Source organism: Beta vulgaris, chromosome 1 (assembly GCF_026745355.1).
Source record: "Beta vulgaris subsp. vulgaris cultivar EL10 chromosome 1, EL10.2, whole genome shotgun sequence".
Classification (NCBI taxonomy): Eukaryota; Viridiplantae; Streptophyta; class Magnoliopsida; order Caryophyllales; family Amaranthaceae; genus Beta; species Beta vulgaris.
Window position 1 is genome coordinate 40,688,868 of NC_079202.1, and position 144,179 is coordinate 40,833,046.

Consider the following 144,179-nt stretch of genomic DNA (forward strand, 5'->3'; position numbering starts at 1 on the left):
AGCATCAGATGAATGTTGGTTGCCTCTAAAATCATGTTTTTAGCATCACATGAATATTGGTTGTCTCTAAATCCATATTTTTAGCATCACATGAATTTAGTTGTCTCTAAAGCCATTTTTTTTAGCATCAACTGTAGTTAGTTGTCTCTAAAGCCATGTATTTAGCGTCACATGACTTTAGTTGTCTCTAAAGCCATTTCTTTTCAGCATCAACTGTAGTTAGTTGTCTCTAAAGCCATGTATTTAGCGTCACATGACTTTAGTTGTCTCTAAAGCCATTTCTTTTCAGCATCAACTGTAGTTAGTTGTCTTTAAAGCCATGTATTTAGTATCACATGATTTAGTTGTCTCTAAAGCCATTTTTTTCAGCATAACTGTAGTTAGTTGTCTTTAAAGCCATGTATTTAACGGTCACATGAATTTAGTTGTCTCTAAAGCAATTCTTTTAGCATCAAATTTAGTTTGTTGTCTCTAAAGCCATGTATTTAGTGTCATATAATATTTCATAGCGACACACTCACAAGTTCCACAAATAAACAATAGTGTATTCTAGATATTAAAATTCCAATAATAATCTACTGTTTTTTTTATTAAAAATTTAATAATGTAAGGTTAAAAAAAATATGTTAAATTCACCCATTTATATTGACGGATCTTATTGTATAGACGATTGTTACGGGTTGATATTATTTTGATTTCAGATAGTCTTTTTTGGCAACTCGGATTTCGGGTCTTTCAATATCGGATTGTGGCGGATTCGGATTATATCAGATGTCGGGTGTAGGTACTATTCGAATTATATCAAGTTGAATCAGATTGGTTTTAGATTAAAATATCTGAACTGAATTAAATTGAACTGAACTAAATTGAGTTGAAAATAATTGTTTATGAGAACGGAAAATTGAGAACTGATAAACTGAATTTTCATAAAAGACAATTTTCACAATTTCACTACTATAAAAGTCAGAGAAAAGAAATTGAAGAAAGTTGAATCTTCCATAAAAATTCAAGGTTAGGTAATGACTAATTTCACTACTATATGTTTATAAATTACAATTTTGTAGCTTACACATACTTTAATTTGAGTTCGAATATAATTTTTTCAAACATTTGATGAACTACTTAAGTTTTTTTTTTTGAAATTTAAATATTACAGTAATTCTCAACAAAAATTACAACACAAAAATAACTCCAATAAACTATCCATTAAATTCATATATTCAATAAACATCATAGTCTTACAATAATTACCAAAAAATACAACAAACTTACAAGAAATGACAAATAACAATCTGAAACAACTCCTAACAAATCTGAATACCAAAAACAAAACAATCTGAAAACCAAAACAAAAAATTCTGAAAGAACTCCTAAAAAAACAAAAATCCCGACCTCCTAAAAATTTTTTTGAAAAACAAAATAATGGAAAATTCTGAAAACCAATACAACAATAGGTGCAAGCAAAACAAAAAAACCAAAAAATCTGAAGAACAAAACAGTCTGAACTTCTGAAAATCTGACCGCCGACCTCACCAGCGTACAAAATCGAACTGTCGACTTGACCAACAAAATCGAACCCCCGACCTCACCATGGAAATCCTCGAAAATCCTTCTCAAAATCAAGCATATTCATCATGTGGTAAACTATAGTTACAAACAGCTAACAAAAATCAATCAAAGAAGTGAAAGTTTCCATCACACATTGACCTATCCAGATGCTCCTCAAGCTTAAATATTTTCCCTTTATAGATACGTAGTCCTTCCCAAACAGAATCACCTCCTTGTACTACTGAGTCCAGAACTGAAACCTTAACAAGGTGACAAAAAAATAAGAACAAGATTGTTAGCACACAAACAGCAGAGGATGAATTTATATTAAATCGAGAAACATTCCAAAACCTCCAACTGTTTCCAAATAAAATAAAATAAAATATAGATACACCTTTGAACTATCACGAGGTAGAATCTCATCACCAACCCATGCAAGGAGCTTTTCGTTTGCTGAAACAGGAAGACTAGGAGGGGGCACGAGTGAACTTAGAAGAGCAGATTATCGCTTAAGACGGCACTTGAGGAAATTGTAAAAAGGTAGGCAGTGTTCCAGTATGTCATAGAGAGAAGATGGAAATGTCTGATACATAAAACCAAAATTAAAGTTGTAAAAAGGGAAGCGAAAATATATATAAAACAATCAACTACAAAAACAAAATCCATTTAGCAACCATTATCTTACATGTTCAGTAACCAGTATGTCAAGGTAGGCAGTGCTAAACTTTATTCTCCGACAATCTTAACCTAAATTTTATCCAATGAAAGAAGAAATTCACTAAGAATATACTTACAACTCAAAACATCAAGCAGATAATATCAGCAGTTAATTAAACCAAACTGAACTTATCAATATAAGTTCATCTCCAAACCAGAAACCGATCATAGAAATTGATATGGAGACATGAGTTATAAAAACATAATAGCCTTTGTCATGTTATTCTTGAAACAAACATTTGAGACCATAAGCAGAGACCTTAGTACAAGGACTGCAAAGATACATCTCAGGAGTTCATAAATTATACTCCTAAACTGTATGACAGATTAGGAAGTGACCGCCCACCGTCGTCCACCGAATTCCGCGCAATTCTGCTGCTGCAGGTAGGCTGTAGGTGAGGCAGTGAGCCTTGTAAGCTGGCAAGATTAGTCTTACTACCTTAACCCAACATTGAGAAAAGAACCAAATTCAGATTATTTAGACAAAACAAGAATTTCTAGCCAAACTTTTTATCACGTACACTAACATAAAAATGACTAAATTTGTATTGGTGAAGTTTGCTTGATATTTCTGCAGTAAAAATGACTAAATTCGTTGAGGCATTTCATCAAACAGTAAGTGTGCATGCTTCTGTCTAACTAATTTCCAGCAAATCTTGTGCATTGTTTAAAATTTTATCTTTCAGAGTTAGAATGTCTCTGATTTTTTAAAATTGTAACTAACTTTATAGTTTAAGTCTTTGTTTAAAAATAAAATGAAGAACTGCAGTTGACATAAGGTAGAAAAAAATAGGAGGGGAAAAGAGGACCAATTTCAAAACTACAGTAGATGAAAAAAGAAGAATAGAGGAAACGTATCTGTAACAATTATACAAGTCCAAATGCAGCTAAGCAGCAAAAAACACCAACCAATAATAAACACAAAATTAAGTATTACAACCAGTTCACAAACTTGAAACATTCGAGTTTTCACTATACTACTATTCAATCAAACAAGAAAAAAAACCCCCACCAAATTATCCTATTACCATGGAACAAAACCATAACCATAAAATTGAAAAATTCGTCATCAGTTTAACTCTCATAACAATTGAAATTGAAGAACGTACCTGACTACCTGTTGAAGCTTGACAGGTAGTTCAAAATTTCGCTATTTACTAGGTTTTCTTGAGAAGGAATTTCGCCTACCTATAACTGCATTGAGGATAAATTTCGCATATATTCGTGAATTCTGGAAGAATTTCGAAATAACATCGAAAGAAATCTTGAACCAATTCTTCCTATTAGCAGATAATCACAATTCGCACAGTTGAGAGATTTGGAAGATCGAAATTGTGTTTGGCAAATATTCGTAGGGTTTTCCAATTAGTTATCTGTCAGTCAAAACCTTTTCTATTTTCCTTGTTTTATGAAAAATTAGGTTTTTTTTTAAGTTTCAAAATTTTCGTGGAAAAGATAAGGAGGAAAGAATAATTGCGCCAATTTTGATCTATACATAATTGCCCCTAAAAAAAATACTAGAGGTCCGTTGCCATAGATAATGTCTACTGTGTCGATCGTATATCACAACATTGTTACAATTCCATATAATGCAACGACATCACCAAGTCGTTGTTGTAGATGTACCTAATGCAACAATCATTTTAAAGTCGTTGCAATAGCTCAATCCATGAACCTAGATTGACGTAGGTCGTTGCAATAGATGTTCCTACTGCAACGGTATAAAAATGACCGTCGCATTAGCTAATTTTAGCCATTGTCTTTGATTAAAAATGTTTGTAGTGAGCATATGGATGAAAAAATATTTTTAAAAAGGATATAAAATCAAAATCACCATTTAATAGAAATAAGTGTTTTCTTTAATATTACCTTCTGAAACGTCGTTGAAGGTCATCTTTTAATTCAATTATGGCGTCGTTGTTCGACCACCATCATCATCACTGAAGAAACGTCGGGCCTACGTGGTGGTGCCTAAAATCCGACGGTGGCAGTGGCAGGGAAGCAGCGAGAGAAGACTGGCGGTGAGAGGACTAATTCATAATCTTTGATATTATTTTTTGACCAAGGAGAATTGAGAGTGGTCAATTACATGGATTGCTAACTTAATCAATGGTTGGATATTCATCTTTCTAAAATTAATGGTCTTTTCCTAAAAAAAAAAAATATACATAGCCTAAACTACTAATAAACTATTATTATGGTTTGAGTATTCTAATTTCTAGTTCTAATATTATTAGTTTAGTAACTTTAAAAGTTAGTTGTATTACTATAAATTAATAAAGATTAGAAACTTTCGAAATTAAATTAGTATTATTGATTTTTAAGAAATTATTATTCTAAATTTATAAAATTAAAAATATGTGAACATGTTACACGCGGTGATTATGGATTAATCTAATGCTAACACGTAACACGTAACACAGTAACAGTTAGTCGATTATTGTCGATGGCCCGATATTATGATTTAGGACTTATTGTCTTAATAATTACATTTACAATTTGACTTATGTCTTATTGTTGACACTTGTTAACCCAAAAAAAATAGAAGATTTACTTATATAGCAAATAATCGAATCATTTACGTGAAATATAGTATAACAGTATACTTATATTGATGTATTATTGTATCAATGAGGTTTAAGCCATAGGTTTTCTTGTCGATACTTATAGGCTTCATATCAGGATCTTGTTAAATGGAGCATTGTTATGTTGAACTAATCTATTGAGTTACAATGTTCTACATCTGTTGCAACTGAATTAGATGTTTTTAGTTCCATGATGAATTTAACTTAAAGTGATTAACTTAAGTATGGTATTGTTATTATCTTGAATTAAACTTAGGGTACTGTCAAAGTAGTTGTTTTGAGTTATAATATAAATACAACTTAGAGACGACTAACTTAAACGGAGTATTGTTATATTGAACCGATCTGCTAAGTTACATTGTTCCACATTTGTTGCAATTGAATTAGATGCTTTCGTTCCGAAATGTATGCAACTTAAAGATGATTAACTTAAGTAGAAAGCTGCTGTTATTATCTTGAAATAGTTTATCGCCTTACATGTTGATACATCTAATGTAAGATCAATTTCTTTCAATTTGACTAAGATACATGAGTTTCAAATTGAATATAACTTAACGATTAACGTAAATGGAGTATTGTTGTCTTGATTTAACTTATCGATTCACATAGATATATACCTTGAACCAATCCACTATTAACTTATTTTACGTCGATTATATATTTTCAGTTTTCAAATGCATACAGCTTAATGACCTCAACTTAGATTAATTTAAAGGTGGTCGATGATTAAAAAAAGCTTAAGCAATGCAACAATTGTTTTCCTCTTTCAATTTTTCTTTTTCTTTTTAGAGTTAGACTTGTACCCATATGGCCATATCTACATCAATATAAAAGAGATCTTTACGTTACAGGTTGATCAACGGAGTACTTGGTACAAAGATAGATATGCCTTTTCAACCATTAAAGCAAGTGCTTGTTGGCTATTGCATTTCCTCTTAGGCTCTTATATTCTGGCAGAATCTCTTTCCCCTGACTCCCTGATGATAGTTGTATTGTTGGGCATTAAAAAAAAGATAATTTTGTGTTGTTTTTTTCCCATAATCTAATAACATCTAAATTATCGAGTAATTTCATAATAAAAATATAAATAATTTGAGTTTTGAATAAAATAATTAATTATAGCTCTAATTCCCACCATGATTGTCGATATCGCTAGTCGAGCTGATGATAGTTGTATTATAGTAGTACTTCCTTTGTGCCCTATTACATATTTAAGTTGACTTCTTTGATCAAAGTATAATAATTTTTAAAACTTATTATTTTTAAAGGATTTAATGAGATCTGATTTGATTTTTTGAAGTTATAAAGTTTTCATCAAAAATGTTTAAAGCCCCCGCCCTTCAATGTTTTCAAAATTTTCGGCAAAAGTTAAAAGTCCCGCCCTCATATCATTCTGATTTTTTCATTCGTAGTTTTCATTTCAGTCTCATTTATTCATCTCTCTCTCTACTAGGTTTTCTCTCTCCCCCTCACTTCCATCTCATTTCTTCTTCACTATCTCTCTCTGAAGAACAGTTGCTGCTGCTGCTGCTGCCGCTTTTTACCACCGCGACTGCCGCCTCCTTGACTCTTTTTCTCATCTGCACAGGTATTTTTTCTGTTTTCCTTTTTTTCGATTGAATTGAGATTTTTGCTTAATAAGTTGAAAATCTTGGTTTCAATTTTGGGGTTGTTGTTTCGATCTGAATTTGGGGTGAAAATTTCGAATTTGGGTGGGTTATTCGGGTGGATTAGGGGATTTGGGTTCATAAACTAGTTCGAATTTTGTGGGGGTTTTATACTTTTGTTCAAAATTTTTGGAATAAATCGAATTTGGGGGTTAATTTTGGGGTAAAATTGAAATTAGGGTTAATTTTAGGGTAAAATCGAAATTAGGGTTTTCATATATTAGTTCGAATTTTGGGAGGGTTTTCTATTTTTATTCGAAAATTTGCTAAGTTTGGGTTTGGTTGAGTTCTGATTAATATGTTCTACTGAAATTTCATTTTTCTAGGTTTGTTTTGAGTTTGAATTCTGGTTATTGTGAAATTTCGATTTTGGGTTTCATTTTTGGTATATCAAGGTGTGTGTGATGTTCCTGAGTGGAAAGCTGAAAAGTTCCTAAAAGGATTTAATAATTTGCCGAATGGGTTACCTGGAAGGCTGGAATGCCATAGCAGAATATGGGAAATTAATATGTTATATGCTTTGTTACTCAGATGGATGCCATTTGGAATTAAAAATATATGCAAGAGGAGGGTATCCATGTGCTTCTCTAAGGCATGAACTCTTGAAATATTGTAATTTTGGGTTGCTTTTGGGGAATGCATAATATATGAGTAGTTAAATATGGGTTCCCAGGTGTTTTGCTTTAATCCCCAGTCCCCCACTTTGGCATTAGCGTTGTTTAGCAATACTGGACCTCCAAATTCACTTGAAAAGGGCTCCCTATCATTCAATTTGTTATTTAAAGCATTCACATTTTTTGCATGGCCAAATGCATCAGGTTTCATTCTCCAGTTCATTATCATTTGACATATAGTCAGATCGTGTCAGATTGGACAAATTTAAGATTTTGATCTATCAACTGTAAGTGATATAACCATCTATCCAGTTTAAGATCAATAAAACCCAAACAAATATTTTGGCTTGGCCTTGAAAGAATAAGTTGCAAATAATTCAGGAAGGAAAGAGTAATTAAAGTAGTTTTTGGTTTAGTTTTTAGGTGAGATTGATATGTAATTCTTCACTCTGTTGCTTTTCTCTTTGCATTTGATCTTCCTCCCCACTTTGAATTACGAGAGTGCTTTTTCAGAGAGCTAGAAGCCACCGTATATAGAGCTTCTTGGATTTTGTTTTGTTTTCTTGCTGGTCGAGAACCAATATAGCTTGTCTCAGCTAGTGGGTCAAGGCTCGTGGATTCCTTCGAAGTTTTATGCTAGCTGTATCTTATTGTGTATTTTGTTGTCTTCTAGTCACTTCTATTTGCTGCTAGTGTTTTGGGATTAGCATATGGCATTGTCAACTTGCGCTCAATTGTTTTTTTGGTATGCGTCAGATTTTCTCATTTTCTAATCCCTGCCATTGTAGTTCAATTAAGTGCCAAATAATTCATTGGAGAGAAGGTCACAAGTTTGAATGCAATCCTCAAGGTCGCGGTGCATTTGAGAGAGATCATTTGAGTAGAAATGCAGAAACTACGGAACAATGTGAGACATATGGCAACTGTTCTGCTGATGATTATCCAAGAATGGATGAGAAGAACACAACCGGTCAGCTGGATCACGATGTTTTGGATTCCCCTGTACCCCGTGTATCTACTGTGACTATTGACTCTTTGGACACTGACATTGGATGAAGTTCATCTGGTGAAAATGGGACACCTTTCTCAGACATTAACGCACCTAGTATGGACCAAAGAGAAGATAAAAGTAAAAAATTGGATTCAAAAACTTCAATGGGGTCGGGATCAACAGCGAAAAAATTGAAGAGAGAGAAATCAAGGCAAGGTGAGAGAAGGAAATCCAGGTCTTCCAATTCATACATGCCATCAGGAATTAGAAAAGTAACTTTCTGATGAAACGGTCTCGGTAATATACATAATTTTTCCAAGTCCAAAGAGGTTCCTTACGTGGATATTGAGGGACAGAAGCATTACAGAAAATGAATCATGGAGTGTCAACTCCTTGGCCGATAAGCATTCTGCAATAGTTTATTGCCAAAAGAGCATAGTCAAGCCAGGTACCTATAAAGCTGAAATTAGGGTTAATTTTAGGGTAAATCGAAAAGGGTTCATATATTATCGAATTTTGGGAGGTTTTCTATTTTTATTCGAAAATTTGCTAAGTTTGGTTTGGTTGAGTTCTGATTAATATGTTCTACTGAAATTTCATTTTTCTGGGTTTGTTTTGAGTTTGAATTCTGGTTATTGTGAAATTTCGATTTTGGATTTCATTTTTGGTATAGTTTTGCAATTTCCAGATTTATGTTCTTTTTTCTAAAGTATGAATATGTTTTACTTTCATAATGATTTTTGATATGCACTGCATGACCTTATTTTGACTTAGTAAGTTTCGAGGACGAAACTTTTTCTAAGGGGGTGATGATGTAATATCCCGTACCCAAGTAATATTAATTGTCGGATTGATTATGGATCGAAAAAAAAACAACACAAGAATTATAGATATTAAAATGTATAATAAGCTATTTCAAGTTCCCTTTATTTGATCTAACTAGTGAACAATAGAACAAGTATATACTTAAGCAAAAATAGAAATTTACAAAAATGCCCCTATGAGCCTAAGAACTCTATACCATCTTCTTCCGTCCTCCATTTTCTTTCTCTGGCAATTTTTTTTTGAAGTGTTCACACATGAAATCAAACACTTCAATTCAATACTACAACGCTCATGTCAGAAATCTTCTTCATTAGTCAATAAAGCTTTCTACAATATCTCACAAAAATCTGGAACTTTGAATTCTCCATCTTCCTTCATTAATATAACTTGACCAAAGTTCATAAGCTTTGAATTATAAACTGAACAGCAAGGCAATGGCAACCTCCAACAAGTTCTATAAATACCGGTTGATAATTCCATTGAACCAAAAGCAAAAATCAGAACTTTGTTAGCCAAAAATACCACAAACTAAACCCACTGCTTTGTTTCCTCCTCTGTTTTGGGCGAGCCCCACCGCAACACCACCACCTACTGCGTCTTCGTGTACCACGATAGTCACGCAGAAGCCAGCCTCCTAGCCACCAAACACTTCCGCCGACCACCACCGACCCACCCTCACGCACTCCCCTTCTTCTTTCGCTACACCCACTCGCAGCACCATTTTCTCTCTCCTCGACCCACCTGAACGAACCACCTCTGTCACTCCGACGAACCACCCTCAAACTCACTGCTGCATTCTCCCTCTCCGGCGACACGCAGCTAGCTGTTCCTCCTTTCCCCTGACCTTGCCGCAAGGTATGCTGAACATACCTTTCCTCCCATCTGTTTTTATTTTTCCTTTGTTAAGTTTGTTGTTTCTTTTGGGCCTAAAGTACATGATTTATATTTTTACTGATTATGATGATGGGCTCAAGTAATATACAACTTATTAAGTTTGTTGTTGAAAGTATTACGTACAATTATTACTACAATGTAAGTATAATATATATAATCTAAGTAATATGACTTAGCTTAATTAATGAGCAAGTTGGGTGAAACAAGTTTAGCAAATATAATACTAAGTAGTCTTATCCTTTATAATAAAAGTCTTATCCTTTATTTTATTAAGTTCATATTATTAACCTTAATTTATTAATATTTAAATATGACAAATCTTATTTTATAAAAGCTAATGTAATAATAATTATTATTTAAGTAATAAGACGGTACTTATAAAGTTAGTAAATAAACGAATATACATAGTCCAACTATTAATATGGTTAACGAGTCAACCTTATAACAATAATAGTAACAAATGAGGAATGTTACGATATTAATCGTCTCGTTATCAATTATTGGTTAGATTAAGGAAAAAGGGATATTACAAGCCTCCCGGCTATCAAAGTTACTAAGCAGGATTTGAGGTAACGTCTACTGCTAACACCCGCATTCCCTTTCTAAATATATGTTTTATGTTGATATTTATAATGTTTATGTTAAATGTATGCTTTTATGGATTGCGGGATATGAAATAGTTTTTATGAACATGATATTTCATGACGTTACGTAATTTATGATGAATTGCGAAAGATTAAAGAATATGATTTCCATGATGATTGTGAAGTATAATGTATAAATAAAAAGAAATGAAACATGATAAACAAAAGTGAAAGATGGTTCTTGGCAGTACGATGTTATGTTGGTCGTGCACGTACCGTTCTATTCTATGGCGGAAACGCCACCTTCTGGTTAGGGGCAATTGTCCCTGGTGGCACCGCACTATGCCTGGCTTTATGCCACCTTCTGGTTAGGGACGATGTCCCTGGTGGCTATTGCCCTATGATATGATGATGATGATGATGATGATGATGATGGGAGACGTCCCTGTATGTTATACTCGCCAAGTTACCAATAAGATAATTATGATGATGATTATGATATGAAGATAATAATGAATTTATGTTTACATAAAATGTTTATGAAATGTTTTTACTCTATTCTCTCTCCTCCCTGTTTGCAACTAAAATGAATTGAAATGAATTTACGATGTTAGAGTAGTATGTTACTGGGCCTCGGCTCATGACGTTTTGCTTTTCTGTTTTAGGTAATGACGGGGTGACGGAATGGCGTAGCAGTGAGGAATAATTACTACTTAAATTATGCAAACTCTTATTAATATGTATTCTAAGCTTGAGAACATTAGTTTATGAACCTTAATTATGTTTCACCTAGTTATTTACGCATTTCTAAGTTAGTTATTAAGTTTAATACTTATAAAGTTACGTTCTTAAACGAACTTATGTTGCCTTGTATTTTCCAAAAGGAAAGTACGGCAGTAACGCACCGACTAAGTTAAGTCTTCCGCTGCTAAGTAAGAGCTAATTAATGAATTAACGATGCTTAGGAGTCGGGGCGTTACAGATATGTTTTCAATAGCTATGTACTATAATTTTAAATTTATTCATGATGGAAATTTCATATTACAAAACCACCAATATTCCAGAGTTGTATTACCTACAAGCGGTGGACCATTTTGTGAAAACATGAGTAGAATCATGTTTAATCACATATACTTTTTAGATCATAAATATTGGGTCGAGCCAAAGTCAAAGATCCCACTTTTGTGTACTTTGGTGGTGAAGGCTTTGTAAATCTTGTTGTAAACAACTTGGGAGTAAAATTCACTTTTACTTTTATGTTATAAGTTTCTACATATTTTGTATTTGTTGATAATTATACTTTCCATTGATATTTTTTCCTTTTATCTTCGTTTGAAAGATCACATTCCTTAGATTTTGATGGTGCAAATTCAGATGATCCAAAATGGTTGAAACACCAACGACAAAAAAAAAGATATTAAGGTATTAGCTCTTTGTATCCAAAATAGTGAATTACATAAATGTGTAATATCGAAGGCGATTTCCCCAACTTGATTTCTCTGGATTATTAACCTCCTCGCTATAGCATTGATAATTCAATAATGTTATAGTTGGTTTTTCAAAGCTAAAATATAAATTTTTGATGTGAATATTCTGGATACGTACTATACATAAGTATCTTCATATAAGTTTTTTGATGATGTATGATGATAGGAATGATTTGGAATCAATACATTAATGAATGATTTGATGTTCAATTTATATGGTTGTGCTATATCGTATGATCTTTTTTTTCTTGAAAGGCAAGGTTACCTTTAATTGTATATAAATTATCATAAATTTAGGCAAAGTTACCCTTAATAAGTCTTAGCAATATTTGAAATAATCAAATTTACACTTGCAATATGAAAAGTAACACAGATAAATTCAAGACCACTAAACAAAATAGTGAAAATTGAGGCAGAATTCATCGTATAATATAATACCAATAAACATTGTTGTTAAGATCTCGATCCGGATCTTACAATCCTACGATTCTACGATCCGAAAGGACCTCATCGATCCTGATCCTACGTAGGATCTTAATCTTGTAGGATCTTTCGATCCTACCCAACCTCAAAAAATCACATGGTAGGATCTTAATACGATTCTACAATCCTACTATTCTACGATTCAATTCTATCGTAAAAAAATCAGAAAGTTATTTCACATATTATATTTCTCCTATTAGATTTTGGTTTCATGTTACATCAATCTTATAGTATTGAAAAACTATCACCATTTGTTAATGAAATAAGTCATTATTAATTTGTGTAAATTTTTAACATGAGTTTCTGATCATATTAAAGCATAATTATCTCTATTTTACGGAATTGTAGGATCTTAAGATCCTACGATCCGATCTCATCGATTCAATCCTACTAACCCCTACGATCCAAAGTAGGATTCCGGTCCTGATAACATTTTCCATGAGTTATTATAAGTTATTTTTAAGTTATCCAAAGTTTTGTCATTAAATTGGTTAAAGTCATCTTCATAAGTCACAACAAAATAGTACTTGAGTTGTCTCATAATATAGTGCTTGTTTCTCATTTTCATAGAAATTAATAAAAGCGAAAAATAATATAATTTATATTATTTAATTATATACTTGTATTGGAAAGCTAATTGTCTTTTAAATATCTAAAAAAAATGAACTATTGCTAAAAATAACCAAAACTATATTGAAACTAAAAAGTAGTATTAAATATATACTATAATTAAAACATGCATAACGATTTTTCGAGACATCCTAAAAGGAATACAAGTATTATTTTATGGGATGAATTATATATACAAGTATTATCGTAGCACATACTTGATCAATATAAAATGTATGGCCCTTATTGAGTTAATTGTTGGAGATTTAGAGCATTTGTATGATTAGATTCATGTTATGTTTGTATAACTCGCTTGGTTATAATTTCGTCACTTAATAACGTAGGATATAAAGGATGTCCATGTAGAGGGTCCGCTCCTATAATAGAGCGCTTGCTCAAAGTTGGAAGGGATCAAGGAAACAAAGCAAAAGAGTGATGATGACCATGGAACATGCGCTCCATGTTGAAGTGACCGCTCCATTTAGTCAGTTTACTAATTATCGCGAAATGTTGCTTGTTGCCTTTAACGGTTATTATGCTTTTATTGTAAAGTTTTAGTCATTAAAAGGATCCTCTATATATATGAGACTCTTCTCATATGACTGAATGGTTAGAAACTCTCTCAAAAACACAAGCACAAAAGCAAAGTCATAATCACAAATCAAAATCACACATTTGTTCTTAATTAACATTGTTCTCAGTGTGCAAGAACTATTGTATTCCTGATAAATCATATTTATATATAGTTTTTTAGGTGCATTTAGGTTGCATTTTAGAGTATTTAGTTTCATATTTAGGTTCATAATTGCATTATTTCTTAAGTTATGCTTTTCTACTCCTATTCGGTATGTTTTCTTGTTTTTGATGAATTTCAGGCATTGATGATGTATTTGGAGTATGATTAGCTAAACTTGAGGATTAGGAGCACTTGGAAAGGATTTACAATGCATAAGGATCGTTTGCATACTTCATAGTACGAGTTTGAGCTAAAACTAAGCGGAAAATCATTATAAGAAATGTGAAAAAAGAGTCACGTCTACTCTTATGATCATAACTTCTGATGTGCTCGTTACAATCGAGTAATTCCCGCAGATTTGGAAACTAGACTTTAAGAGCTTTCAAACCATAGGTGGCACGGCCCGAGGAGACTTCTAGTCAAGGAGTTATGCCTTTCGGAAGATTGCACTGTTTCTGCTGGAATCTGTCACGCGTACGCGCGGATAACTAATCTGCCCATTAATGATTAAATTATGACTTTCCTTATCTTGTAAATGACTTTCCTAGTTATTAATTAGGTTATTGAATTTTTACTTTTTTTTGAAAGAAAGGTTATTGAATATTATTTAGGTTAGGTTTTCATTCTTTTTCTCCTCTCTCTCACGTTATTTTTTGGAGGTTTTAGTTTTAGTTTTCTTCTCCTCTTTTTCTCTCTAGTTTCTAGTTGAAAACCCTAGTTTTTATTCTTCTTCATTAATTCATGAGTTTCATTAGTTTCTTTTCTTGACTTTCCTTATCTTGTAAATTTTGGCGCCGTTATTGCTGGGGAGACGATATAGTTTTATTTGGTTTTTATTGTTGGTGAAATTAAACTGTGTATATTTTTTTATCTTTCTCTTTGTAAAAATTTTTTTTTTGTTGTCTTCCTCTCTATTTTAGTGTGTTGTTATGGAGTCGTATAATTATAGTTTAGATGGAGATGTTTTTTCTAATTATCAAGGACAATATGATTATTCTGGGTATTATAATGCGAATGATTATGTTTATGATGCATCATATGATTGTCAAAATTTACAAAATATATGCATGAACCTTTATGAATATTCTCATTACCCTAATGAGTCTTATGTGCCTGATTATACCCAATGTTATCAACCTAAAGAGAATAATTATTTTCAACCTGAAACATCAGAGCGTCAGGAACTTTTTCACATGATGAAAGAGTATATTGTTAAACAACATGAGGATTTAAATGAATTAGCTCATGGTTACCAAAACATAACGAAATCTATTGAATTTCTTCTTGTGCAGCAATCTACTAACCAAGAGGTGATACTTGATGATACTGATATTAGTGTTGAGAATTATAATTTGAAAGAGAAAGGCGTTGATATGACTTACGATAATTTGGTAGAAGGTAAGGGTGTAATTGGTGGAGTTGGTAGTTTGTGTCTCTATGTTGACGAATCCATTGTTGAGACTGAAGTGTCTGACACTTTTTCGATAAACTTTTCGTCTGCATGTGTCTAAAGTTGAGAGTGAAATAGTGCATGAGTCTTTGTCGGTTCCATCTGATACTGTTTTTGATTCATGTTCCATTCTCTCAAAAACTTGACATTATTCTTTTCATCTCCTATCGTTCCTTCTTTCTCCCCTTTTAAATAACTATCATGATGATGTAATTAATATAAATTTAGTTTCTTTTCCTTCTTTTGAGTCATTTAAAAAGACTACCGATTTTTCTTTTTCTTCTTGTAAATATAATTTTTCCGTTGATTTTTCTTTTTGTAGTTTTAGTAATTTTTTAGGACTAATTTTTTTTTATTTTTCCTTTTCACTCCTATATGATATGCTCTAAGATGTCTGCAGGAACATTTGATAAGCTTCTTAGAGCATTGAACTATTATGATTGATCTACAGTCTTTAACAGTTATGCAGACCTTAAATTTGCGCTTCTCGGGAGGCAACCCGAGCATTAACTTATTTTCTCTCTTCTATTCTTTACTTTTTATTATGATTTTTGTCTTTGTTTCTTCCTTTTTGAGTGAGTTTACTCACTTTGGTGTTTTTTTTTGTGTCTATTGTAGGTTGACAAAGATCAGGAAAAGAAATCAGAAAAACAAAACATCTGCCCAGCCCGTTGGTTGGTCGGCGTTCGCTGGCTAGCTGATTATTGGGTTATTCAAAAAAAAATAAAGAAAGAACGAAGAAGAAAGCGAGAGGAATTCACCCGCGCAGCATTCCTTCGTTTCACCCACTACCGCACTGACGCACCACCGCTGACCTGCAACCATCACCACATTGCATCTCCTCTGCCTCGCTCACATCGCCACCCGTTCTCCGCGTTTCTCGGCCAACCCGCTGCTAAGCGCCACACCTCTGAACCCAGCACCAACTTCGCCGAACACATCCGCACCACCAACAGCCCTCCTGTTTTTCGTCCTCCTCTATCCTCACACTTCACATCCCCATGCTTGTCTCCTTCCTGCCCTCCGCCCTACCGCCAACCACCATCAACCTGCGCACCACCATCGTCACATCTTTCATCTTGTTCGCGCACCAGCCGCACTTCCTTCTGATCTTCTCGTTTCTTCTTTTTTTCTTTTATTTCTTCCTTTTCTTTTCTTTTTGTTTGTATTAATCTGTTTTTTTTTTGCTTTAAAGTTTTTGTTGTTATATTTTTTCCAATGATCTCACTTTTGTTTTTCTTACTTTTTTTTCCCTCCATGGTTGTATTAGAACTCATTCAAGCTAGCAAAAAATTGGTTCAAGTTCGCATTTGTGAAGCATTACAATGTGATTTTTGAGCATACTTGACTCTTCTCCCCCAATTAATTGGGTAGTAAGTAACTATTCTCACTTGTATCTGTTGTTAATGTTCATTTCGAATTTTTGCTTGAATTATATTTTGATGCAATCTTGTTGAGAATCTTTTGCACATTGCTTGAATTATTAGTTGATTGAATTGTAGGAGGTTTTGTGTGGTGTGTTAGTGGTAGATTGTGGTATTTGTAGGAGTGCTCGGTGCTGGATGATTGTTAGGTGGTTTTGGTTTTATTCTGAACTGGTTTATGCAGTTGGGACACTGCAGATTCTAGCTGGGGGAGGAAGTTCTATCCTTTATTGTTTTTAGTGTAGATTTCATTGCTTTCGTAGGATGTTGCACGGTTTGTACTGCTTATTAGAAGTGGAAGTTTACGTGTAACCAAAAAAATTGTACGCTTTCTTAGTTGCATTAGCATATTTCATCTCATATAATTTCATCTCATTTTAGTTGCATCTATGGGACTACTGCTAAGACTTTTTGAGAACCTTGTTGATATTTTACTACATTTGTTAAGTGTCACTCATCTTGTTCATGATACTTCATAGCACGATTGTTCGCAATTGATTTTGTGGTAAGATTGATTATCTTCTCTGGCTCGATTTAACATTATTGTGCAGACACCTTAACGTAAGTGAGCTTTTGTGCCTATAAACTGACGTATATGTGTCAGTTTTGTTATTTCATGTGTGATTAGTTCCTCGTTGTTTCATTGATCTTGACTTTGACTTGATACTCCTTGATATTTATAGTGCATACATTTTGATATGATTGAGGCGTTTCATTTGATGATCTTAGCTCCAGAGTTATTCTTATTTCATATTATCCTTCATCTAGCCCCGCTGAGCCTTTTATTGACTTTGTTTAATTGATACCTACATTACAAGCCATTGGCCTCATTTGATTCTTGTCCCAAGCCTAGCTTGGGGGAGCGAGTATTAGTTTTGGTTTAGTTTGTATTGAATTGAAGTGCTCTATTTGTGGTTAGAAGAATGAAAAATATGTTTAGTGAGCTTGGAAATTGAAATGAAAGTTTGTAAAAAAAAAACACAAAAAAAGGTGAAAGATGAAATGAAAAAGAAGTGAAAAAAAAAGTTGTGAATAAAGTGAAATAAAAAGGGTTATGATTGAATTTCTTGAGCGAAAAGATTGTTGATTATATTTAGAGATTGTTGGTTGTTGCACGGAGTTGTTGTGACCTTTTTTTAGTCATGTTTTCAGTTATATGATGCTCCCCCTTCTCGGTTTTTCCACCACAATTCCCAAATTATTTCCATACCTTTAACCTCAGCCCCATTACAACCTTAAAAGTCCTCTTGATCATTGTGTATTATTGTTGAGTATTAAGTGAGTCAAAAAGTCAAAGTTAAAGAGTATTTGTTCATCTGAGTCGACTTGATTAGGTTGAGAGTCATTATTTAACCCTTAAACACATGAAGATTTAGTGCACATAACATAATGAGGTCTGTCATGTTTTGGTTAAATCCAGCTTGGAGAGATGGTTGTGGTATGATTGGAGAGTCGATTGCGATACATGAATGCTATGCAGCTTTGTTGAGATTGTTTCGATGCTTGGTTTATGTAGTGATTATATCTCTTGTGTTTTCAATTGAGTGTTTAGCCCTGTTGTAGTCCTATATTGTAGGTTGTCTAACTTTTCCATGTCTATGTCTATTGCTTGAGGACAAGCAATGGTTTAGCTTGGGGGAGTTTGATAATCATATTTATATATAGTTTTTAGGTGCATTTAGGTTGCATGTTAGAGTATTTAGTTTCATATTTAGGTTCATTATTGCATTACATTCTTAAGTTATGCTTTTCTACTCCTATTCGGTATGTTTTTTTGTTTTTGATGAATTTCAGGCATTGAGACGTATTTGGAGTATAATTAGCTAAACTTGAGGATTAGAGCACTTGGAAAGAATTACAATGCATAAGGATCGTTGATATTCATAGTACGAGTTTGAGCAAAACGAAGCGGAAAATCATTAGAAGAAATGTGAAAAAGAGTCACGTCTACTCTTCTGATCATAACTTTGGATGTGCTCATTACAATCGAGTAATTCTAGCAGATTTGGAAACTAGACTAGAATAGCTTTCCAACTATAGGTGGCACGCTCCGAGGAAATTTCTAGTCAAGGAGTTATACCTTTCGGAAGATTGCACTGTTTCTACTGGAATCTGCCACGCATACGCGCGGATAACTAATCCGCACATTAATGATTTAATTAAGACTTTCCTTATCTTGTAAAAGACTTTCCTAGTCATATTACGTTATTGAATATTATTTAGGTTAGGTTTTCATTCTTTTTCTCCTCTCTCTCTCTCTCACGTTATTTTTTAGAGGTTTTAGTTTTAGTTTTCTTCTCCTCTTTTTCTCTCTAGTTTCTAGTTGAAAACCCTAGTTTTTATTCTTATTCATTAATTCATGAATTTTATTAGTTTCTTTTGTTGATTTCTTTAATTAAGTTTTCTTTTATAGTTTCAGATTTCATCTTTTATTTCATGATAGAGTAGTTTTTATTTCTAGGGTTTGGGAATCCATGTTTATATGATATGGTTATTGATTGTTATTTATTCATGGTTTGATTAGTTATTTATTTCACTAATTGATTATTGTTTTTATTGTTAATCTTGCAATCTGATCAATTGTCTGATTAAATATTGTTAATAAGTCAAAGATCGAGCGATAGAACTCTCTAGAGACTTACATACAATTAGCGAATCTGATTATGTTGAGCGACTGTACTAGCTAATATTTATCAGATTAATTTGGACAACCTGTTAGGTTCCCAGTAAATTGACTGGATAATAACAAATCACTAAAAATAGTCTTTTATGTGTTTCCTGAACCAACCTAGACTAATTATTTTTAGGGTGCTTAAAACATTATTTGGTTATTCTATTGCATAAACATTGACATGAATCGATATTTAGTAGGGCCAGCAATGGGCAACATGGTTCCTGATTATGTTGTACCCTCACCCTTGAACTCAATCTTTGGTTTATTTTGACCATCTATGGAGTCTAGACGGTGAAATCTACATTGGATAAGTCCCTATTTTGTCCCTACGATTTTCCAAAATCCAATCAGGTTTATGAGTCTTCCTTTAAAAAATTGTTGTCAACTTAAAAATAATTTTCAATACAAAAACCTTTACAGTGGGCTAGTCAAATCTAATACACGTTCATCTCGCGTAGGCAAACATAAAAACATGCCTATAACTACCAACACACATACTATTTTCGAACCCACATCGCCGCCATAAATTCTCTAAAGCTTTTTTGTCTATCATAGTTTCCATAAGAAAAACTATATTTGGGCTATCTCCCCCACACCAATTATGGAGAGTATTTACTATACAAGGGTTGCCAAGCCCTCGATAGTTCCAGCTCAAGATTTTCATTGTTCTTTGCGAGGTTGGGTAATACCAACCTCCGCTACTTTGAAAGAGACATAACTCTCATCCATTAAGTCATCACTATGTAATTGTTTTCCCATCACACTAACCTCCTCCATATCATCCTCCATCCCCTCAACCAATCCTTTCTCTTTTCTCCTCTCACCCCTATATTTTCTTTGTGCACCCTAACACTCTCCACGGACATTGCATGAACCCCAGCAATAGGTGCACACCCCATCGAAAAAAGTAACGGTGGGTTGTGATTCTCCAGTGGCAAATCACTTGTTTCGACGCCTCGATCCAGCTACCCAGTATTTAAGTCCAGTTCTCTTCCCCTATTCTCCCTCTCACACTTTTGTGTACTCCCTTCATCACCCTCGTGTCCTTTTGTCCACCACTATCCCCACAAACCTCATTCTCCCCATCATCATCTTCCCCCACATTACCTATTTACTATAGTTTTGTTCCACATGGACAATTCTTTTTGCATTAGAAGACGATGAAGTCAGCGAGACCTTGCTTACAAAAAGTTGCTTTAGTTTTCCCTTCAACGCTAGAGCTTCTTCCGCCGAGTATTGTGTGCGACCATTGCCTGGTGAGGCCTTTAGCCACAAACCCCACCCCAAATCTTTATCCTCTTCTTCATTAACTAACAACTGGCCATCTTTTCATGATCTCATACATCCACATAAATAGAAAAGAAAGGAATTCTCTCATATTTAAATTCAACAGTCAAAATGGTTTTTTAATTTTCTGAAATCGCCAGAACGGTTTATTGACGTCCATCATCAAAGTAACCTTACAAAATTTCTCTTTCCCCAGTTCATCATTCTCTATCTCCATGACTTCCCCCAAAGATGGGGTAATGGTTTTGACATGATCTTTAGAGCATAAAAAGGTATATTATGAAAACGTATCCAAAATGGCGAGTCTGCAAGTGGTACTTATGTTAGTTTTTCATCCCTCGTTATCTCGTTCAATACTAGCAAGTGTTGATCGAAACACCATGATCGTCCCTCTAACACATTTTCTTTGTCCTTCCAATGGTTGAATTGAAAGACAAACAAAATGATTTCAACAGCTTTAATAATCACCTTCTTTTAAATTCCCCGTGAATCCGTGATTGAGTAAGAGTTCGTTTAAAAGCCTCGGTACTGAAAACCCTACTAATCGCAACGATAGTTTGTCATCTATATCAATGGGAACATCATTCCCTAGGTCAATAATTCTATCTTTCTCCTTCGTAAATTGTAATTTTGCACATCTTTCGATCGGATCCTCCGCCATAACGATTACCGAGCAAACCATAGAAGGGCGTGCATGTTAGAGATTAATCTAGAAAATTCTAAGTGTTTGATATGATGAAAAATGTGAGAAAAATATCTAATGTGTATCTAGAATTATCTTGTAAAAATCTAAGATATTTGTACGGAAAGAAAAATCTAGAAGTTAGGATACAACAACTATAAATATATAATATGTGCATGAGTTGAAAGGGAGCCAAACAAGTGAGCTTCACACAAGATATTAGGAAAGGTAGAAACAAAGGGTTCTACCAAGGTAAATGAGAGACATGAGCTCTTATAAACACAACTGTACAATTAATATCAATGAAAATGTAATTTTATGATACTATTTAGGGCCATCAAAACTTCCATGTGCGCCACAAATTCTATCATGGTATCAGAGCCGAAAAGTGGTTACAAAGAAGATCGAAGGCCCGAGAGATGGAAATCAAGCTTGTACGAAGAGATTTGGAGGGCACAGTCAAGGTAAGTATCTAATACAAAATTTTAAAGAAGATAATTCAAAAGGTATGGAGATGAAATAAAAGAGTTTTAGGAGAAGACAAAAATGGAAGATATGTTTGGAAATTAAAATATGATGATGGAGGAAAAAAGAAAGATGAGATAACTTTTGAAAAATGTTGAAGATTATAATGTAGGATAAGTTTGATGGTTGATGACATGAACATCAACAAATGAAATTAGCATTGGAAGAAAAGGAAAGAATGAAAAAAAATGGAGAATATTGGTGACAAGAGCACCAATAGTTGGGAAGAAGAAGGGAAAAAAATAAAATGAAAAGAAAAAGGAGAAGAAGGGAAAAAAAAAAGTTCAAGAGAAAGATTTTGGAATTTGCTAATGACATGGGCATTAGCAGAGATGATTGGTGACATAAGCATCAATGAAAGAATGAAATTGAATAAAGATATGTGAAGAAGAAAAATGAAAAAGTTCAGATTAGGAGGAGTAAGTTGGTAACATGAGTACCAACCAAAAACATTAAAGATCAAGAAATATGATGAAGAAACAAAGGTAGGATGGTTGGTAACAAGGGTACCACCACAAAGAAGTGATAATCAACAATATGGAAAGAAGAAAATGGAAGGTAGTTGGTGACGTAGGCACCGACGAGGACGAGAAGAAAATTTCAAGAATCAAGTTTGGAGATAGATGATGACAAGTGCATCAACCAGACTTTGAAGAGACCTTTGGAAGAAGCATGATGAAGTACAACAATTTTCAAGATTAAGGGGGAGTGTTAGAGATTAATCTAGAAAATTCTAAATGTTTGATATGATGAAAAATGTGAGAAAATTATCTAATGTGTATCTAGAATTATCTTGTGAAAAATCTAAGATATTTGTACTTGAAAGAAAAATCTAGAAGCTAGGATACAACAACTATAAATATATAATATGTGCATGAGTTGAAAAGGGAGCCAGACAAGTGAGCTCCACACAAGATATTAGGAAAGGTAGAAACAAAGGGTTCTACCAAGGTAAATGAGAGACATGAGCTCTTACAAACACAACTGTACAATTAATATCAATGAAAATGCAATTTTATGATACTATCCGGGTCCATCAAAACTTCCATGTACGTCACAGATTCTCTCAGTGCAAGCCTCTTTTCGAGGGAGAGAAAAAGTCTATCTTTCAAGGGAGATTTGAATTGCTTAGCTTTGAAATTGATTCTGAAACTAGGTGGGATGGTTTGAAGTGGGTTAATAAAAGGAGTGGTTGGACAAATGAGGTAGAAAAGTGAATAAATATGATGTGATATATTACCATATATGTAGATAAATTGAAAATATAATACTTCCTCCGTTTTTTATTAGATGTTACACTTTTCAAATCACGGACTCTTAGGTAATTTTTGGAGAGGAGAGAGATAGAGAGAATGAAAAACAAAAGGGTCCCATATGACCATGTGATAGGAGAGAGATAACGAGAAGTTATTACCCAAAATAAAAGTATAACATCTAATTTAAAACTTCCTAAAATAGAAAGTATAACATCTAAAAAAAACATAGGAAGTAACTAAATAGAAATAATCTAAAAAGAAAAGTGTAACACATAAAAAATGAAAATAGTACTTTGTATAGCATATCTCGTTTAAAACATTCACGTGCTACCTTTCATCCATGCACTCATGGTGGCTCGTCTATTCTTAATTCTTTTGTACCTTTCCTAGTTTTATACTTCCTTCGTTTTTGAATACTTAAAACTTTTCTATTTTAGTAAGTTCACTATAAATTGCAATGTTGACATTTTTGACATTTTATTTTTTTTTCTCCCAGCACATGTGAATTCTTCTTAATCTTTCTCTAGCTCTCTCCGATCTTTAGGCACACTTAATGTTACGAGAATTAAAAATGGAGGAAATACACCACCTAAAATTTCACAATCTTTGATTAAATAGCACTCAATAAGTTCTATGGCGTCCCTTGAATCTCGTACAGAACTCATCGCAGTACTAACTTTCTCATCGTTGTTAATTTATTTTTTTAAATGTTCGTCTTAAAGATATGCCAATATGTACATGACCTCCTTTATACCTGTGAGATGTTCTAGTTTGATAGGGTCCTTCTCTTACCAAAATATAGAGAGAAATATGTAACCCCCCTCTAAGGTGGATACCCCCAACTGCCTTAACGATAGTTACATGAATTAACCAAGATCTATTGATAAATACAATTTACAGATGATTTTAGGGACTGCCAAGACTGGATTTTGAGCTTGCAAGTTGCAACAATCTCCCAGGAAACCTTGTCTTGAAGATTATAGTCCAGCAGTATATCCAGTTTCATCCATTCAATCCAAGGTACAAGCTTGCATTTTTATCTCTGGTATAATTATCTCTTGTTTAAGCTTTGATGCCTGTACAAGTCACACGCTGAACGAGTGTGTACAATATGCTACATGATTCATCGATCAATTTGAGAATGTAGGTCTGATCAATGTTCTTCTGCACTGAATATTCAAGTAGCTTTGCGGAACCTGCCATAAACTTGTTCATTCCACAGTGCTGTCTTTATAATTTACCATGTATATAGCCACCAAGGTTATGAAGGCCCCAGCTAGTTGCAAATTCGAGAAGCTCTCGCCTAGATACAAGAATCTACAAAGAAAAGGAGTGTCATGCTTGATAGCTTGAAAAAGAGCACATACGTCAAAAAGATCTCATAATGTTAAGGCATTTGGAGTTTTGGGCACAGTGAAAACATCTTACCCGAAAATTGAAGCAAACATTGGAGTCAGAAAAGTGAGAGAGCTAAGTTTTGTCAGACTACCTGAAATAAAAGTACTCAGGTTAATATGGATTATACAACAATCGCTCGATTCAAAGAGGCCACTTGTAGGTGCATTATTAAGGAAATAATGAATATGGAATCATCAAAAATAAGGACCTCTTGTTGCGTTATAGAAGAATACACCATAGCTAATAGCACCCCCAAAGATGGATGTATAAAACAGTGATGAAAGGTCGATAGCCAAGAGCTCATTAAGACTCCCATTGAATATAGGATCATTATTCAGTACCGATAAAGCTACTAGAGGAAGCCCGCCAAGTACCATGTGCTGCAAAAAAAAAGTAATATCTCAGCATCAGCATGTATGGAACCTCAGTTTCTATTCCTGTTCTCATTAATCAAGAGAAGACACCAAACAGAACAGATCAGAAGATCTCTGGTAGCAAGTTGTTCAAACTTGTTTTCATTTGCTCCATGTGGAGAATAAAATTGGATCAAAATCCAAACTTCTAGGTTCAGACATAAGAATAATACTCAAAAAGGAAGGACTATTTCCTTCAACATACCATTCTGAACATCCAATCTGAACTCTAAAGTGAGTTTATAGTGGTAAGGACTCCCTTCATAAACCGAAGACTTCCACAAACTTAAAAATCACTTTCATTTATATGCCAAACCATCAATTTGTGAAGTGTAATTAAATTCAAATATACTCAGTCAAAGCCATTGATCTTGACTTTCCAGTTCAAACCTGCATGCAAAACCCATCAGACAGAGACAGATCACAATGTAGGATGGAAATGAAGCATAGACTTACCCATCCAGTAGCCATAACAGAGTCAGAAAACTTGGAAACCCAACGCACCATGACAGTACCAATTGCCATGCTTTGTGCTGACAGAAGCATCCACCATTCACCGCTGCCCCACAATGAAAAATCAGTCTGATCGGTTGTAATAACAGGTAACTGAAAAACAACTCGAAAAAATGCACAATAATTAGTAAGCAGCTAAAATACCATAATCATGCTTCATTTCATCAACAGCAATTAATTTCAAGTTGCATCAAGGGATTGGAAGTTCTAGAAAAAAGTAAAGCAAAAACCAGAAAGGATTGCACTGAAAGCAGAGTTTGGAAGGGTACAATATTTGCAGCCTTGGTAGTTTATTTTAGCTCCCATTAGAAGAACAAAATATGCAATTAGTGGTTGTATTAGTAGTTTCCTAGCTAATATTGAGTTGTCGTTTTTGTAGAGTTTAGTGGTAGTTGTTACTTGAGGCTGATAATAAAAACAACTAGTTGTTTCTTGAGGCAGATAATAAAAGCAGCTTTTATGATTCCTAAGGCTACTCATAATTGTTAGTTCCTAAAGCTAATCACAATTGTTAGGTATTTTATTAAGGGAAATAATTATCCCTAATGCTCTCTCCCAATCCATCATAATCCTCCCACGTCCCACCACCACCAGAACATCCTTACATCTCAACTGCCACAGGTCCACCACAACCCATCTAGAAGTAGCTTTTCTCGCTTTCACCCACCCCCGCCCATGGTGTCAAAACAAGGTTGCATCGTATCGTATTGCCCGTGTTCTACAGGTTTTCAAATTTACCAAAACCGATACTACGCGTATCGTAAAGGTCTAAAAAACCACGTATTGGGTGGGTTCCAGGGATATATCATGGTCTGAGCCAATATTTGGCAGTACGAAAACCGCATCATCCCCTTCCCGCATCACCATGACCGTTCCTGTGATCGTGACCGAAACCGCGTATTTGAACTATGCACCCACCCCATTTGACTTGGGTAAAGACTAAGTAGCAGAGCAGGCCAGTTATTCTCTCCCCTTATTTTGCTCTCAGCCATCTAACATTGATTCCATTGATCTTAAGACTCGAAAAGCAGCAGAGGGCTATGGGCAGACATGAAAGGAACACAAGTAAAAGAGGGAGAGGGAAAGAGAAACAGAGAAAAAGAGAGAGTGCCTTCCTTCCAAAGAAGATAAGAACAAAGGTCCAACATCAATGCTCACTTTGTCTCACCTTCTATGTTGACTTCTCTCCTAGATACTTATAAAGCTATAGCTGATAGGGCAACAGAGCCATATGAGACCAGATGAGATGGCATTGTGCACCATGAATTTTCTGATAATTCCAGCATCATCAAATACAAAAGTAAAAGGTAGCAAGAAGAGGAAAATGATGATGAAAAAAATGAAGGAATTTCTTGCAAACAAGGAAACCATGCAAGTATTAATGATGTTATGACACTTGTTACAGCAGGGGCTGGGAACCAGCCGAAAAGGTTAAGATCTTCCCTCTGATCTCACTTTTCTAGCGATTTAAAAAATTCTGCTACGAGTCTCAATTATGTCCGTCGTTTAAAAAGTCTCAACTTTTGATTATTCCATGGTAGGCCCAACTATTTGCGCTATTGCAGTGAGTAATCTACCTGTCACATAACTTTGCTAGTTAAGATCACATGAACCAACTTAACTGTTATAACGGACGTGAGAGAGAAACAAATAATGAATGTAAAACAATGAAAACGGACAACAGATTTACGTGGTTTACCAATTTGGCTACGTCCACGGGCAGAGATAAATTATTTTATTATGTGAGGAAAACCAGATTACAGAGAGAATTAAACTAAATTCATGGTCTTAAACAATTAGGTAAATAACCTATTTATACTTCCGCGTCGAAAATGCGTTTTCCGGATAAAATATTGTGTCGGGCGACATCCACCCAATCGGGCGGTATTTACTAATCCCAGATTCGTTGCGGCCCCGATCGAGCGCAACTCGCCTGGTCATAATTCGATGATTCGGGCGACCTCCAAAAGACAGTTGCTGAAACTTTGTCTCAGATTCGATCGGGCGGTCTCGCCCGACCCGATCGGGCCGTATTCCAAATCAACAATTTCGATGCATTTCATCGAATACATTCAAGGCATTAATCTTACAAATCTCCACCTTGACTTGAATCCTCTCACAATAAACCAAAAACAGATGCTTTGATCACAACGCCTAGAATCTCCCTACAAGAGATTTGTCCCAAAAGACGACCAGACCAGATTAGTCCCTAAGGACCCTAGATTTGCCCAAGAAGGCAACTAACAATCGCAAACATTGAGTAAGCTCAAACAAGCCTAGATTTTCCTTCCCCGATTGCTGGAACCCATCTGGTTGAGCCATGTATATCTCCTCCTCCAACTCTCCATGTAGAAAAGTTGTTTTCACATCTAACTACTCAAGCTCAAAATCCTCAAAATCCTGATGTGCAACTATTGCTAGTTGCACCCTGATGGAAGTATGTCTAACTATAGGTGAAAATATCTCATTGTAGTCTACACCCTCCCTTTGTGTGAACCCTCTTGCAACCAGTCAAACCTTATACTTGACCCCCTCTGCAGATGTTATCCCCTCCTTTTTCTTGAAACTCATTTACAAGTAACAATTTTTCTCCCTTGAGGCTTAGACACAAGCTCTCAAGTCTCATTCTTATGAAGTGATTTCATCTCATTTTCCATTGCAGCAAGCCAATGGGTAGACTCCGTACATGTAACTGCTTCCCTATATGTGGATGGCTCATAGACATCCATTTCCTTAGCAACCTATAATGCATAAGCCACCACCATATCTTCAAAACCATGTCTCTTTGGGGATTTCCCAAATTTTGTCCTTATAAGACGATCCTGAGCGAGGCTAGGAGCCTCTTCACTTGGTATTGAAGATGGTGGTTCTTCAGAATCAATGTGTTGATAATCATCACTCTCATCATGAGTGACTTGCTGCTCCACCTGTTTATCAACACTACCACTATCTGACACAACAATGGACTTCACCAGTAGGATTAAACATAGAATTTTCATCAAAGACAACATTTCTACTAAGTATAACCTTATTCTCATACGAAGACCAAATTCTATAACCCTTTACTCCATCCTCATAACCCACAAACACTCTTTTTAGCCTTTGCTTCCAACTTACCTTCATTTACATGATAGTAAACATTACAACCAAAAACTCCCATATCTAAGAGCTTACTTGACCACATCTCATATGGTGTTTTGAGATTGATCCCAGAGTGAGGTCCACGGTTGATTTGATAACATGTCGTATTGACGGTTTCTCCCCAAAACCTTCTAGTCATACCAGCATTAGAGAGTATGCACTGAGCTCTCTCCAGAAGTGTCTGATTCATTCATTTTGCTATACTATTCTGTTGTGGTGTATTTCTAACAGTATGATGCCTAGCAATCCCTTCATTCTTACAGACTTATTCAAAATCAGACAAACAAAATTCCAGACCATAATCAATTATCAGTTCGTAGCCTTTTGATCTTCTTCTCAGTTTAATTTTCCACCAATGTCTTCCACTACTTGAAATATTTGAAATCTTCACCTTTTAACTTCATGACAATTAGCCAAGTCATTCTTGAAAAATCATCTATGAAAGAAACTAAGTACATGTGACCTCCCAAAGACTCCACGCGTGAAGGACCCCAATAATTAAAATGGATATAATCCAGAGTACCTTTTGTTCTATGAATGCCCTTAGGAAACTTGTCACGATGTAGTTTCCCAAAGACACAATGCTCACAAAACTCCAAGTTGGTGAGATTATGGCCACCCAGAAGATCAACCTTGAGAGGATTTGCATCCCTCTCTCACTCATATACCCAAGTCTCATGTGTCATAGCTTGGTCATATCCTCCTTCTGAATTTCAAACGACACAACAGTACCTCAACTTGAGAGAGTAGAACCCTGCAAAACATACAAGGTACCGCACTTGACCCCTTCAATACATCCGTTGGACTCTTGTAGACATACACAACTCCCATCTGAACTCTGAACCCTTATTGTCTAACAAACTAAGTGAAATCATCATATGTGAAACATGCCTAACATTATTCAAAATGCAGAATGTACCATCATGTGTCCGGATTTTGATAGAGCCTATTCCAACTGTCTTACAAACTCACTATTAAACATTGAAATATTACCCCCATCTACCTGCTCATAAGTAGAAAACCACTCACTACGAGAAATCATATGATACGACGCTCCAGAATAAAAAACTCACACATCACTACAATATGTTTGCTCATTAACAGCTAATGCAAGATCATCCTCAGAATTCGAATTTTCTACTGCAACAACAGCACAACCAGACCTAAATTTATTCTCTTGATGCTTCTTTTTAGGACATTTCTTTTTCCAATGCCCCTTTTCCTTACCATAAATACAGACATCATTTAGAATTCTTTTCACCACGTCCCTTACCACTACTACTGGCCACTAATCCAAAAGCCTGAGTACAGATATCTTATGGCGCAATTCCCTACTATGAAGAGATGAACTAACCTCTTCTAAGGACACAAAAATCTTTAAAGATTGCACAAAATTTTCATATCATAACGGTAATGAAACAAGCAGAATTAAAGCGGCATCCTCATCCTTCACCTTAACATCAATATTACGCAATTCTAGCAAAATTGTATTTAATTGATCTAATGCATCTCTAAGAGGCATACCTTCCTGCATTCGTAGGCTGAAAAGACGTTATTTCAAAAGCAACTTCTTGGTTAGAGATTTTGTCATATACAAACTCTCTAATTTCAACCACACCAGATGCGGTTCCTCCTCCGCGACTTCAGTGACTATGTCATCAGCCAGACACAACATAATCGTTGAATGAGCCTTTTCCTCCAAAGTGGTTATCTCAGCGGTAAGTGAATCTGTTGACTTCTTCGTCAATGGCTCCCACAACCCCTGTTGCTTCAGTGAAACTCGCATCTTGATTTGCCACAGACTAAAACTATTCCTCCAGTGAATTTATCAATCTTCACATTCATCCTAGACAGCTTTCTCACACAGATCGAACACAAAACTTTGATACCAATTTGTTATAACGGACGTGAGAGAGAAACAAATAATGAATGTAAAACAATGAAAACAGACAAAAGATTTAAGTGGTTCACCAATTTGGCTATGTCCACGGACAGAGAGATAATATTTTATTATGTGAGGAAAACCAGATTACAGATAGAATTAGACTTAATTCGTAGTCTAAAACAATAAGGTAAATAACCTATTTATACTCCTGCGTCTAAAACGCGTTCTCCAGAGAAAACGGGCCTCTACCCGAGATCGGACAGTACTTACTAATCCCAGATTCGTTGCGGGCTCGATCAGCCGTAACTCGCCCGGTCACAATTCGGTAATTACGCCCGATTGGGCGACCTCCAGAAGACAGCTGCTGAAACTTTGTCTCGGGCCCGATCGGACGGTATTCCAAATCAGCAATTTCGACGCATTTCGTTGAACACATTCAAGGCGTAATCTTACATTAACATACTCCACCCCGTCGTCTCATGTGCATCTCTTGAGAACGTTTTTTCCTCTTTCTTCTATTTATTAGAGTATGTCAAGGGTCTTCTTTCTTCTTTGCTAAAATTCATCATCATATCATAATAGTGTTTGAAAGCAACAAATCCACAAATAAAATAACAACATCGAAACTGCTAAACTTAAATTTCTAATATTACACTCCTTTCGTTCTCTTTTAGTTCCAACACTTCTTACTTTTTACTTTTTGGTGCTTCAATTTAGTTGCAACCTTGACTATTTTGGATTTTCTTTCCCTCAATCTCTCTCTTAATCACATGGGCCCCTTTTTTTTATCTCTCCCTCACCTTAAATAGTTTGTTTTCCAACCCCCAATGTTGGGACTAGATTAGAGCAAAGGAAGCATGCAACATGAATAACAACCTCAAATTAAGATACATGGTTCCTAGTAGTCGGAATATTTTTTTTGACTAACATCAGAAGTTTTTATCACCAACTCCTAAATTGACTTCGAAATATCTAAATGAGTTACACAATGGTAGGTTTAATACTTGCACTTATTGTCTAATACTTCCTCCATTTTTTAATAATTGACACGTATTCCTTTTTAGAAAATATCAAAATAAGTGACACATAGCTATATATGGTAACAATTGTTCAACTTTATTACAATATTGCCATTCATTAATCACCCACCCACTTTAATACATTTACTACTTCCCACCTAATTCATTCAATTTCCCCAACCAAGTTAATGACTCCCTCCATTTTTTCCACCACATTCTTTTAATATTATCCTCCCCCCTATTCTTTAGATCTTCAAACCATAACTCACCCAAACTAAGAACCCTAAAAAATTGTCTACCCTAAATCTCGAAATTCTTGTTTCTCTCATCTTCTTTTCTTCTTTCTTTACTGTTTCTTGTGAAGAACCAAATCTACCCCCAATTTTCGCAAATCTTTTGCTTCTCTCATCTTCTGTTCTTCTTCCTCTACTGTTTCTTGTGAAGAACCCTAAAAATCTACCCCCAATTTTCGCGAATCGTTTGCTTATCTTGTTGTTGCAAAAAATCCTAAGTCCCCAATTTTTTTTGTGATGGAATCGTGGAATACTGCTGATTATGTTTTCGGTTTTGATACTGTTGAGGCCTCCGAAGAGTCTCGGTTGTTGAGGAAATTAGATCGGCGTGAACACGGGTCTTCTTATTCAAAGTTTCGTTCGCCTGATGAACTAGAAAGCCTTCAAAACGTTATTGTTGAGGCTGGGTTGCATGCGGAAAAAAACTTGACTTTGACAATTCTTCTGTGTCCTCTACTTCTAAGTCCCCAAAAAAGGCAATTCAGATGTGTCTTCTATTGTTGTCAGTGTCAAAACCACGAACAAAGACAAACAAAATTGAAAATTCCATTGTTTATAATGGATCTGTGGTGATATCTTCTAACTATTGCCATTCTTTTCTTTGCTTAGATCTAGATTTTTTTTTTTTTTGTTGCATGCTTTGAGTGTGGGATTTTGCTGCTGGGTTGATTGGCAATATCATGAGATTCTTGTTGTTTTCTCTTGTTTATGGCTGTTGTTTTGTGTGAATTTCATCTTTGTATTGTCTTTGTGATTTTGTAAATGCTGATCTACCCCCAATTTGTCATGTTTGTTATAACTAGGGTTTCTTTGAATTAGGGTTCCTTTTTTTATTGAGCCTGTTGATTTATGTTAATTTTTATGGTAGTGTATAGTTGATTTATGTTGATTTTTGTTGATTTCGGTTTATTTGACTTGATTTCTGTTGATTTACTTTGAATTATGTTTACTACACTGTTTTAGCGTTTTTTATAGTACTAGACAGTTGATTTATGTTGAGTTTTGGATATTTAGGTTGATTTTTGTTAATTTAGGTTGATTTATGTTGATTTAGGTTCATTTTTGTTGATTTCGTTACTTTGAGTTGATTTAAGAGTACTGGACAGTTGAGTTATGTTTATTTAGGTTGATTTTGTTGATTTAGGTTGATTTTTGTTGATTTAGGTTCATTTTTGTTGATTTCATTACTTTGAGTTGATTTAAGGGTACTGGACAGTTGAGTTATGTTTATTTAGGTTGATTTTGTTGATTTAGGTTCATTTCTGTTGATTTTTGTTACTTTGAGTTGATTTAACGGTACTTGACACTTGATTTATGTTAATTTTAGGTTGTTGTATGTTGAGCTATGTTGATTTAGGTTGATTGATGTTGTTTTATGTTGATTATTGTTGATGTTTGTTAATTTAAGTTTATTTTAGGCTATTGGACAGTTGATTTATGTTCAATTTGGGTTCATTTATGGTACTCTAGAGTTGATTGGAGTTGATTTATGTTCATTTATATTAATTTATGTTAATTTTAGATGATTTATGTTGTTTTATGTTGATTACTGTTGATTTACGTTGATATTTGGTTTTGTACGGTTGATTTGACTTGCATTTGGTTGATTACATTTACATTGTAGTTCATTTTGGTTGCTTTGAGTTCATATATGTTGATGTTATTTCATTTTATTTGTTGTGAGTTGATATAGGTTCATGTTAGTTTATTCTATTTTACTTTTGTGTGGATCTGGTCTTGTTTATTCCCCTCTTCATTTCTTGTTTCAAGCTCTTCTTCTCGACTGAACCGAAGAAATTGTATTGCACATTTTAAATCAATTCAGTCGGGAAGTAGAGGCTTGAATGATTGATGCCTTTAGGTTAGGTTCTTTTAGTTTGTAAATTGATTTGTTGTCCATATTGTTGTGGTTAGCTTAGGTTCATTTATGGTACTGATTTAGGTACTTTTATGTTGTAATTACACTTGATTACCATGTTGGTTTTACTTGTAAAAAGTTCATTTGAGTTGGTTACAGTTTTGTTGAAAGTTTTTTGATGGTATTGTTTTTAAAGTTGGTTTCCTCAATGATGAAACACTTAACATGTAACTAGGCTAAACTCATTAAATATGTCACCATCTAAAGTAGGGTGTTGCAATTAGGAGGCAAATAAGTGATCTAATGGCTGTGAATATGATTTTTTGTTGCACTTGCATGAAACTATATGGACTGAGAGGTTGTTTTTATGATTACCTCAATGAAGAATGAGGTCAACAGCTTTATATTCTTGCATGAAGTCATTATGGCCTAATGATCACCAACTGCCACCATTACATCACCCTCATTTCATGTTGTGAGGCTATCAAAAAAAATTTGCTTTTGTTATGTATGTGGATTGGGGACTTTCTGAGAGGACAGACCAAAAGCAAATGTTTTAGCTTTTAAAAAACTGCCAATGGAAACTAAATGATGATGCAAAAAGATATTCTTCATCCATTTCATACACACTTTACAAAAAGTTAGGTTGCATATCATTATTTTCTTTAAACATACAAAAAATGTTTACAGAAGGCCTCCTTTACTTGATGATGAGGCTACTGTTTGATGCCCAAAATATGTGTTGTTGATGTTGCCTTACTATGCACACAGTGTAATACATGGTTCCAAAATGTTGTTGTTGCTACCATACTTGCTGTGTTGTTGTTGCTACCATACTTGTTGCTGCCTTACTGCCGCCTATTCTTGAGTATTCCTCTATGTTTGGCTTTGACTTGCATTGAAATGGGAGTCTACCCCAATGATGATGTTCTTGTTTAATTCATTGATTGTGTCAGTTACCAACTCATATAGGAATTCAACATAAGTTGGTAAAAAGACCTAATCTATCAAGCCTTTTCTTGCCTATAAGTTTTTGTAGTTATTTCCACCTTTGACTTTTAGGACCACAAGCATGACATGCATCAAATGTAGCAATGTATAGTTAATCAACCTTCGATCATACACATTGTAGGCCTCTCCCACACTTGACACCAACTTTTCCACTGAATCTGAAAAAGTTTGGTGTTAAATTGATTGAATTGCTTTAAAAAATCCTAAGTCTAGCATGTTCACATCAGGAGATTGTGTTGGTTGACATATGAGTTTAATTTCAAACCTATCTTTGTTAGCTTCATGTAGGAACAGTGTGTCATGTGGGGCAACATGAGGCCTTGCATTATCCTGTTGAATCCATCCATTTGCTGGACATTTCTCCATTATTGTTGGCAGCAACTTTGTGATTATCATCTCCCTGATTGTGTCCTTTGTGATGCTTTGCTTGGCTTTGAGTTCAATTGTACCAACAAGTCTATTAATAGACCATCTTTGGGCAGCAACTTCCTCTACAAATGCATAGATTCCCATTTTCCCATCCCAATTTATTCTAGCCAAGTCCCCTATCCATGGCCTTGCAATTGCACCCATAAACATGACCTTTGTGATGAAAGCCTTTGATTGGCAACCCTGTATGGATCTTCCTCCTCTGACAGTAGGTAAAACCTTTGGGTTACCTTGCTCATGAAGAACCACTTTTCATCTATGTGCACCATGTTGTATAGGCAATTAAACCTTGCCTTTTGTGTCACTGTTTTTGGGATGCTTTGAGAAAGCATGAACTTCATTCTTTGAATCTTGTATTTTGGAGTTAATTTGGGTTTGATTGAATTTGTGTGGCACCTCATTATTCCCCTCTTGAGTAGTCTATAAACAGTGGAGAGACTTACTCCCAAAGCTAAAGCAAAGGACCTAAGAGTGGTCCTTTGCTTTAAAGGAACCTCCCTCAATTTGTCTTCATCTATAATCTTGCCAGTTTTCCTATTTGCAACATTGACCTCTGCTCTTAAGTTTTTCTAGTCTTTTGCAAGTCTTCAAAGCCTTGCCAAAGTTAACCTATTGACCCCATAATTTTGTTGTATAGTTTTTAATTGACCTCTTGGAAGAACCATGGCCTCATTTGGAAATGCAAATAGGTCAATGATCATTTGCCTTATGACACAGTTTGGTACATTTGGTCTCTTACCTAGGTTGGTCTCTTACATAGGTTGGTCAAACTCTAACTCATGCTCCTCTTCATTTTGAGGAGTAATACCAGACCTCTTCATCATCTTCTTCATCCCTAATTTGATTCATTTGTTCGTCAATAAGCAGCAATTCATCAACACTTAAATGCCCTTCTTGGATGTATGTTGTTATGTTGTTATGTGTTCTTGTGCACCCATTTGAAGATCTTGTAGCAGCAACAACTCTTTTTCATCTATGTAGTCCCCTTCCCCATTCACCATCAACCAAGCTTCAAAAGCTTCATCCATGGTGTGACTGTGTTGTGTGTGCAAGTGAAACAAAAAATTGTAATTGTGCTGCGTGTGCAAGTGGCACTGTGAAATTGTTTGAGAAGAAATTTTTGTACAAAAGGTTTTTTTTTGTGAAGTGTGTGCGTGACTGAGATTTTGTAATGAGAAGTGTGAAAATTCTGATGGTTTCTAAGTCCCCTTTGCTATAAATATTGGCAGTTAGATTGATTTTGGAGCCAAATTTAAATGAAATTTGAAAATTACATTTTAGAGCCAAATTTAATGAATAGCAATGAGTTGGCAAACCGGGTACCCGTGTGCTTGGACCACTTACCTTTATTAAGTTTGCAATTAACTCTTCTAAACATGTGGTCCAACTTTCTCTCTCTAGGTGGATTGATTTCTTCCCACTTTCTTTCTGTGTCACTTATTAAAAAACGGAGGAAGTATGTAATAAAACAACGAAGACAAGTAAGAGGAAGACTAGTGGACCAAGACACCCATCCTAGACTACCTTGGTTAACAAAGAAAGAGACATCCCATGTTACAAGTTGCCTGCTAACAAAATTTAGGAAACCCAACTTTATATAGACTTAAAGCAGCATTAAATGAGGGATAAAGAACAGGACTAAGATCTGCATTGCATATCAAATAACATAATTATCTCAAGTGTCCACTAAGACAAAGGACTAGTTGCCTAAAACACAAAACCTATACCCATACATGTTGCCATTTCTTGCACGAGAATGGTCATGACTTCTTATCAATATTTAGTATTTTCAAAGTTGTTTACTATGTACTCCCTCCGTCCCTTAATAGAGTGACCATTTCTCCAATGCACATTTGCCAATGCACGTTTTGTATCGTTAATATCTTTAATTTCATATTAGTAAAAATTATAAAAGTTTGATTTTCTTAATGTACGTAATGAGACGAATCAAACAAGACCCCACATGACTATGTTTTTTCTTATATATTAGAAATATTTTTTGAGGGCTTTCTTTACCTTTGAATAGTGTCCAAAAAAGAAATGGGCACTCTATTAAGGGACGGAGGGAGTATTTATGTAATGGAAGTCGTAAAAGGCTCACGACACACTTGAGCAATTGTGTGCTCTAGTTAATTGTATTGTCTATCACAAGAAAAAGGAAAAAGAACAAGATATTAACTAGCTTAGCCACTTAAAAAGTCATTTAGGACTAGGTATATAAAATAGCCTAGAGAGTTGGGAATGTTTGCGTGAATTATTCCATAAAAAATATTACTCTTCCATCCCAAAATATTTGGCCACATACTTGGGTTCCTTTTAACGTAATTTAGCTAAAATACTATAACTATCTGTCGCTAATTAGAATTTTACATCTTCACAATAACAATGTAATTTTTCTGTTGAATTCTTATACAGATGTCACTAAGAGTGATAAGGAAAAGTTCAAACCTATTTACTAAACTTAAATCGAAATTATTATTTTGGGATGAAATTAGCAATTTACTTCTTCCCCATATAAATGGTTACAACTCTTTTACTTTTGTACATTCATGCACTAACTTGATCATATCTTTTTACTGGTATTTGACCTTGTGCAGTGGTGCAAAAAATATTTTCACAAAATAGAGTGATTATATGTATCCACTGTCGTTAAGTGCCATTCACATGTCCCACAAACTGTTAGGCCTCGAGGAAGGTCATAGAATTATATACATCAATGTAAACCAATTGTATATTTAATAAAAGAAGTCAAGGGCAAAAGACTCTTCTAAGGTTTTCAAACTCAGATAAAAGAAAAGGGCAAACTCAAGAAACAGCATATTCATGGAATCAAGACACAAAAATAAAACAAAAAAACTTTAGCCGCGAGACGAGGCTAATGTAGCCTATTCATATAATACACGAAAATGAAGTGTGCATGACCTCGAATAAGCTTCAAGGACGAGTGGGTAGTATACCAAGCAAGGGGAACAGGAGACTACATTTCTTGAGGAATTACCTCGAGTAGTAAAAGCCCTACAACTCCCAGCACCAGCCCTGTAGCTCCAACATATCCAATTGACTCACCAAAAAATAAAGCTGCCAGTACAGCCACTGTAAGAGGCTGTGAATCAATTATAACCTGCAGTCATCAGTTTCAGCAGTGAGCTCCAGACTCAAAGATTTATATTGAGACAAGAAAAGGTATACACTAAACCATAGAGCTCATCCGGTGTATAAAACAAAAATTATTATCTCAAAACAGGAAGCAAAAGATTGTTATGAAGTAATTTGAATTGCTATGGTAACAGCATATTGATATAAAGCTATATTACTTGTGCAATGTTAAGAACTAATTAGGGACATCACCATTAGATAATGAAGGAGAATAATTATTTGGTAAGATGTTGGCAGAAGGATCACATCGAGTTTAATGAATAGCCATATGCTGATAAATTTCATAATTATTATCTGTAAGGTTTTCAGTGAGATTAGTAAGGAATTTTTTTTGACATTATTATATTATCTTTGTGGAAGTTCTTTAAAATTAGGAGTTAAATATAAGAACGTATGCAGATATAAAAGTAGGCCATCGAAAATGAAGTTTTCAGCATGTGGTTTAGAGGAATTGAGCAGTGTCATGAGTGTATTACTTTCTGAAACAGTTTTGATAATAGCTGTGAGGTAATTTCAATTAGCCTTTATTGCTTTTACTAATCTCCTATGTTGCACGACATCGTCAATTCTTCTAGCCAATGCCATTACAGAAGAAATGATATGAAAGAATGCCAAAGGAACGTTTGGACACAGAGGAAGAGGACAATAGCAGGAAAACTCCCAAATATTCCTAATACTAGTTGGCTAGTTGCAATATATGAAAATCAAAAGAGATAGAAGCCTCATTTCCCCTAATGAAACATTCAAATAATATAGAAGGAAGCACAAACGCTTAGGAGCAGCAAGTAAACAAAGCACCAGCTGCAATCTGAACACCAGAAAAAGAGAACGAAACTCCCAAATCAAGCAAAAAGCAGCTCTAACTTCTATAGGAAATACAGGTGGCTTATCAGACTGGTGCTTGCAGCCAAGACCACTATGCAGATTAAAGTCAATGTAAAAATGCAACATCACATATTTTTACCACGCAAAAGACCTTGAACTAAAAGCACTCTAGAAAAACACTTCTCTCCTAAAAAACAGCCGAGGATTTAGCATCAAGCAGCATCCTCGAAAAGTTATGTAAGCATCAACGCCTATGCAGTTAAAATGCCAATAAACAGACTAGTGTGTCCTGAGCAAAACATCTACTCACTGACAGCGTCATGTCAATGTGGTCTCAAAGACAAGTACAATGGATAGTTTTAAAATTAAGAGAAACTCTCCAAAGAGATTGCATGGAAGCCATTGGTGAATGTCCTCCCAGGCTTTCCAAGTGATCTCGGGGTATTAAGAGAGGAACAATGCGGGAAGCAACGCAACTGGCCATATCAAGTCTTTTTTTGCATAAGCAATTCCAGAGAAAGAGCCACAGGTGACTATTATATCCCATAGTTCATATGAAGTAGACCTAGAGAATATTGTTAAGAATTAGCAAATAATATCAGCAGGAAATACGACTAAATAGCGAACTTCCATCAAGAATGATAGTAACAAAAGGATCCTTTTTACAAACATAGGAAGTCAGTTGAGCAACTGAGAAAGATTAGTTAGTAAACATACACTGCCCAGACCTGCAGATGTTCGCTGCAAACCTTCTGCAAGAAATCCCTGTAATATGCCAAAAACAAATAATGATTACACAACTATTGAATAGAATACAATCACAAAATAATTGAAAACATTTTTTTATCAGAGAAGAGTATGTAAAACTTGGTGTGCTCTGCATAAAAAAAACAATCAACGTGATGGTAGTGTATTATTATTCGTTCAAAGATTACACATGTACAGAACCTTGCAAGAACTAAATCATAGATGGCATATGTAACATAAATTCTCGCTCTTTCCCCTGGCATTGTTTGGTTCACATGTTTTACTAGTAAGATCATCCACAAATTGACATTTATGCAGAAATGAATTTCTATTCCCATGTACTCAAAATCGCAACTTCCCATGACACGAAATTTCAAGGTTTTTGGGCCTAAGTTGAGCTTTGCGCAATTCAGAAGCATTCTATACATTTTTGTTCAGATGATCAAGAAAACTAGTGTACCTAATAGAAAAGGTAGTATAAGATTGTTAACACTGAACCAAAGCAACTTGATCACCATATTTTCAGAGATCCTACTTGTTTCTACATCCACGTTGATGCCTCCTTTCTTGCCAAAAGTTCTCTACCCGGTATTGCGGGAGAAATAAGGAATCATAAAGGCGAATGGATAGGAGGATTTCGAAAAGCCATCTTGCAAGGGCTTTGTTATGTGGAGAAGGAGTATCTCAATCATATCACCATTGTTTCCGATAATAAGCAGGCGATTTCTTTGATGAACAGGGATAGTGTTGCCCGTGATTTTTATTGTCATATTCTGAATGAATGCGGGGAGTGGCAAAAGAGGTTTCAAACTTCCCAGTTCGTGTTCAAGAAGTGGGAGCAGAATAGGGTGGCGGACGAATTGGCGAAAGATTGTAGGAAAAATGCAAGTATGCTGAATGAAACTAGAGACATTCATAATATTCCTAGTTTTTGTGAAACTCTTGTAGAAGTGGATTGAATGAGGCTTTTTCATGGCCATAACTGATTTAATTTAATGTTAGCCTTATTCACCAAAATAAAAAAGTAATACATTGGAACAAAAAATATTACTGTGATGATAACCGCATAATCATGTATTTTTTTGTTGAAGGTAAAATGAATATCCCTTGTACATGTAGGGGGGATTGGGGATCCTACTTTGCAACGGTAAGAATCGACAATCGAACCCTTGTCACAAGGGTGGAAGGAGGGCATCTAACTAACTAGGCCAAACATGGGGTCAAAAGTCAAAACAAGGCCGCATCGTATCGTAACGCCCGTGTCATAAAGGTTTTCAAATCCACCGAACTGATATTACTCGCATCGTAAAGGTGTATAAAAAAGCGCATTTTAGGCGGGTTTTATGGATATTTCATGGTTTAAGCCGATATTCAGCAGTACGACAACCACATCATCCTCGTTGCTTCATCACCGCGGCCGTTACCGCAACCGTGATTGAAATCGTATTTTCAAACTATGAGGCCAACCTTAGATTCGTATAAGTATAATCATGTCATGTTGGCTTTCTATATATAAATATACCAAAGATGGTTCTACACAAAAATGTTCTGAAAGTTCTGATATAGGCATTTCTCAAAAGAAACCAACCAAAATGTATAAAGTACAGGGCGATAGTCGGTAAATACAGGGTGGGGTTTAGTCGATTAACAATACCTGAAAACAGGAAGCATCCACAAGTGCAAAGAGAGAGATAGAGAACCAAGCATTAAAGCCAGAAGGTAAAGGCCTACCCTTAGCTCCTGCATACCCAATCAACAACAACCCTGCCGGAATCAGCCGAAATGAGGCGACAAAAAAGGGACCCACTTTAGGCAAAACCTCCTTCATAGCCACCATTGCAGTTCCCCAAAAAAAGAAGGGTGAAATCAACACTGCCCATTCAAACAAATTCCCTAATAACCCTAATTCACTCCCTAATTCTTCTTTATTTCTCTCTAATTTTTCCTCATTAATTACGCATTCAACTTCTGTGCCTGTTCCTATGCACTCAATTTCAGACTCTGAAATATCATTTGTTTTTCGGATGTTGACGTGGAATTTGGAAATTTTGTTTTTAATGCTAGTGAGATTTAGTCTGTTTTTCTTGCATGGGATTGTTTGAAGTTGAGTTGGGTAGTGAAGACTTGATGTGAAAGTGGTCATTGTTGATGGGTTTGGTAACAGTAACTGGTAGCGAGTGGAAGAGAGTGGTGTTGTACACGCCATGATTCTCTGTTGTAGTGTTGTTCCAAGTTTCAGTTGGAAGCTGGAAGAATCTGAGCCTTTTTTTTTTTTTACTTGTACTGCAACATGTCGTTGTGATTTGTAGCTCCAAGACGACGAGGGCAAAGAGAATGTGTGATCAGCAGATGACCACAAAAGCGTGAGAATTGGTTTGATAACTGGAGTATTGAATTTTTTCCGTAGATGATGTGGAAGGGAATTGAATTTTAATTCCTCCTATACGCCAAACTTCAAATTAGTTGCACGCATACGGTTTATGTAGGGTAATACGTGAGAAAATTAATTTTTTATTATACTTATGTAAAACCACTACATAGAATAGTGGCTTACCCCAATAAGCCGCAAATTTGAATAGCGATTAAGGAAAAAGTAAACTGATAAGTGTAGTAGCGGTTAAAAAAACCTAACCGGTACTCCTAAAAGCGATTACAAGCCCCCCCCATACAGCTAATAACTCGACAACTATAAATCGCTACTGAGAGTAACAGTTCATTAAACTGTAAATCCCCAAATTCGAACTACAACTCTTACTTTCTCATTTTGCACCTTTCAATCTCTTAATCTCTCAATTTTTTTCTCTCCCTCTCTTACAATTCACTCGTCGACGGACTGCTGTCGCCGACCATCTCCCAGCCGCTGACCATCTCCCAGCCGCCACCCATTTTCGCCCACCCATCACTCACAGCAACCGTCCACACTCGCTCTCTCTCAATTTGTTTGGTTAGTTTATTTTTTATTGAATTTTTTAATTTAATTTACTTAGAATGTCATCTTTGTTGAAAATTTTACAATTGCCTTTTCCTAAAAAGGCTATTGAAAAGAAGCAACGAGAGCCACAAATTCTTCCACATCAGGAGTGACTGGATGACGTTAAATATGGACAATTTCCTTTTTTCTATTTAGAGATTCGACAATTTATATATAACTTCCAAAATTATTATATATTAAATTCTTAATTGTTTTTTTCTGTATTTGTGACTTAATAACTATATAATGCAATATACAAAATTATATTGTATAATATACAAAACTTATAAGGTGCATCAATTATTTAGAATTATATGATTTATATTATATGAAATTAAACCTTATAATATGTAATATTATTCATTATATGTATACTTTATAAAAATTGAACAAATACAATTGATAGAACTTGTGATAAATGAATCCTATCTACCCCATGCCTCCTCGCCCATGAAGGATGTTGTCGTCGATCAAGTGTAATAAACTAAATAATATTAGGATAAGTTATGGAGATAATATATTCAATAATATTAGATGATCACAACGTTTTGCTAGAAGCTAATTGTGGTTTGTTGGACTAATATGATTAGAGCCAACTACTAGTATTATTGGGTCCTATGAGGTCACACAAGTAATAACACTTGGATAATATCCAAACCCATTTGTGAAATGGGTTAGACGGTTTTATGGTGGATGGAAAAGATGTGTAACTTATGAGTTTATTAGGCTCATAATGTATCACATTATGAGGCCACTAAAACCTCATGAAGTTCACATGTAAACCACTCCTATATATTTGTATTAGGAGTTACATTGTTGAGCATCTTTGGTGTGTCATCTTCTTAAGAGAAAAATATGATTTTTCTCTCTAGTTTTCCTCCCCATATATCGGCCCTCATACACCACCAAAAGCAAGTGAGTTTGTCTCTCTTCCGTACTCGCATACGTGGTGATCCAAGTGTTGTTCGTGGACCAACATTAGAGGAACGGCGCTTGACGTTCTAAGGTGATCTCCACTAGAAGTTTGGTGGACAAGAGGAACATACGCATCAAAGGTATAATTTATACTATTGTTTGATTCATACTAATTTATGCAATGATCTTGGGATAGATGTACAAGTATTTGATACTTGATTTTCCGCATTATGCATCTAAGTTCCTACAGTGGTATCAGTTAGCCTATTGCATAGATTAATATGATCATGTTGATGCATGTTTTATTTCATTTTTTAATTCAATTAAGGGAGGGCTTTATATATGAGTTTATTTGCATAATTGATATTATAATATTAATTGATTGGAAACATAAAAATTGGATTTTTATGTATATGTAAATATATATTATACTCAAAAAAATTGAAATCTCACATCACAAAATATCAGATTTTTTATGTTAGTTTATGTTTTTTTTTTTTTAAAAACAAACATAATATGAACCCTAATTTTTTTCCCCAAATCAATTTGTTGTAACTTACCTTCAATTATGCACAATGGTTGTTGATAATTGAGAGGAAAGGGGAAGGCCGCCGGAAATTAGACCGGCGTGGTGGCAGGCGTTCCGCCGGCAGGTTCACCGGCGTGGTGCGTCGCTGGCCGCTGCAGGTCGCGTGCGTCGCTCCGTGCCTTGGGCATGGTTGCTGCCTGCGCGCGGGTCGCGTCCTGCGCTTCCCAGCACAGGCTGCCGCCGGTCTTCGGTGGTGGTCGCCGTGGCCAGGCGCCGGTGCTGCCGGTGACTGCGAACCTGTTGGTCGCGGTGGAGGGACAGTGCTGAGGTGGCAGTGCACGCACTACTGCCATGGCAGCCCAGTTTTCAGTTTTTTTTTTTTTTAATTGTTTTTGAGTATATTCCAATTTGCAAATAAATTAATTAATGGTGATTAATTTTATATTTAAGTCATAATTGAATTAAAATAATGAGCTTTAATTTTATTAGTTAATTATATGTGATAATTGACTAGTTAATTTTAAAAGGGGTTACTAAGGAGTTAGTAACTACTATTATTATTATTTTCTTTTATGATGTTAATTACATTTTAGGTTGTTAGTATTAATAGTTGATTAATTCTTCCATGCCTTTTTATGTGGTTAGTCATCATGTTAAGTTTTTTTTTTAATATGATTAAATTATATGTGGTGCCTACAATTGCTTTAACTTTTTCTTTAAGTTTAATGTGATTAAATTTATTAGATTAATATTTTAAAGCCTTTGTAAGACGAAATTCTAATATGATTTATTTTGTCTTAAGGTACCAACCATAAGAATTAATGTGAGATTAAATCTTTATGATATTATTATGTTTTAAAGTTGTTAAAACATGATAATTTATTTTTAATAGTTGATTAAAATGCATGTTTTATATATATGATATTATGAATGCATGCGGTGACTAGTATGGCCCAAAACTTGGATAGAAAATACGATCTGCGTATCGTTAATGTATTTTTGTAATCTAAATACGATCTACGCATCGTTGGTATTTTTGTAATATTTTAGTTTATAATTCCAAAAATATTTATTCAAGTATTAATAAGAAGAATGGTGATTCAATCTTATCCTATGAAGCACAAGGATGGAGATCCATGGTGATTCAACAAGGGAGCCTTAAAGAGTAGTCTTTAGGTTTAGGGGCCATACTAGGATCACATTTTATTTTATGCATTTAAATATTGCTTTTAAATGCTTTCTAAGTTTATTATGCTTGTGATTTAATTATTTAAATGTTCACTATAATTAAATCAACATAATAATTTACTTAGGTCCCTTAAATAAAATATTGGGTTTTTGCTATTCCAAATAAACACCTACTAAAACTTGATCGTTAGTAATAGGTTCTGCCAAAGCAGAGTGTTACTTTCAATCTTGGGCTAAGTAGAGTAAATTTTCGAAATTTGCAAGTTTAGTTTGGTTTGGCCCAACAAAATCATCAAAACGGTTTTGGATTTTGTAGCAAATTTTTGGGTTTTGTGTTTGGTGAAAGCTCTGTCTAGGATTAGGAAGGCTCTCCCCAACGTTGTGGGTAACTTCCTTACCTGGGAGCGTAATCACCTTAGCAAACACCCATTAACTAAGAGTTACAAATGTTGTAATTAGTAAAGGAGTTTACTTACCTTTTAAACTTGGTTTTAAGTTGAGGCCAAAGTCCACTTATAAATCATGTTTGATAGGATCTTAGAACCACTTGATTCAAAAAAAAAAGGGACACGTTAAAATTGGTCAAGTGCATGGCTTTTATTTTAAATAAAATTTGTTAAAAGCTATTATGATAAATATACTTATACTTTTTGCATCTTCTATGTAGATATCATGTCTGGTAACAACAATAATTCACCTTTTAACTTACGTTCAATCCTTGAGAAGGATAAATTGAACGGGAACAACTTCCTTGATTGGGAAAGGAATCTAAGAATTGTTCTTAGGTCCGAAGGTCGAGAGGATGTTCTTGAAACCCCGATCCCAGTTTTAACTACTACCTCTACTGATGCTGAGAAAGAGGCCCATAAGGCCGTTGCAGAAAGGTCAGTAATTGTTACTTGCCTTATGCTAGCGGCTATGGAACCAAGCCTTCAAAAGAGGTTTGCAAGCTTGGATGCCTATAGCATTATCCGACAGTTGAAAACCATGTTTCAACAACAAGCTCGGATAGAGAGGTATGAAACTCACAAGGCTATTCTTGAGTGTTCGTTAGTTGAAGGCAAGCCGGTCGCCACTCATGTCTTCGAAATGATTGGTTATTTCGAAGCCATGGAGAGGTTGGGCTTTCCTTATAGCCAAGAGTTGGCTACTGACATCATTCTGCACTCACTTCATAAGGGGTTCAATACGTTTCGATTGAATTTCAATATGAACGGGGTGTCGAAAACCCTTGCTGAGTTGCATGGGATGCTCATGACTGCCGAGCAAAACATCACTATTGCACCTAAGAAGGAAGTTCTTATGGTTCAAAAGGAAAAGGGTTTTAAGAAGGAATGGGCTGGCAAGAAAAAGCAAGATAAGGGCAAGCAAGTTGCCACTAAGACTGCTATTAAGCCACAGGCAAAGGCAAAGCCAAAGGTGGCCGCAAATGCCAAGTGCTTCTATTGTGATCAAATAGGTCATTGGAAGCGTAACTGCCCAAAGTACTTGAAGGATAAGAAGTCTGGGGCTTCTTCTTCAGGTATCTATGTCATTGACATTAATTTAGCAACCTCTACTTCTTGGGTATTTGATACCGGTTGTGTTTCTCACATTACTTCGAATGTGCAGGGACTAAGAAGGAGTAGAACCTTGGCTAAAGGAGAGTGGAACTGCGAGTTGGAAATGGTGCAAGAGTTGCGCCGTTGCAGTTGGGACTTATAGTCTACCTTTGCCTTCTGGATTAATATTAGAGCTTAATAATTGTTATTACGTTCCTGCTATTACCAAAAACATTATTTCTATTCCTGTTTTGGATAATGAAGGGTTTTCATTTACAATTGAGAAAGGTTGTTTCTCTGTTTATTTGAATTCAATGTTTTATGCCACTGCTAAGAGGTCTAATGGTCTATATTACCTAGACTTAGACAAAGATGTCCTTAACATAGACAGCAAAAAACATAGATCAAGCGATACTAATCCTACTTACTTATGGCATTGTCGTTTAGGACACATAAACGCGAAACGCATTCAGAAGTTGCATAAAGATGGACTTCTAACATCTTTTGACTTTGAGCCATTTGATGTGTGTGAATCATGTTTAATGGGTAAAATGACAAAGTCACCTTTTACTGGAAAGGGTGAAAGGGCCAGTGATCTATTGGGCCTAATACATACTGATGTATGTGGACCAATGAGCACAAAAGCTAGGGGAGGGTTTGGATACTTCATTTATTTTACGGACGATTTAAGTAGATATGGATATGTCTATTTAATGAAGCATAAGTCGGAATCATTTAAAATTCAAAGAATTCCAAATGAAGTCCAAAACCAGCTTGGCAAAACAATCAAAGCACTGCGATCCGATCGTGGTGGTGAATATTTGAGCCAAGAGTTTAATGATCACTTGAAGAGTTGTGGAATTCTTTCACAACTCACTCCGCCTGGAACACCTCAGTTGAATGGTGTTTCGAAAGGAGGAACCGAACTCTACTTGATATGGTTCGGTCTATGATGAGTTTTGCTGATCTTCCAATATCCTTCTGGGGATATGCTCTCGAAACTGCTACTTTCACACTTAATAGAACTCCATCAAAGGCAGTAGATAAGACACCATATGAGATATGGAGTGGAAAAGTTCCAAACTTGTCTTTTCTACGTATTTGGGGATGTGAGGTTTATGTAAAGCGTTTACTTTCAGATAAACTCGCCCCTAAATCAGATAAGTGTTTCTTTGTGGGTTATCCCAAGGAAACCAAGGGCTATTACTTCTACAATCGACTGAGGGCAAAGTGTTTGTTGCTCGTCGTGGTGTCTTTTTGGAAAAAGATTTTATTTCCAAAAAGGCAAGTGGGAGTAATGTATTTCTCGAAGAAGTTCGAGAAGAGCAACAAATGGACATAGTTCATCCTATGTTAGAGACAACGACACAAGAGCCAGATGTTGGGCTTGAAGTAGTTCCTCCTTTGGAGGAATCTTCCCATAACTGACCAAGTGTTGGAGGACGTGCATCCCGTACACGAACCTCCTACTGTCCCACTCGAATCTAATTCGTGCGAAAATTCTCAAATTGTTGAGAAGAAAATTTCTCCTGTTGCAGCCCCTCGTAAGTCTAGTAGAACAAGAATACCAACCAAGAGGTTTGTTGATTTCTTGTTAACTCGAAAATTCTGAGATAATGATTTTAGAATTTGAGGAACCTACTACTTACAAGCAAGCTTTGATGAGTGAAGACTCCGAAAAATGGCTTGAAGCCATGAGGTCCGAAATGGCATCCATGTCTGAAAATCAAGTATGGGACTTGGTAGATTTGCCCGATGGGATCACACCTATTGGTTGCAAATGGGTTTTCAAAGTGAAAACAGACAAGGATGGTAATATTCAGGTTTACAAAGCAAGGTTGGTTGCAAAAGGGTTCAAGCAAGTTCATGGTATAGACTATGACGAAACCTTTTCACCGGTAGCCATGCTTAAATCCGTTCGGATACTCCTAGCGATGCCGCCTTTTATGATTACGAGATTGGCAAACAGGATGTCAAAACCGCTTTCTTGAATGGGTTCTTGAAAGAGGATGTGTATATGACACAGCCGGGGTTTTGTGGATCCAGAAAATCCTAGGAGCGTATGTAAGCTTCAAAAATCCATTTATGGATTGAAGCAAGCATCTCGGAGTTGGAATCTTCGTTTTGAGACAATCAAACATTTGGTTTCTCAAAAACGGAGAAGAATCTTGTGTTTACAAGAAGGAAAGTGGGAGTAACATAGTCTTTTTGGTCTTGTATGTAGATGACATACTTCTCATAGGAAATGACATTCCCATGCTTGAGTCAGTCAAGGAATGGTTGAAAAGTTGTTTTTCTATGAAAGACCTTGGAAACGCTGAGTACATTTTGGGGATCAAGATCTATAGGGATAGGTCTAAGAGGATGATCGGACTTAGCCAACGAACTTATATAGATAAGATCGTCACTAAGTTCAACATGGAAAACTCTAAGGAGGCTTCCTACCCATGCAACATGGAGTGTCGCTTAGCAAGACTCAGTGTCCTTCTGGGCCTGATGAGATTAAGCGAATGAGTAATGTTCCTTATGCGTCAGCTATAGGGTCCATTATGTACTCCATGATTTGTACTCGCCCAGATGTTTCATATGCCTTGAGCATGTGTAGCAGATTCCAATCAAATCCAGGTGACGCACACTGGAGTGCAGCTAAGAATATCCTAAAGTACTTGAGAAGGACTAAGGATAATTTCTTAGTGTATGGAGGTGAAAGTAAGTTAATTGTTGAGGGTTACACAGATGCGAGCTTCCAAACTGACAAAGATGATTTCCGATCCCAATCTGGTTTCATCTTTTGTCTAAATGGAGGGCAGTGAGCTGGAAAAGTTCAAAGCAAAGCACTGTCGCTGATTCTACAACAGAAGCTGAGTATATTGCTGCAGCAGATGCAGCAAAGGAAGCCGTTTGGATGAAGAAGTTCATTCTGGAGCTAGGAGTAGTGCCTAGTGTTGGAGATGGTTTGTTTTACATTGTGATAACAATGGTGCCATAGCTCAGTCTAAGGAACCAAGATCACATCAAAGATGTAAACATGTACTTAGAAAGTTTCATCTCATTCGAGAAATCGTTGAGAGAAAGGATGTAATAGTTTGCAAGGTTCATACGGATAGCAATGTCGCTGATCCTTTGACTAAACCTTTGCCACGGCCAAGCATGAGAGTCATACTAGGGCTATAGGGCTTAAGCATATAGGAGAGGGTTTATTGTGTACTATTTACTTTTAATTAGTTCACAATTATAATTACTCGCTTTGATATGTTATGTTTATGTTTATCAATAAAGTTTTGTTCTTATTTAATCTTGGTTTAGTATTAAATAAAACGTTCAAAGTATTTTATAACGTTTGATAGAATTGTCAAATACGTGATTTGACAAATGGAACTCTATCCAGTCAACAGGAGTTATAATATACCTAAGTCCCTAGTTCGAATCATTAAGTTGAACGTAAATGATTCAGTTTCATGGACTAGATTGCAAGTTGATTGATAGCGCAGTTTCATGGGCTATAGGGACATGGAGATGTCTAGTCATTTGCATAGGCTTGTATAGTTGATACACGCTGGGCAGACCTAGTGGGAGTTCTCTAAAAGGTTTATGAGACTCTTATTAATATGTTTAGTGGATTCCTTTGACATGAGTATGACACTGTTCTTACTTAAGAATTAGTATGTTTTTAACGCTGCAAAACGTCGTGCCGTAAAAGGAGGTTATAAAAGCAGCGATTGGAACTGCTATGAATTGAGTGGGAGCTTTGGTCATACAAGATTGGATAAGTCCTCCTAAGAGTTAGGATTGGTGTCTTGGCCTCTTGAAGAGTGAGAACTGAAAATGCATGGCCGTGCTCAAATGGATTAAGAAGTTAATCATTTGTTTCAACAGTTCGAACTCATATTTCAAGGAACGACTTCAATATTGTTATGATGAACATATGATGTTATCATGTCATCAAGTTAGACATTAAGCGACTTAAGGAGTTTGAAGGTTACACACTTGTTCTTAGACAAGTGGGAGATTGAAGGATTTTGTCCTCGATCAAGTGTAATAAACTAAATAATATTAGGATAAGTTATGGAGATAATATATTCAATAATATTAGATGATCACAACGTTTTGCTAGAAGCTAATTGTGGTTTGTTGGACTAATATGATTAGGGCCAACTACTAGTATTATTGGGTCCTATGAGGTCACACAGTAATAACACTTGATAATATCCAAACCCATTTGTGAAATGGGTTAGACGGTTTTATGGTGGATGGAAAAGATTTATAACTTATGAGTTTATTAGGCTCATAATGTATCACATTATGAGGCCACTAAAACCTCATGAAGTTCACATGTAAACCACTCCTATATATTTGTATTAGGAGTTACATTGTTGAGCATCTTTGGTCTGTCATCTTCTTAAGAGAAAAATATGATTTTTCTCTCTAGTTTTCCTCCCCATATATCGGCCCTCATACACCACCAAAAGCAAGTGAGTTTGTCTCTCTTCCGTACTAGCATACGTGGTGATCCAAGGTGTTCGTGGACCAACATTAGAGGAACCGCTTGACTTTCTAAGGTGATCTCCACTAGAAGTTTGGTGGACAAGAGGAACATACGCATCAAAGGTATAATTCTATACTATTGTTTGATTCATACTAATTTATGCAATGATCTTGGGATAGATGTACAAGTATTTGATACTTGATTTTCCGCATTATGCATCTAAGTTCCTACAACCCCCTCTTTCCACTGAAGAACAGCGGTTGTGGTTGGGGTCTATGAAGAACCATCGACTAGGACATTACTCATCCTCATGGCGGCAAGATCGCCCCACCGATGAAGAGAGAGAGTCGGAATAGGCATAACAATATAATTTGGATTGTAAATTTGTAATAGGCATAAACTTAGGGTCTTCCCCTAATTGCCTTGTTATTGTATAACAATATAATTTGTAAATTTGTACTTCAATTTTAAAAAAATCATTTGTAAAAAGGCTCATTTCAATGATTGTGAAGTTTCAAGCTTTTATTGATGAATGTGCTAGCTGCTCCATTCTTTCGATGCAGCTTTCAAATTTATATCTTTTACCCAAATGTTTTTCTAAAATCTAGCTTATGATCTTGTGTTCTCTATCGTTAACGACGAAGACACGAAGGGATAAACTCCTCTATCTTTGTATGTAGAGATTTACATACACGAGTGGAAAAAAGTCCATCTAATGCGGTCAAAACCGGACTTACTGATGCGATTTTGGTCTGCATCAAGTGGACTCACAGCAGATCCCAATTATTTACTGATCCGGTCCAAAATCGGATCAGTAAATTATTTACTGATGCGGTTTTAAGCCAAAACCGCATCACTTAAACGCATTAACTGATGCGGTTTTAAGCTGAAAACCGCATCAGATTCTTCAAATTCATCTCCAAAAAAAAAGTGCAGACCTGGAGGTCTGCACTATCTTTCCAATGTCCCCCCAAAAAAGTGTGAACCAAAAAAATTTTGATTCCAATTATTGGCTTTTGACTTACTACCAGTTATGAATTATGTCCCCCCAAAATCTTGATACCAAAATAGCCAAAAATATATATTACACGAACCCAAAAAACCATACAAAGCCAAAAACATGAGTGAAGCCTGTACAGCAGAAAATGTATTCATATATATACAGTAATACATATCAATTTACCAATTTCCAGTTTTCAGTTTTCAGAAAATGTATTATATACGTATACATACCAAAAAAATATATACCAAAATTTCCAGTTCAACAATGGAAAAAAACAAAATTAAAAAAAAACAAAAAAAAAGAATCAGATCTAACTAAAAAGTACAAACGAAAAAACGTATATAAACTAACTAAAAAATCAGATCTAACGAAAAAAAACGAAAAAACGTATATAAAGTGAACGAAAATTAAAAAAAGAACTAGATCTAACTAAATTATAAATTACAGAAAATAAGACGAAAATTACGAAAAAAAAACAATAGATCTAACTATCATTCAAATGCTAAATATCGACACAAAGAACCATAAATATTACTAAATGACTTGCCAAAACCCTAAAATCTTCCAGTTCACTTGCGCATCTTCGTTCGCGAAAAATGACGAGGAATTGCCTGTACTTGCCGGAGACGACGAAAATGATGAGGAATTGCCTATAATTCCGCAGATTCGTTTGCGAAAAATGACGAGGAAATCGCGAAAAATTTCGTAGCATTGGAGGCGCGTAGATCAAAGAAAAGGAGAGGAAGTGAGAGTGGCGTTTGAGAGAGGGAGGAGAGATTGGTGGCTAGGATTTTAGGGTTTCATATGAGAAGGAAAAAGGAGGGTGGGTGGGAGCACAGACTGAAATGCGAGAGAAGGAAGAGGGAGGGTGGGAGTCTGGGAGAGATTGGAGAACGGAATGCGTTTTTTTTAAGTACGATGAATTAGGCTTGCTTAAAGAAACTGGGCCACACAAAAATTGGGTCACGCGTATTTTGGGCATTTTTTGATATACCTGATTTTCTGATGCGGTCCAACAAACCGCATTAGATTTTTTTAAAACCGCAACGGTTTTTTAATCTAATGTGGACCGCATCAGATTTTCCGCCAACTTTTCCTTTCATTTTTTGGTTGCTTTTCGAATGCGGTTTTACAAAAACTGCATTTGTTACTAAGTGGCATATAAGGTTTTTCCACTAATGATAGACAATGTACGAGAAGCTACTCAAATAAGAAAAAATTACTAAAGCAGAGGTCCTTAGTAAGATAAAGAGAAGGTATTTTACTCTTTGATTAGGGGAGTTTGCAATCTGAAGCTTTTGAGTTTGGAGGCTTTGACTTTTTGTAGCAGTTGACTAAGTTAAGCAGATTCCACAACTAAAACAATGTTCACACAAGCCTTCAAAGTACCTAATCTAACCATAATGTCAAACATTGAGTATTTAATCAAATACTTCTACATTAGTGTGGATTATGTGCTGTAGCTTTTGCTTTTTGCTCATTACTTCAGTTGAACTCTGTAATTTTTGACCAAGAATGTTGAGCAGAATAATGTTCAAAAATCATGGTTACTCGTACTAATATTATGAAACTAACAATCTGGGTAGGGTTGTTCCTTTTAGGGACAGCCCAAGCACAACTTTCTGCCAATTATTATGCGAAGACATGCCCCAAAGTTGTCCCTTGTGCCTATTACAAATTTACAATCAAATTATATTGTTATACAATAACTAGGCAATCAATTGATTAGTCTACCTAGTTTGATTGAAAGGTTTCATCAGTATTTTCTAGTTGACACATAATGATACTCTAGATTATTTAATTGTTCTCCCTTGCTTAATTAATAGAAGTATTTTGTTAGATTTTTATGCATTATTTTTACTAATAAATATCAAATTTTCGGTACTAAACTCGATGTCGTATTTTAGTTGTTGTCGATAATGGTGCATTTCGAATAGAAAAGGTTGAAGATAACTGCCATTAAAAATTATTTGTCTTTGCGCATTAGTTATATTAAGTGTTGTTTCTAGACAACACCATAACATATTTTAGTTATATATATACAATGTGTATCCTAAATAAGCTCACCCCAGCTAAACTTTGGCAATGACCGTGAAAACCTTTAAGGTGTCCAAAATCAGTATCAGGACCCATTATCACTCCAAGCACATATAACCTCTAAACATTGTAAAAAGAATGACCCAAGACAATTATTGAGATATTTCACTATTACTTTTTCCTTCACAAAAAATAGTTGGATATTTATTTGCTACTAGCTAGATTTTAGGAGATATCAAAGAAATTAATTGAAATATTCCTAAAATATTTTACATGAACTCAGCATCAAGAAAACTTACAAGCTTTTGCAAGACAACCTTGATAGAGCGGAATGGAAGAGACTAGCTTGCAACGATAAGTCTTTCCCTAAAAGTAAGTTTATTCTTTGGAAGACCTTGTTAAATAGATTAGCCATTACTGAAAGGATTCATAAATGGAATGGTGATTGTAGCCTCATGTATAAGTTGTGTGATGTGAAGGTGGAGACTGTTCAACATATGTTCTTTGATTGTTGTTACAATATGACTGTGTGGAAAAGTGTCCTGCAATATATGTCTTGTCTTCCTCAAAGGAATGCAATTGAGGAACTGAGGAAACGCTTGCATAAAGCTAGAAGCAAGAAGAGTAAGGATAAGATCTTTGTCATGATGTATACTGAGTGTATTTATGCCATTTGGCTTCAACGTAACAACAAATGCTTCAGAAACACTCTGATAGCTCCTAATGCTCTTGCTAAGGAGATTATTTTTAAAGTTGCTTGTAATTGTAATGAACAAGAAAGAGCTAGTCTCATTATGATGTAGTAGTGAAGTTTGTTTGGATGTTTTAGGAGTAGTATGTTGCTCTATTCATCCTTAGTTTGTACCCTATTTTTTGTTTATCAATAACTAATTTGAATTGCCAAAAAAAGTACATTTCGTCATTATGTAAAAGATATTCAGATTCCTATTTTGTAGGGGATAATGGGATATTGTAGTTAACTTACAAATTTATGGAGGAAATAATTATGACAATTTTTTTATAAAAGTTGATTATATAGATAATGGTGTATTTCAATAATGAATTTGAATTGTTCCTTTGAAATCAAAATAGCTCACGTAAATGGAAATTGTCCAAATCAACTTAGGTCATTACGTACATATACGTAAACTCGGTTATGCAATAATATTATTGATCTCATTTTTGTTCTTATACCAGTATTTTTAACTTTAAAAAGTCTATATGAAAAAGATTATGAATTGTTTGACTTACATATTTTTACAATATATAATATAATAAAATTTAAGATTAACATAATAACAAACCAATAAATTAGGAAAGTGGTGGGCGTGATTATAGCAAATCTAAACAACCTAACAAAATTAATATTTCAAATCATTGTAATTGTGTATTTGGTGGGAAATCCCATTAATATGGCGGTAAAATTCCTATTACAAATTCAAGACATAATTTTTACTTTAAAATCAAAACAAGTTTGCTAAATGGCAATTGCTAAAATCAACTTTGATCATTACATGTATGTAAATTCAGTTATGAGATGATATTATCAATCTTATCTTCGTTCTTATACCGATATTTGTAATTTTAAAAACTATATATGAAAAGATTATGAACTGTTTAATTTACATATTTTTACAATATATAATATAATAAATATTATGAGCAACAAAATAATAAACCAATAAATTAGGAAAGTGGTGGGTGTGATTAAAGCAAATCTAAACAACATGAGAAAGTTAATATTTCAAACCATTGTAACCGTGTATTTGGTGGGAAATCCCATTGATATGGCGGTAAAATTTCAATTACAAATTCAAAACATAATTTTTACTTTAAAATCAAAGCAGGTTTGCTAAATGGCAATTGCCAAAATCAACTTAGATCATTACATGTATGTAAACTCAATTATGAGATGATATTATCAATCTTATTTTTATTCTTATACCGATATTTGTAACTTTAAAAAGCATATATGAAAAAGATTATGAACTGTTTAATTTACATATTTTTACAATATATAATATAATAAAGATTAGAGATAACAGAAGAACAAACGCAATAAATAAGGAAAGTGGTGGGCGTGATTAAAGCAAATCTAAACGACATGAGAAAATTAATATTTCAAACCATTGTAACTGTGTATTTGGTGGGAATATCCCATTAATATGGCGGTAAAATTGCAATAATAAATTTAAGACATAATTTTTACTTTAATATCAAAATAGGTTTGCTAAATGGCAAATGCCAAAATCAAATTAGATCATTACATGTACGTAAACTCAGTTATGAGTTTTACTTTTGTGGAACAAGTGCTATAAATACAAAGACTTTTGCTAAAATTGTTTTATTTGTGATTTAATTGCATAGTTTGTTATTTGGAATTGCTAGTATTATGTGATTGATGTTTGAGCAACTTTAACCTTTGTAAATCCTAACTTAATCTATCATTTTTTTTGTGCTTGTTAATGCTCAAAAGGTCTTGAAAATATCAGTCTTTCCAAAATCACCAAGAGTTTGATCTTTTTGAGGATGATAAAGGGGGAAAAGATACTAGAAACAAACTAGGTTGAAAAAAAAATTGAGAAAATTGACAATCCTTAATCTGCCTTAATAAAACTACTATAAAGTATTACTTTTTTCTTTAATTCTCTTATGTTATTTGTTGTTTTGATTCTCTTATGTTATTTTTTGTTATATTTTCCTTAGTTTGTAACTTTGTCATCATCATCAAAAAACGGAAATTTGTTGAACCTTAGTTTTGGTAATGACAAAGGAATAAAGATACAAACTAAGTAATAAACTAATTAACAAGTTGTTAAGTAAATGGATTTTTGCAAGGTATGAATGAAAAGAGCAAAGTGAATACTAAGCCAGAAGAAGAAATCAAGTTTGGATTTTGAAGACTAAGTGAAGATGCTCAAGGAACTGATACTGGAGAAGCGTTGGAACAAGAGGAAAGTTTTTTTTTCTAGTTCCAATGCAAGAAACGAGTAAGTTTCATAAGAATGTGACAATTAAAATGAGAATGAGGTATGTCTTTAGACAAACAAGTGGCACTGTTATATTGATTAAAGCGGCTGTTAAAAGGATTTAGACATAGGATGAAGCAGTACAATAGTTAATTAGTGACGGTTGAGTGATTAAACTTAATTATAATAATCCGTTTTTATTAAAAATCTGATTTTAGTAAAATCTTTTTAAGAAAAAGATTTTATTTTTATTAGAAAATAAAAATCCTTTTCGGTTTTCAAGAAAATATTTTTAAGGATAATATTTTGATAAAAGGATTTAATTTTGATTATATTAATTAAAACACTTTTTAATTAAAAACAGATTTTTGGTTTACTGCATAAGTAGTGGCTGAATTTAAGGAAACAGTAAAATTTACATAACACACATTTAACTTCGGTTGAAAAGATCATGGGTACTAAAAAGGAATGTGTTCCTCTAGTAGAGGAACATCATGGGAAAATGTTTTTACCACTAACACATGTTTTAATTCCACATTCTAAGTAATCGGTGCTATAAATACTTATATCTAATTAATTTCCAATATGCTTCTGACCAAATGAATTAGCGAGTTTAACTAAGTAAAATGTTAGTGCCTTCGTTTTCTCATAAAATTGATTTGTTCTTTACATGCTTACTCTAATTCCATTAAGTTTATTGATCATTGTATTTTGGTTTTGTGGTAAGGGAATTTTGAGTGAAGTCCTGTAAGACAAAAACTTTAAGTGAAGCGAATTAAAGTGAGAAAACTTCAAGTGAAGTTGAGAGGAACAACTGTTAAGGGAATAGTTGTTCAGGATCTTGAGTTTAGGAACTCAAGGTGTTGTGACTAGAATTAGGTTATAACAAATGGCCTAATTAGTGGAAGTGTTGTTGTTTAAAATCCCTAATGGTCGAAATTGTTTCTTCTTGTTGGGCCCAAGAAGTTTTTCCTCGTAAATATCCTTTGTGTTCCTTTGGCTTGTTTCTTTGTTTAAGTTTTATAACTCCACAAAAAGTTACGTTTATTTCTACACATATAATTCACCCCCCTGTTGTAGTGTTCCTAGTGAAATAACACCTTCCTTGCTTCCCCAAACAACCTCCCTTCCAGTCCAAACAACGGCAAAATTTCAAGGTCAGTGGTCACCTGAACCCATTAAAAGCAAATACCCCCAAAAACCTTTGCTTATTATGAGTTAATCAATTCTATGACTTATTTTAAACAGACCACCCAAATGTTAGCTTAATCTTGACGATTTTTTCATAAATTTAAAATTCTAATGACATATGATAATAAAAAATTGATGAAAAAATAGTCATATTTTGGATTAGGAGCTCTTTACCTCTTCCTCCATCATTTCAAAAAGCCATCACCTCCATAAGCCATAAGCCATCTATATGCAAAAAAAAAATCATTTAAGCCATCTTAATGCAAAAAAAAAAAAAAAACAAAGATGCAAAAGAAACAAAGGAAAAAAGAAAGAGGTAAAGGCAAAAAGTAAAAAACAAGTTAGGGGACTTGCACACAAGTTCTATTCCTCAAAATATGCAATTTACCTTAAATCAATCAAAGACTATAATCCTTACCTTAGTATTTTTCATCTAATAAAAAAAGAAGTCATAACCCTTACCTTGGCATTCAAATATAAAGCCATAATCCCTACCTTGGCCCATCTAAGTAAACCTTCATCAATACCTCAAACCTTTCATATGAATCATAACTCCTTATTCCAGGTGTGTTCAGGATCACAAGGTTAATCGGCCTAAGCAAAAGTTAAGGCAGAAAAGAAGAATATAAAAATCAAAGGAGAACTATGAATGGTATGATTCTGTAAGGATGAGTCGGGATCCTCATCTTGATTTCCAACCAATTCAATTAAATAAATTAATCAAACCTTTTGTTTTTCAATCTAAACTCTCTGATACTTCTCCATGATACTTGACTACATATGACTTTGCCTAAATCCAAGTCGAGTGTCTTACGATATAATCTTCGAATGCCAATTATCTTCAATCTAAACTCCAAGTTCCTTATTCAAGGCAAGTTTTATCAAAGCGGGAGCTTCTTATCTACATTTTGTGGTGCTAATGCATTCCTCCAAACCAAGATCCCAAAAGAGTTGTAATCTTCGGACCGTACTTGCAAACCCTACTTTTATCAAATAAATTTCAAAAGCTATCTCTCTTACCTTTGCATAACCCTGACCTTGCATAGCATCTCATGCATAAGTTTGCATCATATGTACATGTTGTATAATATGAGCACTATAAGAGGGGGGGGGGTGAATTATAGTGAGAGAATAAGCTATACTTTTTGCGGAAATAAAAGTAAACTTGGGAACAAACAATGGGAACACGATTTAGCGAGGAAAAACATCCTAGGCCTGGTAGGAAGAAACAACCTCGACCACAAGGGATTTTAAACAACTTTCCACTGTAATAGGCCAAAACAACTCTGATTACAACCTATTACTTTTCTCTCGATTCTCAACTTAAGTCACTCAACTCAAGTTCCCAACGACAGTTCCCACAACTGACGTTTCTCTCAAACTTCACTCGAAATTCCTTTCTCTTGCTTCACTCAAAGCTTTCTCACACTTGCAAGAGTTCACTCAAACCCTTTTTCTCAAAAATACACTTAGTAAAATAATGGAAGAGTAATAAACTCGATTAATGTAAGTATGAATTCTCTTAAGGAAAAGGCACTGACACTTTAGATAATTTAAGACAAATTAACTAAGTCAGACACAATTTGCTCAAATGAATTAGGCGCCTATTTATAGACAATTAAGACAAGACATGTTCTCCACTAATTACACCATTATCACATGTTCTCCATGATGTTTAATTAATTAAATTAAATTAATTATTCCATATCATGTAAAGCATCCACTACTTCACTTCATAGAAGCAGTAACACATTACGTGGTTTTTACAAAACTTGGAGATTAATTAAACTTATTTAATTAAATAAATACTTGGAGGATAATTAACTAAGCCACTAAATCCACTAACTACATAAAACGTGTAGCAGTAGGTTTAGGCGTGTAATCTAGTTTTTAGGAAATAAATAAATAAAATACTTTAGCTAGTTTTTAGGAAAAATATCTTTTTCAAAATCTTTTATAAAACCGGAAATAACAGTTTTATATTTAAAAAACTCCGAAACATTTTAAAAACCGAAAATATTAAATTTTCGAAAACTAAATCTTTTAAATAAAATATAAAAGATAAAATATAAAAGGATAATATTTGAAAATCAGTTAAATTAAAATCAGAAAATCTTTCAAAATCTTTTCCTAACAAACTTAAACTAAATTCCTAAAATAGTGGATCTTAGTCAAAATATCCCTAAAAACTCTAACAACTATATTGGGCACAGATTTCACTTAGGCGCACAATATTAGAGTCTCTTAGGAGTTCCTAAATTAGTTTTAAGTCTTGTTCTCTGACCTTGTTCCTATAGTGCCAGGTGTGTTCCTTTCATGGGAACAGAACCAAATTCCTTTGAGAATTCACCACAAACTTAATTAAGCTTTTACTCAACCTTAACAAGAAGATTAATAAATACCCTAATGTATTCTAATCTTCATTCCAAGCTTGATTCTTCATCTCTCGAACATCTTTACTTCGATCTTGATTAATTCTCCGCTTTAATCTTCAATCAAGTATTCTCTTAGCTCGAGCATGAATTACCTTGCAACAACATAAATAAAATATACTATGTCTTTTGTGGTTAGGTCATCTTCAAAACTCAAGGGTCAACAATTTCCCCCTTTTTGAAGATGACAACAAAAGGCATATACTAAAAATAATACACATAAGTCATATAAAAATAATTTTAACAAAGTATGTAACCAAGTTAAATTAAGTATTATAGACTCGTTATTTTATTTTGTAAAGTAGAAATATGAGAACATAATTCATGACAAAAAAAATTTACTCTGATTGCCTTTATCTTTCCCCCTTTGGCATCTTCAAAAACATTAATCCACGATTTCTAAAAGATGAATATTATCTACTAAAAACATCACACCACCAAACTTGTGAGTAACAATTTGGTTAGTATAAGCAAATAAAGCATTCAACTCTCAAAAACCGCAATCCAAGAATATTAGCCATCACTAGTAGAAAAAGGACGATTTGCGTTCCCTGATTTGCGTCGCACAGACACGAAAACGACGCACAGTTAGGATTTGCGTCGCATGTAGGGAGTTGTGCGACACAAATCACAAAAATCTCTCCAGCAGGTGCGCAGAATATGCGTCGCACCATCCTCACATGCGATGCAAATTAACAATGTGCGTCGCTTGTTGCGTATGTGCGATGCATATTCCACGCATCAGTTGGAGAGATTGATTCCCAATGTGCGTCGCACAATATAAAGATGCGTTGCAAAAGGCTAATGTGCGTCGGACCCCTTGGCCCATCCGACGCACATCAGCCCACCCAACTCAATTATAGAGCCGCGTCTCATAACGTCTTCCTTTTAATATTCCCAAACCTTAAAAATACTTCATCATCTCAGATGAAATCTTTCTCCCAGCCGCCTCTAACGTCTCCCCCCCTCTCTCTCTCTCTCTCTCTCTCTCTCTTTCACTCGTCGAACTTCATCATCTCAGATGAAATCGATCGAAGTTGGTTCGTTTCACTTCTAGAAGTTCGTTTCTTTGGCACCGATCATCTCAGCATTTCATTGTTTGTTTGGCACCGATCTCAGAACTTAGGTCTCATAATTTAGATCTCAGCATTTCATTTTTTTCTTTGGCAACGATGAAATCGATCATCTTATCATCGAAAGCAAAGAAAGCACCGATAAAATCGATCAGGTATTTCGTGTTTCGTTTGTTTAATCGTTTTATTTCGTGTTTCGCATGTGATTCATGGATTTCAATTCATTTCATTTTTCTATATCAGATTTTTTTTGTTTATTTTTATTGCATTTATCCTAGGCTAGGGTTTATTTTTCAGATCTAGGATTTTTCTTTCAAATTTTCAGTTATGAAATTCCTTTTCTCGTTTTCAGATCTTAAATTTTTGTTTATTCGTTTTCAGGCTTGTCCGATGAAGGTTTTCCGGTCATGAACGATCTCCTTTGCACCGCCATCTGAAATATCGACTGTATATCTGTTTATTATTGGTTTTTTTGAGTTTTTTTCAGTTCACTCCCATATTTTGTATATCGATTTTATTGTTGTGGAGTTGTATATCTGTAATTTTATTTAATTGATTTTCTGTAATTTATGTATTCTTTTTTCTGTAATTTTATTGTATTGTTGTGGAGTTGTATTCGTTTTTTTGTATATCGTTTTATCTATTTATTATTGCGTTTGCAACAGAACGTATCCTTCATTGATTTTCCAGTCATGAACGTTTCTGTAATTAATTTTCTTTTCCCTCTCAAAAAAAATTTTTTTTTTTTAAAAAAAATATCAATTTCCGTCGCACGTATCCCAAGGTGCGACGCAAATCACTCATCTGCGTCGCACCCTAGGAGATGTGCGACGCACATTATAGCTCTATGTTGGCTGGGCAGACTCATAACTACTTAATCTGCGTCGTTTCCACATACAACGCAGATCGTTTCTTAGTCATTTGCGTCGAGGGCTTTGGCGTCGTACCAGGGTCCGACACAAATAGGCGCCTCACATCCGACGCAAATTGCCTTTTCTGTACTAGTGCATTCATGTAGACGCACACATGCAAAAAGATCAAACTTAGAATTAGCAAATTAATAAGTTCCATTGTAGCATGATTAAAGGAGAAGGATAGAAAAGACAAATTTTAAACAAAGTTCATGTTCCCACACACAAAAACAAATTAAACTAGAAAGGTTTATGATTTAGGAGAGGGAGGTTGTTCGACTTCTTCTACCACATCATGAAGCTTAGCCATCACTTCTTGATGATTCTCGGCTAATGTATCATTTCCCTTGAGCACAATGTCTTCCAACGTCAACAACCTAGAGTTCATTGCTTGAAGGGAGGAAGAAAGTTCACCAAGCCGAGCCATGATCTCTTGTTGTCCGTCCAAGGCTTTGTCAACTTTGTGCATTACCCCTTTTACCAACCCATTTAAATCCTTAACTTCTGTAGCAAACTCCATCATTGCTTTCGAATGACCCATAACCAAAGAGAATAAAGAATCCAATCTTCTAGCATGAGCTAGAGTATATGTAGAACCAATGGTAGGATTTTGAGAAGACGAGGGAGCATTTTGAGAAGGATTTGGTGCAGTTGTTTGTTCCTTAGGTTTGGGAACAGCAGGTTGTTCCTCTGGAATGGGAACAACACCTGTTTTCTTAGCTTTAGGAACAGAACAGGAGGGTTTTGAGGTAGAGGGAGGGATAGGATCATTTTGTGGTGCTAGGGTAGATGGTGAGGCAGATTTTTGTGGAGATGGAGGAAAAATAGGATTGGTTTCCATGGGAACAGGAGTCGGTTCCCTAGAAGGAGGTAGGTTAGATTCATAATCTTCCCTATCAATCACCCTAACTTCATCTTCCTCAAAACTTTCATCGGCATCAAGCAAAGAAAAATTGAGCACTTTCATGTTTTGAACTCTTTGACTAGCTCTAGTGCTTTTAGCAACCGGTTTCACCACCTCATCAACCACCTTCTTCCCTTTCTTCTTAGCTTCTTCCTTTTCTTTTTCGATTTTCTTTTCTTTTTCATTTTTCTTTTCTTTTTCTTTTTCCACCTTTTCATTTTTCTTCTCTTCAACTTCTTTTTCTTCTTCTTCTTCCACTTCATCATCCACATCATCATCAAGGTTAGCCCTTCCCTTGATTACTTCTCCATTGACAACACAAACATTCAAGTTATTCAAGGCACGCACATTCAACATATTTCCCGTAGATACTCCAATGATTTGAGTTCCCGAAATTTTCACATTGAACTTAAGTAGAATTTCGGTTACTAAAGCTCTATATCCAATAACAAATCCATTTTCAATACAATGACTCATGTGTTGAATCATTAAAGAGGAAAAATTATGTGCTTATGAGAGGCTAAACAATGAATATAAATCAAGTCTAACATGCTAACTTGAGCACGTTTAGAAAACGAGGCAATAAGGCTTTCTTTAGGATGTGAAATAAAATTTTGTGGTGGGAAAGAAGATTATGATCAAGAAATGTTTTTCCCTTTTGACCACCATATTTAACAATCAATTGATCAAAAGAGATATCCGAAAATGGATAGGATCCACGTTGTTTCTTGAAATAAACATCAGTTCCTCTCACGGGAACACCAAGCAATTTACCCAAAATTTTAGCATTAAAATCTATTTGAGTTCCCTTTACAAAGTGGAACAATTTCCTTCTTCATCCATGGAAAAGTTTTCACAAAATTCATCCATTAATTTAGGAATGAAACTATTTCCATAACAATTCACAAAGAGATGCTCCCACCCTTGAAACTTGATCATATTGAGCAATTGACGAAAATTTACTCTCAAGAAACATCAACAAAAAGTCCATGAACATACCTAGATGCCGTGGGATTTTTTCGAGCAACTCTTGTTGTTCATCTCTCGAGAACATCCGATTCCCCCTCACTAGTTGCATGTGTTTCTTCAACCTCCATTTCAACTGTTTCTTCCATTTTCTTCCTTTTTCTTAGAATTCTAGATGAAGAATTGGGAGAGATATCCATGGGTGTAGGTGATTCAATTTTAGTAGAGGAAGGAGAGGGTTTTTCGGCTTTGTGGGAGGAGAGAGAGTGAGAAGTGTTTTTGGGATTCATATTTTGTGGAGTTATTTTCGGTTTTATGAGAAGGAAAACAAGAAAGTTTTGTTTTGGTTTAAGGAAAGAATAAATAATATAAAACCGTGTATAGTACACGTTTTTTAAAAATTTCTATCTAAATTAAAAAAATATATATCTGCAACTAACTTGAGAGATATAAGGAAAAAATCATATTTTTAGGAAATAAAATCTGAACAGAATATTTTTGGATTTTGGAATTTTGAAAGAAAAAAAATTGAACACGCTGGGAACAGCGTTTGGGAACAATGAATGGAAACAACGAAATTTTGCTACTTTGGACACCATTAATTCTTTTAATCCTTTGTCATCACTTAAGGCATAGAATTGTCTTATGAACAATAAGGGGAATATTATTGGACATTGGTGAGCAGTTTTCAGACATTTTTACTTATACACATGAAATAATCATATAAGGATTGTGATGTATTTAAGCAAATAAAAACATCGAATATGCACATCCAGACATAATGCCAAAGAATTAACACAAAGGGGAATATTGTAGCAATCATTTCAACTTGATTAAGCCAAGTTCAAGTCTCAATTTCTCAAAACCTATTCTGTCAAAGTCTGCAATTTGACGTTCAGTCTCACAGAATTCCATTTTAATAAGACCCTTTTCAACATTATCTTTCAGAAAGTGATGCCTAATATGGATGTGTTTGACTCTTGAATGATGCACGGGATCTTTAGAAATACTAATAGCACTAGTATTATCACAATAGATGGGAACACATTCAAAGTAAATTCCATAGTCACGTAGTTGTTGTTTTATCCATAGCATTTGGGAACAACATGCTGCTGCTGCAACATATTCAGCCTCAGCTGTAGATAAAGCAACTGTGTTTTGCTTCTTGGTGCTCCAAGAAACTAAACTATGACTAAGGAACTGAACCATACCTGATGTACTCTTCCTATTGACCAGATCTCCTGCATAGTCAGCATCCGCAAATCCTTTAATTCAAAGGTATCACTTCTCGAATAGAATAGGCTTAAATCATCTGTTCCCTTGAGGTATCTTAGGATTCTCTTCACAGCTGTGAGATGAGATTCCTTTGGATTGGCTTGAAACCTTGCACATAACCTACACTGAAAGCAATATCAGGACGACTTGCAGTTAGATATAGTAATGAGCCAATCATACCTCGATACTTGGTTTGATCCACACTTATTCCTATAGAATCTTCCAAACCATACTTTTTCAATAGTTCCTTTATGTACTTTTGTTGATGGATGTAGATTCCTTCTTCTGTTTGCTTGATTTGCAACCCCAAGAAGAAGTTGAGCTCACCCATCATACTCATTTCAAATTCTTTACTCATGAGATTAGCAAAGTCCTTGCACAAAGATTCATTAGTGGCACCAAATATAATATCATCAACATATATTTGAACAACTAATAAATGTTTTCCTTTTGATTTTAAAAACAAGGTTCGATCCAATTTTCCTCTTTTAAACTCATTTTCAAGAAGGAACTTAGAAAGTCTTTCATACCATGCTCTTGGAGCTTGCTTTAACCCATAAAGAGCTTTGTCAAGCTTAAAGACATGATTAGGAAATTCTTTACTTTCAAAACCTGGAGGTTGTTCTACAAATACCTCCTCATTAAGATAACCATTTAGAAAAGCACATTTTACATCCATTTGATACAATTTAAAACCCATGAAGGCAGCAAATGCTATGAAAATTCTAATTGCTTCCAGTCTTGCAACTGGAGCAAAAGTTTCTTCATAATCAATGCCTTCCTGTTGATTGTATCCTTTCACAACTAACCTGGCCTTGTTTCATTATAGTTCCGAACTCATCTAATTTGTTTCAAACACCCACTTTAAACCAATAACCTTGTTATGTTTAGGTTTAGGTTCATGGTGCCAAACTTTGTTTCTTTCAAATTGATGAAGTTCATCCTGCATTGCTAGGTTCCAACATAGAAAGAAAAGCATGAAAAGCACAAAAGTTTTTCAATTGAGATCTCGTTTGAGTTCCCTTATTTATGTCACTGATTATGAGTTCCACAGGATGGGAACGATGAGTTTTCCAAGGCTTTGGTTGGAAATCCTGGATGGAAACTTGGTTTCCTTGATCATCTTCATTTCCCTGTACTTGGGAACCAGGTTCAACAATAGTGGATTCATTCACTTGTGTATCATCACTAGTTCTTCTTCTTCCTCATTGGGAACAGGAACAGGATGTTGTCCCTTGGCTTTGTTCCCATGACTTCGTCTTCCAAAGTCTCATCAATAAGACTTGATCTTTTGCAATCCTATTTCGAAGTCATCTTCAACCTGTGTGCTTGCATCAAATTTATCTGTTTCATCAAAAATAACATGCACACTTTCTTCTACACACATAGACCTTTTATTATACACTCTATAAGCCTTGCTACTAGAAGAATATCCTAAGAATACAGCTTCTTCACTTCTAGCATCAAATTTTCCAATATTTTGTTTCCCATTATTATGAACAAAACATTTACATCCAAATGTTCTGAAATATGTAATATTGGGCTTTTTACCAAAATACAGCTCATACGGAGTTTTATTTAATAAAGGTCTTACCATGGCTCGATTTATAATATGACAAGCAGTATTCACAGCTTCTGCCCAAAAGTTTTTAGGAAGACCACTAGCTATCAACATAGTCCTAGCCATTCTTCTAGTGTTCTATTCTTCCTTTCAACAACACCATTTTGTTGAGGTGTTCTAGGGGAGAGAAATTGTGATCTAATCCGTTGTCTCTGCTAAAGTCATCGAACTTAAATTCACAAATTCTCTTGCCATGGTCGGATCTAAGGTGTATAACTTATAACCACTCAAATTTTGAATTTCTTTGCAAAGACAAGGAACTCATCATAAGTCTCGTCCTTGCTAGAAAGAAAAATAACCCAAGTAAATCTAGAGAAGTCATCTACAATTACAAACATATTTCTTTCCACTCCTACTTTGTATCCTCATAGGTCCACATAAATCCATATGAATAGGTCTTGTGGTACTTACCACATTCTTGGACTTGAAAGAGGACCTAACATGCTTACCTTTTGCGCATGCATCACAACATGATCTAAATGAAACTTAGTAGAGGGTAAACCTAAAACTAGTTCTTTAGAACGCAGTTTGTCAAGCAAGAAAAGCTAGCATGACCTAGACGCTTGTGCCATAAAATGAATCATCATCAATAACACTAAGGCATGTGAACTTGTTTTTGGGAACAAGGTTGAGATCCACAACATATGTGTTCCCTTTCCTTGTTCCTTCCAAAATGATATCCTTTGTGCTATTGTTGACAATTAAACATTTTTCACTATTAAACTTCACACAGTTCCCTTTATCACAGAATTGGGAAATACTTAACAAGTTATGCTTTAATCCATCAACTAGAAAACATTATCTATGGAATGTGACGATGACTTACCAACTTTGCCCATGGCAACTATGTTACCTTTCTTGTTGTCACCAAAAGTCACACTTCCACCATTATAGGCTGAGAGTGAGAGAAATCTTGATTTATCTCCAGTCATATGCTTAGAACAACCACTGTCTAGGTACCATGTGTTGTTCCCCCTCACTCCAACCTGCAAGAAAACTAATTGTTAGAGTTAGGAACCCAATCTTTCTTGGGTTCCTTTCCTTCAGGAACAATAGATTTCTTTTTCCAAATTACTCTACTTGTTTCCAAGTTCTCATTAATGCGACCAAGTCTTTTAGGACAAGAGTTCCTAAATGACCAGTGTTCCCACAAAACATACAAACTTTCACTTGGTAAATCAACTCTCTTTTTAGGTTTTTCAAATTTCTTTTTGTGATTAAAACCAAGACCTTCGTTCGTTTTGTTTGAGGGTTCTTAATCCAGTTTGGAATAGGTAGCATTTTCTTTTCATTTCTCATTTGGTGCAGTTCCCCTACAAGTTCATTATTTTCAATTTCCAAAAATGAAACATGATTTTTCAATTCGTTTATTTCAGATTTGAAACTTTGCAAGGGAACTGACTTAATGTCAAATGAACTTACTTCAGGAACAAACTCTTTTATTGTGATAACTCAAGACTTAACAAGTAGTTCTCATTTTTAAGATTTTCGAAATCCTCTTTTAATTTAAGATTTTTGTCAAACAGAAAAATCTTTTCTCAATATCAATTCGAACACTTTTAAGCCAAGAGGTATGTTCCTTTGCACACTTAAAGCATGTTGACATTGTTTTAGTTTAATGGTCTCATCTTTGCAATCATTTACAGCGTCAACAATAAACTCAAATAATTTTCTTTACTTAAAGAATTAAGACGAGTTTTGATGGTGTCTAGACTTGCCTCAAGAGATTCAATCTCTTCATCATCAGATTCAGAATTGTCACGAGCCATAAAACAGAAGTTTGCAGTCTCCTCATTTGATTGAGGATCATCTTCTTCTTCGGAGTCAGAGTCTCCCCATGCAACAACCATAGCTTTCTTCATGTCAGATCGAGTATAGGAATTTTTGTATTCCTTGTTCCTATCTCTGCTTCGTTCCCTTCCTTTGCCTTTTTCTTGTTCCCATTGGGGACAATCCTTGATGAAGTGCTCAGAACTGCCAACTTATGACAAACAAGTTTGTTAGAATATTTCTTATTCTTACCTTTGTAATCTCCATTCTTCATGTTCCTAAACATTCTTTTGAATTTTCGACCATAAGCGATTCTTCTTCATCAGTTTTGAGTCTTCATCTTCATCAGCTTTTAAGGCAATCGATTTTTGCTTGGACATGTCTCCATTCTCATTGTCTAATTGCAACTCATGAATCATAAGGGAACCAACAAGTTGTTCCAAATTGAACTTAGTAAAGTCCTTAGTTTCCTGTAAGGCAGTTACCTTAGCCATCCATCGATCCCTAGGAAGGCTCCTTAGGACCTTTCGTACCTGTTCCTCAGATGTAATCACTTTACCAAGAGATGTTAGCTCATTAATAATATTAGTAAAGCGTGTAAACATGTCTTGGATAGACTCTTTTGATTTCATTTGAAAAAGTTCATATTGGTTCATCAAAAGATCAATTTTTGTCAATTACCCTGAAATTTGGAGTAGAATTGATAAAGCTTTCTTGAATGATGAAATGTTGCAAGAGTACCCTGAAATTCTTGTCAATTACCTACCTGAAGGTATATCTGACCACACACCACTAGTGATCAGATGTACTCATCATGATGATAAGAAAAGAAGGCCTTTCAAATTTATGAATTTTATGGCCAATGAAACTGGCTTTCTCCCACTCATCCAAGATGTGTGGCACCAGAATGGCAGGGGTAGTAAATTGAAGCAGATCTGGAATAACCTTACAAGGGTTAAACATGAAATTAAAACTCTTCACTCCAGACAATTTTCACAAGCTCATATTAAGATGGCTGAATGTAGAGCTAAGCTGGAACAAGTGCAAAGAGACCTTTCTTTGAGGCATGATGTTGAGACACAGAAGATTGAAAAAGAGAATATTGAGACCCTCAGGTACTGGTCAAATATTGAAACTAGTATCCTACAACAAAAATCCAAAATTAGCTGGATAGCTGAAGGTGATAGAAACACCAAACTCTTTTTTACTACTGTGAAGATAAGGAAAGCTCAAAATAATATTAACATGCTGCAAACTGAGCATGGAATCACTACTAAGTCTGAAGAGATTCATCAGGAGCTTGTGCAGTTCTATCAGAACCTACTTGGAAAAGGGTTGTGTATCTGGATGCTATTAACCTACATGTGGTGAGGAAAGGTCATACTTTGACTTTAGAAGCTAGCAGAAGTCTGATTGAGCCAATCCGGGCGAATGAAATTGATAAGGCTCTGGCTAATATAGGTGATAATAAAGCTCCTGGTGTAGATGGCTTTAATGCAGTGTTTTTCAAGAAGATATGGCACTTGATTAATACTGATGTCTACTAGGGGGTGCAGGAGTTTATTCAAGCTGCTGAGATATACAAGCCTATTAATGTTACACTCATCACTTTAATCCCTAAAGTGAATCAAGCTATGCATCCAAAAGATTACAGGCCAATTTCCTGTTGTACTATGCTGTATAAAATCATTGCCAAGGTACTCACTAACAGGCTAGGCAATGTGATATCAGAAGTGATTAACCCTTCTCAAGCTGGTTTTATCCCTGGAAGATATATTGCTGATAATATACTTCTTGCAACTGAGCTGCTTAGAGGGTATTCTAGAACACATATCTCACCTAGACTTGTGATAAAGGTGGATATTAAAAAGGCATATGATTCTGTAGAATGGCCTTTTCTTGAAAATATGATGATTGAACTAGGGTTCCCAAGGCAGTGGGTGAAATGGATAATGGCTTGTGTAAAGAGTGTCTCTTATTCAATTCATCTCAATGGTGCTCCCTCTAAGCCTTTCCAAGCAATGAAAGGGCTTAGACAAGGTGACCCATTATCTCCCTTTCTCTTTTCCATAAGCATGGAGTACTTAAGCAGATGCTTGTGTGAATTACATGAAGATCCTGACTTTCATTATCACCCTAAATGCAAAAGAATCAAGTTAAATCATCTGATGTTTGCAGATGATTTACTATTATTTGCTAGGGCTGATAGTAAATCAGTGGATAAAATTATACATGCTTTTAGGAAGTTTTCTAAAGCTTCTGGCCTTGAAGCAAGTATTGAAAAAAGCTGCATTTACTTTGCTGGGGTGAGAAGAGATGAAGCTAATGCAATTGCAGATGTTGTGTCCCTTCCAATTGGAGATTTACCTTTCAGGTATTTGGGGGTGCCCCTGGCAGCTAGGAAGCTCAATTACAGCCAGTGTAAAATTCTTGCTGATAAAATCACTGCAAGAGCTCAAACATGGATGGCTCACATGTTAAGCTATGATGGGAGACTACAGTTGGTTAGAAGTATACTCACTAGTATGCAAAATTATTGGGCCCATATGTTTCCTCTCCCTAAGAAACTCATCAAGGTAGTGGAAATGGTGTGTAGAAGGTTTTTATGGACTGGGAAGACTCTTGAGTCTAAGAAGGCTCCTGTTGCTTAGCATAATTTCTTCCTTCCAAAGGTGGCTGGGGGTTGGAATTTAATTAATATGACAACTTGGAACACTGCTGCTCTTCTTAAGTTGCTTTAGGCAATTGAATCAAAAGCTGACAAGTTGTGGGTGAAATGGGTGGCTGAGTATTACCTGAAACAGTCCTCTCCTTTACAGGTTGGTATCACCAACAACATCTCATGGATTTTAAAAAAGATCATCAAAGCAAGAGAGGCTCTAGCAGAAATAGGAGGATGGGAACAAACTCTTCACAAGGGGGAGTTCAGCTTTAAGAAACTTATAAAAACCTGCAGGGGGATTTTGAGAATGTCACATGGAGGAAAATTATCTGTAATAACAAAGCTAGCCCTCGAAGTATCTTTATATTATGGCTTACTCTTCAGAATAGGCTAGCCACCTGTGATAGAGTAAGCAAGTGGATGCCTTCTTGCAATGTCATCTGTTGCTTGTGTAACAGTGAACTAGAATCTACTCAGCACCTGTTCTTCCAATGCACCTTCTCAGTAGGCATTTGGGAACATCTTATCCATCAGCTGAAGCAAACAGGAAGAGTGACTGGGTTCACTGATCTTACTAGGGTGATACAGGAGAAAGCTAGAAGCAAAAAGGATGAAAATAAAGTATTGGTGATGGTTTTTACTGAAGCCATTTACTCTATCTAGAAATGCAGAAATAGAAAGCTCTTTGAGCATCAGTCTACTCCTGCTCATGTGGTGATTAAAGAAATTATCTTTAATACAGCGTGTAATTGTAGTGAGAAACAAAGACAACTTCTGATTGTATGAAGTAGTAGCTTGTAGTGCTCTACTCTTGTCACTGTTCTAGGGAGTTATTTGCTTTCTTTGCTATTTCAGTCCCTTAGTCTAGGGACTGTTAGACTAAGTTGTATTCCTCCCAAAAAAATTTTTTGGTTTTCAATAACAATTTTGAATTGCCAAAAAAAAAAAGATCAATTTTTGATCTCTTAACTTCACTCGTACCTTCATGAGTGACTTCAAGAAGATCCCAAATTTGTTTTGCGGTTTTGCATCCCATGACACGATTGTGCTCATGAGGTCCAAGACCACAATGAAGCAGTATTATAGCAAGAGCATTAATTTTCATCTTTTCGAAATCAACTTTATCAAAATCAGATATAGATTTAGGAATTACCTCATTCTTGTCATTAGTGGTAGTGACTTCAAAATCACCTACCTCTATGACTCTCCATACCTGGTAATTGTCGGCTTTGATAAAGATCTCCATTCTGTTCTTCCAGTAAGTGTAGAACTTACCATTGAACATTGGTGGCCTCTGCGTAGAGTACCCTTCTTCCAGTTTCTCTCTAGTATTCATATTTTTCAAGATCTTGAACTCAACAGGGTTTCCTGAATATTAGAGTTCCCGCTCTGATACCAATTGTTGTATAATATGAGTACTATAAGAGGGGGGTGAATTATAGTGAGAGAATAAGCTATACTTTTTGCGGAATTAAAAGTAAACTTGGGAACAAACAATGGGAACACGAGAGATTTAGCGAGGAAAAACTTCCGAGGCCTGGTAGGAAGAAACAACCTCGACCACAAGGGATTTCAAACAACTTTCCACTATAATAGGCCAAAACAACTCTGATTACAACCTATTATTTTTCTCTTGATTCTCAACTTAAGTCACTCAACTCAAGTTCCCAACGACAGTTCCCACAACTGACGTTTCTCTCAAACTTCACTCGAAGTTCCTTTCTCTTTCTCTTTCTCATTCTCTTGCTTCACTCAAAGCTTTCTCACACTTACAAGAGTTCACTCAAACCCTTTTTCTCAAAAATACACTTAGTAAAATAATGGAAGAGCAATAAACTCGATTAATGTAAGTATGAATTCTCTTAACGAAAAGGCACTGACACTTTAGATAACTTAAGACAAATTAACTAAGTCAAACACAATTTGCTCAAATGAATTAGGCGCCTATTTATAGACAATTAAGACAAGACATGTTCTCCACTAATTACACCATTATCACATGTTCTCCATGATGTTTAATTAATTAATTAAACTAAATTAATTATTCCATGTCATGTAAAGCATCCACTAATCCACTACTTCACTTCATAGAAGCAGTAACACATTACGTGGTTTTTACAAAACTTGGAGATTAATTAAACTTATTTAATTAAATAAATACTTGGAGGATAATTAACTAAGCCACTAAATCCACTAACTACATAAAACATGTAGCAGTAGGTTTAGGCGTGCAATCTAGTTTTTAGGAAATAAATAAATAAAATACTTTAGCTAGTTTTTAGGAAAAATATCTTTTTCAAAATCTTTTATAAAACCGGAAATAACAGTTTTATAATTAAAAAATCCGAAACATTTTAAAAACCGGAAATATTAAATTTTCGAAAACTAAATCTTTTAAATAAAATATAAAAGATAAAAGATAAAATATAAAAGGATAATATTTGAAAATCAGATAAACTAAAATCAGAAAATCTTTTAAAATATCTTCCTAACAAACTTAAACTAAATTCCTAAAATAGTGGACCTTAGTCAAAATATCCCTAAAAACTCTAACAACTATATTGGGCACAGATTTCACTTAGGCGCACAATATTAGAGTCTCTCAGGAGTTCCTAAATTAGTTTTAAGTCTTGTTCCCTAACCTTGTTCCTATAGTGCCAGGTCTGTTCCTTTCATGGGAACAGAACCAAGTTCCTTTGAGAATTCACCACGAACTTAATTAAGCTTTTACTCAACCTTAACAAGAAGATTAATAAATACCCTAATGTATTCTAATCTTCATTCCAAGCTTGATCTTCATTTCTTCGAACATCTTTACTTCGATCTTGATTAATTCTCCGTTTTAATCTTCAATCAAGTATTCTCTTAGCTCGAGCATGAATTACCTTGCAACAACATAAATAAAATATACTATGTCTTTTGTGGTTAGGTCATCTTCAAAACTCAAGGGTCAACAATACCATCATGCATTTCATCATCCCTGCATTATTCAATGTTTTGTGTAAATTAACTAAGTTGTTTGCACCTATTTGCTAACATCGTCTTTTGCAAGCTAAATTAAATGCTTGTGCCTATTGTCTTGGAAAATAACATTGTTTTACAGGAATTGATTATACATAGACCGTATCTAGATTGCATAACATCTAGAATTGCTCTCCTTCCCATAAGAAATATTTTGACTTTCATTTTATTAACTCCAGTCAAAGTGGGGGGGGGGGGGTTTGTAGACATTTAAATCTGTCTCACCTTTTAGCACCAGATGATGAAACATATCGTCATCCTACTTGGTCCGGACTAAAACAGAGCGATCAAAAGCCTTACCCAAAACCCTTTGTTTTCACTACAAATACTTTGTTTTCTACGCGATTTTTATGACAGACTTTACATAAAATTCACCATATTAAAACACTAAAAAAGAAACTCTCTCAAGAATATTTATTCTTCATATTCAAAACACATTCATTCTTCATATTCAAAACACATCTAAACCACATTTAATTATATTCAATCCACATTTGAACATATTCAATCTCAAGAGTTTTTATTATTTCATCTTCGAAGTTCTTCCTTTTCCAAGGCTAAAGATCGATTCCTCCAACGTCCGTACAGTCAGACCTGGACTCCAAATGTATAATTTTTGAGTGTCCATTCCAGTTCATTTCTTATAATACTAACTATTTCATACACTACAAAAAAAAACTACATATAGAGGCAATCTAAAATTGCATCTAAATATATATTTGTAGCCTCTAATGGTGATTAGAAGCAATTTTCTCGCTGCCTCCAATTAGTCCGTCGCTAATTATAGGTTGCCCCTAATGCCACCTTTTAGCGGCAGACAAGTTATGGTGCCGCTAAAGACACTTCTGTTTAGAGGCAACCATATGTCTGTCGCTAATTGTTGGTTGCCCCTAATGCCACATTTTTTAGGCACAGAACTTATAGTGCAACTTACATTTAGAGGCGACCATAAGCCAGTCGGTAATTATTGGTTACCCCTAATGCCACCTTTTTGGGGCACACATGTTATATTGGTGATAAGGCCATTTATATTTAGAGGCAACCATAAGTTCATCTCTAATGTTAAATTGCATCTAATGCAACCATAAGTCTGTCGCTAAAGGATGTCTTTAGATGCAACAACTACTAGAATTTCCACATTTTCGACAATTTTTTTTGGGATTTTTTGACGTTTATAAGCATCGAAATAAAAAATTATCGACTCCCTAAAAGAGCAGCGAACATTTAGCCACCGATAATTAACGACACTCATAGGCTTCAAAAATGTTGAGGCTTTTTAGCATCATTGCAATTGAAGATGTCGTAATTTGAAGCTACTATATAGACACTTGTAAGCGTCAACATTGTGTTATTAGTACAGTAACAGTTACAAGCACATTCTTACATCAACAAAAAAAAACATTATAAATTAATAAAGAAAACTAGAAGTATAATCTTATTACTAACAATTTTGACGAATTGAGACAAACATTCAGAAGAGGAAATAAAAAAAAATATATGCAGAAATTTCATCTTCAACCGACATTCAACCTTCAGTAAATCTTCAATATAAAACTTCAACTTGAATGCAATTCAATCTGCAAATTCAACCCAAAAAAAATATCAGTAATTGCAATGTGTGGATCTTAATAGAGGTTAATAAAAGATCCTCTTGTTCTCGAGCGAACAACAAAGCCTATTCAATAGAAAGATTCAATATTTATGCCCTATTTCATATAAAGATCGTATCTTTCAAAATTCAATATAAAAATTCAATCTTTTTCCCTATTACATATAAAGATCGAATCTTTTGACAACTACAAGGGAATTTGGGAGTTTTGAGACTTGTTATTGATTTTACTATCCACGAACACATCATTTGCTTTATAATTCTTTTTTTAGTTGTTGAATGATATAGGGGTCCTATTATGTTTGTGAGTCTAATTCCCTCAAATTAGGTGTGTGTGTGTTTAATTTAACAATTCCAGTGCATTACATTGAATTTACAAATTGAGGGTTGTGTGGATCTCAATAGATGTTAATAAAAGATCCTCTAGTTCTCAAGCAAACAACAAAGCCTATTCAATATAAAGATTCAATCTTTATGCCCTATTTCATATAAAGATCAAATCTTTCAACAATTCAATATAAAGATTCAATCTTTAGGCCCTATTTCATATAAAGATCGAATCTTTCAACAAGTACAAGGGAGATTCGGGTGTTTTGAGACTTGTTATTGATTTTACTATCCACAAACACATCGTTTTGCTTTATAATTCTTTTTTTAGTTGTTGAATGATATAGGGGTCCTATTATGTTTGTGAGTCTAATTCCCTCAAATCAAGTGTGTGTGTTTTAATTCAATAATTCGAGTGCATTGCATTGAATTTACAAATTGACGGTTGTGTGGATCCTAATAGAGGTTAATAAAAGATCCTCTAGTTCTCGAGCTAACAACAAAGCCTATTCAATATAAAGATTCGATATTTATGCCCTATTTCATATAAAGATTGAATCTTTCAACAATTCAATATAAATTTTCAATCTTTATGCCCTACTTCATATAAAGATCGAATCTTTCAACAAGTACAAGGGGATTCGGGTGTTTTAAGTTTTGTTATTGATTATACTATCCACGAACACATCATTTGCTTTATAATTCTTTTTTTTGTTGTTGAATGATATAGGGGTCCTATTATGTTTCTAAGTCTAATTCCCTCAAATTCGGTGTGTGTGTGTTTTAATTTAACAATTCTAGTGAATTGCATTGAATTTACAAATTGAGGATTGTGTGGATCCTAATAGAGGTTAATAAAAGATCCTCTTGTTCTCAAGCAAACATGTAACAGCCCAAACCTCCACTAATCTTAATCAACATCGTTTAATCACAACGGAAGCGTTATCAAACTAAGATTTGGACTATTACCATGACATTCTCAAATTATAAGGAAGAGAATATCGAATTACCTCAAAAACATACTTTTTACGTTACTTAATGCATACAAAGCTGTCCTCATAAGAGCTCTTAGGTTACATACACCAAAAACTGACTAAAGTTCAGTAGTCTATCACTTGCTTAACTATGTAAACATATGTATATAGATGTCATTACTTAATTTACATTATTGAAAGTCTATTACAAAAGTAAACACCTTCATCACATATCCTCGTACCAACCTGCATCAAAATCAAACTCTGCCACCCACCGAGTGACAGGCCACAGAAATGACAAAACAATCAGCAAAGCTGAGTACACACTGTATAATAGAAAATACAAGTTTAGGTGTATTTTGAAGACTAACACATAGTTATAATAACAGATAATCACCCTTAACTTAGTTACTATGGTTTCACAAAATCAATCGTTTGGCATGAACGCGAGTGGAGAGGGGTACCACGCCGTACCAGCTGTCTTCAAACTAGTGAGGGTCGTCACCCAGCCTTTTATTGTTATGCTTGCAAGACTTACCCGGAATGTCTATAACGCCAGGAATTAGCCCCTCCTGGAAGGCAACAGCTAGGGACTCTACCGCCCTAACTCGGGGTGCCTATTCATGCCTCACTTTCATATTTATAAAATAAGATATTTAATGGTTTATACTTTAAACCTAATACTCAAAATCCTTATCAACTCATCCTTAATACTCATAACTCTTATCAACTCCTTTCAATTACCCTTACTTTGATAGTTGAGAAGATTTAGGGTTTTCATACTTAAAACTAGTTTTTAACATAATAACTTTGATAGAACTTAACCAATTAGTCTTAGAACTTAAATAAATCCAACATCTATTTCATCAAGAGATTACCAATTATCAATTACTTATAAGTTCATGTACTAAGCACATCCCATTTAGAAGCATAATCGTAATGACTTAGTGTATAAGTGTTGTTTAAGTCAATTGAAACATCTCTAATGAACCTTAGCATGTTATACTTATGTAATATACTCAATATACACATAATAATACACATATCATACATAAATTCATTTCATAAACATGCTTTACACAAGAAAGAAACAATCACTTAACTATAAGAGTGGAAATCTCTAGATTAAACGAAACTAAGCGTGTACCTTAGCTAAGGATGCTTAAAGCTCACGAAATTCCTTAATTCACTTGGTTAACTACTCCTACAGCTTCCCCTGAATGTATAAAATGCTAAAGATTAGTTTCAACAAGCTTATAGATATGAAAAACTAAGCTTAAATACAAGAGATGTAAACTGTTGAACTTACAGCAACTTATGTGATCTTTGAACAAGGTTTTCTATATGATTTTATGGTCTAAAGGTTGGAACCAAAGCTTGTACAAGGATGTTTAGAAGAGTTCTATGTAGAGAAAATGGGTGTCAAAGAGGAGAAAATATGAGAAAGGAGACGAAAACCCAGAACACCTTTTATAGCCTGTTCTGGCGGTACCCAAGGAGGAGGGAAAAGTGATCTGGGCAACGTCGGTTTCTTGGAGTTTCTGGGTGATTCTTGCTTGAGGTGTTAGCCTTTGGTGTTGGCTATCATGCATTCAAAGGGCTTTGAGAGATCACACTTGAGTAGCTGCTAAGCAGCTTTCTTTGAGGATAGGTCTGAGCTGTAATTTCAGCTGGCCAGGTTTTACTATGTAAGCAATTTACCTTATTAAGCCACGTAATTCTTGGGCTTAAATGACCATTTTAACCTTAAGACATCTTAAGCATGTCATATATCAAGTTTGGTTAGGTTCTGAGCTCGGATTCAATCCCGAAAGGCTCTTTAACTGGAAGGTCATCGTTACCCGATAAAACAATCTCTATACAATTTTCACAATCTTAATGTTTAAGGCTCTCAAGGACTTTTCAACTTATCTATTGGTTTCCAAAGTCTTCTTAGCCAATAAGAATGGTAGATCTTACCTACTTTTGTCCTCGTATGGTGTTGGAGAGTATTCTAATCTACTTTAAGCACTACAACCAAATGAAACTTAGCATAACTGATAGTTTCAAGTAACTATCTTCCACCTAGAACCTATAACTCTATATGAAGTAATCAATTAACTTACGTAAAACATATAAGTTAACTAATTAAACATAATATCACAGGAAATACACAATTAGACTGCTCTGTAGTTACTTTAATACGATCTCATGCTTTAGCACATAATCAGGGTTTTGAGTTAGGGCTTCTTAGGGCTATTACAAAACAACAAAGCCTATTCAATATAAAGATTCAATCTTTATGCCCTATTTCATATGAAGATCGAATATTTCAACAATTCAATATATAGATTCAATCTTTAGTCCCTATTTCATATAAAGATCGAATCTTTCAACAAGTACAAGGGAGATTCGGGTGTTTTAAGACTTGTTATTGATGTTACTATCCACAAACACATCATTTGCTTTATAATTCTTTTTTTAGTTGTTGAATGATATAGGGGTCCTATTATGTTTGTGAGTCTAATTCCCTCAAATTAGGTGTGTGTGTGTTTAATTTAACTATTCGAGTGCATTGCATTGAATTTACAAATTGAGGGTTGTGTGGATCCTAATAGAGGTTAATAAAAGATCCTCTAGTTCTCAAGCAAACAAAAAAGCCTATTCAATATAAAGATTCAATCTTTATGCCCTATTTCATATAAAGATCGAATCTTTCAATAATTCAATATAAAGATTCAATCTTTATGCCCTATTTCATATAAAGATCGAATCTTTCAACAAGTACAAGGGAGATTCGAGTGTTTTGAGACTTGTTATTGAATTTACTATCCACAAACACATCATTTGCTTTATAATTCTTTTTTTAGTTGTTGAATGATATAGGGGTCCTATTATGTTTGTGAGTCTAATTCCCTCAAATCAGTCTTTCGAGCTGCTAATAAAACACCCTCGTCAACCATAAACCAGAATCCAACTCTTTATTAATAAAATCGCAGCGGAAAACAATCCTGAAATACACCAATAACTCCACTAAATTCCCAAGCTGCTAGTGAAACACACTTAATAACCATAAACAACTATTAACTCTTAATTAATAAAATCGCAGCGGAAAAATATCCTCAAATACACCAATAATTGAACTAAAATTCCCAAAATATATATACAACGAATGATAAAAACCAACTATCTAAAATACAAGCTTAATCCTTAAGAGTCTATGACACCATAATCTTGATCCACTTCGAATTCTGAGCTCGCAACACCAAACCTGCAAATTCAAGGAGAAAATACAAAACAAACAAAATTCCAAAATGAGTGGAAAACTCGTAACCTTTACTTCAGCCCGTTATAAACAATTTATTTCTCAAATCATTTTCATTTCGTTACAACGCTGGCATAGCTCACTCTCTTAAACAATCAGTGGCAAGTACAGGCTTCGGACAAAGGACAACGCTGCCTCTAAGGTTCGTTATGGAGCCCAATAATACTACCCCCAAGGTTCGTTATGGAGCGTAGCCGACCGTATCAGGTCAAAGAGTAACCGTCCTCCACCAATACCTTGCCCACTTTCTATTTTCAGTTCATAAACTAAGCCAGCAAAACAGTTGCATATTCATAATCAATCAATCAATGACATTCATCATCACATTCATATCTATGGCCATAGTACGAAGTTATATATGAAAATAAAACACTCCACACACACATGGGCATAAGTAATACATTTTACTGAACATAAAAGTTACCTCGTACACAAACCAATTCCTTAATGATAAGCCGCCAAGACCATTGGAAATCTGATCACCAACTCCGCAATCATAATCCACCTTACAACAACGACAATAGTTGATAAATTGCTCGATAAAACATAAACTCATCTAACTAGCCCTTTTCTAACTCAACTAATTACTCTTTGCTCCATCTTCCTCAACAATAATACTTAACAATTAGGAAATGGAACTATAACCAATTCCCAATATGAAAATCCTTCACGATCTTAATTCCAATCACATATTACTAAATTCCCTAAACTAATTCTACACCACGCATTATCAACAACAACAATCCATCACCACCACTAACAACATCAACCACCATAACCACACCAACCATAACTACAACAACAATACCAAAGCAACAGAACAACAATAACAACATCAACATGGAATTAATTTACAAATCTTGAAATTAGAATTTCAAGAGGAAAATAGAGAACTTTACCTCTGCTTCAAGAGCAGGGAAGACACGACAAAAAGGGGAAACTGGGCTCCGGCAGCGGCGGAGACCATCGACGAGCGGCAGAGGAGAGAGAATTGTGGCGTCGAGCCACGATAGCTTGCAGCGCACGCACGGCGGCAGCAACAATAACACCGCAACACCACGACCGCCTCGCGCTACAGAGAACGAAGAAGAGAGAGAGAAAACAGCGAATTGTAGCAGGCAAGCGACGAGGCTCCGACGAGCAGCAGGGGGGAACTCCGGCAAGCTCGGCAAATCGCCGGCGAATTGATGGGGAGGTGTGGCGAGGTCGCAGCGAAGAACAGGGGAAAGGGAATGGGTTTTCACGGGTTTTGGGATTTTCTTTGGGGTTTTAGAAATGACGAGGGAAGGAGTTATAATTGAAGTGGCGTGGTTTTGTTTCATCCACCTCAAACCGACAAAGACACTTGGAAGAATATACTAATGTTATTTCTCAATTTGGCCAAATACAACTCAACTTAAAATTAAAATCCAAAAAATATAAATAATAACACCATAAAAATATATATTTTACGAACACGACAATATAATTCACTTTCCACATCACAAATAAAATAAGAATTTCCAAAACATAATTAACTTAATATATATAATTAACTTCTAAATAAACAATCTTAAAAACAGGGCTATTACAAAAGATTCAATCCTTATGCCCTATTTCATATGAAGATCGAATCTTTCAACAATTCAATATAAAGATTCAATCTTTAGTCCCTATTTCATATAAAAATCGAATCTTTCAAATAGTACAAGGGAGATTCGGGTGTTTTGAGACTTGTAATTGATTTTACTATCCACAAACACATCATTTGCTTTATAATTCTTTTTTTAGTTGTTGAATGATATAGGGTTCCTATTATGTTTGTGAGTCTTATTCCCTCAAATCAAGTGTGTGTGTTTTAATTTAACAATTCGAGTGCATTGCATTGAATTTACAAATTGAGGGTTGTGTGGATCCTAATAGAGGTTAATAAAAGATCCTCTAGTTCTCGAGCTAACAACAAAGCCTATTCAATAGAAAGATTCAATCTTTATGCCCTATTTCATATAAAGATCGAATCTTTCAAAATTCAATATAAAAATTCAATCTTTATACCCTATTTCATATAAAGATCGAATCTTTTGACAAGTACAAGGGAATTTGGGAGTTTTGAGACTTGTTATTGATTTTACTATCCAGGAACACATCATTTGCTTTATAATTCTTTTTTTAGTTGTTGAATAATATAGGGGTCATATTATGTTTGTGAGTCTTATGTCCTCAAATCAGGTGTGTGTTTTAATTTAACAATTCGAGTGCATTGCATTGAATTTACAAATTGAGGGTTGTGTGGATCCTAATAGAGGTTAATAAAAGATCGTCTAGTTCTCGAGCTAACAACAAAGCCTATTCAGTAGAAAGATTCAATCTTTATGCCCTATTTCATATACAGATCGAATCTATCAAAATTCAATATAAAAATTCAATCTTTATGCCCTATTTCATATAAAGATCGAATCTTTTGACAAGTACAAGGGAATTTGGGAGTTTTGAGACTTGTTATTGATTTTTACTATCCACGAACACATCATTTGCTTTATAATTCTTTTTTTAGTTGTTGAATGATATAGGGGTCCTATTATGTTGTGAGTCTAATCCCTCAAATAGGTGTGTGTGTTTTTAATTTAACAATTCAGTGCATTGCATTGAATTTACAAATTGAGGGTTGTGTGGATCCAATAGATGTTAATAAAAGATCATCTAGTTCTCAAGCAACAACAAAGCCTATTCAATATAAAGATTCAATCTTATGCCCTATTTCTATAAAGATCGAATCTTTCAACAATTCAATATAAAGATCAATCTTTAGCCTATTTCATATAAGATCGAATCTTTCAACAAGTACAAGGGAGATTCGGATGTTTGAGACTTGTTATTGATTTTACTATGCACAAACACATCATTTCCTTTATAATTCTTTTTTTGTTGAATGATATAGGGGTCCTATTATGTTTGTGTGTCTAATTCCCTCAAATCAGGTGTGTGTGTTTTAATTTAACAATTCGAGTGCATTGCATTGAATTTACAAATTGAGGTTGTGTGGATCCTAATAGAGGTTAATAAAAGATCCTCTAGTTCTCGAGCTAACAACAAAGCCTATTCAATATAAAATTCAATTTATGCATATTTCATGTAAAGATCGAATTTTAAAATCAGGGAGATTCGGTGTTTTTGACTTTTATTGATTTTACTATTCACAAACAGATAATTTGCTTTATAATTCTTTTTTTAGTTGTTGAATGATATAGAGGTCCTATTATGTTTGTGAGTCTAATTCCCTCAAATCAGGTGTGTGTGTTTTAATTCAACAATTCGAGAGCATTGCATTGAATTTACAAATTGAGGGTTGTATGGATCTTAATAGAGGTTAATAAAAGATCCTATAGTTCTCGAGCTAACAACAAAGCCTATTCAATAGAAAGATTCAATGTTTATGCCCTATTTCATATAAAGATCGAATCATTCAAAATTCAATATAAAAATTCAATCTTTATGCCCTATTTCATATAAAGATCGAATCTTTTACAACTACAAGGGAATTTGGTGTTTTTGAGACTTGTTATTGATTTTACTATCCACGAACACATCATTTGCATTATAATTCTTTTTTAGTTGTTGAATGATATAGGGGTCCTATTATGTTTGTGAGTCTAATTCCCCAAAATCAGGTGTGTGTGTGTCTTAATTTAACAATTCGAGTGCATTGCATTAAATTTACAAATTGAGGGTTGTGTGGATCCTAATAGAAGTTAATAAAAGATCCTCTAGTTCTCAAGCAAACAACAAAGCCTATTCAATATAAAGATTCAATCTTTATTCCCTATTTCATATAAAGATCGAATCTTTCAACAATTCAATATAAAGATTCAATCTTTAGGCCCTATTTCATATAAAGATCGAATCTTTCAGCAAGTACAAGGGAGATTCGGGTGTTTTTAGACTTGTTATTGATTTTACTATCCACAAACACATCATTTGCTTTATAATTCTTTTTTTAGTTGTTGAATGATATAGGGTCCTATTATGTTTGTGTGTCTAATTCCCTCAAATCAGGTGTGTGTGTTTTAATTCAACAATTCGAGTGCATTGCATTGAATTTACAAATTGAGGGTTGTGTCGATCCTAATAGCGGTTAATAAAAGATCCTCTAGTTCTCGAGCTAACGACAAAGCCTATTCAATATAAAGATTCAATGTTTATGCCATATTTCATGTAAAGATCGATCTTTCAACAAGTACAAGGGAGATTCGGTGTTTTGAGACTTGTACTTGATTTAACTATCCACAAACACATCATTTGCTTTATAATTCTTTTTTTAGTTGTGAATGATATAGGGGTCCATTATGTTTGTGTGTCTAATTCCTCAAATCAGGTGTTGTGTTTTAATTCAACAATTCGAGTGCATTGCATTGAATTTACAAATTGAGGGTTGTGTGGATCCTAATAAGGTTAATAAAAGATCCACTAGTTCTCGAGCTAACAACAAAGCCTATTCAATATAAAGATTCAATGTTTATGCCATATTTCATGTAAAGATCGAATCTTTCAACAAGTACAAGGGAGATTCGGGTGTTTTGAGACTTTTTATTGATTTTACTATCCACAAACACATCATTTGCTTTATAATTCTTTTTTGAGTTGTTGAATGATATAGGGTTCCTATTATGTTTGTGAGTCTGATTCCCTCAAATCAAGTGTGTGTGTTTAATTTAACAAATTGAGTTCATTGCATTGAATTTACAAATTAGGGTTGTGTGGATCCTAATAGAGGTTAATAAAAGATCGTCTAGTTCTCGAGCTAACAACAAAGCCTATTCAGTAGAAAGATTCAATCTTTATGCCCTATTTCATATAAAGATCAAATCTTTCAAAATTCAATATAAAATTCAATCTTATGCCTATTTCATATAAGATCGAATCTTTTGACAAGTACAAGGGAATTTGGGAGTTTTGAGACTTGTTATTGATTTACTATCCACAAACACATCATTTGCTTTATAATTCTTTTATTTAGTTGTTGAATGATATAGGGGTCCTATTATGTTTGTGAGTCTAATTCCCTCAAATCAGGTGTGTGTGTTTTAATTTAACAATTCGACTACATTGCATTGAATTTACAATTGAGGGTTGTGTGGATCCTGAATAGAGGTTAATAAAGATCCTCTAGTTTCAAGCAACCAATAAAGCCTATTCATATAAAGATTCAATCTTTATTCCCTATTTCATATAAAGATCGAATCTTTCAACAATTCAATATAAAGATTCAATCTTTAGGCCCTATTTCATATAAAGATCGAATCTTTCAACAAGTACAAGGGAGATTCGGGTGTTTTGAGACTTGTTATTGATTTTACTATCCAAAACACATCATTTGCTTTATAATTCTTTTTTTAGTTGTTGAATGATATAGGGGTCCTATTATGTTTGGAGTCTAATTCCCTCAAATCAGGTGTGTGTGTTTTAATTTAACAATTCGAGTGCATTGCATTGAATTTACAAATTGAGGGTTGTGTGGATCCTAATAAAGGTTAATAAAAGATCCTCTAGTTCTCGAGCTAACAACAAAGCCTATTCAATATAAAGATTCAATGTTTATGCCATATTTCATGTAAAGATCGAATCTTTCAACAAATACAAGGGAGATTCGGGTGTTTTGAGACTTTTTATTGATTTTACTATCCACAAACACATCATTTGCTTTATAATTCTTTTTTGAGTTGTTGAATGATATAGGGTTCCTATTATGTTTGTGAGTCTGATTCCCTCAAATCAAGTGTGTGTGTTTTAATTTGACAAATCGAGTTCATTGCATTGAATTTACAAATTGAGGGTTGTGTGGATCCTAATAGAGGTTAATAAAAGATCTCTAGTTCTCGAGCTAACAACAAAGCCTATTCAATACAAAGATTCAATCTTATGCCCTATTTCATATAAAGATCAAATCTTTCAAAATTCAATATAAAAATTCAATCTTTATGCCCTATTTCATATCAAGATCGAATCTTTTGACAAGTACAAGGGAATTTGGGAGTTTTGAGACTTGTTATTGATTTTACTATCCACGAACACATCATTTGCTTTATAATTCTTTTTTTTATTGTTGAATGATATAGGGGTCCTATTATGTTTGTGAGTCTAATTCCCTCAAATTAGTGTGTGTGTGTTTTAATTTAACAATTCGACTCCATTGCATTGAATTTACAAATTGAGAGTTGTGTGGATCCTAATAGAGGTTAATAAAAGATCATCTAGTTCTCAAGCAAACAATAAAGCCTATTCAATATAAAGATTCAATCTTTATTCCCTATTTCATATAAAGATCGAAACTTTCAACAATTCAATATAAAGATTCAATCTTTAGGCCTTATTTCATATAAAGATCGAATCTTTCAACAAGTACAAGGGAGATTCGGGTGTTTTGAGACTTGTTATTGATTTTACTATCCACAAACACATCATTTGCTTTATAATTCTTTTTTTAGTTGTTGAATGATATAGGGGTCCTATTATGTTTGTGTGTCTAATTCCCTCAAATCAGGTGTGTGTGTTTTAATTCAACAATTCGAGTGCATTGCATTGAGTTTACAAATTGAGGGTTGTGTGGATCCTAATAGAGGTTAATAAAAGATCCTTTAGTTCTCGAGCTAACAACAAAGCCTATTCAATATAAAGATTCAAGTTTATGCCATATTTCATGTAAAGATCGAATCTTTCAAAAGTACAAGGGAGATTCGGGTGTTTTGAGACTTTTAATTGATTTTACTATCCACAAACACATCATTTGCTTTATAATTCTTTTTTTAGTTGCTGAAAGATATAGGGGTCCTATTATGTTTGTGTGTCTAATTCCCTCAAATCAGGTGTGTGTGTTTTAATTCAACAATTCGAGTGCATTGCATTGAATTTACAAATTGAGGGTTGTGTGGATCCTAATAGAGGTTAATAAAAGATCCTCTAATTTCTCGAGCTAACAACAAAGCCTATTCAATATAAAGATTCAATGTTTATGCCATATTTCATGTAAAGATCAATCTTTCAACAAGTACAAGGGAGTTCGGGGTTTTAGACTTTTTATTGATTTTACTATCCACAACACATCATTTGCTTATAATTCTTTTTTGAGTTGTTGAATGATATAGGGTTCCTATTATGTTTGTAGTCTGATTCCCTCAAATCAAGTGTGTGTGTTTTAATTAAATAAATCGAGTTCATTGCATTGAATTTACAAATTGAGAGTTGTGTGGATCCTAATAGAGGTTAATAAAAGATCCTCTAGTTCTCAAGCAAACAATAAAGCCTATTCAATATAAAGATTCAATCTTTATTCCCTATTTCATATAAAGATCGAATCTTTCAACAATTAATATAAGATTCAATCTTTAGGCCTATTTCATATAAAGATCGAATCTTTCAACAAGTACAAGGGAGATTCGAGTGTTTTGAGACTTGTTATTGATTTTACTATCCACAAACACATCATTTGCTTTATAATTCTTTTTTTAGTTGTTGAATGATATAGGGGTCCTATTATGTTTGTGTGTCTAATTCCCTCAAATAGGTGTGGTGTTTTAATTTAACAATTCGAGTGCATTGCATGAATTTACAAATTGAGGTTTGTGTGGATCCTAATAGAGGTTAATAAAAGATCCTCTAGTTCTCGAGCTAACAACAAAGCCTATTTAATATAAAGATTCAATGTTTATGCCATATTTCATGTAAAGAACGAATCTTTCAACAAGTACAAGGGGATTGGGTGTTTTGGACTTTTATTGATTTTACTATCCACAAACACATCATTTGCTTTATAATTCTTTTTTAGTTGTGAATGATATAGGGGTCCTATTATGTTGTTAGTCTAATTCCCTCAAATCCGGTGTGTGTTTTAATTCAACAATTCGAGTGCATTGCATTGAATTTACAAATTGAGGGTTGTGTGGATCCTAATAGAGGTTAATAAAAGATCCTCTATTCTCGAGCTAACAACAAAGCCTATTCAATATAAAGATTCAATCTTTCAACAAGTACAAGGGAGATTTGGGTGTTTTGAGACTTGTTATTGATTTTACTATCCACAAACACATCATTTGCTTTATAATTCATTTTTTTAGTTGCTGAATGATATAGGGTCCTATTATGTTTGTGTGTCTATTCCCTCAAATCAGGTGTGTGCTTTAATTTAACAATTCGAGTGCATTGCATTGAATTTACAAATTGAGGGTTGTGTGGATCCTAATAGAGTTAATAAAAGATCCCTATTCTCGAGCTAACAACAAAGCCTATTCAATATAAAGATTCAATGTTTATGCCATATTTATGTAAAGATCGAATCTTTCAACAAAGTACAAGGAGATTCGGGTGTTTTGAGACTTTTTATTGATTTTACTATCCACAAACACATCATTTGCTTTATAATTCTTTTTTTAGTTGCTAAATGATATAGGGGTCCTATTATGTTTGTGTGTCTAATTCCTCAAATTAGGTTTGTGCGTGTTTATTTCAACAATTCGAGTGCATTGCATTGAATTTACAAATTGAGGGTTGTGTGGATCCTAATAGAGGTTAATAAAAGATCCTCTAATTCTCGAGCTAACAACAAAGCCATCTATATAAAGATTCAATCTTTAGCCCATTTCATATAAAGATCGAATCTTTCAACAAGTACAAGGAGATTCGGGTGTTTTGAGACTTGTTATTGATTTTACTATCCACAAACACATCATTTGCTTTATAATTCTTTTTTTAGTTGTTGAATGATATAGGGGTCCTATTATGTTGTGGTCTAATTCCCTCAAATTAGGGTGTTGTGTTGTAATTTATTAATTCGAGTGCATTGCATTGAATTTACAAATTGAGGGTTGTGTGGATCCAATAGAGGTTAATAAAATCCTCTAGTTCTCGAGCTAAACAACAAAGCCTATTCAATATAAAGATTCAATGTTTTATGCCATATTTCATGTAAAGATCGAATCTTTCAACAAGTACAAGGGAGATTCGGGTGTTTTGAGACTTTTTATTGATTTTACTATCCACAAACACATCATTTGCTTTATAATTTTTTTTTAGTTGTTGAATGATATAGGAGTCCTATTATGTTTGTGAGTCTAATTCCCTCAAATTGGTGTGTATGTGTTTTAATTTAACAATTCGAGCGAATTGCATTGAATTTACAAATTGAGGGTTGTGTGGATCCTAATAGAGGTTAATAAAAGATCCTCTATTCTCAAGTAAACAACCAAGCCTATTCAATATAAAGATTCAATCTTTATGCCCTATTTCATATAAAGATCGAATCTTTCAACAATTCAATATAAATATTCAATCTTTATGCCCTATTTCATATAAAGATCGAATCTTCAACAAGTACAAGGGAGTCGGTTGTTTGAGACTTGTTATTGATTTTACTATCCAAGAACACATCATTTGCTTTATAATACTTTTTTTTGTTGTTGAATGATATAGGGGTCCTATTATGTTTCTGAGTCTAATTCCCTCAAATTCGGTGTGTGTGTGTTTTAATTTAACAATTCGAGTGAATTGCATTTAATTTACAAATTGAGGGTTGTGTGGATCCTAATAGAGGTTAATAAAAGATCCTCTCGTTCTCAATCAAACAACAAAGCCTATTCAATATAAAGATTCAATCTTTAGTCCCTATTTCATATAAAGATCGAATCTTTCAACAAGTACAAGGGAGATTCGGTGTTTGAGACTTGTTATTGATTTTACTATCCACAAACACATCATTTGCTTTATAATTCTTTTTTGAGTTGTTGAATGATATAGGGTTCCTATTATGTTTGTGAGTCTTATTCCTTCAAATCACGTGTGTGTGTTTTAATTTAACAAATCGAGTCATTGCATTGAATTTACAAATTGAGGGTTGTGTGGATCCTAATAGAGGTTAATAAAAGATCCTCTAGTTCTCGAGCTAACAACAAAGCCTATTCAATAAAGATTCAATCTTTATGCCCTATTTCATATAAAGATCGAATCTTTCGACAATTCAATATAAAGATTCAATCTTTATGCCCTATTTCATATAAAGATCGAATCTTTTGACAAGTATAAGGTAATTTGGGAGTTTTGAGACTTGTTATTGATTTTACTATCCACGAACACATCTTTGCTTTATAATTCTTTTTTTAGTTGTTGAATGATATAGGGGTCCTATTATGTTTGTGAGTCTAATTCCCACAAATTAGGTGTGTGTGTGTTTGAATTTAACAATTCGAGTGAATTGCATTGAATTTACAAATTGAGGGTTGTGTGGATCCTAATAGAGATTAATAAAAGATCCTCTAGTTCTCGAGCTAACAACAAAGCCTATTCAATAAAAAGATTCAATCTTTATGCCCTATTTCATATAAAGATCGAATCTTTCGACAATTCAATATAAAGATTCAATCTTTATGCCCTATTTCATATAAAGATCGAATCTTTACAAGTACAAGGGAATTTGGTGTTTTGAGACTTGTTATTGATTTTACTATCACCGAACACATCATTTGCTTTATAATTCTTTTTTTAGTTGTTGAATGATATAGGGGTCCTATTATGTTTGTGAGTCTAATTCCCTCAAATTAGGTGTGTGTGTGTTTGAATTTAACAATTCGAGTGAATTGCATGAATTTACAAATTGAGGGTTGTGTGGATCCTAATAAGGTTAATGAAAGATCCTCTAGTTCTCGAGCTAGAAAAAAAAGCCTATCAATAGAAAGATTCAATCTTTATGCCCTATTTCATATAAAGATCGAATCTTTCAAAATTCAATATAAAAATTCAATCTTTATGCCCTATTTCATATAAAGATCGAATCTTTTGACAAGTACAAGGGAATTTGGGAGTTTTGAGACTTGTTATTGATTTTACTATACACGAACACATCATTTGCTTTATAATTCTTTTTTTAGTTGTTGAATGATATAGGGGTCCTATTATGTTTGTGAGTCTAATTCCCTCAAATTAGGTGTGTGTGTGTTTTAATTTAACAATTCGACTGCATTGCATTGAATTTACAAATTGAGGGTTGTGTGGATCCTAATAGAGGTTAATAAAAGATCCTCTAGTTCTCAAGCAAACAATAAAGCCTATTCAATATAAGATTCAATCTTTATTCCCTATTTCATATAAAGATCGAATCTTTCAACAATTCAATATAAAGATTCAATTTTAGGCCCTATTTCATATAAAGATCGAATCTTTCAACAAGTACAAGGGAGATTCGGGTGTTTTGAGACTTGTTATTGATTTTACTATCCACAAACACATCATTTGCTTTATAATTCTTTTTTAGTTGTTGAATGATATAGGGGTCCTATTATGTTTGGTGTCTAATTCCCTCAAATCAGGTGTGTGTGTTTTAATTAACAATTCGAGTGCATTGCATTGAATTTACAAATTGAGGGTTGTGTGAATCCTAATAGAGGTTAATAAAAGATCCTTTAGTTCTCGAGCTAACAACAAAGCCTATTCAATATAAAGATTCAAAGTTTATGCCATATTTCATGTAAAGATCGAATCTTTCAACAAGTACAAGGGAGATTCGGGTGTTTTGAGACTTTTTATTGATTTTAGTATCCACAAACACATCATTTGCTTTATAATTCTTTTTTTTGTTGCTGAAAGATATAGGGGTCCTATTATGTTTGTGTGTCTAATTCCCTCAAATCAGGTGTGTGTGTTTTAATTCAACAATTCGAGTGCATTGCATTGAATTTACAAATTGAGGGTTGTGTGGATCCTAATAGAGGTTAATAAAAGATCCTCTAATTTCTCGAGCTAACAACAAAGCCTATTCAATATAAAGATTCAATGTTTATGCCATATTTGATGTAAAGATCGAATCTTTCAACAAGTACAAGGGAGATTCGGGTGTTTTGAGACTTTTTATTGATTTTACTATCCACAAACACATCATTTGCTTTATAATTCTTTTTTGAGTTGTTGAATGATATAGGGTTCCTATTATGTTTGTGAGTCTGATTCCCTCAAATCAAGTGTGTGTGTTTTAATTTAACAAATCGAGTTCATTGCATTGAATTTACAAATTGAGGGTTGTGTGGATCCTAATAGAGGTTAATAAAAGATCGTCTAGTTCTCGAGCTAACAACAAAGCCTATTCAATAGAAAGATTCAATCTTTATGCCCTATTTCATATAAAGATCGAATCTTTCAAAATTCAATATAAAAATTCAATCTTTATGCCCTATTTCATATCAAGATCGAATCTTTTGACAAGTACAAGGGAATTTGGGAGTTTTGAGACTTGTTATTGATTTTACTATCCACGAACACATCATTTGCTTTATAATTCTTTTTTTAGTTGTTGAATGATATAGGGGTCCTATTATGTTTGTGAGTCTAATTCCCTCAAATTAGGTGTGTGTGTGTTTTAATTTAACAATTCGACTGCATTGCATTGAATTTACAAATTGAGGGTTGTTTGGATCCTAATAGAGGTTAATAAAAGATCCTCTAGTTCTCAAGCAAACAATAAAGCCTATTCAATATAAAGATTCAATCTTTATGCTCTATTTCATATAAAGATCGAATCTTTCAACAATTCAATATAAAGATTCAATCTTTAGGCCCTATTTCATATAAAGTCGAATCTTTCAACAAGTACAAGGGAGATTCGGGTGTTTTGAGACTTGTTATTATTTTACTATCCACAAACACATCATTTGCTTTATAATTCTTTTTTTAGTTGTTGAATGATATAGGGGTCCTATTATGTTTGTGTGTCTAATTCCCTCAAATCAGGTGTGTGTGTTTTAATTCAACAATTCGAGTGCATTGCATTGAATTTACAAATTGAGGGTTGTGTGGATCCTAATAGAGGTTAATAAAAGATTCTCTAGTTCTCGAGCTAACAACAAAGCCTATTCAATATAAAGATTCAATGTTTATGCCATATTTCATGTAAAGATCGAATCTTTCAACAAGTACAAGGAGATTCGGGTGTTTTGAGACTTTTATTGATTTTACTATCCACAAACACATCATTTGCTTTATAATTCTGTTTTTAGTTGCTGAATGATATAGGGGTCCTATTATGTTTGTGTGTCTAATTCCCTCAAATCAGGTGTGTGCGTTTTAATTCAACAATTCGAGTGCATTTCATTGAATTTACAAATTGAGGGTTGTGTGGATCCTAATAGAGGTTAATAAAAGATCCTCTAATTCTCGAGCTAACAACAAAGCCTATTCAATATAAAGATTCAATCTTTATGCCCTATTTCATATAAAGATCGAATCTTTCAACAAGTACAAGGGAGATTCGGGTGTTTTGAGACTTGTTATTGATTTTATATCCACAAACACATCATTTGCTTTATAATTCTTTTTTAGTTGCTGAATGATATAGGGGTCCTATTAGGTTTGTGTGTCTAATTCCCTCAAATCAGGTGTGTGCGTTTTAATTCAACAATTCGAGTGCATTGCATTGAATTTACAAATTGAGGGTTGTGTGGATCCTAATAGAGGTTAATAAAAGATCCGTTAATTCTCGAGCTAACAACAAAGCCTATTCAATATAAAGATTCAATGTTTATGCCATATTTCATGTAAAGATCGAATCTTTCAACAAGTACAAGGGAGATTCGGGTGTTTTGAGACTTTTTATTGATTTTACTATCCACAAACACATCATTTGCTTTATAATTCTTTTTTAGTTGCTGAATGATATAGGGGTCCTATTATATTGTGTGTTAATTCCCTTAAATCAGGTGTGTGCGTTTTAATTTAACAATTCGAGTGCATTGCATTGAATTTACAAATTGAGGGTTGTGTGGATCCTAATAGAGGTTAATAAAAGATCCTCTATTCTCGAACTAACAACAAAGCCTATTCAATATTAAGATTCAATCTTTAGGCCCAATTATATATAAAGATCGAATCTTTCAACAAGTACAAGGGAGATTCGGGTGTTTTGAGACTTGTTATTGATTTTAGTATCCACAAACACATCATTTGCTTTATAATTCTTTTTTTAGTTGTTGAATGATATAGGGGTCCTATTATGTTTGTGAGTCTAATTCCCTCAAATTAGGTGTGTTGTGTTTTAATTTACAATTCTAGCGATTGCATTGAATTTACAAATTGAGGGTTGGTGGATCCTAATAGAGGTTAATAAAAGATCCTCTAGTTCTCAATAAACAACAAGCCTATTCAATATAAAGATTCAATCTTTATGCCCTATTTCATATAAAGATCGAATCTTTCAACAATTCAATATATATATTCAATCTTTATGCCCTATTGCATATAAAGATCGAATCTTTCAACAAGTACAAGGGGATTCGGGTGTTTTGAGACTTGTTATTGATTTTACTATCCAAGAACACATCATTTGCTTTATAATACTTTTTTTTGTTGTTGAATGATATAGGGGTCCTATTATGTTTCTGAGTCTAATTCCCTCAAATTCGGTGTGTGTGTGTTTTAATTTAACAATTCGAGTGAATTGCATTTAATTTACAAATTGAGGGTTGTGTGGATCCTAATAGAGGATAATAAAAGATCCTCTCGTTCTCAATCAAACAACAAAGCCTATTCAATATAAAGATTCAATCTTTAGTCCCTATTTCATATAAAGATCGAATCTTTCAACAAGTACAAGGGAGATTCGGGTGCTTTGAGACTTGTTATTGATTTTACTATCCACAAACACATCATTTGCTTTATAATTCTTTTTTGAGTTGTTGAATGATATAGGGTTCCTATTATGTTTGTGAGTCTGATTGCCTCAAATCAAGTGTGTGTGTTTTAATTTAACAAATCAAGTGCATTGCATTGAATATACAAATTGAGGGTTGTGTGGATCCTAATAGAGGTTAATAAAAGATCCTCTAGTTCTCGAGCTAATGACAAAACCTATTCAATAGAAAGATTCAATCTTTATGCCCTATTTCATATAAAGACCGAATCTTTCAAAATTCAATATAAAAATTCAATCTTTATGCCCTATTTCATATAAAGATCGAATCTTTTGACAAGTACAAGTGAATTTGGGAGTTTTGAGACTTGTTATTGATTTTACTATCCACGAAACATCATTTGCTTTATAATTCTTTTTTTAGTTGTTGAATGATATAGGGGTCCTATTACGTTTGTGAGTCTAATTCCCTCAAATTAGGTATGTGTGTGTTTGAATTTAACAATTCGAGTGAATTGCATTGAATTTACAAATTGAGGGTTGTGTGGATCCTAATAGAGATTAATAAAAGATCCTCTAGTTCTCGAGCTAACAACAAAGCCTATTCAATAGAAAGATTCAATCTTTATGCCCTATTTCATATAAAGATCGAATCTTTCAAAATTCAATATAAAAATTCAATCTTTATGCCCTATTTCATATAAAGATCGAATCTTTTGACAAGTACAAGGGAATTTGGGAGTTTTGAGACTTGTTATTGATTTTACTATCCACGAACACATCATTTGCTTTATAATTCTTTTTTTAGTTGTTGAATGATATAGGGGTCCTATTATGTTTGTGAGTCTAATTCCCTCAAATTAGGTGTGTGTGTGTGTTTGAATTTAACAATTCGAGTGAATTGCATTAAATTTACAAATTGAGGGTTGTGTAGATCCTAATAGAGATTAATAAAAGATCCTCTAGTTCTCAAGCAAACAACAAAGCCTATTCAATAATATAAAGATTCAATCTTTATGCCCTATTTCATATAAAGATCGAATCTTTCAACAATTCAATATAAAGATTCAATCTTTAGGCCCTATTTCATATAAAGATCGAATCTTTCAACAAGTACAAGGGAGATTCGGGTGTTTTGAGACTTTTTATTGATTTTACTATCCACAAACACATCATTTGCTTTATAATTCTTTTTTTTAGTTGTTGAATAATATAGGGGTCATATTATGTTTGTGAGTCTTATTTCCTCAAATCAGGTGTGTGTTTTAATTTAATAATTCGAGTGCATTGAATTTACAAATTGAGGGTTGTGTGGATCCTAATAGAGGTTAATAAAAGATCCTATAGTTCTCGAGCTAACAACAAAGCCTATTCAATATAAAGATTCAATCTTTATGCCCTATTTCATATAAAGATCGAATCTTTCAACAATTCAATATAAAGATTCAATCTTTACGCCCTATTTCATATAAAGATCGAATCTTTCAACAAGTACAAGGGAATTCGGGTGTTTTGAGACTTGATATTGATTTTACCATCCACAAACACATCATTTGCTTTATAATTCTTTTTTTAGTTGTTGAATGATATAGGGGTCCTATTATGTTTGTGAGTCTAATTCCCTTAAATCAGGTGTGTGTGTGTGTGTTAATTTAACAATTCGAGTGCATTGCATTGAATTAACGAATTGAGGGTTGTGTGGATCCTAATAGAGGTTAATAAAAGATCCTTTAGTTCTCGAGCTAACAACAAAGCCTATTCAATATAAAGATTCAATGTTTATGCCATATTTCATGTAAAGATCGAATCTTTCAACAAGTACAAGGGAAATTCGGGTGTTTTGAGACTTTTTATTGATTTTACTATCCATAAACACATCATTTGCTTTATAATTCTTTATTTAGTTGTTGAGTGATATACGGTCCTATTATGTTTGTGAGTCTAATTCCCTCAAATCAGGTGTGTGTGTTTTAATTCAATCATTCGAGTGCATTGCATTGAATTTACAAATTGAGGGTTGTGTGGATCCTAATAGAGGTTAATAAAAGATCCTCTAGTTCTCGAGCTAACAACAAAGCCTATTCAATATAAAGATTCAATCTTCATGCCCAATTTCATATAAAGATAGAATCTTTCAACAATTCAATATAAAAATTCAATCTTTATGCCCTATTTCATATAAAGATCAAATCTTTCAACAAGTACAAGGGGATTCGGGTGTTTTGAGACTTGTTATTGATTTTACTATCCACAAACACATCATTTGCTATATAATTCTTTTTTTAGTTGTTGAATGATATAGGGGTCATATTATGTTTGTGAGTCTAATTCCCTCAAATCAGGTGTGTGTGTTTTAATTCAATAATTCGAGTGCATTGAATTTACAAATTGAGGGTTGTGTGGATCCTAATAGAGGTTAACAAAAGATCCTCTAGTTCTCAAACATACAACAAAGCCTATTCAATATAAAGATTCAATCTTTATGCCCTATTTCATATAAAGATCGAATCTTTCAACAATTCAATATAAATATTCAATCTTTATGCCCTATTTCATATAAAGATCAAATCTTTCAACAAGTACAAGGGAATTCGGCTGTTTTGAGACTTGCTATTGATTTTACTATCCACAACACATCATTTGCTTTATAATTCTTTTTTTAGTTGTTGAATGATATAGGGGTCCTATTATGTTTGTGAGTCTAATTCCCTCAAATCAGGTGTGTGTGTTTTAACTCAATAATTCGAGTGCATTGCATTGAATTTACAAAATGAGGGTTGTGTGGATCCTAATAGAGGTTAATAAAAGATCCTCTAGTTCTCGAGCTAACAACAAAGCCTATTCAATATTATGCCCTATTTCATATAAAGATCGAATCTTTCAATAATTCAATATAAATATTCAATCTTTATGCCCTATTTCATATAAAGATCGAAACTTTCAACAAGTACAAGGGGTTTCGGGTGTTTTGAGACATGTTATTGATTTTACTATCCACGAACACATCATTTGCTTTATAATTCTTTTTTTAGTTGTTGAATGATATAGGGGTCCTATTATGTTTGTGAGTCTAATTCCCTCAAAGTAGGTGTGTGTGTGTTTTAATTTAACAATTCGAGTGCATTGCATTGAATTTACAAATTGAGGGTTGTGTGGATCCTAATTGAGGTTAATAAAAGATCCTCCAGTTCTCGAGCTAACAACAAAACCTATTCAATATAAAGATTCAATATTTATGCCTTATTTCATATAAAGATCGAATCTTTCAACAATTCAATATAAATATTCAATCTTTATGCCCTATTTCATATAAAGATCGAATCTTTCAACAAGTACAAGGGGTTTCATGTGTTTTGAGACTTGTTATTGATTTTACTATCCACAAACACATCATTTGCTTTATAATTCTTTTTTTAGTTGTTGAATGATATAGGGGTCCTATTATGTTTGTGAGTCTAATTCCCTCAAATTAGGTGTGTGCGTGTTTTAATTTAACAATTCGAGCAATTGCATTGAATTTACAAATTGAGGGTTGTGTGGATCCTAATAGAGGTTAATAAAAGATCCTCTAGTTCTCAAGTAAACAACCAAGCCTATTCAATATAAAGATTCAATCTTTATGCCCTATTTCATATAAAGATCGAATCTTTCAACAATTCAATATAAATATTCAATCTTTATGCCCTATTTCATATGAAGATCGAATCTTTCAACAAGTACAAGGGGTTTCGGGTGTTTTGAGACTTGTTATTGATTTTGCTATCCACAAACACATGATTTGCTTTATAATTCTTTTTTTAGTTGCTGAATGATATAGGGGTCCTATTATGTTTGTGTGTCTAATTCCCTCAAATCAGGTGTGTGTGTTTTAATTCAACAATTCGAGTGCATTGCATTGAATTTACAAATTGAGGGTTGTGTGCATCCTAATAGAGGTTAATAAAAGATCCTCTAATTCTCGAGCTAACAACAAAGCCTATTCAATATAAAGATTCAATCTTTATGCCCTATTTCATATAAAGATCGAATCTTTCAACAAGTACAAGGGAGATTCGGGTGTTTTGAGACTTGTTATTGATTTTAGTATCCACAAACACATCATTTGCTTTATAATTCTTTTTTTAGTTGTTGAATGATATAGGGGTCCTATTATGTTTGTGTGTCTAATTCCCTCAAATCAGGTGTGTGTGTTTTAATTCAACAATTCGAGTGCATTGCATTGAATTTACAAATTGAGGGTTGTGTGATCCTAATAGAGGTTAATAAAAGATCATCTAGTTCTCGAGCTAACAACAAAGCCTATTCAATATAAAGATTCAATGTTTATGCCATATTTCATGTAAAGATCGAATCTTTCAACAAGTACAAGGGAGATTCGGTGTTTTGAGACTTTTATTGATTTTACTAACACAAACACTCATTTGCTTTATAATTCTTTTTTTAGTTGTGAATGATATAGGGGTCCTATTAGTTTGTGTGTTTAATTCCCTCAAATCAGTGTGTGCGTTTTAATTCAACAATTCGAGTGCATTGCATTGAATTTACAAATTGAGGGTTGTGTGGATCCTAATAGAGGTTAATAAAAGATCCTCTAGTTCTCGAGCTAACAACAAAGCCTATTCAATATAAAGATTCAATGTTTATGCCATATTTCATGTAAAGATCGAATCTTTCAACAAGTACAAGGGAATTCGGGTGTTTTGAGACTTTTTATTGATTTTACTATCCACAAACACATCATTTGCTTTATAATTCTTTTTTTAGTTGTTGAATGATATAGGGGTCCTATTATGTTTGTGAGTCTAATTCCCTCAAATTAGGTGTGTATGTGTTTTAATTTAACAATCGAGCGATTGCATTGAATTTACAAATTGAGGGTTGTGTGGATCCTAATAGAGGTTAATAAAAGATCCTCTAGTTCTCAAGTAAACAACCAAGCCTATTCAATATAAAGATTCAATCTTTATGCCCTATTTCATATAAAGATCGAATCTTTCACAAGTACAAGGGGAATCGGGTGTTTTGAGACTTGTTATTGATTTTACTATCCAAGACACATCATTTGCTTTATAATTTTTTTTTTTGTTGAATGATATAGGGGTCCTATTATGTTTCTGAGTCTAATTCCCTCAAATTCGGTAGTGTGTGTTTTAATTTAACAATTCAGTGAATTGCATTTAATTTACAAATTAAGGGTTGTGTGGATCCTAATAGAGGTTAATAAAAGATCCTCTCGTTCTCAATCAAACAACAAAGCCTATTCAATATAAAGATTCAATCTTTAGTCCCTATTTCATATAAAGATCGAATCTTTCAACAAGTACAAGTGAGATTCGGGTGCTTTGAGACTTGTTATTGATATTACTATCCACAAACACATCATTTGCTTTATAATTCTTTTTTGAGTTGTTGAATGATATAGGGTTCCTATTATGTTTGTGAGTCTGATTCCCTCAAATCAAGTGTGTGTGTTTTAATTTAACAAATCGAGTGCATTGCATTGAATATACAAATTGAGGGTTGTGTGGATCCTAATAGAGGTTAATAAAAGATCGTCTAGTTCTCGAGCTAATAACAAAGCCTATTCAATAGAAAGATTCAATCTTTATGCCTATTTCATATAAAGATCGAATGTTTCAAAATTCAATATAAAATTAATCTTTATGCCTATTTCATATAAAGATCGAATCTTTTGACAAGTACAAGGGAATTTGGGAGTTTTGAGACTTGTTATTGATTTTACTATCCACGAACACATCATTTGCTTTATAATTCTTTTTTTAGTTGTTGAATGATATAGGGTCCTATTATGTTTGTGAGTCTAATTCCCTCAAATTAGGTGTGTGTGTGTTTGAATTTAACAATTCGAGTGAATTGCATTGAATTTAAAAATTGAGGGTTGTGTGGATCCTAATAGAGATTAATAAAAGATCCTCTAGTTCTCGAGCTAACAACAAAGCCTATTCAATAGAAAGATTCAATCTTTATGCCCATTTCATATAAAGATCGAATATTTCAAAATTCAATATAAAAATTCAATCTTTATGCCCTATTTCATATAAAGATCGAATCTTTTGAGAAGTACAAGGGAATTTGGGAGTTTTGAGACTTGTTATTGATTTTAGTATCCATGAACACATCATTTGCTTTATAATTCTTTTTTTAGTTGTTGAATGATATAGGGGTCCTATTATGTTTGTGAGTCTAATTCCCTCAAATTAGGTGTGTGTATGTGTGTTTGAATTTAACAATTCGAGTGAATTGCATTGAATTTACAAATTGAGGGTTGTGTGGATCCTAATAGAGATTAATAAAAGATCCTCTAGTTCTCAACAAACAACAAAGCCTATTCAATATAAACTTCAATCTTTATGCCCTATTTCATATAAAGATCGAATCTTTAAACAATTCAATATAAAGATTCAATCTTTAGGCCCTATTTCATATAAAGATCGAATCTTTCAACAAGTACAAGGGAGATTCGGGTGTTTTGAGACTTTTTATTGATCTTACTATCCACAAACACATCATTTGCTTTATAATTCTTTTTTTAGTTGTTGAATGATATAGGGTCCTATTATGTTTGTGAGTCTAATTCCCTCAAATTAGGTGTGTATGTGTTTTAATTTAACAACTCGAGCGAATTGCATTGAATTTACAAATTGAGGGTTGTGTGGATCCTAATAGAGGTTAATAAAAGATCCTCTAGTTCTCAAGTAAACAACCAAGCCTATTCAATATAAAGATTCAATCTTTATGCCCTATTTCATATAAAGATCGAATCTTTCAACAATTCAATATAAATATTCAATCTTTATGCCCTATTTCATATAAAGATCGAATCGTTCAGCAAGTACAAGGGGATTCGGTTGTTTTGAGACTTGTTATTGATTTTACTATCCAAGAACACATCATTTGCTTTATAATACTTTTTTTTGTTGTTGAATGATATAGGGGTCCTATTATGTTTCTGAGTCTAATTCCCTCAAATTCGGTGTGTGTGTGTTTTAATTTAACAATTCTAGTGAATTGCATTTAATTTACAAATTGAGGGATGTGTGGATCCTAATTGAGGTTAATAAAAGATCCTCTCGTTCTCAATCAAACAACAAAGCCTATTCAATATAAACATTCAATCTTTAGTCCCTATTTCATATAAAGATCGAATCTTTCAACAAGTAACAAGTGAGATTCGGGTGCTTTGAGACTTGTTATTGATATTACTATCCACAAACACATCATTTGCTTTATAATTCTTTTTTGAGTTGTTGAATGATATAGGGTTCCTATTATGTTTGTGAGTCTGATTCCCTCAAATCAAGTGTGTGTGTTTTAATTTAACAAATCGAGTGCATTGCATTGAATATACAAATTGAGGGTTGTGTGGATCCTAATAGAGGTTAATAAAAGATCGTCTAGTTCTCGAGCTAATAACAAAGCCTATTCAATAGAAAGATTCAATCTTTATGCCCTATTTCATATAAAGATCGAATGTTTCAAAATTCAATATAAAAATTCAATCTTTATGCCCTATTTCATATAAAGATCGAATCTTTTGACAAGTACAAGGGAATTTGGGTGTTTTGAGACTTGTTATTGATTTTACTATCCACAAACACATCATTTGCTTTATAATTCTTTTTTTAGTTTTTGAATGATATAGGGGTCCTATTATGTTTGTGAGTCTAATTTCCTCAAATTAGGTGTGTGTGTGTTTTAATTTAACAATTCGAGTGCATTGCATTGAATTTAAAAATTGAGGGTTGTGTGGATCCTAATAGAGATTAAAAAAAGATCCTCTAGTTTTCGAGCTAACAACAAAGCCTATTCAATAGAAAGATTCAATCTTTATGCCCGATTTCATATAAAGATCGAATCTTTCAAAATTCAATATAAAAATTCAATCTTTATGCCCTATTTCATATAAAGATCGAATCTTTTGAGAAGTACAAGGGAATTTGGGAGTTTTGAGACTTGTTATTGATTTTAGTATCCATGAACACATCATTTGCTTTATAATTCTTTTTTTAGTTGTTGAATGATATAGGGGTCCTATTATGTTTGTGAGTCTAATTCCCTCAAATTAGGTGTGTGTATGTGTGTTTGAATTTAACAATTCGAGTGAATTGCATTGAATTTACAAATTGAGGGTTGTGTGGATCCTAATAGAGATTAATAAAAGATCCTCTAGTTCTCAAGCAAACAACAAAGCCTATTCAATATAAAACTTCAATCTTTATGCCCTATTTCATATAAAGATCGAATCTTTAAACAATTCAATATAAAGATTCAATCTTTAGGCCCTATTTCATATAAAGATCGAATCTTTCAACAAGTACAAGGGAGATTCGGGTGTTTTGAGACTTTTTATTGATTTACTATCCACAAACACATCATTTGCTTTATAATTCTTTTTTTAGTTGTTGAATGATATAGGGGTCCTATTATGTTTGTGAGTCTAATTCCCTCAAATTAGGTGTGTATGTGTTTTAATTTAACAATTCGAGCGAATTGCATTGAATTTACAAATTGAGGGTTGTGTGGATCCTAATAGAGGTTAATAAAAGATCCTCTAGTTCTCAAGTAAACAACCAAGCCTATTCAATATAAAGATTCAATCTTTATGCCCTATTTCATATAAAGATCGAATCTTTCAACAATTCAATATAAAATTCAATCTTTATGCCCTATTTCATATAAAGATCGAATCTTTCAACAAGTACAAGGGGATTCGGTTGTTTTGAGACTTGTTATTGATTTTACTATCCAAGAACACATCATTTGCTTTATAATACTTTTTTTTGTTGTTGAATGATATAGGGGTCCTATTATGTTTCTGAGTCTAATTCCCTCAAATTCGGTGTGTGTGTTTTAATTTAACAATTCAGTGATTGCTTTAATTTACAAATTGAGGGTTGTGTGGATCCTAATGGAGGTTAATAAAAGATCCTCTCGTTCTCAATCAAACAACAAAGCCTATTCAATATAAACATTCAATCTTTATCCCTATTTCATATCAAAGATCGAATCTTTGACAAGTACAAGTGAGATTCGGTGTGTTTGAGACTTGTTATTGATTTTACTATCCAGAAACACATCATTTGCTTTATAATTCTTTTTTGAGTTGTTGAATGATATAGGGTCCTATTATGTTTGTGAGTCTTATTCCCTCAAATCAGTGTGTGTGTTTTAATTTAACAAATCGAGTGCATTGCATTGAATTTACAAATTGAGGGTTGTGTGGATCCTAATAGAGGTTAATAAAAGATCTCTAGTTCTCGAGCTAACAACAAAGCCTATTCAATAGAAGATTCAATCTTTATGCCCTATTTCATATAAAGATCGAATTTTCAAAATTCAATATAAAAATTCAATCTTTATGCCCTATTTCATATAAAGATCGAATCTTTACAAGTACAAGGGAATTTGGGGTTTTGAGACTTGTTATTGATTTTACTATCCACGAACACATCATTTGCTTTATAATTCTTTTTTTAGTTTTGAATGATATAGGGGTCCTATTATGTTTGTGAGTCTAATTCCCTCAAATTAGGTGTGTGTGTTTTAATTTAACAATTCGAGTGCATTGCATTGAATTTACAAATTGAGGGTTGTGTGGATCCTAATTAAAAGATCCTCTAGTTCTCGAGCTAACAACAAAGCCTATTCAATAAAAAGATTCAATCTTTATGCCCATTTCATATAAAGATCGAATCTTTCAAAATTCAATATAAAATTCAATCTTTATGCCCTATTTCATATAAAGATCGAATCTTTAACAAGTACAAGGGAATTTGGGTGTTTTGAGACTTGTTATTGATTTTACTATCCACGAACACATCATTTGCTTTATAATTCTTTTTTTTAGTTGTTGAATGATATAGGGTCCTATTATGTTTGTGAGTCTAATTCCCTCAAATCAGGTGTGTGTTTTAATTTAACAATTCGAGTGCATTGCATTGAATTTACAAATTGAGGGTTGTTGGATCCTAATAGAGGTTAATAAAAGATCTCTAGTTCTCGAGCTAACAACAAAGCCTATTCAATAAAAGATTCAATCTTTATGCCCTATTTCATATAAAGATCGAATCTTTCAACAATTCAATATAAAGATTCAATCTTTATGCCCTATTTCATATAAAGATCGAATCTTTCAACAAGTACAAGGGATTCGGGTGTTTTGAGACTTGTTATTGATTTTACTATCCACAAACACATCATTTGCTTTATAATTCTTTTTTTAGTTGTTGAATGATATAGGGGTCCTATTATGTTTGTGAGTCTAATTCCCTCAAATCAGGTGTGTGTTTTAATTTAACAATTCGAGTGCATTGCATTGAATTTAGAAATTGAGGGTTGTGTGGATCCTAATAGAGGTTAATAAAAGATCCTCTAGTTCTCGAGCTAAAACAAAGCCTATTCAATAAAAGATTCAATCTTTATGCCCTATTTCATATAAAGATCGAATCTTTCAACAATTCAATATAAAGATTCAATCTTTATGCCCTATTTCATATAAAGATCGAATCTTTCAACAAGTACAAGGGAGATTCGGGTGTTTTGAGACTTGTTATTGATTTTACTATCCACAAACACATCATTTGCTTTATAATTCTTTTTTTAGTTGTTGAATGATATAGGGGTCCTATTATGTTTGTGAGTCTAATTCCCTCAAATTAGGTGTGTGTGTTTTTAATTTAACAATTCGAGCATTGCATTGAATTTACAAATTGAGGGTTGTGTGGATCCTAATAGAGGTTAATAAAAGATCCTCTAGTTCTCAGCAACAACAAAGCCTATTCAATATAAAATTCAATCTTTATGCCCTATTTCATATAAAGATCGAATCTTTAACAATTCAATATAAAGATTCATTCTTTAGCCATATTTCATGTAAAGATCGAATCTTTCAACAAGTACAAACGAGATTCGGGTGTTTTGAGACTTTTATTGATTTTACTATCCACAAACACATCATTTGCTTTATAATTCTTTTTTTAGTTGTTGAATGATATAGGGGTCCTATTATGTTTGTGAGTCTAATTCCCTCAAATCAGGTGTGTGTGTTTTAATTTAAAATTCGAGTGTCATTGAATTTACAAATTGAGGGTTGTGTGGATCCTAATAGAGGTTAATAAAAGATCCTCTAGTTCTCGAGCTAACAACAAAGCCTATTCAATATAAAGATTCAATCTTTATCCCTATTTCATATAAAGATCGAATCTTTCAACAATTCAATATAAAGATTCAATCTTTATGCCCTATTTCATATAAAGATCGAATCTTTCAACAAGTACAAGGGAATTCGGGTGTTTTGAGACTTGTTATTGATTTTACTATCCACAAACACATCATTTGCTTTATAATTCTTTTTTAGTTGTTGAATGATATAGGGTCCTATTATGTTTGTGAGTCTAATTCCCTCAAATCAGGTGTGTGTGTGTTTTAATTAACAATTCGAGTGCATTGCATTGAATTTACAAATTGGGGTTGTGTGGATCCTAATAGAGGTTAATAAAAGATCCTCTAGTTCTCGAGCTAACAACAAAGCCTATTCAATATAAAGATTCAATGTTTTATGCCATATTTCATGATAAAGATCGAATCTTTCAACAAGTACAAGGGAATTCGGGTGTTTTGAGACTTGTTATTGATTTTACTATCCAAAAACACATCATTTGCTTTATAATTCTTTTTTAGTTGTTGAATGATATGAGGATCCTATTATGTTTGTGAGTCTGATTCCCTCAAATCAGGTGTGTGTGTTTTAATTAAAATTCGAGTGCATTGCATTGAATTTACAAATTGAGGGTTGTGTGGATCCTAATAGAGGTTAATAAAAGATCCTCTAGTTCTCGAGCTAACAACAAAGCCTATTCAATATAAAGATTCAATCTTATGCCCTATATCATATAAAGATAGAATCTTTCGACAATTCAATATAAAATTCAATCTTTATGCCCTATTTCATAAAGATCGAATCTTTCAACAAGTACAAGGGATATTCGGGTGTTTTGAGACTTGTTATTGATTTTACTATCCACAACACATCATTTGCTTTATAATTTTTTTTAGTTGTTGAATGATATAGGGGTCCTATTATGTTTGTGAGTCTAATTCCCTCAAATCAGGTGTGTGTTTTAATTTAACAATTCGAGTGATTGCATTGAATTTACAAATTGAGGGTTGTGTGGATCCTAATAGAGGTTAAAAAAGATCCTCTAGTTCTCAACATACAACAAAGCCTATTCAATATAAAGATTCAATCTTTATGCCCTATTTCATATAAAGATCGAATCTTTCAACAATTCAATATAAATATTCAATCTTTATGCCCTATTTCATATAAAGATCGAATCTTTCAACAAGTACAAGGGAGACTCGGGTGTTTTGAGACTTGTATTGATTTTACTATCCACAAACACATCATTTGCTTTATAATTCTTTTTTTAGTTGTGAATGATATAGGGGTCCTATTATGTTTGTGAGTCTAATTCCCTCAAATCAGGTGTGTGTTTTAATTTAACAATTCGAGTGCATTGCATTGAATTTACAAATTGAGGGTTGTGTGGATCCTAATGGAGGTTAATAAAAGATCCTCTAGTTCTCGAGCTAACAACAAAGCCTATTCAATATAAAGATTCAATGTTTATGCCATATTTCATGTAAAGATCGAATCTTTCAACAAGTACAAGGGAGATTCGGGTGTTTTGAGACTTTTTTATTGATTTTACTATCCACAAACACATCATTTGCTTTATAATTCTTTTTTTATTGTTGAATGATATAGGGGTCCTATTATGTTTGTGAGTCTAATTCCCTCAAATCAGGTGTGTGTGTTTTAACTCAATTGTTTTCTCCTTTAATGAATTATGTAGTATTCTAAGCTCTGATACCAAGATCCGCAGGATATATTTATTAAAACGAATTTATAAAACAATTTGAATTTACAAAGCAATTTAAACAAAATTTGAGGTAATGTAGAAAATCTTACTTTTATATATCTGGATAAATGTACAAGAGCTTCAAAGATTGGAGATGATAAATAGTAACCACACTTGAGACTAAGATTATTATAGAGATAATTTTATGAAGGATGAAGGCTGAAATTTTTCTAAGCTGAAAAACGCTTGTTCTCTACTGGATCACAATTCATCTACTTATACAAATACTTGACCAATTAAATTACAACACGCAAAAACAAACTTTAAATTACTGATTGCTTTCTTTGACAGGTGGACGGTCTTCAAAACTTGGACGGTTTGGTGGAGCCTTGATCACAATAATAATGGGACAGCTGGAGATGTCTTCAATTATCTGATAAAGACCTTTTGGAGAATAAATCTGGACGATACATCTGTAAATCTTTTGGAAAAGTCTTCTGGAAGATTAATCTGGACTGTACATCTGGAAAACTTTAAAAGTCATAAGGATCTTGAGAAAATGGGCCTATACAGGAAGAGCCCTCAGAACTGGAACTTGAACTGGATTTTTCGGTTGCTTCAGCTGAAGACCGAGCTTTGACAAACTTCTTGAATTCCAAAAATTCGTCAAATAGGGCCGAATCTGGAGTAATGGACTTCTTTTGCTTAGAGATGGATTGTTTGTTTTTATCTTTAGAAGGAGTTGATGGACCTGCAATACCAAAACTTGGATTTGAATATCTTTTCAAAAATGGTATTGTTTAATAACTCTTTCTGTATCAAATGATTTTCAAAGAAATATTATTGCCCTAGTAGATAGTGGTGCTGATCAAAATTGTTCTCCATCCTTCAGGAATTCCAATTACCCAAAATGCCTTTCAAAATTTACAAGATTTTCCTCCAATAACATTTGCTCAAGCTACAGAAAAACCTTCTCAAATTTCTCCTTCTAAAACTCCAGAATACCTGAAAAAAGAATTTGAAGAATCAATCACTCTTTTATCATTTTCTAATGTCCCAACTAAAGGTGATATTCAAACTTTTCTTTCAAGATTTCTACCGCCCAATTTCAATTGGATTCCAGAAGATCCAAGAAAGGATTTAAGTTTCTATCGTCAAATTTTAGCAGAGTCAAATTCCTGTAAGATTGATGATAAAATTGCCAAAGATACGAATTTTTCCAAATGTCTCATCTTCCAAATCATTATATCCTCTGAATGGGGAAATTCTCCCTGGTCTTACCGTCCTTTGTCCAAACCATGTAATAGTTTAACTGGATACAACTATTACGACTATATCCATGCCTGGCATAGAGTTTTCCTTGTGGAAAGTTACAACCATTCATGGTTTATTAGTTTCCATCCAGTTTGCCTCAAAAATAATCCAAGATTTCCTGTATGGTTCCTTGAATGGTGGCGTAAGTATGGTCTAGAACCCTCTTTGCTGCCAGAAGAACTCAAAAAACCATTCCAATACTTTTGTTCCAAGACCGCCAGAAGCTCCCAGTGGCAAATGATCAATATAATGGATTTTGCAAGATTTTCCGTCTAGCATGGATCTCTTGTTGGTCATACTGCTGGTTCCAAAGAAATCAAAATGAACCTTATACCCTTCACCGTCAATTTAATGTTAAGTGGTGGAAGAATTTTACAATATTTCCAGAGTTTCTCCAATTAGTATCTGATTACTGTTCCATGGGAGAAAAAGCTCTTCAAAAATATTCAGATTGGTCCAAAGAACAAGAATTGAAGAAAAAATCTCCTACTGTCCAAGCTCAAACTCAGCCCATTCCTGTTCCGGTCCATCCTCAAGTTCCAAATCCAAGTTTTGGTATTGCAGGTCCATCAACTCCTTCTAAAGATAAAAACAAACAATCCATCTCTAAGCAAAAGAAGTCCATTACTCCAGATTCGGCCCTATTTGACGAATTTTTGGAATTCAAGAAGTTTGTCAAAGCTCGGTCTTCAGCTGAAGCAACCGAAAAATCCAGTTCAAGTTCCAGTTCTGAGGCTCTTCCTGTATAGGCCCATTTTCTCAAGATCCTTATGACTTTTAAAGTTTTCCAGATGTACAGTCCAGATTAATCTTCCAGAAGACTTTTCCAAAAGATTTACAGATGTATCGTCCAGATTTATTCTCCAAAAGGTCTTTATCAGATAATTGAAGACATCTCCAGCTGTCCCATTATTATTGTGATCAAGGCTCCACCAAACCGTCCAAGTTTTGAAGACCGTCCACCTGTCAAAGAAAGCAATCAGTAATTTAAAGTTTGTTTTTGCGTGTTGTAATTTAATTGGTCAAGTATTTGTATAAGTAGATGAATTGTGATCCAGTAGAGAACAAGCGTTTTTCAGCTTAGAAAAATTTCAGCCTTCATCCTTCATAAAATTATCTCTATAATAATCTTAGTCTCAAGTGTGGTTACTATTTATCATCTCCAATCTTTGAAGCTCTTGTACATTTATCCAGATATATAAAAGTAAGATTTTCTACATTACCTCAAATTTTGTTTAAATTGCTTTGTAAATTCAAATTGTTTTATAAATTCGTTTTAATAAATATATCCTGCGGATCTTGGTATCAGAGCCATACTGTAGCATACATAGTACCGCACTGTAGCATTACTGTAGCATTACTGTAGCATACTGCAACATCTACTGTAGCATCTTTATTTTACTTTCTGCCATTAGAATACATATAAGTTTAGCACTGCATATACGTGTGCGTGGTCATACGTTGGTTTAGACTGCATCTAAGGTTGGTCAGCCGTGGTTAGGTGGTCCCCGTAGCAGTTGGTCCCGTAAGTCCCACAGTATTTGCTAGTGTCAAATTTATATACATTCCAATGTCCTTGAGTAAGATTAAGAAGCTTGTAGGTAGTAGTTCCAGTATGAAACACCCAGTCCAAAGCCATGAGGTCAGTTCCAAAGATTTTCAAAATTGGCAACTTCCAAAAATTGTTATTGAATTTACTATCCACAAACACATCATTTGCTTTATAATTGTTTTTTTAGTTGTTGAATGATATAGGGGTCCTATTATGTTTGTGAGTCTAATTCCCTCATATCAGGTGTGTGTGCTTTAATTAAACAATTCGAGTGCATTGCATTGAATATACAAATTGAGGGTTGTGTGGATCCTAATAGAGGTTAATAAAAGATCCTCTAGTTCACAAGTAAACAACCAAGCCTATTCAATGTAAAGATTCAATCTTTATGCCCTATTTCATATAAAGATCGAATCTTTCAACAATTCAATATAAAGATTCAATCTTTAGGCCCTATTTCATGTAAAGATCGAATCATTCAACAAGTACAAGGGAGATTCGGGTGTTTTGAGACTTTTTATTGATTTTTCAATCCACAAACACATAATATGCTTTATAATTCTTTTTTTAGTTATTGAATGATATAGAGGTCTTATTATGTTTGTGAGTTTAATTCTCTCAAATCAGGTGTGTGTGTTTTAATTCAACAATTCGAGTTTATTGCATTGAATTTACAAATTGAGGGTTGTGTGGATCCTAATAAAGGTTAATAAAAGATCCTCTTGTTCTCGTGCTAACAACAAAGCCTATTCAATATAAAGATTCAATGTTTATGCCATATTTCATGTAAAGATCGAATCTTTCAACAAGTACAAGGGATATTCAGGTGTTTGAAGACTTTTTATTGATTTTACTATCCACAAACACATCATTTGCTTTATAATTCTTTTTTTAGTTGTTGAATGATATAGGGGTCCTATTATGTTTGTGAGTCTAATTCCCTCAAATTAGGTGTGTGTGTGTTTTAATTTAACAATTCGAGTGAATTGCATTGAATTTACAAATTGAGGGTTGTGTGGATCCTAATAGAGGTTAACAAAAGATCCTCTAGTTCTCAAACATACAACAAAGCCTATTCAATATAAAGATTCAATCTTTATGCCCTATTTCATATAAAGATCGAATCTTTCAACAATTCAAAATAAAGATTCAATCTTTATGCCCTATTTCATATAAAGATCAAATCTTTCAACAAGTACAAGGGAGACTCGGGTGTTTTGAGACTTGCTATTGATTTTACTATCCACAAACACATCATTTGCTTTATAATTCTTTTTTTAATTGTGAATGATATAGGGGTCCTATTATGTTTGTGTGTCTAATTCCCTCAAATCAGGTGTGTGTGTTTTAATTCAACAATTCGAGTGCATTGCATTGAATTTACAAATTGAGGGTTGTGTGGATCCTAATGAGGTTAATAAAAGATCCTCTAGTTCTCGAGCTAACAACAAAGCCTATTCAATATAAAGATTCAATCTTTCAACAAGTACAAGGGAGATTCGGGTGTTTTGAGACTTTTTATTGATTTTACTATCCACAAACACATCATTTGCTTTATAATTCTTTTTTAGTTGTTGAATGATATAGGGGTCCTATTATGTTTGTGAGTCTAATTCCCTCAAATCAGGTGTGTGTGTTTTAATTCAATAATTCGAGTGCATTGCATTGAATTTACAAATTGAGGGTTGTGTGGATCCTAATAGAGGTTAATAAAAGATCCTCTAGTTCTCGAGCTAACAACAAAGCCTATTCAATATTATGCCCTATTTCATATAAAGATCGAATCTTTCAAAATTCAATATAAAAATTCAATCTTTATGCCCTATTTCATATAAAGATCGAATCTTTCAACAAGTACAAGGGGTTTCGGGTGTTTTGAGACTTGTTATTGATTTTACTATCCACAACACATCATTTGCTTTATAATTCTTTTTTAGTTGTTGAATGATATAGGGGTCCTATTATGTTTGTGAGTCTAATTCCTCAAATAGGTGTGTGTGTGTTTTAATTTAACAATTCGAGTGCATTGCATTGAATTTACAAATTGAGGGTTGTGTGGATCCTAATAGAGGTTAATAAAAGATCCTCTAGTTCTCGAGCTAACAACAAAGCCTATTCAATATAAAGATTCAAAAATTTATGCCCTATTTCATATAAAGATCGAATCTTTCAACAATTCAATATAATATTCAATCTTTATGCCCTATTTCATATAAAGATCGAATCTTTCAACAAGTACAAGGGTTCGGTGTTTTGAGACTTGTTATTGATTTTACTATCCACAAACACATCATTTGCTTTATAATTCTTTTTTTAGTTGTTGAATGATATAGGGGTCCTATTATGTTTGTGAGTCTAATTCCTCAAATTAGGTGTGTGTGTTTTTAATTTAACAATTCGAGTGCATTGCATTGAATTTACAAATTGAGGGTTGTGTGGATCCTAATAGAGGTTAATAAAAGATCCTCTAGTTCTCAAGTAAACAACAAAGCCTATTCAATATAAAGATTCAATCTTTATGCCCTATTTCATATAAAGATCGAATCTTTCAACAATTCAATATAAAGATTCAATCTTTAGCCCTATTTCATATAAAGATCGAATCTTTCAACAAGTACAAGGGAGATTGGGTGTTTTGAGACTTGTTATTGATTTTACTATCCACAAACACATCATTTGCTTTATAATTCTTTTTTTAGTTGTTGAATGATATAGGGGTCCTATTATGTTTGTGAGTCTAATTCCCTCAAATCAGGTGTGTGTGTTTTAATTAACAATTCGAGTGCATTGCATTGAATTTACAAATTGAGGGTTGTGTGGATCCTAATAGAGGTTAATAAAGATCCTCTAGTTCTCAGTAACAACAAAGCCTATTCAATATAAAGATTCAATCTTTATGCCCTATTTCATATAAAGATCGAATCTTTCAACAATTCAATATAAAGATTCAATCTTTAGCCCTATTTCATTAAAGATCGAATCTTTCAACAAGTACAAGGAGATTCGGGTGTTTTGAGACTTGTTATTGATTTTATATCCACAAACACATATTTGCTTTATAATTCTTTTTTTAGTTGTTGAATGATATAGAGGTCCTATTATGTTTTGAGTCTAATTCCCTCAAATCGGTGTGTGTGTTTTAATTCAACAATTCGAGTTTATTGCATTGAATTTACAAATTGAGGGTTGTGTGGATCCTAATAAAGGTTAATAAAAGTTCCTCTAGTTCTCGAGCTAACAACAAAGCCTATTCAATATAAAGATTCAATGTTTATGCCATATTTCATGTAAAGATCGAATCTTTCAACAAGTAAAGGGAGATTCGGTGTTTTGAGACTTTTTATTGATTTTACTATCCACAAACACATCATTTGCTTTATAATTCTTTTTTTAGTTGTTGAATGATATAGGGTCCTATTATGTTTGTGAGTCTAATTCCCTCAAATCAGGTGTGTGTGTGTTTTTAATTTAACAATTCGAGTGAATAGCATTGAATTTACAAATTGAGGGTTGTGTGGATCCTAATAGAGGTTAACAAAAGATCCTCTAGTTCTCAACATACAACAAAGCCTATTCAATATAAAGATTCAATCTTTATGCCCTATTTCATATAAAGATCGAATCTTTCAACAATTCAATATAAATATTCAATCTTTATGCCCTATTTCATATAAAGATCAAATCTTTCAACAAGTACAAGTGAGACTCGGGTGTTTTGAGACTTGCTATTGATTTTACTATCCACAAACACATCATTTGCTTTATAATTCTTTTTTTAGTTGCTGAATGATATAGGGGTCCTATTATGTTTGTGTGTCTAATTCCCTCAAATCAGGTGTGTGTTTTAATTTAACAATTCGAGTGCATTGCATTGAATTTACAAATTGAGGATTGTGTGGATCCTAATGGAGGTTAATAAAAGATCCTCTAGTTCTCGAGCTAACAACAAAGCCTATTCAATATAAAGATTCAATGTTTATGCCATATTTCATACAGATCGAATCTTTCAACAAGCAATAATCAAGGAGATCGAGGGTGTTTTGAGACTTTTTTTTATTGATTTTACTATCCACAAACACATCATTTGCTTTATAATTCTTTTTTTTTGTTGTGAATGATATAGGGGTCCTATTATGTTTGTGAGTCTAATTCCCTCAAATCAGGTGTGTGTGTTTTAACTCAATAATTCGAGTGCATGCATTGAATTTACAATATGAGGTTGTGTGGATCCTAATAGAGGTTAATAAAAGATCCTCTAGTTCTCGAGCTAACAACAAAGCCTGTTCAATATAAATATGCCCTATTTCATATAAAGATCGAATCTTTCAATATTAATATAAAATTCAATCTTTACCCTATTTCATATAAAGATCGAATCTTTCAACAAGTACAAGGGTTTGGGTTTTTGAACTTGTTATTGATTTTACTATCCACGAACACATCATTTGCTTTATAATTCTTTTTTTAGTTGTTGAATGATATAGGGGTCCTATTATGTTTGTGAGTCTAATTCCCTCAAATAGGTGTGTGTGTTTTAATTTAACAATTCGAGTGCATTGCATTGAATTTACAAATTGAGGGTTGTGTGGATCCTAAGAGAGGTTAATAAAAGATCCTCTAGTTCTCGAGCTAACAACAAAGCCTATTCAATATAAAGATTCAATTTTATGCCCTATTTCATATAAAGATCGAATCTTTCAACAATTCAATATAAAGATTCAATCTTTATGCCCTATTTCATATAAAGATCGAATCTTTCAACAAGTACAAGGTTTCCTGTGTTTTGAGACTTGTTATTAATTTTACTATCCACAAACACATCATTTGCTTTATAATTCTTTTTTTAGTTGTTGAATGATATAGGGGTCCTATTATGTTTGTGAGTCTAATTCCCTCAAATTAGGTGTGTGTGTGTTTTAATTTAACAATTCGAGCGAATTGCATTGAATTTACAAATTGAGGGTTGTGTGGATCCTAATAGAGGTTAATAAAAGATCCTCTAGTTCTCAAGTAAACAACCAAGCCTATTCAATATAAAGATTCAATCTTTATCCCTATTTCATATAAAGATCGAATCTTTCAACAATTCAATATAAAGATTAAATCTTTAAGCCCTAATTCATATTAAGATCGAATCTTTCAAATAGTACAAGGGAATTTCGGTGTTTTGAGACTTGTTATTGATTTACTATCCATAAACACATCATTTGCTTTATAATTCTTTTTTTAATTGTGAATGATATAGGGGTCCTATTATGTTTGTGTGTCTAATTCCCTCAAATCAGGTGTGTGTGTTTTAATTCAACAATTCGAGTGCATTGCATTGAATTTACAAATTGAGGGTTGTGTGGATCCTAATAGAGGTTAGTTCTCGAGCTAACAACAAAGCCTATTCAATATAAAGATTCGATATTTATGCCCTATTTCATATAAAGATCGAATCTTCAACAATTCAATATAAATATTCAATCTTTATGCCCTATTTCATATAAAGATCGAATCTTTCAACAAGTACAAGGGAGATTCGGGTGTTTTGAGACTTTTTATTGATTTTACTATCCACAAACACATCATTTGCTTTATAATTCTTTTTTAGTTGTTGAATGATATAGGGGTCCTATTATGTTGTGAGTCTAGTTCCCTCAAATCAGGTGTGTGTGTTTTTTTAATTTCAAAATTCGAGTGCATTGCATTGAATTTACAAATTGAGGGTTGTGTGGATCCTAATAGAGGTTAATAAAAGATCCTCTAGTTCTCGAGCTAACAAAAGCCTATTCAATATAAAGATTCAATCTTTATGCCTATTTCATATAAAGATCGAATCTTTCAACAATTCAATATAAAGATTCAATCTTTACGCCCTATTTCATATAAAGATCGAATCTTTCAACAAGTACAAGGGAATTCGGGTGTTTTGAGACTTGTTATTGATTTTACATCCACAAAGACATCATTTGCTTTATAATTCTTTTTTTAGTTGTTGAATGATATAGGGTCCTATTATGTTTGTGAGTCTAATTCCCTCAAATCAAGTGTGTGTGTTTTAATTCAATAATTCGAGTGCATTGCATTGATTTTACAAATTGAGGGTTGTGTGGATCCAATAGAGGTTAATAAAAGATCCTCTAGTTCTCGAGCTAACAACAAGCCTATTCAATATAAAGATTCATATTTATGCCCTATTTCATATAAAGATCGAATCTTTCAACAATTCAACTATTTCATATAAAGATCGAATCTTTCAACAAGTACAAGGGAATTCGGGTGTTTTGAGACTTGTTATTGATTTTACTATCCACAAACACATCATTTGCTTTATAATTCTTTTTTGTTGTTGAATGATATAGGGTCCTATTATGTTTGTGATTCTTATTCCCTCAAATCAGGTGTGTGTTTTAATTTAACAATTCGAGTGCATTGCATTGAATTTACAAATTGAGGGTTGTGTGGATCCTAATGAGGTTAATAAAAGATCTCTAGTTCTCGAGCTAACAACAAAGCCTATTCAATATAAAGATTCATATTTATGCCCTATTTCATATAAAGATCGAATCTTTCAACAATTCAATATAAATATTCAATCTTTATGCCCTATTTCATATAAAGATCGAATCTTTCAACAAGTACAAGGGAGATTCGGGTGTTTTGAGACTTTTATTGATTTTACTATCCACAAACACATCATTTGCTTTATAATTCTTTTTTAGTTGTTGAATGATATAGGGGTCCTATTATGTTTGTGAGTCTTATTCCCTCAAATCAGGTGTGTGTGTTTTAATTCAATAATTCGAGTGCATTGCATTGAATTTACAAATTGAGGGTTGTGTGGATCCTAATAGAGGTTAATAAAAGATCCTCTAGTTCTCGAGCTAACAACAAAGCCTATTCAATATAAAGATTCAATCTTTATGCCTATTTCATATAAAGATCGAATCTTTCAACAATTCAATAAAAGATTCAATCTTTACGCCCTATTTCATATAAAGATCGAATCTTTCAACAAGTACAAGGGAATTCGGGTGTTTTGAGACTTGTTATTGATTTTACCATCCACAAACATCATTTGCTTTATAATTCTTTTTTAGTTGTTGAATGATATAGGGGCCTATTATGTTTGTGAGTCTAATTCCCTCAAATCCAGTGTGTGTGTTTTAATTCAATAATTCGAGTGCATTGCATTGAATTTACAAATTGAGGGTTGTGTGGATCCTAATAGAGGTTAATAAAAGATCCTCTAGTTCTCGAGCTAACAACAAAGCCTATTAATATAAAGATTCACTATTTAGCCCTATTTCATATAAAGATCGAATCTTATAACAATTCAATATAAATATTCAATCTTTATGCCCTATTTCATATAAAATCGAATCTTTCAACAAGTACAAGGGGATTCGGGTTTTGAGACTTGTTATTGATTTTACTATCCACGAACACATCATTTGCTTTATAATTCTTTTTTTAGTTGTTGAATGATATAGGGTCCTATTATGTTTGTGAGTCTAATTCCCTCAAATTAGGTGTGTGTGTTTTAATTCAACAATTCGAGTGCATTGCATTGAATTTACAAATTGAGGGTTGTGTGGATCCTAATAGAGGTTAATAAAAGATCTCTAGTTCTCGAGCTAACAACAAAGCCTATTCAATAAAAGATTCAATCTTTATGCCCAATATCATATAAAGATCGAATCTTTCAAAATTCAAATAAAAATTCAATCTTTATGCCCTATTTCATATAAAGATCGAATCTTTCAACAAGTACAAGGGGTTTCAGGCGTTTTGAGACTTGTTATTGATTTTACTATCCACGAACACATCATTTGCTTTATAATTCTTTTTTTAGTTGTTGAATGATATAGATGTCCTATTATGTTTGTGAGTCTAATTCCCTCAAATTAGGTGTGTGTGTTTTAATTCAACAATTCGAGTGCATTGCATTGAATTTACAAATTGAGGGTTGTGTGGATCCTAATAGAGGTTAATAAAAGATCCTCTAGTTCTCGAGCTAAGAACAAAGCCTATTCAATATAAATATTCAATGTTTATGCCATATTTCATGTAAAGATCGAATCTTTCAACAAGTACAAGGGAGATTCGGGTGTTTGGAGACTTTTTATTGATTTTACTATCCACAAACACATCATTTGCTTTATCATTCTTTTTTTAGTTGCTGAATGATATAGGGGTCCTATTATGTTTGTGAGTCTAATTCCCTCAAATCAAGTGTGTGTGTTTTAATTCAATAATTCGAGTGCATTGCATTGAATTTACAAATTGAGGGTTGTGTGGATCCTAATAGAGGTTAATAAAAGATTCTCTAGTTCTCGAGCTAACAACAAAGCCTATTCAATATAAAGATTCAATCTTTATGCCCAATATCATATAAAGATCGAATCTTTCAAAATTCAACATAAAAATTCAATCTTTATGCCCTATTTCACATAAAGATCGAATCTTTCAACAAGTACAAGGGGTTCAGGCGTTTTTGAGACTTGTTATTGATTTACTATCCACGAACACATCATTTGCTTTATAATTCTTTTTTTAGTTGTTGAATGATATAGAGGTCCTATTATGTTTGTGAGTCTAATTCCCTCAAATTAGGTGTGTGTGTTTTAATTCAACAATTCGAGTGCATTGCATTGAATTTACAAATTGAGGGTTGTGTGGATCCTAATAGAGGTTAATAAAAGATTCTCTAGTTCTCGAGCTAACAACAAAGCCTATTCAATATAAAGATTCAATCTTTATGCCCTATATCATATAAAGATCGAATCTTTCAAAATTCAACATAAATATTCAATCTTTATGCCCTATTTCATATAAAAATCGAATCTTTCAACAAGTACAAGGGGTTTCAGGCGTTTTGAGACTTGTTATTGATTTTACTATCCACGAACACATCATTTGCTTTATAATTCTTTTTTTAGTTGTTGAATGATATAGATGTCCTATTATGTTTGTGAGTCTAATTCCCTCAAATTAGGTGTGTGTGTTTTAATTCAACAATTCGAGTGCATTGCATTGAATTTACAAATTGAGGGTTATGTGGATCCTAATAGAGGTTAATAAAAGATCCTCGAGTTCTCGAGCTAAGAAAAAAGCCTATTCAATATAAAGATTCAATGTTTATGCCATATTTCACGTAAAGATCGAATCTTTCAAGAAGTACAAGGGAGATTCGCGTGTTTGGAGACTTTTTATTGATTTTACTATCCACAAACACATCATTTGCTTTATCATTCTTTTTCTAGTTGCTGAATGATATAGGGGTCCTATTATGTTTGTGAGTCAAATTCCCTCAAATTAGGTGTGTGTGTTTTAATTCAACAATTCGAGTGCATTGCATTGAATTTACAAATTGAGCGTTGTGTGGATCCTAATAGAGGATAAAAAAAGATCCTCTAGTTCTCGAGCTAACAACAAAGCCTATTCAATATAAAGATTCAATCTTTATTCCCTATTTCATATAAAGATCGAATCTTTCAACAATTCAATATAAAGATTCAATCTTTATGCCCTATTTCATATAAAGATCGAATCTTTCAACAAGTACAAGGGGATTCGGGTGTTTTGAGACTTGTTATTGATTTTACTATCCAAGAACACATCATTTGCTTTATAATACTTTTTTTGTTGTTGAATGATATAGGGGTCCTATTATGTTTCTGAGTCTAATTCCCTCAAATTCGGTGTGTGTGTGTTTTAATTTAACAATTCCAGTGAAAAACATTTAATTTACAAATTGAGGGTTGAGTGGATCCTAATAGAGGTTAATAAAAGATCCTTTCGTTCTCAATCAAATAACAAAGCCTATTCAATATAAAGATTCAATCTTTAGTCCCTATTTCATATAAAGATCGAATCTTTCAACAAGTACAAGGGAGATTCAGGTGTTTTGAGACTTGTAATTGATTTTATTATCCACAAACACATCATTTGCTTTATAATTCTTTTTTTAGTTGTTGAATGATATAGGGTTCCTATTATGTTTGTGAGTCTTATTCCCTCAAATCAAGTGTGTGTGTTTTAATTTAACAAATCAAGTGCATTGCATTGAATTTACAAATTGAGGGTTGTGTGGGTCCTAATAGAGATTAATAAAATATCTTTCTAGTTCTCGAGTTAACAACAAAGCCTATTCAATATAAAGATTCGATATTTATGCCCTATTTCATATAAAGATCGAATCTTTCAACAATTCAATATAAATATTCAATCTTTATGCCCTATTTCATATAAAGATCGAATCTTTCAACAAGTACAAGGGAGATTCGGGTGTTTTGAGACTTTTTATTGATTATACTATCCACAAACACATCATTTGCTTTATAATTCTTTTATTAGTTGTTGAATGATATAGGGGTCCTATTATGTTTGTGAGTCTAGTTCCCTCAAATCAGGTGTGTGTGTTTTAATTCAATAATTCGAGTGCATTGCATTGAATTTACAAATTGAGGGTTGTGTGGATCCTAATAGAGGTTAATAAAAGATCCTCTAGTTCTCGAGCTAACAACAAAGCCTATTCAATAGAAAGATTCAATCTTTATGCCCTATATCATATAAAGATCGAATCTTTCAAAATTCAACATAAAAATTCAATCTTTATGCCCTATTTCACATAAAGATCGAATCTTTCAACAAGTACAAGGGGTTTCAGGCGTTTTGAGACTTGTTATTGATTTTACTATCCACAAACACATTATTTGCTTTATAATTCTTTTTTTAGTTGTTGAATGATATAGAGGTCCTATTATGTTTGTGAGTCTAATTCCCTTAAATTAGGTGTGTGTGTTTTAATTCAACAATTCGAGTGCATTGCATTGAATTTACAAATTGAGGGTTGTGTGGATCCTAATAGAGGTTAATAAAAGATCCTCTAGTTCTCGAGCTAAGAACAAAGCCTATTCAATATAAAGATTCAATGTTTATGCCATATTTCACGTAAAGATCGAATCTTTCAACAAGTACAAGGGAGATTCGCGTGTTTGGAGACCTTTTTATTGATTTTACTATCCACAAACACATCATTTGCTTTATCATTCTTTTTCTAGTTGCTGAATGATATAGGGGTCCTATTATGTTTGTGAGTCTAATTCCCTCAAATTAGGTGTGTGTGTTTTAATTCAACAATTCGAGTGCATTGCATTGAATTTACAAATTGAGCGTTGTGTGGATCCTAATAGAGGATAAAAAAAGATCCTTTAGTTCTCGAGCTAACAAATTCAATCTTTATTCCCTATTTCATATAAAGATCGAATCTTTCAACAATTCAATATAAAGATTCAATCTTTATGCCCTATTTCATATAAAGATCGAATCTTTCAAAAGGTACAAGGGGATTCGGGTGTTTTGAGACTTGTTATTGATTTTACAATCCAAGAACACATCATTTGATTTATAATACTTTTTTTGTTGTTGAATGATATAGGGGTCCTATTATGTTTCTGAGTCTAATTCCCGCAAATTCGGTGTGTGTGTGTGTTTTAATTTAACAATTCCAGTGAAAAGCATTTAATTTACAAATCGAGGGTTGTGTGGATACTAATAGAGGTTAATAAAAGATCCTTTCGTTCTCAATCAAATAACAAAGCCTATTCAATATAAAGATTCAATCTTTAGTCCCTATTTCATATAAAGATCGAATCTTTCAACAAGTACAAGGGAGATTCGGGTGTTTTGAGACTTGTAATTGATTTTATTATCCACAAACACATCATTTGCTTTATAATTCTTTTTTGAGTTGTTGAATGATATAGGGTTCCTATTATGTTTGTGAGTCTGATTCCCTCAAATCAAGTGTGTGTGTTTTAATTTAACAAATCAAGTGCATTGCATTGAATTTACAAATTGAGGGTTGTGTGGATCCTAATAGAGGTTAATAAAAGATCTTTCTAGTTCTCGAGCTAACAACAAAGCCTATTCAATATAAAGATTCGATATTTATGCCCTATTTCATATAAAGATCGAATCTTTCAACAATTCAATATAAATATTCAATCTTTATGCCCTATTTCATATAAACATCGCATCTTTCAAGAAGTACAAGGGAGATTCGGGTGTTTTGAGACTTTTTATTGATTTTACTATCCACAAACACATCATTTGCTTTATAATTCTTTTATTAGTTGTTGAATGATATAGGGTCCTATTATGTTTGTGAGTCTAGTTCCCTCAAATCAGGTGTGTGTGTTTTAATTCAATAATTCGAGTGCATTGCATTGAATTTACAAATTGAGGGTTGTGTGGATCCTAATAGAGGTTAATAAAAGATCCTCTAGTTCTCGAGCTAACAACAAAGCCTATTCAATATAAAGATTCAATCTTTATGCCTTATTCATATAAAGATCGAATCTTTCAACAATTCAATATAAAGTTTCAATCTTTACGCCCTATTTCATATAAAGATCGAATCTTTCAACAAGTACAAGGGAATTCGGGTGTTTTGAGACTTGTTATTGATTTTACCATCCACAAAGACATCATTTGCTTTATAATTCTTTTTATAGTTGTTGAATGATATAGGGGTCCTATTATGTTTGTGAGTCTAATTCCCTCAAATCAAGTGTGTGTGTTTTAATTCAATAATTCGAGTGCATTGCATTGATTTTACAAATTGAGGGTTGTGTGGATCCGAATAGAGGTTAATAAAAGATCCTCTAGTTCTCGAGCTAACAACAAAGCCTATTCAATATAAAGATTCGATATTTATGCCCTATTTCATATAAAGATCGAATCTTATAACAATTCAATATAAATATTCAATCTTTATGCCCTATTTCATATAAAAATCGAATCTTTCAACAAGTACAAGGGGTTTCGGGCGTTTTGAGACTTGTTATTGATTTTACTATCCACGAACACATCATTTGCTTTATAATTCTTTTTTAGTTGTTGAATGATATAGAGGTCCTATTATGTTTGTGAGTCTAATTCCCTCAAATTAGGTGTGTTGTTTTTAATTCAACAATTCGAGTGCATTGCATTGAATTTACATATTGAGGGTTGTTGTGGATCCTAATAGAGGTTAATAAAAGATTCTCTAGTTCTCGAGCTAACAACAAAGCCTATTCAATAGAAAGATTCAATTCTTTATGCCCTATTTCATATAAAGATCGAATCTTTCAAAATTCAACATAAAAATTCAATCTTTATGCCCTATTTCACATAAAGATCGAATCTTTCAACAAGTACAAGGGGTTTCAGGCGTTTTGAGACTTGTTATTGATTTTACTATCCACGAACACATCATTTGCTTTATAATTGTTTTTTTACTTGTTAAATGATATAGAGGTCCTATTATGTTTGTGAGTCTAATTCCCTTAAATTAGGTGTGTGTGTTTTAATTTAACAATTCGAGTGCATTGCATTGAATTTACAAATTGAGGGTTGTGTGGATCCTAATAGAGGTGAATAAAAGATCCTCTAGTTCTCGAGCTAAGAACAAAGCCTATTCAATATAAAGATTCAATGTTTATGCCATATTTCACGTAAAGATCGAATCTTTCAAGAAGTACAATTGAGATTCGCGTGTTTGGAGACTTTTTATTGATTTTACTATCCACAAACACATCATTTGCTTTATCATTCTTTTTCTAGTTGCTGAATGATATAGGGGTCCTATTTATGTTTGTGAGTCTAATTCCCTCAAATTAGGTGTGTGTGTTTTAATTCAACAATTCGAGTGCATTGCATTGAATTTACAAATTGAGGGTTGTGTGGATCCTAATAGATGTTAAAAAAAGATCCTCTAGTTCTTGAGCTAACAACAAAGCCTATTCAATAGAAAGATTCAATCTTTATTCCCTATTTCATATAAAGATCGAATCTGTCAACAATTCAATATAAAGATTCAATCTTTATGCCCTATTTCATATAAAGATCGAATCTTTCAAAATTCAATATAAAAATTCAATCTTTATGCCCTATTTCATATAAAGATCGAATCTTTTATCAAGTACAAGGGAATTTTGGTGTTTTGAGATTTGTTATTGATTTTACTATCCACGAACACATCATTTTTGCATTATAATTCTTTTTTTAGTTGTTTAATGATATAGGGGTTCTATTATGTTTGTGAGTCTAATTCCCTCAAATTAGGTGTGTGTGTGTTTTAATTTAACAATTCGAGTGCATTGCATTGAATTGACAAATTGAGGGTTGTGTGGATCCTAATAGAGGTTAATAAAAAATCCTCTTGTTCTCAAGCAAACAACAAAGCCTATTCAATATGAAGATTCAATCTTTATTCCCTATTTCATATAAAGATCGAATCTTTCAACAATTCAATATAAAGATTCAATCTTTAGGCCATATTTCATATAAAGATCGAATCATTCAACAAGTACAAGGGAGATTCGGGTGTATTGAGACTTGTTATTGTATTTACTATCCACAAACACATCATTTGCTTTATAATACTTTTTTTAGTTGGTGAATGATATAGGGGTCCTATTATGTTTGTGTGTCTAATTCCCTCAAATCAGGTGTGTGGGTTTTAATTCCACAATTCGAGTGCATTGCATTGAATTTACAAATTGAGGGTTGTGTGGATCCTAATAGAGGTTAATAAAAGATTCTCTAGATCTCGAGCTAACAACAAAGCCTATTCAATATAAAGATTCAATGTTTATGCCATATTTCATGTAAAGATCGAATCTTTGAACAAGTACAAGGGAGATTCGGGTGTTTTGACTTTTTATTGATTTTACTATCCACAAACACATCATTTGCTTTATCATTCTTTTTTTAGTTGCTGAATGATATAGGGGTCCTATTATGTTTGTGTGTCTAATTCCCTCAAATCAGGTGTGTGTGTTTTAATTCAACAATTCGAGTGCATTGCATTGAATTTACAAATTGAGGGTTTGTGGATCCTAATAGAGGTTAATAAAAGATCCTCTAGTTCTCGAGCTAAGAACAAAGCCTATTCAATATAAAGATTCAATGTTTATGCCATATTTCACGTAAAGATCGAATCTTTCAAGAAGTACAAGGGAGATTCGCGTGTTTGGAGACTTTTTATTGATTTTACTATCCACAAACACATCATTTGCTTTATCATTCTTTTTCTAGTTGCTGAATTATAAATTCAAGTGAAAGATGGTTCTTGGCAAGTATTCTGTTATCCCGGGTCGTGCACGTACCTTCCAACCAGTTAGCCACCTTCCGTTTAGTGAGGGCTATTGTCCTCGGGTAGCACCGCACATTCTGGGCAAATAACGCCACCTTCCGTTTAATGAGGGCTTTTGTCCTCGGTGGCTGCCTTCCGTTTATGATGTTACTATGTTTAGGGGAGACGTCCCTGCCGTTGTACTAGCCAAGTTACCAAAGTAAAAGATATATGATAATGAACATGATAAAGAAGATATTGTACATGCTATGATATGTTTGTGAAATAGTTTTACTTATTCTCTTCTCCCTGTTTATAAATAAAATGATGTGAAATAAATTTACGATGTTAGAGTAGTATGTTACCGAGCCTCGGCTCACGACGTTTTGTTTTATGTTTTAGGTACCGATGGTGACAACGGGATGGCGTAGCAGTGAGGATTTAATTAATATCAAGATTATATAGACTCTCATGGTTTTAATTTGAGTTTATGTCAAAACTCTGATTAGTAACTAAGTTTCTTTTAATCAAGACTAATGTTGGATCCATATTATGCTTCATGTTATAAAATGTTTAAGTTTATGATTTTATGTCGCCTTGTATTTTCCTTATGGAAAGTACGGCGGTAACGCGCCGACTATCTAGGTTCCGCTGCTATTAATCGATTAATTAACTTAACAACGATGATTAGAGGTTGGGGCGTTACATCCCGATGGACTAAAACTACCAGAAAATCACATGCCCAAAGAGATGTTTTCAATAAAATTGAAAAAATCACTCTATGGATTAAAACAGTCTGGAAGAATGTGGTATTATCGTCTTAGTGAATACCTATTGAAAGAAGGATTCAAAAATAATCAAATCAGTCCCTGTGTTTTCATTAAGCGGTCTAAATCAGGATTCGCCATCATTGCTGTATTTGTCAATGATTTGAACATTATCGGAACTCCTAGAGAACTTGAAGTGACTGCAAAGTATTTGATGAAAGAATTTGAGATGAAAGATCTCGGGAAGACAAAATTTTGCCTTGGCCTGCAAATGAAAGATCTAAAAAAAGGGATTTTTGTCCATCAATCAAACTATACAGAAAAAATTCTGAAACGTTTCTTCGTGGACAAAGCCCACCCAATAAGTTCTCCAATGGTAGTGCGTTCTCTGAATGAGAAAGATGATCCATTCAGACCACGAGAAGAAAACAAAGAAATTCTTGGCCATGAAGTATCATATATAAGTGCAATTGGTGCCTTAATGTACTTGGCTAATAATACTCGACCTGGCATAGCTTTTTCAGTAAACTTGTTAGCTAGATACATCAATGCACCAACAAAGAGACATTGGAATGGAGCACTTATTATGTTATCTTCGAGAAACACAAGATCTTTGCATATCCTATCAGTCGAAACCAAATGCGTCACTCATTAGATATGCGAATGTTAGGTACCTATCAAATCCACAAAAGGCTAAGTCTCAATCGAGGTATCTATTCACTTATGGAGGTACTGTAATATCTTGGAAATCCACGAAGCATACTTTAACGGCCACACCATCAAATCATGCAGAATTAATTGCTCTTTATGAAGCTGGAAGGGAATGTGTATGGCTAAAGTCAATGATCAAGAATATCCAAGAAGAATGTGGGATGGAAACAATAACAACAAATCCAATTATCTTCTACGAAGACAATACTGCATGCATCACCCAAGTAAGCGAAGGGTACATCAAAGGAGACAGAACTAAACATTTATCACCAAAACTCTTCTTCACCTATGACCTCCAAAAGGAAGGGACGATAAACATCCAACAAATCCAATCATGTGAGAACCTTGCAGATTTATTCACCAAATCCCTTCCGGTGAAGAAATTTGAAGAATTAGTCCGAAAAATTGGAATGTGTCATCTTCGTGATGTATGCTAAATTCAGGGGGAGTATTATATGCGCTGCACTCTTTTCCCTTCGATCAGGTTTTTATCCCACCGGGTTTTTCCAGACAAGGTTTTTAATGAGGCAGTTAATTTTAAACATATAAGGATGCATAATAGTTGTACTCTTTTCCCTAGTTATGAATTTTTCCCAGAGGATTTTTCATAATAAGGTTCTTAATGAGACAACGTCTATTACGAGTTATCAATGGACATTCAAGGGGGAGTGTTGAAAAACAGTGGAATGGCAAATTACACTGTTTAAGTATGATGAATGTCCTGACATGTATTTAATGCATGTTAGGAAAAGTTTTCTTCCGCGCAGGAAATGTTGAATATAGAATGGTAAACAGTAGATTTTTTTGCTTATAAATACCGGTGTAAGAAATCAGTTTTACATCAATACGAATACAATACACTCTATGATATATAGCTTCTTCTCTCCATATTTCTCAAACAATTTTTTTTTTTACAGGAACTTAAATTAAAATTTTAAAAAAAAGAATAGTAATTAACATGTTACATGGACCGCCATGCATCCATCATCACATGAACATCCATCTAACCATCCATCCATGGAATAGTAGACGGAGGGATTTGACTTGCAATTTTATTTCCTTTTGGAGAGAGAAATCGTAAAGAATGATGGAATGAATGAAAACTTCAATCCGATGGAATGCTAATTTGACGTCCGCAAGGAGACATACTTCTCTCTCCTCCCCCCCTTCTCTCTCTTGCTTAGATACAGCGAAGAACAGCGGACAACCAAGAGAAAAAAAAAAAGAGAAAAAATATTAAAAAAAAATAGCAAAAAAAAAAAAAAAAAATAGAAAAAGAGATACTGAGATAGACCCTTTCTCTCTCTTATTTGCTTCCCTCATTAGTTCAGATATTGATTTTTAGGAGAGTTCCATTGAGGAAAAAAACACTTTGCCCCTTGAAAAAAAAGAAAAAAAAAGAAAAAAAAAGAAAAAAAAAAGAAAAAAAAGGAACCCTAAACTCAAGCCATTTTCATTGGTGGGTCTCTTACTACTTGAAGTAAAGCTGAGAAAAAAAAGAGAAGAATTAGCACAAACCCAGTTCATGTTCTAGTGTTAATTTCAATACCCAAATCCCAATTTTGGGAATTTTTCTCTCTAGATTAATTTTTTGGAGTGTTGAAAATTATGCTTAAACTTTGGTGAGTTTTCGTTTGGTTTAGTCAAATTCAGTCTTCTTTAGTTCTTTCAACCATTTTGAAAGTCTTTTTCTATTTTTTTTTTGTTTGCATCAGTTCATTGAAATAATCTGATCGATTTGTTTATTTACTTTACTTTTGTTTCTATTTTTGTGGGTTTGCTCTGTTTTTTTTGAGTACTATTAAAGTCTGTTTGGATTTATGTAATTTGAAGTTGGGTGCTTCTATTTTTGTGGTGAACAAGTCCAAATTTTGAGGTTGAAGTTGGTTCAAGTTTAAATTGCTTGAAGATTTTGAAGTTGGGTGTTTGAAATTTGTTGGGATTTGGATTTGTTTAGGGTTCGATTGAAGTGGTTTTTTTTTTTTTTTTGAGGTTTAATTGGAATTGAAGGGTGCTTACTTTTTTTTTTTTTCGTGTAATTTTACCCTTTGTGCAGAATGAGTGGGATCCGAAGATTTGAAGTTGAGTGATAAAATTAGCGCAAAAGCTCGTGGATTTCTTGGAGTCATCGACATTGTAGAATGTTAAGAAGCAAAGGCTGTTGCTTGGTTTGTTTAATACCTTTACGGGGTTATTTATTTAGTGACTCTCAAGTTCTTATGGTCAAACATAAAGTTGTTTCAGATTCTTCAGTGTGTGGTTGCTATTTTGGAGTATCATGCCTTGGATATCATAGTAAATTATATGGTGGGTCGTCTTGTATGTCCGAATTTTCGAACGGTCTGTAGTGTAAAATATAGTTGGTGTAGCAGGATATATGTTGTTTTAGATAGTTAATTTCTTATTGAAGCAGTGATAGTGTTTTTTGAGATATTTTTGATAGAAAGATGGTGCCTTCTGGGCCTTCCACCCCAATTGGTGGTGCCCAATCTGTTAATCCCTCACTTTTAAGGTCAAATTCCGGGATGTTGGGAGGTCAAGGTGGTTCGATGCCTTCGCAAGGGGCTTTTCCCTCCCTAGTCTCGCCCAGAAATCAGTTCAATAATGTGAACTTGCTGGGAAATGTTCCTAATGTTACATCACTCCTTAACCAGTCATTTGGAAATGGCGGTGCAAACCCCGGAATTCCTGGTGGCGGGAATGGCCCCAGAGGTGGGCTTGACGCAGGAGCTGAGTCTGATCCCCTTTCTGGCATTGGCAATGGAATGGGGTTTAATCCTCCTTCCTCTTTTGGGGGTTCTAATGCTGTGAAACCTAGTTCATCTGGTCAGGTTCAAGGCCAGCAGTATCCGAATTCTTCCAGTAATCAAATGTTGCCAGATCAAGCCCAAAACCAACAGCTTGAATCCCAAAATTTCCAGCATCAGCAGCAGTTGCACCAATTTTCTGCTAACCAGCAGTCGCAACAGCAACAATTTCGTGGTGGGTTAGGTGGTGGTGTTCCTGTGAAAGTAGAGCCCCAGGTATCGGGTGATCAACATGGCCCCTCACAACAGCAGTCATTGCACAATTTAAGAGGGCTTGGTCAGGTTAAGTTGGAACCACATCAATTGCAGAATATGCGAGGTATTGGGTCTGTAAAGATGGAACAACACTCAGATCAGTCGATGTTCATGCATCAGCAACAACAGCATCAACAACAGCAGCAACAGCAACAGCAAATTCTGCAGCAAATATCTATGTCGAGGCAAACCCCACAAGCTGCTGCGGCTGCACAGCTTAATCTTTTGCAGACACAAAGATTGATTCAGCTGCAGCAGCAACAGCAACAGCAGCAACATCAGCAACATCACCAACATCAGCTTCTGACGTCTATTCCGCAACAAAGGTCTCAAATGCAGCAGCAGTTTCCACCCCAGAACTTGCCTCTTAGGTCACCTGTGAAACCAGTTTATGAACCTGGGATGTGTGCCCGTCGTCTCACACATTATATGTACCAGCAGCAACATAGACCAGAGGTTAGAGCTAGGTTTATGAATAATTTCATTGAGCATATGCTTTCTGACCTATAGTGGTTCGTAAGTTTGTTATTAATATTATGCAGGATAATAATATCGATTTTTGGAGAAAATTTGTTGCCGAGTATTTTGCTCCAAATGCCAAAAAGAAGTGGTGTGTTTCTATGTATGGAAGCGGTAGACAAACGACTGGAGTATTTCCTCAGGCAAGCTACTAGATACAATTTGAATCTCATTATTTTGGAGCATTTGTGTGGTACTAGAATATTTTGTAGGTTCCATATGTTAAAGCCTGCGCAGTAGGTCCAGAGCACATAATGCAAAGGGTGTATGCTGTCTTTTGTCTACATTGTGTTATGTGCTTTGTTTCTTAAATGCTTCTTGTTTCCATTGTTTCAGTTTCCTTATAGACCTTGTAATAATGATAAACTATGTGCAATTCTGATTTGTCAGGATGTATGGCACTGTGAAATCTGCAAGCGCAAGCCTGGCCGTGGTTTCGGTGCGTATGGTTTTCATGATGATGTTTTATTAGCAGTGTATGTTACTGCTTAAATGCATGGTGTTTGCTGGCCTGTGATTGACATTCTATATTGATGGTTTGTCTCAGAGGCAACTGTCGAGGTTTTGCCAAGGCTCTTCAAGATCAAGTATGAAAGTGGCACGTTGGAAGAACTTCTTTATGTTGATATGCCTCGTGAATATCAGAATTCCTCCGGTCAAATTGTTCTGGACTATGCAAAAGCAATTCAAGAAAGTGTTTTTGAGCAGCTACGTGTTGTTCGTGATGGCCAACTTCGCATTGTTTTTTCCCCAGACCTTAAGGTTTGGATCAGTATATTTATGTCCTATTCAAGAAGATCTTAGAGATACCTAGATAACATATTACTTGATATCTGATGTTTATGATAACTTCTAGATATGCTCATGGGAATTTTGTGCCCGACGTCATGAAGAGCTCATTCCTCGACGACTCTTAATACCCCAGGTCATGTTCCTAATTTGTTGATTTTATCAAGAAAGTGAAATTTTCTCTTTGCTTTCCTAATTTCCTGCTTATATGATAGTTATAATTTCATTTAACAAGGATAGTGCCCGATTGAGCTTTCTTATTTATCTACTCTTGCAGCAGTTGTCTATGTGCATGTTATGATCTTCCAATGTTAACTGTATAGAGTGTTTAGGAGTGTGCATGAAGATGATTTGGTGTAAATGTATTTAGCTACTCCCTGCTCGCCTAAACCCCTATTTAGAGCCCCTATGAAAATAGGGAAAAAAGAAGCTTGCTACCTTTTCTGTGCAAGTTGCTTAAATGAGATGTTTGGTTTTTAGACCTTTTTTGGTTATGCATTTACTCTTTGCTCTTAAGGCCAGAAAATTTTAGTAGATTTCAGATTAGACTATTGGTGATTTGGATACATTGAAAGTTCTCACTACTTATATATTTGGTTTTGTAAGACCGCATTTTTTAAAATTGATAATCAGAAGGCTATGTGGATTCTGATGTAGTTTCATTTTGATGTATATAAATGACCTGTGGATAATAAATTATGGAGAATCTGCGACCAAGAGTGTCCTTTTTTATGCCACAGATGAATAAGGGTTTGCCTCTTATTTTTCAATTTTTTTACCTCAAAGTTGGATTGGGGAGTGCTCGCTCTCTTATCTGTCAATTCTTATTTCGATAATTTGCTCCTATGACATGTTCACATAAGCTATAGTTTGCTTGGACATAACTTCCATATGCAGTATTTGCTATCATTTTCCGTACATGGATTTTTTTGAACCAAACTTCTAATTCTGGATCTCATGTCAACATTTAGCTGTACCACCTTAGCACTTTTTGTTGACTTTATCTGCGCTATTCTGATATATCTAAAATCACTTCAATTTCTAAATTCTCTCACATGAAATTGCGTCTCCCCCCCCCCCCCCAAACCACCCATGGGTGAGAAAAAAAGATTTGAAGAGGATAATTTGTGATATCTACCTTGTGTATGCCATGTTGTGCAAGTTATACATTTGAATTATTTTAAGGAAGCACTACCTTGTATGACACGTTTTATTGTGATACACTGTCTTTATGGTAAAGAAGCACCTACTTTGATCCCGGCTTAATCCCCATTTGGCTCTAATTAACCACCACAGGTAGCAAATCACCATTTTACCCTTGATTGGCAAAATGTTGATAATTGAAGTTCAAATTTGGCTACTTGTGAATATTTGATCTTTGGAGTTGAAAAGAAAAGTGTCATAGAGGATGGAAATGTCAAGAAAATGAAAACTCGAAAGGTTGTGGTTGACAAATTCCCCCATTTTCCCCAAAAAGATAATGAAAGTTAGAAGGATGCTTTATCATAAGATTAATAGAAACAATTCCTCTCTTTAAAAATGGAAACAAATCTTCAGGTAATTTGGCAGAATCTTGCATTTAGCTAATGTCTTTGCTGGCTTGATTCTAGTTTCCTGAGCAGTATGCGGTGCTTTTTTCTTTCTTCAGATTATCAAGTCAAAAAGCCACAAAAGATCTTTCTGTCTTAGTGTTTCGAAATGAGTCAAAACTTTAGTGATTATGATACCAAGTTCTGTCTTGAATGATCTGATCCAGTGCCTGTGGAAGCTCAATAACGAGCTTTGTGTGTCTGTATTTTTTATGGAAAGGTTCCTTGCTTTTTATTTTTGCAGTGATTTAAAAGAAAACTCTACTTGTCTTAATGCCTTTTTGTGTATCATGCTTGGCTATTTATTACTGATTAGATGTTGATTTTTTATGCAGGTTAGTCAGCTTGGCACTGCCGCACAGAAGTATCAGTCTGCTACACAAAATTCATCATCCAACATGTCTGTTTCTGATTTACAGAGTAATTGTAATATGTAAGCTGCTACTATCTTATTTTCTTGGTTAGTAAGTGGATCACTTTGCGAGAGAACTTTGCAAATAAGTACTCTATTTATTTCTTTTAAATTGTTCTTCGTTGCATGCATGACAACCAAGTAAAACCACGTTGGGTACCTGTGCCTTCTTGGTTTTGTTTTACTTGTGTCTTTGGCTGTCCTTATCTTCAGTTTATTCTCCCTCCGACTGTTCGAAGAATTATAGTTAACAGGCTTTTAAGATATTACATTGGTCATATGAGTTTCTTCTACCTGTGATATTTGTACATCAATCCACTCCTCCATTGCGAGGTTTTTGTATTTAGTTTATCAATAATTTTCTTGACCTGCTAAAATTTCTTAGTCTGTGAAACTGTGGCACAAGTCGTACACATTATCTGAAAGCGCAACATAAAACTACCTTTTGGTGTATATGTTAAACAAGCTCAATGTTATGGTGGGATTGACTGTGTGCACTGATCATTCTTTTTACCCCCCAATGCTCTTGTTTTAGGTTTGTTGCATCAGCTCGACAATTGGCAAAAACGTTGGAAGTGCCATTAGTTAATGATTTAGGCTACACCAAAAGATATGTGCGCTGCCTTCAGGTATGGTGTGCTGTTTTTTTATATTGATTTAGGATCTGAGTCTTTTTTGTCTATGTTGGATGTGCACCTGCTTGTATCATTTAGCCAGTTTTTTGCTGTGCTCGCCTGACTCAAATCAAGCTCTAAACTCTGGACTTTGTTTTTGTTGTTGTTGTTTAGTTTATGTGTTTATCTATCAAAGTTCATTGTTGGTTTGTTCATATTGCTGGAAAAGTATTGATGCTTTTTCTTTAATAGTATATTTCCAGTAATTTAATTGTATATGTGGGCTTCTGTGACATGTTCTTTCATGATTGGCAGATATCTGAAGTGGTTAATAGTATGAAAGACCTTATTGACTACAGTCGGTCAACAGGGGCTGGACCAATGGGTAAGATTTAAATAACGATTCTGTTTTACTTTTGCATTCTTGTTTGGACAGACCACACACACACTTTATCATTTCAAGGATTAGGAACTTGGAAGTGCTTTTAGAAATATTTCCAAAGCTAGCTTTTTGTTTCTACGCTCATGCCTATTTTTTTTAAAATATAAAATGAATTGGTTGAAGTAACATCACCTAGGGGTATATGATTGTTTGACATTATACCAGTTGCAATGTAAAAAGTGAACTTTTAAGAATTGTTAAAAAAATGCTTTCGAGAAAGAGAACAGAAGGCTGATAGAAATACACTTGTTGATACCTCTGAAGCCAGACTTTCAAACTAATATCTTCTGGTTTCTACTATTACATAGATCCATAAGGATCCTTGACAAGACACAGTATAATGCTTAAGCTAAGGATGAATTATGATTATATGTTCAGTTGCTTGCTGTCAGTTTGATGAAGGGGCTTAACTTGTGGCAATCCTCCTCCAAATTCCTCTATTTGCGAAACTAACTTGTTTGATGATTGTATCTGTTGACTTGCACATATCTTACTGATTTTTTATCCTATTTCTGCTTGCAGAAAGTTTGGCCAAGTTTCCTCGAAGAACAAGCACGCCTTCTGCTCTTCAAGGGCAAACCCAGCAACCTGAGGAGCAACAGCAACAGCAGCCGCCACCGCAGCAACATCACCCTCAACAACAGTCACAGCAGGCATTGGTTCAGAACTCAAACAACAACGATCAAGGTTCTGTCCAGGCTGCGGTAATGCAGATTGGTTCGAGCAATGGGGTGACCAGTGTAAATAATAACACACTCAACGTACCCTCCACCTCTACTTCACAAAGTACCATCGCTGGGCTTCTCCACCAAAACTCAATGAACTCCCGACAACAAAACCCTATGAACAATGCTAATAGCCCATATGGTGGTGGAAGTTCAGTTCAGATGCCATCCCCTAATTCATCAAGCACGATGCAGCAAACACAACCAAGTCCTTCCCCTTTCCAATCGCCCACACCTTCTTCTTCTAATAACCCTCCCCAAACTTCACACAGTGCCATGGCGGCAACCACCAATCACATGAACTCAGCAAATTCACCTGTCATGTCCAATATCCACCAGCCAGCCCTCTCAGGGGATGGCGATACAAATGACACTCAGAGCTCAGTTCAAAAACTCATACAAGAAATGATGATGAATAGTCAACTTAATCCTGCTGGTATGATGGGCATCAGTTCATTGGGAAGTGATGCAAAAAATGTTAGTGGCATTTTGCCAATGAGTGGCAACTCGCCTCTCAATGGTCTCATGGGGAACGGGCCCACAAGTAATAATTCTAATATGGGTAGTGGGCCCTTAGGTGGCATAGGTGGAGGAATGGGCCAAGCTTCGGTTGTTAATGGATTACGAGCTGCCATGGGCAATAACTCAGTTGTGATGAATGGAAGAGTGGGTATGGCCTCAATGGCTCGGGATCAAAGTGTCAACCATCAGCAACAAGACTTAGGAAACCAAATGCTAAGTGGACTTGGAGCAGTCAATGGGTTCAACAGCCTCCAGTATGATTGGAAGCCATCACCATAACAGCAGATTATTGGAAATGGGTCTGAAAATCTGTTAGTCTTGGGTTCTGAAAAGAAAGCGAGCTGTTTCTGCAGCATGGTATTGCAAGGATGGAAAAAGATTAGGCTTTTGTGATTCCTTGTTATCCCTGTGAAAAGAGATAGCACCATGGACGGAAGCTGAGGGTTGGAGCTTTGAGGAAGAAAGAGGGAGGGGGGGAGGGGGTTTAGACACCACTTGTACTAATTTCAGAAGAGGAGAGGGAACATATAGCATAGTGTTTTACTATATTATTGAAAAGAATATCACATTTCTCAAAAATCAGCTGTTTTTGGCCTCTCTAACTTTGTCTTTCAGTGTTTTTACTCTGATCTTCAAGCTTCATATACTGCATAACCAGGAGCGAAATGGGTTCGATCATTGGATGATGAACGACAAGTAGAGGATGGATCCAATACAGTTTATGCATTGTACAACCATCTTGTAAGTTTCTAGAGCCTTTTTGTACACATACTAATATAATATGTCAGCATTCCCTTCAACTACTAGTGATGTTGCTTGGTGATGTTATAACATGTTCCTGAGTAGGAATCTCAGGTGTGCGACTTCCTGAGTAGGAATCTCAGGTGTGCGACTTAAATGGACGGTCTTTGGGTTGTTAAAACAACCACAAATAGTATCTAAATTTTAGTTCGAATGTATTAATGCATCATATACAATGCCTCAGAGAAAAGTTTTGTACCAAATATATTGAGATGAAGTGAACCTACTTGTGCGGCACAGGTCTACTAGATGATCTTCATACATAGGGCTAACTATTCTGAAGAAACTAAGTTGATGTCTGTGTGGTCGATTGGATTGGATCAGCGGTGTAACCATACATGAGTATAGACGTAGCACAGACCTAAAGCTATGGAGTGACATTTATTTGTGTCATTTATGTGTATCATGATATGCGTCACTCAATTTAATTGGTTGGTAACAAGCTAAGCATGGATCATTGTGGATGCATTGGAATGAATCTGAACTATTGTCTATGCAAGGTTTAAGAAATAAGTTGATTATGAAACTGCAATTGTTTCAAAATGATCAAAATAGTTGATATCTACAATATAATGCAATTTTAAGAATCTATCAATTTTATTTATTTATTTTTTCAAAAGTGATATGAGGGCCATTGGCCATAAAATGTTTTAAAATTATTCACTGGTTCAAAAAATCATTTTTAGAGTCTGAAAAGAAAATGGCATTTTCTTTTTTGTCATTTTCCTCATTTTTTTTCTTTTCATTTTTGTTTACCTTTATAATAGTTTGCCTCTTTTTCAAAGAAAAAGTAGCAGAATATTTTGCTGTTGGTGGTCTCAATATTACTATGCATAAAGAACTCCATAATTGACGTTTTTTCAGAATTGAATTATATTCCACATATTGCTAATAATCAGTTTATTTTAAATTAGATTTATTAATAAAGTTTTTTTAAAAAAATTAATCGAATGAGATGATTAATCATAGAATCTTAGGATAATGCTTTGGTACGATTGCATGAAAGTAATAATTCACTTCTTTAAATGCAAGTTTGATAATGCTAGTAACATGATTTATAATATTGTAATAATAGATGGGGAGGCCAGGTGGTCCCAAAAACATTAAATCGACTGGTTTGAGAAGGGGGGATGTAAACAAGGCTAGATTTTATGCTACTATATGTTGGAAATAACTTTGTTTTAAATAAGGAACATGTGAAATATGGTGGGGCAATCTCACTTCTGTGGATGCGGCTTATGTTAATATTAGTGTGTAATAGGCCAAAAACATGTATCATAATTGAACAATCTACTATATCATTTGAAAATCAATTATATTATGTAGAAAATCATTATATCATACAAAAACAAATTATATTTTTAGAAATATCCTATATCATGCAGAAATTACATCATTAATTTTAAACTATCCATTATATAATTTAAAAACTCACTATATCATTCAGAAACATGCTATATAATGCATAATTTTACATCATTTTTGAATAATACACTATGTCATTCAGACGCTCATTATATATCATATAGAAATTCACTATATCATGCAGAATTTACATCTTTCTATATGTTAAAACACATGTCACGATATATATTACACAACCCACATCTTCTTGCGTGTTAAAACATTATATTAAAATTGAATCCTCCATTATATTGCATATAATCATTATTTGTTTTCCGTTGATGAAATCCAGTATATTGTACTTTCTTCATTTTTTAATAAGTAACACAGAGAGAAAGTGGGGAAATAACAAGCAGTTTAGAGACAAAAAGTTGGGACCACTTATATAACCAATCAAATTTAAGTATTGGATAAAAAGAGTACGTGAAACAATTAAATGATAGCAAAAATGTAAGAGCAACTACTTGTAGCTTTGTATGCTACATCAAATTTTCAAACTGCAACATTCCCAAGCTACACTTGTAGTTTTTAGAGGTCCCACATGTCATCACCATATCAAACAATTGCATTTATACATAAAAAGTGAAATGAAAAGTAAAAGTGAAAAGTAAAAAGTGGAAGTAGGACCCACAAAGAGTAGAACAAAGCAAGTAGCTTCATGGAGCTACTTGGCTTTCCAAGCAACAACCTTCTTTTCACTCCAACAAGGCAACAACCAACTTACTAGCTCCAACTCTTCAAAATTTGCAAGCTGGGACTTATTTTGATTCATTGGAGGTGCTCTAATAAATGTGAAATATTTTTACTACTTTGAGCTATGTGTCACTTATTGCGACATTCCTTAAAAGGAAAACGTGTCACTTATCAAAAGCGGTAGAAATATACAAGTATACTATATCTTTATAAAACTCACTATATGAACTTAATATCAATTATCAACCCGGTGTACACTAAATTGATATACATCGAGTCCATTTAAGTTTCTTTCATGGTGGGGAAGGGTTAATTGTATCGGGAAAAAATGTTTTTCTTGATGTTATAGTATACAGTGTAACTACCTGGAATATATGTAGGCTCTACATATTTTGAAAAGTTACTGATATCTGCAGCAACAACAAAACGTCAAAAACAGTTATGGGGAAAATTAGAAATAAGTATTTATAGTGGAGATTGATATACTCATTTGATAAACTATTCAATAGAAATAGAGAGCTCAAAAATTATTAACATTTTCGAGTTGGAATCTACTAAATATTAATATTTATATTTGTGGGTAGAGTACCCATTAGATAAACAAAGTTTTTTCTTGACAATTTGGAAATTATTGTTTGGTTGCACAAAGTAATGGTTTAAGATAATTAATATTCTCCTAAAAAAAGATAATTAATATAGAACTTTTTTCGAAATGTAAATTATAATAATATATGCAACCCTAAAGCTTAATAATAATAAATTATAATTTTTTTAACTGGCATTGGTGTCATGAATATTTAATATTGCTTAATATTTTCAGTTTTAACTTCTTATATGGAGTTGTTATAAATCAATTTTCAAAGGTAGCAATTTTGATATATAATTCTTCCGTTCCTAATAAATGCATCATATTGACTTTTTACACTATATAGAATTTGACTTTGACCATAATTAGAGTAACTACTATTGTGTAAAGATGACGTTGTTATTTTAATTTTTGCTAGGTTAATCTTAATGTATATTTTAAAAATAATTTTTTAAAATTTTTAATAATATATAATCAAAGATATTGATGCAAAGTTGGAATCAGCAAGTATGTCCAGTTAATATGATGCAACTAAACAGAAAAAAAAACACATCAAGAAGTATTAGATACAATATCTGAAATGATATTAGTCTAGGATATATAACAAAATCACGTTTCAATTAATTCAATAATGCCTATTAGATTACTCTGTCCTTCCCTGTGAGTATGATTCATTTACTTTTTCAGGGGTTTCAAGAAATATGTTTGACCATTTATATCTTTTATTTTTCATCAATATAAATTATAACAGATGAAACGCTAATAGACTATCAAGGAGCCGATGTACATTTTGATAAAAAGTAAGATATCACACACACAAAGATGAATTAATTGATAAATAACAAGTGTCCCAAGCACATAAAAAGTGTTTAGTTTATAAATAACAAGTGGCTTAAACACACAAACTTGGATTCCTATAAATTAATCTGTTTTGGAGAAAAAAGCTGGCGAATTGCGCTAATCGATGCAACTTTTACTTTTTATAGAGATCAACTGTGCTTTTTTACAAAAAAAGTAAGTTTAACACGAAAACATGTGTTGATTTACAAATAACAATTGTCTCAAACACATGGGGGTTCATTTATAAATAACAAGTGTCTTAGACACACAAACACGAGTTCTTATAAATAAACAATATCACTTTTTTGGGGGAAAAAAGTTGGGAAACACGCTAAATGATACAACTTTTACTTTTTCAGATTACAGTTGTACTTTTTGACAAATTTAAGGTTTAACACACTCAAACATGGGTTGTTTATAAATAACAAATATCTCAAACACATAAACATGATCATTTTATAAATAACAAGTATTTTAAAGATACAAACAAGGGTTCTTAAAGTCATTTTTGTTTTTCCCTATCTTACATTAAAATTCACGGAGTACTATAGAATGGACAATTTTTAAAATTCAATTAGTATAATACTGCTGACATCTACCTAGTTTTAGCTGCTTTTTCACCTGTTTGCCAACCCATTTTCTGTTAAATCCCCACCACTATTCTTTTTGCTAAAAGGTCCTTGATAGTGGCTTGTTAGAGCAACTTCAATGGTTAGCTAAAACAATACTTGGCTAAAGATGCCACATCATTTTCCTTAGCTAATTCTATCTTTAGCCAACTTCCCCTTTAGTGGTTTAGCTAAACTATTTTGTTGCTTAGGTAGGTCCCACAATCACTTTTTCCTTTTTTTTTAATATATAAAATATCACTTATTGAGAAGCTATTTGTGGGGTGGGACCCAACATTTTGGCTAAGCAAAACTCCAATTTGTACTCCAATGGTTAAGCAACTAGCTAAGTATTTTGCAAAATTGCTAGCAAGTCCTTTTTCTGCACCATTGGAGTTGCTCTTAGTATTTTATCATCACTCGTCCGTCAAATGGTACTAAAACAAACCTTGATTTTGTAGATATTTGATTGAGATAGCAACATCGTGGTCCATAGTAGGTCAATATACACTACAACACTTATGGTTAAAGAGGGCAAGTAAAATTGCCCTTGTAGACCAAAAAATTCCCTTCCTAATTTAAGAGTTAAAAATTACCTTCCTAACTTAAGAGGCAAAAATTACTTGCTCTTAACATTACCACGGTAGGACCGTTATATTAGATTTCGAGGGCAAACCTTTTAAAATTTTCCTCTTTGTTAATTTCAAGGAAGGCAACGTCATTTTGCCTTATTTGATTTTACCAAACAGGGCAACTATTATCGTTCTCTTAGCTATGCAGATAAGGCAGCTATAATTGCCCTATTTGCTTTAGAAGACTACCAAGGCAACAAAGTTGTCCTCTTAAAACTGTCAAAAAAAAAAAAGTTGTCCTCTTAGATAAGAACAAAGAGGGCAATTTCCACTACTCAAGGCTTAAATGATAGAACAAAGAAGACAACTTCTACTTAGCAAAGTAAAACTCCATTTAGGAGTTGGGAGTCTATGTGTGAACTCAAATGTTTGGGAGGGTTAGGGTTCAAGGACCTTGAGGTGTTTAATGATGCGCTTTTGGGAAGACAAGCATGGCGAGTAATGAAAGGAGAGAACACGCTGCTGGGGAAGGTATTGAAAGCGAAATACTACCACCGAAGCACATTTCTTGAAGCCCCACTAGGGTATGCGCCGCCAAGCTTTCGTGGAAGGGGATATGGAGTGCTAAGGCACTTATTAAAGAGGGGATGATCTGGAGAGTGGGGAATGGTGTGGATATCAATATATGGAGTGACCCTTGGATTGCTGATGAAGAGGGGAAATTCATCCAAAGTGGGAGGCGGGAGGAGGTGGAAAGGGTGAGTGACTTAATCCATACGAGATCTTCGGAGTGGAATGTGGAGCTTATCACTCTTTTATTCAATGAGCGAGATACAAAATGCATCCTATCGCTTCCCCTAAGTGAGCGTATGCCACATGACGTCCTCACTTGGGCCTTTACGAAAGATGGGAACTATTCCGCGAAAACGGCGTACATGCTAGGGAAGAGATTTAACCTGGATGTCTTCCATGAGGCTTGGGTAATGTTGTGGAAGGTGGAAGCTTCTCCCAAGGTGCGATTATTTTTATGGAGGCTATGCACAGGTACTTTGCCCACTCGCTCATTGTTGAGGTATAGGCACATGATTGAGGATGCGTGCTGCCCCTGGTGTGGCGAGGAGGAAACAACAATTCATGCTCTCTTCCTTTGCCACCGAGTGCACGAATTATGGGAGGAGAGTGGTTGCGCTCCGATGCTTTTAAATATTGAGACTGCCCCTATCCAGGAGACCGTCGCTAGCTGGGCAAAACTCGAGAAGAAGCTGCAGCAACGAGTTGTCATTTTAGCGTGGTGTATATGGACCGAGCGAAACTCAAAAATTTTCACTACTAACTCCACGACAGCGAATCCTATTATAATGGCAAGAATGCACCGTCAAATTGAAGATCATGACAAGTATGCGAAGCGGATTTATGGTGCAAGAGGGGGAGGTATGATTTCGAGCCCAAAAGTGTGGAAAGCCCCTTCTGGAGGTATTGTGAAACTTAACTGTGACGCGTCATTAGCTTGTGAAGGATGGGTATGGCTGGGTGTGGTGGCCCGAGATTATGAAGGCAAGGTCTTGTTTGCTGCCTCGCGTCGAGTTAGAGCTCATTGGCCGGTGGAGATCGCGGAAGGGAAGGC

At 34.0% G+C, this 144,179-nt stretch overlaps 2 protein-coding genes and 1 long non-coding RNA gene across 3 annotated transcripts; 2 read left to right on the forward strand and 1 right to left on the reverse strand.

The window, feature by feature from the left end:
- Window positions 1-23,619: 23,619 nt before the first annotated feature.
- LOC104885282 (WAT1-related protein At3g02690, chloroplastic) lies at window positions 23,620-42,151 on the reverse strand. Its single transcript, XM_048643485.2, has 7 exons — window positions 41,381-42,151; window positions 39,697-39,744; window positions 37,997-38,119; window positions 25,306-25,455; window positions 24,645-24,816; window positions 24,467-24,527; window positions 23,620-24,355 (listed from the first exon to the last, which is right to left on the reverse strand). Exons 1-7 carry the CDS (start codon window positions 41,930-41,932, stop codon window positions 24,250-24,252), a joined length of 1,212 nt encoding a protein of 403 aa, XP_048499442.1. The 5' UTR covers window positions 41,933-42,151; the 3' UTR covers window positions 23,620-24,249.
- A 38,302-nt stretch (window positions 42,152-80,453) lies between these two features.
- LOC130590868 (uncharacterized) lies at window positions 80,454-89,098 on the forward strand. The gene is made up of 3 exons (XR_008968609.1): window positions 80,454-80,629; window positions 84,363-84,418; window positions 88,997-89,098. It is a non-coding gene; the product is annotated as an uncharacterized LOC130590868 (long non-coding RNA).
- A 40,370-nt stretch (window positions 89,099-129,468) lies between these two features.
- Window positions 129,469-138,245, forward strand: LOC104905714 (transcriptional corepressor SEUSS). The gene is made up of 10 exons (XM_010694323.4): window positions 129,469-129,999; window positions 130,434-131,895; window positions 131,982-132,101; window positions 132,349-132,397; window positions 132,506-132,720; window positions 132,815-132,883; window positions 134,672-134,769; window positions 135,284-135,377; window positions 135,678-135,747; window positions 136,327-138,245. The coding sequence occupies exons 2-10, from the start codon at window positions 130,825-130,827 to the stop codon at window positions 137,328-137,330; spliced, it is 2,790 nt and encodes a 929-aa protein (XP_010692625.2). The 5' UTR covers window positions 129,469-129,999; window positions 130,434-130,824; the 3' UTR covers window positions 137,331-138,245.
- Window positions 138,246-144,179: the final 5,934 nt, after the last annotated feature.

Coding starts and splice junctions, on each gene's coding strand:
- LOC104905714 (XM_010694323.4), top strand. CDS start 130,825: ATGGTGCCTTCTGGGCCTTCCACCCCAATTGGTGGTGCCCAATCTGTT. Junction 132,102..132,348: donor CGACTGGAGTATTTCCTCAG/GCAAGCTACTAG, acceptor CTGATTTGTCAG/GATGTATGGCACTGTGAAAT. Junction 135,378..135,677: donor GATATGTGCGCTGCCTTCAG/GTATGGTGTGCT, acceptor CATGATTGGCAG/ATATCTGAAGTGGTTAATAG.
- LOC104885282 (XM_048643485.2), bottom strand. CDS start 41,932: ATGGCGTGTACAACACCACTCTCTTCCACTCGCTACCAGTTACTGTTA. Junction 25,456..37,996: donor TAGGGCTTTTACTACTCGAG/GTAATTCCTCAA, acceptor GTTGTTTTTCAG/TTACCTGTTATTACAACCGA. Junction 24,817..25,305: donor CTGTTATGGCTACTGGATGG/GTAAGTCTATGC, acceptor TTTTTTTTGCAG/CACATGGTACTTGGCGGGCT.